The sequence below is a fragment of the Pleurodeles waltl genome, chromosome 4_2, assembly GCF_031143425.1.
Source record: "Pleurodeles waltl isolate 20211129_DDA chromosome 4_2, aPleWal1.hap1.20221129, whole genome shotgun sequence".
Lineage (NCBI taxonomy): Eukaryota > Metazoa > Chordata > Amphibia > Caudata > Salamandridae > Pleurodeles > Pleurodeles waltl.
Window position 1 is genome coordinate 1,070,260,995 of NC_090443.1, and position 142,033 is coordinate 1,070,403,027.

General features: G+C 55.8%; 1 protein-coding gene across 1 annotated transcript; it reads right to left on the bottom strand.

The window, feature by feature from the left end:
- Positions 1–31,456: 31,456 nt before the first annotated feature.
- Positions 31,457–102,193, bottom strand: LOC138293786 (zinc finger protein 271-like). The gene is made up of 2 exons (XM_069233126.1): positions 102,137–102,193; positions 31,457–34,952 (listed from the first exon to the last, which is right to left on the bottom strand). The coding sequence occupies exon 2, from the start codon at positions 34,246–34,248 to the stop codon at positions 32,905–32,907; it is 1,344 nt and encodes a 447-aa protein (XP_069089227.1). The 5' UTR covers positions 34,249–34,952; positions 102,137–102,193; the 3' UTR covers positions 31,457–32,904.
- Between the last annotated feature and the right edge of the window lie 39,840 nt (positions 102,194–142,033).

A 142,033-nucleotide genomic window follows, 5' to 3' on the forward strand; every position in this document is an offset into this window, starting at 1 on the left:
AGTATCATATCTAAGGTACCATCAGCAAGCTCACAGAGAAGAAAAGCAGTTCAGGTGCAATGACTGTGGGAAAACCTTTAACCTTTCAACACATCTAGCATGCCATCAGAGAACACACACTGGAGAAAAACCATTAAGATGCGTTGAATGTGGGAAGAACTTCTCTCAGTTATCAAACCTCAAGACTCATCAGCGAACACTCAAAGGAGCAAAACCATACAAATGTAGTGATTGTGGGAAGAGCTTTACTCATACAAGCCATTTAACATGCCACCAGAGAACACAGAGAAGACAACCCATACAGGTGTAATGAATGTGGGAAGGGCTTTAATCATTCTACAAATCTAACATGTCATCAGCTAACACACACTGGAGAAAAACCTTACAAGTGCAATGAATGTGCAAAAAGCTTCTCTCAGTTATCAAACCTCAAGACTCCACACCGAGCACACACAGGAGACAAACCATACTGGTGCAACAAATGTGGGGAGGGCTTTTATCATTCATCACTCCTACCATGCCATCAGCGAACACATGCAGGAGGTGAGCCATGTCCTTTTAGATGTTGTCAACCTTGAGCACCCATAAGCGTAAACACACCAGTGAAAACCCAATGCAATGAATGTGGGAAGAGTTTCATTAATGCCTCACGACTATGGGCACATACGCAAACACATTCAGGAGAAAAATCATACAGCTGCAGTAAATGTGAAAACAGCTTTGCTCAGTTATTAAAACTAAGGACTCATGAGCAGACACACTCCAGAATAAAAGCACACAGGTGCAGTGAATGTGGCTAGAGCTTCTGTCTCTTGTCAAATTCAGCGAACGCACACAGGAGAAAAACACTGGTGCAATGAATGTGGAAAGAGCTTTTCTCAATGATCAAACCTAATGGCACATCAACTAACACAGACACACATGACAAAGACCCATATTTATACTTTTTTAGCGCCGCATTTGCGGCATTTTTTGATGCAAAACCGGCACAAACTTTCAAATTACAATTGTATTTTGAAAGTTTGCGCCGCTTTTGCGTCAAAAAGTGGTGCAAATGCGACGCTAAAAAAGTATAAATATGGACCAAAATGTATTAAAAACCTAGGAGTGTAGCAAAGTAAAAAAGGTGTCGGCAAAACAGAGAAGGAATCATATAGAAGTCAAAATGAATATTGGTGTTGTTCCTAACAGTGTGTAACAAAGGGTCTATGATTTACCTTGACACTCCTTTTCTGTCTGTAGATCTGAAATCGGAGTCTGCCAAGAAAAAGCAGGTGGATGTGAAAACGATGGAATTAAAGAATATGGGCCATATTTATACTTTTTGACGCAAAACTGCGCTATTGCAGTTTTGCGTCAAAAAAATTAGCGCCGGCTAACGCCATTCTGAAGCGCCATGCGGGCGCCGTATTTATTGAATGGCGTTAGCCGGCGCTAGCAGACCGGCGCTGCCTGGTGTGCGTGGAAAAAAACCACGTACACCAGGCAGCGCCGGCGTTGGGGAAAATGGCGTTAGGGCGTCTTAAAATGGGGCAAGTCAGGTAGAGGAAAAAAAAATCGCCTCCACCCGATTTGCGCCATTTTTAACGACGCCCAGACGCCATTTACATGACTCCTGTCTTAGTAAAGACAGGAGTCATGCCCCCTTGCCCAATGGCCATGCTCAGGGGACTTATGTCCCCTGGGCATGGTCATTGGGCATTGTGGCATGTAGGGGGGCACAAATCAGGCCCCCCTATGCCAATTTCTTTTTTTTTTTTTAAACAAAAAATTATACTTACCTGAACTTACCTGAATGTCCCTGGGATGGGTCCCTCCATCCTTGGGTGTCCTCCTGGGGTGGGCAAGGGTGGCAGGGGGGGTCCCTGGGGGCATGGGAGGGCAGCTGTGGGCTCATTTTGAGCCCACAGGTCCCTTAACGCCTGCCCTGACCAAGGCGTTAAAAAGAGGCGCAAATGCAGGGTTTTTTGCCCCGCCCACTCCCGGGCGTGATTTTTGCCCGGGAGTATAAATACGACGCATTTGCATCGCAGTCATTTTTTTAGACGGGAACGCCTACCTTGCATCTCATTAACGCAAGGAAGGCGTTCACGCAAAAAAATTACGCTCATTCCTCATACTTTGGCGCTAGACGCGTCTAACGCCAAAGTATAAATATGGCGTTGGTTTTGCGCCGAATTTGCGTCGAAAAAAACTACGCTGTAGGAGGCTGGACTGGCTTGTAGTGAGTACCAAGGGGTACTTGCACCTTGCACCAGGCCCAGTTATCCCTTATTAGTGTATAGGGTGTCTAGCAGCTTAGGCTGATAGATAATGGTAGCTTAGCAGAGCAGCTTAGGCTGAACTAGGAGACGTGTGAAGCTACTACAGTACCACTTAGTGTCATATGCACAATATCATAAGAAAACACAATACACAGTTATACTAAAAATAAAGGTACTTTATTTTTATGACAATATGCCAAAGTATTTTAGAGTGTACCCTCAGTGAGAGGATAGGAAATATACACAAGATATATATACACAATAGCAAAAATATGCAGTATAGTCTTAGAAAACAGTGCAAACAATGTATAGTTACAATAGGATGCAATGGGGAAACATAGGGATAGGGGCAACACAAACCATATACTCCAAAAGTGGAATGCGAACCACGAATGGACCCCAAACCTATGTGACCTTGTAGAGGGTCGCTGGGACTATTAGAAAATAGTGAGAGTTAGAAAAATAACCCTCCCCAAGACCCTGAAAATTGAGTGCAAAGTGTACTAAAGTTCCCCTAAGGACAAAATAGTCGTGTTAGAGGGAAAATGCAAGGAAAACACAAACCAGCAATGCAACAACTGTGGATTTCCAATCTAGGGTACCTGTGGAACAAGGGGACCAAGTCCAAAAGTCACAAGCAAGTCGGAGATGGGCAGATGCCCAGGAAATGCCAGCTGCGGGTGCAAAGAAGCTTCGACTGGACAGAAGAAGCTGAGGTTTCTGCAGGAACGAAAAAGGCTAGAGACTTCCCCTTTGGTGGACGGATCCCCCTCGCCGTGGAGAGTCGTGCAGAAGTGTTTTCCCGCCTAAAGGACGCTAACAAGCCTTGCTAGCTGCAAATCGTGCGGTTAGCGTTTTTGGATGCTGCTGGGGCCCAGGAGGGACCAGGAGGTCGCAAATTAGACCTGAAGAGAGAGGGGATGTCGAGCAAGACAAAGAGCCCTCACTGAAGCAGGTAGCACCCGGAGAAGTGCCAGAAACAGGCACTACGAGGATGCGTGAAACGGTGCTCGCCGAAGTTGCACAAAGGAGTCCCACGTCGCCGGAGACCAACTTAGAAAGTCGTGCAATGCAGGTTAGAGTGCCGTGGACCCAGGCTTGGCTGTGCACAAAGGATTTCCACCGGAAGTGCACAGGGGCCGGAGTAGCTGCAAAGTCGCGGTTCCCAGCAATGCAGCCCAGCGAGGTGAGGCAAGGACTTACCTCCACCAAACTTGGGCTGAAGAGTCACTGGACTATGGGGGTCACTTGGACAGAGTCGCTGGATTCGAGGGACCTCGCTCGTTGTGCTGAGAGGAGACCCAAGGGACCGGTAATGCAGCTTTTTGGTGCCTGCGGTTGCAGGGGGAAGATTCCGTCGACCCACGGGAGATTTCTTCGGAGCTTCTGGTGCAGAGAGGAGGCAGGCTACCCCCACAGCATGCACAAGCAGGAAAACAGTCGAGAAGGCGGCAGGATCAGCGTTACAGAGTTGCAGTAGTCGTCTTCGCTACTATGTTGCAGGTTTGCAGGCTTCCAGCGCGGTCAGCAGTCGATTCCTTATCAGAAGGTGAAGAGGGAGATGCAGAGGAACTCGGATGAGCTCTTGCATTCGTTATCTGAAGTTTCCCCAGAGACAGAGACCCTAAATAGCCAGAAAAGAGGGTTTGGCTACCTAGGAGAGAGGAAAGGCTACTAACACCTGAAGGAGCCTATCACAAGGAGTCTCTGACGTCACCTGGTGGCACTGGCCACTCAGAGCAGTCCAGTGTGCCAGCAGCACCTCTGTTTCCAAGATGGCAGAGGTCTGGAGCACACTGGAGGAGCTCTGGACACCTCCCAGGGGAGGTGCAGGTCAGGGGAGTGGTCACTCCCCTTTCCTTTGTCCAGTTTCGCGCCAGAGCAGGGGCTAAGGGGTCCCTGAACCGGTGTAGACTGGCTTATGCAGAATTGGGCACCTCTGTGCCCAACAAAGCATTTCCAGAGGCTGGGGGAGGCTACTCCCCCCCTGCCTTCACACCATTTTCCAAAGGGAGAGGGTGTTACACCCTCTCTCAGAGGAAGTTCTTTGTTCTGCCATCCTGGGCCAGGCCTGGCTGGACCCCAGGAGGGCAGATGCCTGTCTGAGGGGTTGGCAGCAGCAGCAGCTGCAGTGAAACCCCAGGAAGGGCAGTTTGGCAGTACCAGGGTCTGTGCTACAGACCACTGGGATCATGGAATTGTACCAACAATGCCAGGATGGCATAGAGGGGGCAATTCCATGATCATAGACATGTTACATGGCCATATTCGGAGTTACCATGGTGAAGCTACATATAGGTATTGACCTATATGTAGTGCACGCGTGTAATGGTGTCCCCGCACTCACAAAGTTCAGGGAATTGGCTCTGAACAATGTGGGGGCACCTTGGCTAGTGCCAGGGTGCCCTCACACTAAGTAACTTTGCACCTAACCTTTACCAGGTAAAGGTTAGACATATAGGTGACTTATAAGTTACTTAAGTGCAGTGTAAAATGGCTGTGAAATAACGTGGACGTTATTTCACTCAGGCTGCAGTGGCAGGCCTGTGTAAGAATTGTCAGAGCTCCCTATGGGTGGCAAAAGAAATGCTGCAGCCCATAGGGATCTCCTGGAACCCCAATACCCTGGGTACCTCAGTACCATATACTAGGGAATTATAAGGGTGTTCCAGTAAGCCAATGTAAATTGGTGAAAATGGTCACTAGCCTGTCAGTGACAATTTGGAAGTAATGAGAGAGCATAACCACTGAGGTTCTGGTTAGCAGAGCCTCAGTGAGACAGTTAGGCACCACACAGGGAACATATACATGCACACCTATGAGCACTGGGGCCCTGTGTGACAGGGTCCCAGTGACACATACATATAGGCCACAAACTTATGAGCACTGGGGTCCTGACCAGCAGGATCCCAGTGACACATAACAAACATACTGAAAACATAGTGTTTTCACTATGAGCACTGAGGCCTGGCTATCAGGATCCCAGTGAGACAGTGAAAACAGTGACAAAACCCTGACATACACTCACAAACAGGCCAAAAGTGGTGGTAACAAGGCTAGAAAGAGGCTACCTTCTCACACAACCCCCCCCCAAACGAAGGACAATAAGGCTAACCTTGGCCAGTTGAGACTTTATTGTCTAAGTGGTGATAAGTAGAGAGTAGCTCTGCAATAGACTGGTTACTCCCTTTATCATCCACTATATGGTTACTTCCCTGTGGGGATGTAAACCACCCTGTTTGAAGTTTTTTAGCTAAGCAACAATGTGAAGATGTATTTTCAGAGTTTCTATCAGTAAGTTTTAGTTTAGAGCAGTGGGAATTGTCCACTGAACCTATTTGTAGTGATGGAAATGCCAGACAGGGATGCTGTCTCAGAAAAGCCATAGCTGGGCAAAAACTTTGTCCATCTGGCTGGAAGAGAGAACAGGGATGCTGTTTCTCTTGAGTTGGAGCAGGGCAGGGATGCTGTCCTATGAGCTCCACACTAGGGCAGGGATGCTGTCCTAAGTGTTGTGAGGCAGTGCAGGGTTTCTGCACTAAAGTTTCTCTGGGAGGGTTGGAGGGATGCTCCATGTTAACTAAAATGGTGCTCTTTTTGTCACCAATGTTAGTTATCCCACAGAGAGGTACTTCTACCTCAGGGAGTAGAGCTATGCCAGCTGATGATTCCCTTGGAACAGGTGCCACCCCAGGAGAGGTTTCTCCCACCACAGGAATGGTATCCTGAATGGTAGGGTGGTTAGGGGATACTGTGATACCCTTTTTACCTGTTGATGGAGAGGGATCCTGAGTTTTCAGGCCTTCTCTCCTTTGCTTTTTCATTTCAGTAGAAATGAGAGGGAACAATTCCTCAGGGATGCCCAGCATGGCTGCATGGGCATAAAACTCTACATCAGCCCAACCTGAGGCCTCTAGGTCATTACCTAAGAGACAGTCTACAGGTAAGCTAGGTGATACCACCACCTGCTTAGGGCCAGTAACTCCACCCCAACTAAACTGAATTATAGCTAAGGGAAGAAACTTAGTGGAGTTATGGACATCAATAATCTTATACTGTTGTCCAATGATGTGTTGTTCAGGAGCCACAAGGTTTTCAGTCACCAAAGTGAAACTGGCACCTGTGTCCCTGTAGGCCAAGGCCTCAACACCATTTATTGCAACTGTCTGCCTGTACTTATCCATTGTAAGGGGACAAGCAGCCAGTGTGGCAGGGCCAATGCCACTAGGTGTGACAGAAACTGTCTTGGGACTGATTACATCAGTTTCCACTATGGACGCATAAGTGAACCCAACTACACCCTTTGCTTGACTGTTGCCAGCAGTCCCACCACTAGTACCACTACTGCTAGGGGCACTAGAGCTTGATGTATTAGTGGTGGTAGGCTCAGGGGGTTTACCTGGACAGGACTTATCCCCTGGCCTATGGCCTCTGTTTTTACACACAAAGCACCAAGGCTTTTTAATGTGTGCAGGTTGGGAAGAAGAGGAAGAATTTGTTTTATCCCCACCCTCTGAAGAGTGTTTAAGATTTGAAGTGGGATCTTTGGTTTTACCCTTATCCCCATGCTTATCTTGAGATTTTTCACCATCTTTCTTCTTATTGCCATCTTTGTCACCCCCTGTATGAACTTTTCTGTTCACCCTTGTTCTGACCCATTTGTCTGCCTTCTTTCCCAATTCTTGGGGAGAGGTCAGATCAGAGTCTACCAGGTACTGGTGCAACAAATCAGACACACAATTATTAAGTATATGCTCTCTCAGGATTGTGTTATACAGGCTTTCATAATCAGTAACTTTACTGCCATGTAACCACCCCTCCAAGACCTTCACTGCCTGGTTAATGAAATCAACCCAGTCTTGTGAAGACTCCTTTTTGGTCTCTCTGAACTTTATCCTGTACTGTTCAGTGGTTAAGCCATAACCATCCAGGAGTGCATTCTTAAGAACTTGGAAATTATTGGCATCATTTTCTTTCACTGTAAGGAGCCTATCCCTACCTTTTCCACTAAATGATAGCCATAGGATAGCAGCCCACTGCTTTTGAGGGACATCCTGTACAGCACAGGCCCTCTCAAGTGCAGCAAACCACTTGTTAATGTCATCCCCCTCCTTGTAAGGGGGAACTATCTTGTGCAGATTCCTGGAATCATGCTCTTTTGCAGGATGACTATGGGGAATACTGCTGCTGCCACCATGGGTATCTAAACCCATCTTCTGTCTTTCCCTCTCTATTTCTAAAGACTGTCTATCCAAATCCAGCTGTTGCTTCTTGAGCTTCAGTCTGGTTTGCTCCACTCTCAATCTATTGAGCTCCCTTTCTAACAATCTGTCATCAGGGTGGGTGGGAGGGACATTTCTAGATACAGAGGTATGATGGGAATGAACAGAAGGAGACCTGTCCCTTACAGAGGGCACCCTAACAGCTTGGTTAACATTATAATGTGAGAGCACACCATGAGTATGGTGTGATTCAACCTCTGTACCAACTATGCTAGACTGTCTAGTAATGGGCAGGCTAAGAAGTTTCTTTCCTGAACCTTTTCCTGGGGGAGTCCCTGGATCAGATTGTGAACCATTAGCTGCTTTTTCACCAGATTGGGCACTTATGGCCTTATCCTGTACTCTAAGCATGTTAATTAACAGTTCTAAGGAAGGATTCTTCCCTACACTCAAACCTCTCTCTATGCAGAGACTCCTTGCTCCTTTCCAGCTAAGGTGATCATATGCAAGTTTGGACAGTTCAACATTTTGGCCTGTGCCAGACATTTTTAGAGAGAGTTAAAGTGATAGACAAAGAGAAAAAAGTTTTCAGAACTTTTTGGAAAGACAGAAAAAACTTTTTAAACTTTTAAGAACTTTTTGAAAGTTTAGAAGTACTTTTCAGCACTTAGAAAAGAGTGAAAAGAGGAAATGCAAAACTTTTTGGCTATGTGTATATACACTGACCTTGTTTTGTATATTTTTCTCTTATGAAAAGTACAATGACAAGAGTGGTAAGTAGTCTCAAGCACTTATCCCACCACTGCACAACCAATGTAGGAGGCTGGACTGGCTTGTAGTGAGTACCAAGGGGTACTTGCACCTTGCACCAGGCCCAGTTATCCCTTATTAGTGTATAGGGTGTCTAGCAGCTTAGGCTGATAGATAATGGTAGCTTAGCAGAGCAGCTTAGGCTGAACTAGGAGACGTGTGAAGCTACTACAGTACCACTTAGTGTCATATGCACAATATCATAAGAAAACACAATACACAGTTATACTAAAAATAAAGGTACTTTATTTTTATGACAATATGCCAAAGTATTTTAGAGTGTACCCTCAGTGAGAGGATAGGAAATATACACAAGATATATATACACAATAGCAAAAATATGCAGTATAGTCTTAGAAAACAGTGCAAACAATGTATAGTTACAATAGGATGCAATGGGGAAACATAGGGATAGGGGCAACACAAACCATATACTCCAAAAGTGGAATGCGAACCACGAATGGACCCCAAACCTATGTGACCTTGTAGAGGGTCGCTGGGACTATTAGAAAATAGTGAGAGTTAGAAAAATAACCCTCCCCAAGACCCTGAAAAGTGAGTGCAAAGTGCACTAAAGTTCCCCTAAGGACAAAGAAGTCGTGTTAGAGGAATAATGCAGGAAAGACACAAACCAGCAATGCAACAACTGTGGATTTCCAATCTAGGGTACCTGTGGAACAAGGGGACCAAGTCCAAAAGTCACAAGCAAGTCGGAGATGGGCAGATGCCCAGGAAATGCCAGCTGCGGGTGCAAAGAAGCTTCGACTGGACAGAAGAAGCTGAGGTTTCTGCAGGAACGAAAAAGGCTAGAGACTTCCCCTTTGGTGGACGGATCCCCCTCGCCGTGGAGAGTCGTGCAGAAGTGTTTTCCCGCCTAAAGGACGCTAACAAGCCTTGCTAGCTGCAAATCGTGCGGTTAGCGTTTTTGGATGCTGCTGGGGCCCAGGAGGGACCAGGAGGTCGCAAATTAGACCTGAAGAGAGAGGGGACGTCGAGCAAGACAAAGAGCCCTCACTGAAGCAGGTAGCACCCAGAGAAGTGCCAGAAACAGGCACTACAAGGATGCGTGAAATGGTGCTCGCCGAAGTTGCACAAAGGAGTCCCACGTCGCCGGAGACCAACTTAGAAAGTCGTGCAATGCAGGTTAGAGTGCCGTGGACCCAGGCTTGGCTGTGCACAAAGGATTTCCGCCGGAAGTGCACAGGGGCCGGAGTAGCTGCAAAGTCGCGGTTCCCAGCAATGCAGCCCAGCGAGGTGAGGCAAGGACTTACCTCCACCAAACTTGGGCTGAAGAGTCACTGGACTATGGGGGTCACTTGGACAGAGTCGCTGGATTCGAGGGACCTCGCTCGTTGTGCTGAGAGGAGACCCAAGGGACCGGTAATGCAGCTTTTTGGTGCCTGCGGTTGCAGGGGGAAGATTCCGTCGACCCACGGGAGATTTCTTCGGAGCTTCTGGTGCAGAGAGGAGGCAGGCTACCCCCACAGCATGCACAAGCAGGAAAACAGTCGAGAAGGCGGCAGGATCAGCGTTACAGAGTTGCAGTAGTCGTCTTCGCTACTATGTTGCAGGTTTGCAGGCTTCCAGCGCGGTCAGCAGTCGATTCCTTATCAGAAGGTGAAGAGGGAGATGCAGAGGAACTCGGATGAGCTCTTGCATTCGTTATCTGAAGTTTCCCCAGAGACAGAGACCCTAAATAGCCAGAAAAGAGGGTTTGGCTACCTAGGAGAGAGGAAAGGCTACTAACACCTGAAGGAGCCTATCACAAGGAGTCTCTGACGTCACCTGGTGGCACTGGCCACTCAGAGCAGTCCAGTGTGCCAGCAGCACCTCTGTTTCCAAGATGGCAGAGGTCTGGAGCACACTGGAGGAGCTCTGGACACCTCCCAGGGGAGGTGCAGGTCAGGGGAGTGGTCACTCCCCTTTCCTTTGTCCAGTTTCGCGCCAGAGCAGGGGCTAAGGGGTCCCTGAACCGGTGTAGACTGGCTTATGCAGAATTGGGCACCTCTGTGCCCAACAAAGCATTTCCAGAGGCTGGGGGAGGCTACTCCCCCCCTGCCTTCACACCATTTTCCAAAGGGAGAGGGTGTTACACCCTCTCACAGAGGAAGTTCTTTGTTCTGCCATCCTGGGCCAGGCCTGGTTGGACCCCAGGAGGGCAGATGCCTGTCTGAGGGGTTGGCAGCAGCAGCAGCTGCAGTGAAACCCCAGGAAGGGCAGTTTGGCAGTACCAGGGTCTGTGCTACAGACCACTGGGATCATGGAATTGTACCAACAATGCCAGGATGGCATAGAGGGGGCAATTCCATGATCATAGACATGTTACATGGCCATATTCGGAGTTACCATGGTGAAGCTACATATAGGTAGTGACCTATATGTAGTGCACGCGTGTAATGGTGTCCCCGCACTCACAAAGTTCAGGGAATTGGCTCTGAACAATGTGGGGGCACCTTGGCTAGTGCCAGGGTGCCCTCACACTAAGTAACTTTGCACCTAACCTTTACCAGGTAAAGGTTAGACATATAGGTGACTTATAAGTTACTTAAGTGCAGTGTAAAATGGCTGTGAAATAACGTGGACGTTATTTCACTCAGGCTGCAGTGGCAGGCCTGTGTAAGAATTGTCAGAGCTCCCTATGGGTGGCAAAAGAAATGCTGCAGCCCATAGGGATCTCCTGGAACCCCAATACCCTGGGTACCTCAGTACCATATACTAGGGAATTATAAGGGTGTTCCAGTAAGCCAATGTAAATTGGTGAAAATGGTCACTAGCCTGTCAGTGACAATTTGGAAGTAATGAGAGAGCATAACCACTGAGGTTCTGGTTAGCAGAGCCTCAGTGAGACAGTTAGGCACCACACAGGGAACATATACATGCACACCTATGAGCACTGGGGCCCTGTGTGACAGGGTCCCAGTGACACATACATATAGGCCACAAACTTATGAGCACTGGGGTCCTGACCAGCAGGATCCCAGTGACACATAACAAACATACTGAAAACATAGTGTTTTCACTATGAGCACTGAGGCCTGGCTATCAGGATCCCAGTGAGACAGTGAAAACAGTGACAAAACCCTGACATACACTCACAAACAGGCCAAAAGTGGGGGTAACAAGGCTAGAAAGAGGCTACCTTCTCAAAGACGCAAATTCGGCGCAAACGGAGTATAAATATGCCCCTATGTGTCAGCTCAAGCACAAAACATGTGGCTTTTCCACGCTGACCATTGTAAGAGCACAGGCAGACCTGGGCTTCATCGAAATGGACTACAGTTTCTGATTCATGGTGCTCTGCCTAAAGACCCAGTTCCAGTGCTTAATTTGTAAATAAAGAGGTGCCGGTGCTCAATCCCCTTCTCTTAAACACAAGACTGCTGTAATTAAATCTGCCAGCACTGAATACTGAGACAGCATAATCCTGAAGCCATCTCGGGCCTCTTCAATCCATTTACGGCCACCCCTGCCCCTTCAGCTCATCCTGCAACTTTCTACTTTCTCGCTTTATGACGCTTTTTCGTCTTTCTCTTCCTCCGTCTTTCCCATATGTGTCTTTTGCTCGCAGCAAATGCTTGAGGCAGAAGAATAAGCCTCGGCCCTCACAAATAAGTGCTGGTGCTCAGCACCGGAACAACAAACACAAATTAAGCACTGCCCAGTTCATAATATCACATGATCCAAATGTTCTGAAGGCACTGGAAGAAGGGCTTCACCTAGTTTCATCTTTATATTCACACACCGCATTCACGTGCAACTTTAAAATACAAAACTAACTACTTAAAAAAAGAAGCATTAGAAAAAGAAAAGACATTGATAGAGTGAACAATAAAAGTGAAAAATACTCAGTATTCTTTGAGAAATCCTATTTTGGCTGTAGCATAAAAACGAGTGCTACATGGTGGAGCTCTGACATCTACAGAAGAGGTGCCCACCGTGGACCCCTGGAGAGCAGGTCACACACAGCGCGGTTTACGTCATACATAAGAAAATAGTCCAGTGAGATGTGAGAGGTTTTGTGTTACAACGCGGGATCCTTTACCATCCATGCTTTCCAGAGATCACTTCAACTGAAGCCAACAGTGATATGAAATGTTCAGACACTTTAAGGCACATAAATCAGAACAAATTGTTGTCAGGTTGCATAGAAACATGGTAGAGAATATCACATTATCTTTCATTTCAATGCATACATTTCCAAAAATGAGCTTTAGATGTCTTCATATTTAGGCCATTGGCTTTAAGTGCACTTGTTTCCAAGATCGTCTACCAAGTATCAAGAGAAACCTTGGAAGGTGTTTTTCAGTTTCTTTTTTTTAAATTCTTTTTATTGAAGGGATGAGAAGTATACATTGCACATTACGGGTTTTACTCGGCCCAGAGCAATATGAACAAGTCATGCTCTCAGTAGCTATCGCCATCCCGATCCCCGGTCTTTGGAGGTTTTCCTCTGTGCCACTTTGCCCACCCCAGGCGGGCGCTTTATGTGGTTGTGGGCAGGGTGGGGCACATAGCCCTCCCCTGTATTCATTCCATTTCCCCCACACCTTCCCCCATTTCAATGGGCACCCCCGACTCATAAGGGTAGCCTTCTCTGCAATCATACCCCAGTCCGTGTCTCCCAATATTGCATTCCTGGTACTTCCGCCAAGCTCCGTAGTCTGGCAATGTTTCTCTTTGCGACCACCATGCCAAGCGCTACCAGTAGTCTGTCTATCCTTCCCAGGTCCTTGGGTCCCCATATATTCAGCAAGCATCTCTTCATTGATGAGGACAGTTCCTCCGTTAAGAGACACTAAGGCATGCCAGCACCATGGACCAGTGATGTCCAATTTCTGAACATTTCCGAATAATATGTATAAAGGACCCCTCCCTCCTGCATCCCCTGAGACATAGGTCGTCCGGGCCCTACCCATTCTGAATTTTAGTGTACATTATAAGTATGTTCTGTGGAGTATTTTCTACTGAATCAGGCGAAACCTAGAATAAATTCTCACCTACTGGGGGGATGCCAGCACCTCGTTCCATTCGTCCTCCTCCAGCACTCCCAGGTCCCGCTCCCACGTACACTCTCACTGTTGCCTGAGGAACTGATGCATATCTTGTGAATTGTTGAGTATGGTTTTGTAGGTGAGGGAGATAGCTTTTTGTGTAAGTTCCTCTAGTAATCTACACTCCAAGGGAGAGGCCTTGGGGAGTTCCATCCCCTTGGGGAGACCCAGATGTAATGTGTGTTGCACTCGTAGGTAGCAGAAGTATTCCGAAGGAGTCAACTCATACTCCTGCAGTTCGATGAAGGTCCTAACGGCATGATGCAGCCAAAGGTCACCAATCTTTGATATGCCAATAAGGCCCCACTTCACGAACCCAGGGAGGTCACCCAGGGTGCCCAGTGTCTCAGAATCCCAGAGCGGGGTGACTTGGGTTAATCTTCCACCCGACCCTAGGGCTTTGTGTGTGGCGTGCCAGTAGCCGATTGTCACTAACGTGCGACCAAGATTGCGTGACAACCAGGGGAGGAGTACAGGACCCTCGGGTATTCCCCCGGTTGTAGCAGCCTCCTAGCCATTCAGTAGGTGGGTTTGTCTTGTGGTGTGTGCATCCAATAGTTGATCAACGGTCCAATGATACATCGTTATGCCAGGGAGGGCGATCCCCCCGTCATATCATTCCCTGGCCAGCTCAGTCAAGGATATTCTCGCCTGACCCCCATTCCATTCAAGGGCCCATAGCTCTGTATCTACCACTCTGTGGTAGTGTGGCAGAACCATTTATGGGGTATTATGTAGGACATATGAGAAGCGTGTCAGCTCCAACATTTTGAAGAGAGCAGCCCTTCCTAGCAGTGATAGCAGCAAAGCTCTCCAGTGTTGTATATGTAGTTTAAGTCGTCCCAAGGGAGGGGACAAGTTGTGAGAATAATAGTTGGCGGGATCTTTTGTTACATATATTCCTAAGTATTTAAAATATTTGTTTTTAGTTTCAAAGGGGGAACCCCGGGGGAGGTGGAAAGTATTCCCTTTAAGTATGTAAAGAACAGACTTTGCCCAGTTGATTGCTTTTCCCGGATATTGCCCGAATAGGGTTGTTATGCGCATTATGCAGTCCAGGGACATGGAGGGCTTCGTGATGTACAATAGGATAGCATCTGCTTGTAATGATATCCTATATTCCAGTGTTCACCCCAAGTGATCCCTGCAAAAAGGGGGTCCATCTGCACCCACGCCACCAGTGGCTCGAGGGCCAGTGCGAACTGCAGGGCCGAGAGCGGGCTCCCCTGCCGAGTGCCATGGCTTCGGGTGAACGTATCCGACCGTGTTCTGTTCACCAATACTTGAGCTTGTGGGGAGGAATAGAGGAGTCATACCCATGCCCTAAAGCGGGGTCCAAAGCCCATTTGTTCTAATACTGCAAATAGAAATGGCCATTCGACCGAGTCGAAAGCCATGGAAGCGTCCAGGGAAAGAATTGCGGCATCATCCCGAAGAGATTCAGCCTTGGCAAGCACGCCATGTACTCTTCTTAGATTTAAGGTCGTATTCTGTCATGGCATAAATCCTGACTGGTCGGGGTAAATCAGTGTGTATATGATCGGAATAAGGCAGGAGGCCAGTATCTTGGCCAATATCTTGACCTCTGCATTAAGCAGAGAGATTGGGTGGTACAAACCACAGTTTTCGCCGGCTTCCCCTCCTTCCAGATGACAACTATTGAGACCAAGCGTGGGTCTGGGGGGAGTTCCCCTTTCGCTAAGGTCTTCTTGTACATTCTTGTACAGGTGGGGAGCATGGGTAGTGGCAGTCATCCTATATAGCTCAATTGGGATCCCTCTGGGACCCATAGGATGGCATCTCTAATCTCCTCCAGCGTAAGCTCACTATCCAAGATCTCTTTGTCCTCTGCAGCTAGAGTAGGAAGAGGAACATCTGTTAGTAGGTCGCACTATTCGTCTTCGGTGGAGATCATTCCCGGGGAATAGATCTCCACTAGGTAACTCCCAAAGGCACTGGCAATCCCTTCTCTGTAACTAACAGGGGAGCCTGACTTAGTACGAATAGTGTCCACCCACAGGCGTGCTGTGTCTTGTCTGTCTTGCCAGGCAAGCAGCTTCACTGCCTTGTCCCCTGTGTGGTATAATCTCCGCTGGGTTGCCCTGTACGGGGTTCTGGCCTCCTGTGCTACATCACAGTACTCACACTGCTTAAGCATTAGTTTATGGGCCGTGTCAGCCTCCCCTGGTCAAGGGGGATTATTTCTAATGTTAGAATCGCCCTCTCCCAGGTTTCCATTTGTACCCATTTGTCTCTTTTTTGTCCCACCATCTTGGAAAGACCCATTCCTTTGATCACAGTTTTATATGCTTCCCACATCGTTTGTGCTGAGGCTATTGAGGGGGCATTTTCCTCAAAGTATTGCTTAGTTGCCGTCAACAGGGCCGCTTTAACTTTTGGTACCCTAAGGTGTCATGGCTTTATTACGATCTGTCTTTGGCTCTTGGGTTGATGAGGTCCATAGACGATCTGTGGGGGGAGTGGTCTGATGCCATGCACCAGGTGGCAGATTTCTCACACACTCGGCATTTGATGGTCTGGCATAAGTAGATAGTCTATGCTGGAGAGATTGTTAGGGGCTGCGGAGTAGAATGTAAATTGATACTCATTTGGATGGCAAACAGGCCAATTGTCTATCAGGCCCTGCATGGCCTGGAAGTCAGCCAAAGGTTGTTTAGTGGGGTGTTATCTGTCTGGGCGATGCCAGTCGGTGACATCACTGAGGGCGACATTAAGGTCCCCTCCCACCATGAGTTCTCCTGGTGGGAGCCCAGGTAAAAGAGTGTTTAACACGGACAGTGTGTCCTCATGGAACTGTGGTGGAGTATATACTGATATTATGTTGATTACTGTTCCCTCCCAGGTCCCAGAGAGGGCAGCGTATCTACAATAGTCATTTGACCAACTATGCCCAATGTCAAGGGGGAGTGACTTTTTCACCAGGATGTCTGCCTCCCTGGAGGCAGCAGTATAGCCTGCATGCACAACTATTCTGTAGCCCCATCTGTCTAGTGCCCGATAGTTGTTCCTCAGCAGGTGGGTCTGGGTCCAAGGAATGTTGTTTGGGGTACTGGAGCACCATCCCCCTTCTGATTTTGGCCCTGAGCCCGTTAACGTTTCAGGAGAGAATGTGCAGTGTTCGTGTCGCTGTGTGGCTTGGTGGTTGAGGATTGTCTGCCCTCATGTGTGGTGTCACGTCTGAAAGTAGGAGCCGCCAGGGCCCCGGGATGCGCCATGTACCCTCGCCTCATTTCTGCACCCTGTGCATAATTTTGACTTGTCTGAAACATAACAAGTAGAGCAAACCAATAACAATTCCCATCCAAATTAACCCCCCTACCTGCTGAATGGGTTTTGAACTACCTGCCACCCCAACAGTGCCTATCTCCCATATATAACGTGAATAGATACCGGAAGGGGAGTGGGTGGCCCACGAGCCCTGGTCTTTGGCCCTACCCCCGGAGCTAAACTGTGTTACCAAGATGCTGTCTGCTGTAGGCTGAATCTCCCAGTCAGCTGCTGTTGGGACACATCTATGCCCCTTTTCAGGAGGGCATACAGTGTCCATCCTCAGCTATGGTACTGCAGCAACAGCTCCAGTCTGTAGGTGCCAGTCAATCTGAGTCTTGTTCCTGGGGCCCTCTGTCCGGTGGAGTGGGATTTCCACAGCGCTCCATGTCTAGCCTCTTGTCGCTGCTTTATTGGTAGCCCGCATCCCTGTTTGCTGACCATTTGCCAGCCCTCCAGCCAATCTCAGGCATCCTCTGAGGATGAGAAATGATGAGTTTTGCCCTGAGCAATCACCCAGAGCTGTGCTGGATAGAGCATTGAGTATTTGAGCTCTTGCTCCCTTAGGGCTCGTTTGACCTCCAGGTAAGCTGCAGCATAGTCTCTGCACTCGTATCTGTCAGGAAAGACTGCAATGCATGCATTGTCTATGTAGGGGGAGGCACATCTTTCTGTCAGAAGGATTACATCTCAGTCTCTATGTTTGAAACTCCTTGTAATAATGGTGTGTGGGGCACCCAGTTTGGGAGGGGTGCCCAGGGTGATGTGTGCTCTCTCTCTCTCCTGAGAAATACTTGGAAAATCCTTGCTGCTGCAAATGTTTGAGGATGAAGTCCTCCAGAAATAAGTCTACTACCGGTTCTTCGGTTTTCTCGGGTATCCAGATTATCCTGATATTGTTGCGGCAGGAGCGTCCTTCCAGGTCCTCAACCTTAGCCTCTTTGCCCTCAGGGAGTCTTCCACCTCCTTCAGTCTGGCTCCCAGGTTTTGGAATTCCGTCCTTATCAGCGACCACCTCAGTTACGACTGAGTCAATCTTGGTTTCTAGGGCTCCAGGCACTCCCTGTATTGCTGCCATGATGTCTTTCAGCAAAATGGAATTGTACTCTGGGGTTGTGTCGTCATTTCCACTTTCTGCCCTTTTGGTTGTTGGGCTCCAGTGGCCTCTCTGGGTTGGGTAAACTTATCAAGTTTAAGCTGGTGTACCATTTCTGCACCCCTGCCGCCCGTCATGCCACTGCAGGTGTTGGAAACTGCGACTCTACCTGCACGCTTGCTGTAACGCATGATACCTGGCACAAATTAAACCACTTGGCATCTCAGCATCTTCCAGCGTGGGGACCATGTCTTCAGGGTCCCAGTAATTTCACTGTGCCACTCCGAGCCACCCTCACACCACCACAGAGTTCCATGCATTGCAGGTATCGCTTAACACTTATCTGTAGCCAGTTCCAGGTCTTCGAACCTGCTTCGGCATCCTATGAGTATTTGTTACCTTTTCCTTTGGCGGCCTAGGGACCCAACCCCACACCTCCGGCTGTATACGGAGTCAGATTAACACTTTCTGTGGGTTGGGAGGCTCAGTTCCCCCTCTGCAACAGGGATGAGCTGTTGTTAGCCCCACTTCTCACTCAAGCTTGGGGCTTGTCCACTCACTTTTTCAGCGGGTGGCAGTCCCATGTACGGGCTGTCCTGCCGGTCTTGTCTCCGTTGTGAGCGGGGGGATTGCAGACACATGCTCCCACTTCCCATCCTCTTCTGGCTGTGACCTGGGCTCTGTCATTCTTGCGCTGTAATCCCAGCATGGGCAACTGTTATCACCTTCGTGGGCCGATTTCACTGTTCAGGGGGGATAGGCCTGGTCCTGCAGCCTGTCTCCTCAACCTCCTTCATGACCCCACATACCACATGCTGTAGCGGTCTTCACTGCGTTGCTAGGCCTCGGGTGCTGCATAGACATCTGGGCTTGTGCTGGAAGTCACCTCACGTTCAGTGTACTCAGAGGACCGTTGGCCCCTTCAGGGAGCAGGCCGGGCTCCATCACCCACCCCCTGGCATCACACGGCTGCGGCATCCTCTTGGGCACAGGTCTGCGCATGTTGTACCATGCCCCCCCCTTGGATCATCATCTGCGGTGTGGTGGCTTCCGTGTCACTCCTCTGTGACTGGTAGTTGTCACCTTGGTGAGGGAGTGGGTCGGCGTTCGGAGCCAGCACACTTACTGTCTTATTTGAAGGCCCTGCTCCTGGTGATCGCCTGTTTTGCCCTACTTGCTTTTGGACTCCGGTGGGGGGATCAGGAGCATTGGGGGGGGGGGGGGTCTTGGACACCACACTCTGGGTATTACTCACCACTGCTGGCCCGGTGGGGCGGGCCAGGGCCCTTCACCCGCCGCTCGGCTGCCACTGATTTGCGGCCTCGCACTCCACACGGAGCCACGGTCTCACATCTCTTGCAGTCCCCGCTCCACCCCTCCGTCTTCATGGGGCCAGGGGGCTGCCTGTGCAGCACCTTGGGTGCCTTGCTGCTACCTTGTGAACGGTAGGTTGTGGGCTCCGAGGCTGGATATTTGTGCGGATTTGTCAGGGGTATATTTTGGGGGTCCCAGGGGCTCGGTTGCATGGTGGACCTTGTGTTCAGCAGTTAGCTCCGCCCCTCTGTTTTCCAGTTTCTTAAGACCATTTTAGCAATTGCTGGGCCTCTGAGGACAACTCCCAGCACATCTGTTTTGATATCCTATCCTCCTTAAAAATATGCAGGAAATATTGCTCAACATAATACTGCACTCAAATGTGGATCACAAAATGTAGCCAGTGAATAATATTTCCCATCATCTTTATACCCTTACACAGTTACATAACATGTTTAAATCAACAGTTGCTCTCTGACAATTCAGACGTCATTGTTTCTGATTCCTGCCTTAAGCATCTTCACCTCTGAACATGGGTTTCCTTGTCTATGGCATCCAGATCTTCTAGTTCTTTTTCAATTTGAGACCTTGTATCACATGCCATATCCCCTAAATATGTATACTGTCCACTAACTTAAATGAGGCTTGATGGATTATAAATAACATTGTACTAGAAAAAGTTATGTTCAGGAGATGGAGGCAAGATTAATGAAATTGGATCTGTAAATGTCTTGTCATGATCATTCCATGCAGGTTAGCAATGCTCATCGAATTTAAAGAAAATAGTAATCTGTTGAAATATTACAGCTTTACAACTACTCAAAATGTTTGGCAGAGCAACACTCCTATTCATTTGCCTTTTCTTTAAGCTCATCTTGCAATGTTTTCTCTTCTCCTATAGAAACCTATAGGTACAAACTGAAGCAAAACTGCAGGAGCTGTAGTGGTCCTTAAGGGGATGGCTTCAGGATACCTAGTGGCATGGTCCACTACTACTAGGATGTATCTGTTTACTGAAGCTGTTGGAGGGTCAACGGGGGCAACAATGTCAACCCCCACCCTCTCAAAGGGCACCCCAACCACTGGAAGTGGAATTAAGGGGGCCTTAGGTGTGCCACCAGTCTTGCCACTGGCTTGGCAGGACACAGGAGCGACAGAACTCCAACAGCCATGGGGTAGCTAAGAGTGTTGTTTTGAGCATCAGTCACTTTGTACTGCTGACCAAGTAAGTGTTGTTCAGGGACAACCAATTTCTCTATCACCATGGTGACATTGGCTCCTGTGTCCATGTAGGCCTCAACCTCAACACCATTTATTAGGGGTAGTTGCATGTACTTACCCATATTAAGGGGACAAGCAACTAAGGTGGCACAATTAATACCACCATCAGAGACTAAAACAGCCTCTGTGGTCTCCCTAACTACACCAAACCCCACTACATTACCAATGGTGAGCCCCGCTACAACCTTTGACTGGCTATTTGTAGTGTTCTTCCCACCACCACTGGTATTACTAGGGGCACTAGTGGACGCAGTTGGTGTTGTGGTAGTGGGAGCTTTGGTGTTTTTATTTGGACAAGTAGGATCACTTGACCAATGGCCTTTACTTTTACATAAATAATGCCATGGCTTCTTTTGATTGTGTGAAGAGGATTTGGACCCACCTCCCCGAAAGGATTTTTGTGGGCCTGATGAAGACTCAGAATTATTTTTGTCTTTGTTCCCACCCTTGTTATGAGACTTACCATCCTTCTTTTTGCCATCCTTGCCACCCCCTGTATGAGTTTTTCTGCTCATTCTTGTTCTGACTCATTTGTCTGTCTTCTTTCCCAATTCTTGGGGAGAAGTCAGATTTGAGTCTACCAAGTACTGATGCAATAAGTCAGACACACAATTATTCAAAATATGCTCTCTCAAAATTAGATTATACAGGCGTTCGTACACAGTCACCTTACTGCCATGTAACCATCCCTCCAAGGCCTTCACTAAACAGTCTACAAAGTCTGTCCAGTCTTGAGAGGACTCTTTTCTGGTATCTCTGAACTTTATCCTGTATTGTTCAGTGGTTAAGCCAAATCCATCTAAGCGTGCATCTTTCAAAACTTTGTAATTGTTGGCATCACTCTCCCTGACAGTAAGGAGTCTGTCCCTACCTTTGCCAGTTAAAGATAGCAACACAATAGCAGCCCACTGCATTTGAGGGACCAACTGTACCATACAGGCCCTCTCAAGTGCAGAAAACCACTTGTTTATGTCATCCCCCTCCTTGCAAGGGGGGACAATCTTATGCAGGTTTCTTGAATCTGTTTCTCTAACAGATTGCTGTTGTTGCTGCCACCATGGGGAACTAACCCCAACGTCGGTCTTTCTCTCTCTACATCTAAAGATTCCTTATCTAAGGCCAACTGCTGCTGTTTTAGCCTCAGTCTGGCCTCTTCTAACCTCAGTTTTCTGAGTTCCCTACCTAGGGTGGAGAAGTGTGGCTGAATGGTTAGAGCGGCAGAACCTGATGCAGAAATCTGGCCCGGGTCCAGGGTTCAATTCCCGCCTCAGTGGGTCTTGGGCTCAATTTCCTCTGACCTGATAATTCTCGCATCGGTGCCTAATCTAATTCATGGGTCCCACTCTGTAACTCTGGGCAATAGCTTGCTTAATCTCCACAACGGCCCCCATAGTGCTGGGATGCCTAGCTTCACCTTGGAGGTTGCCCAGGAGTGGGCACCTCACAGGGAAAAGCCAGGAGGGGTTCCACAGCGGTATGCGTACAGCGCCTTGAGACCCTAACGGGTGAGTAGTGCGCTATACAAGTACGAAGTTTACAGGGTGTTATCCTCAGGGTGGGAGGTTTGGGAATTCTCTGACACAGAGGTAATGGGCAGAAGTGGACCTTTCTCCAACTACCTTAACCCTAGTGACCTGGCCTTTTTGAGTGAAAGGTGCCCTACTGGTGTGTGACCCCCTCCCACTACCAGCTTCACTAGGTGGCCTGACAAGTGAAAGGTCTTTGGAAGGACCCTCCCCTGAATCTATCTGGGTACACGCCTCCTCCACCTCCTGATCCTGGGTTTGACCGGTCTGACTCTGGTAATTTTCAAGGAGAAGGTTAAGAAGAATATCCTTAATAGGGTTCTTACCAATCCCCAAACTTCTTTCTATACAGAGACTCCTCAAACTTTTAAAGTTTAGATTATCATAAATTGTCTTCACTACTCTGGGACTGGCCTCTACCACAGAGATGGTGAAGAGAAAGAGGTTAGGGGTAAGTGAAAAAGTTTAGAAAACTTTTAAAGAAAAGAGAAAAGCTTTTTAGAAACTTTTCATAAAGTATTTAGAGTGAAAGTAAGACTGTTAAGTTTACTTGTGTATATTTCTAGGTATTTAGAATATGGTTTTCTTATGAAAAACACCAATGACAAAGTGGTAAAGCAGTTACAAGTACTTATCCCACCGATGCACCACCAATGTAGGAGGCTGGCCTGGCTTATAGTGGGTACCAATGGTACTTACACCTTGTGCCAGGTCCAGTTATCCCTTATTAGTAGAGTGTAGTAGTGTTCCAGCAGCTTAGGCTGATAGAGGTAGCTATAGCAGAGCAGCCAAGGCTGAACTAGGAGACATGCAAAGCTCATGCAATCCCACTTATGTCAAATAGGTATTATAGCATAAGAGAGACAATACTCAGTTACTTAAAATAAAAGGTACTCCATTTTTTTTTGACAATCTGCCAAAAATATCTCAGAGGATACACTCCCTTAGGAGTAAGTAACATACACAAAATATACACAACAAACCAAATCAGGTAAGTAAAACAGTCAGAAGGTAGTGCAAACACTGTAGAATACAATAAGATGCAATAAGCCTAGGGGCAACACAAACCATATACTAAGAAAGTGGAATGCGAACCACGAATGGACCCCTAGGCTAGTGTAGTGTGTGGAGGGTCGCTGGGAGTGTAAGAAAACACTAAGGGTGTCAAAGTTACCCCCGCCCCAAGACCCTGGAAAGTAGGAGTAAAGTACTACTATTTCCCCAGAAACACACTAAAGTCATGATAAACAACGAAAGGAGGTAGGAAGTTCTTCTTCGTGCAGATGTCCCACGGCGTGCTAGAAGATGCAGAGTTGTTTCCTTAACAAAATACCGCAAACAAGCCTTGCTAGCTGCAAGAGTCATGGGTGGGGAAAAAGGGTGCTGCCCGGGCCCAGGAAGGACCAGGATGTCACCACTTGGGAGAGCAGACAGAGGGGGACCTCAGCAACATAGAGAGCCCACACACAAGAAGGAAGCACATGCAGAAGTCCTTAAACACGGGTTCACGAAGACTGAACACGGCAGTCATCTCAACACTGCAAAGAGAGGTCCCACTACACCGGAGATCAACTCAGGGAGCTGAGCTTCGCAAGACAGAGTGCTGGGGACCTACGCTCGGCAGTGCAAGAAGGATTTCTTGGAAATGTGCACAGAAGCCCTTGTAGCTGCAGATCACGCGGTGCACAGGATTACTGTCTGGAGACAGGACTTACCTCCTCCAAATTTGGACAGTTGGACCACTGGACGGTCTGGGTCACTTGGGTCCACCACCTGTGTTCCAGGGGCCACGCTCGTCAGGATGAGAGGGGACCCAGAGTACCGGTGACGCTGAAGTTTGGTGCCTGCTGGATCTGGGGGAAGATTCCGTCAACCCACTGGAGATTTCTTCATTGCTTCGAGTGCAGGGTGAAGGGTGAAGGCAGGCAGCCCCAGAGCATGCACCACCAGGAAACAGTTGAGAAAGCCAGCAGGATGAGGTGCTACAATGTCGCTGGTAGTATTCTGGCTACTTTGTTGCAGTTTTTTTTTTTTTTTGTCCTCATCTCACCAGCCCGTGCCAATAGCGGGAGAATCCAAATTTGCTACCGGTATCCAGCCCCTTAGTATCAGTGGGCCATTCCACCCAGCGCACTTTTCAGTGGATCTCCTTATCTCCTTGGCAAGTCGTCCCCTCCTTCGCCAAAAATCCCAATTGGCCACTAGGGCCCGGTACATCCATGAGGGGGGCAGGTATAATCATCGGACCTCTTTAATCACTTAAATAGTATTTTACAATTCATTTTCCCATCCCACCCAAAGAACATCTCTTTTACTGATCGGCCCAGCTCTATCCAGTTTATACAATCTATCTATTGATATCAGCCACTCCTGTACTGTAGGAGGTTGTGAACTTATCCATTTATAACAAATTTGTCGCCTAGCGGTAAGCATCAAAAGGAATAATAAACGTTGCTGAGATTGATCTCTCATCTCACAGACGCCAAATAACACTAAGCCAAGATTCAAACTTATTTCTTCCCCAAATATCCTATTTAAGACAGTCTGCACATCTGTCCAATATTTAACTAATCCTGGACAGTCCCAAAACATGTGCACATCATCCGCCTCAGTGCCTTCACATCGTGGACATTTCCTCTGGGTTCCACTTATCCGAGATAGTCTCGCTGGAGTCCAATACACTCTATGAAATGTAAACAGATGATTCTTCCTTATTGCCGCAGATTTCGCCGTATTCCAGAGGATATACCATGATTTTTGCCACGTCGCAATTATGTCTAAATTTGGGAACACCTCTCCCCATTTCTGGCATGGGAGAGGAGGGTCCTCCTCGACTGCCTCCATCAATGCTTTATACCAAACCGCCACTTCTTTAGGTATAGATCTTTGATTTAGTTTCTCCTACCAGCTGGATCTACCAATTTCTCCTTCGTGTAAAGATTTGATCCAACTGACCAGCTGGTAGTATTTGAATTTAGAAATGTTTTCTCCCACTCTCTCCAAAAATGTGGCCCATGGTACCAAATTCACACCCTCTATAATTTGTCCCCATTGTATTATCCTGCTAACTTTTAGTGGATTTGAAAGTTTATCGCACAGACATGCCGGATTGCCTGGTGAATCCCATATTGGAGCTGAGCCTGAGTAATAAGCTATCCGCAATAAGTTGCGGATCTGTAGCCAAATTTTACATGCCTGCCACAAAATCTTGAGTCTAACTTTTTTTAAATATTTTGGGTGGCCAAATTTGTATAGAAAAAACTCTGCTCCATCCCCCACGTATGCTGTCAATGCTGCCTACATTGGTGTGTAGTCTGATTTTTTGTTTAAGAGAATTCTACTATTCTTAAATTGAAAAGCCAAATAGTACTTATAGAGGTCAGGTGTTGCTAGCCCCCCGTTCCTTTCTCTTGCATAACTTTTTCCACGAGATTCTTATTCCCTTTTGTGCCCAAACAAACAAAGACATATCTCCTTGTAGTTTTATAAACCACTTACTCTTAAATTCCAATGGAATAGTATTGAATAAAAATGTAAATTTTGGCAAAATAATCATTTTCAGAATATTAGATCTACCTATTAGGGACAGCGGGAGAGCCGCCCATGATCTTAGAAGTCTCTTGGCCTCTAAATATGTTTTCTCGAAGTTTACCCTTGCCACGTCCCCCAATTCTTTTGTGATCAAAACTCCTAAATACCTAATTTCCTGTTTAATTAACGGAGATTCATATGCCATATTCCAACACATAATCTCTGTTTTTTCAGCGTTAACTTTATATCCCGACATTCTACCAAAACCTTCTATCGCCAATTTTATTGGAGGAAGTGACAGAGAGAGATCCCTAGTGTAGATCATAAGATCATCCGCATATAGTGCGACCTTCTTTTCCCAATTCCTACTCTGAAAGGAGAGGATTTCCCTATTATTTCTAAGCCGTGTCGCGAGTGGCTCAATATATAGATCAAATAACAAAGGAGACAAAGGACAGCCCTGCCGCGTCCCTCTGAAAATAGCTACTTCTTGTGAAAGCACATCATTAATCAGAATTCTCGCTGTTGGTGACCTATATAGTTCATTAACTGCTCTGATAAAAATAGTCCCTAATCCAAACCTTTCCATAACCACCTGCAAAAATAACCAGTTTACTTGATCAAATGCCTTGGCTGCATCAAAGGTTATTATTGCAAGAGGAAGCCTCTCTGCCGAAGCCAGATCCATTGCCACCAATAAATCATGCACTAACTCCTGTAGCTGTCTATCTTTAATAAACCCTTTCTGATCTTGGTGAACCAGTCCCGGTAAAACCTTCCCCAACCTTTTAGACAGCAGACTTGTATAAATTTTATAGTCAGAGTTGAGTAATGAAATAGGTCGATAAGAAGAGCACTGTGTTGGGTCCTTTTGGGGCTTCAAGATCAAACAAATCACTGTTTCCCTCCAGGAGCTTGGTGCTTGACCCCCCTCTAAAAGCATATGATTAAATAATTTCAATAGAACCGGAATTAATTCTTCCCTCAGTGCCAGATATAACTCGTTCGGGAGATCATCTGGGCCTGACGCTTTACTTCTCTTCAAGCCCTTAAAAATGTCCATTAATTCTGACCCAGTTACCTCTCCTTCTAGGATGTGCAACCCTGAGCTCTCCAGGCGAGGCAGACTGACCGTAGCCAAGAAATCTCTAACCTGCTCCTCAGAGTGCCGCAGCTCATCTGAATACAAATCTTGAAAGAAGGAGACAAAGGCAGCTTCTATTTCTGTACCTTTTACACAAAGCTGACCAGTGATGTTAGACCTGATTGACGCAATATGTTTCTTTGAATGGTCAGATTTTACCTTCCAAGTCAGTAACTTACTGCATCCTTCCCCGTACTCGTAATGAGCATACTGACTAGCTTCCCATTTCTTTCTTTCTCGGACTTCCAGTAATTGTTCTAGTTTCAAATGGGCTTCCTCATGTTGTCGTTCTAGCAACCTTAATTGATTCCCGTTCCCCATTCCCTGTACGGCTTGTATAGAGTCCTGCAGCATCGCTATGCTGGTCTCAAGACTCTGTATTTTCTCTCTCTCCTCCCTACGCTTAAATATGGCCAAATTAATCAGCCTCCCCCTTATATAGGCTTTATATGCATCTCAGACTATTTGCAAGCTAGCAGATCCCTGATTCACTTCGAAAAAGTCTATTGTGTCCTTTCTTAGTATCTCAATAATTAGGTCGTCCAGTAATAATAAACGACTTATTGTACCTCGAAACCTAGGAATTTGTGCCGTGAAGGAAAGATACAGCTTAACAGCCGCATGATCTGATAAATGTAGCAGGGCATGTACTATTGAATCCACATTTCCCATCAAACTATTCTGTACTAGGAAGAAATCTATTCTAGATTTATGCCCGTATTTCTTATTATGAAAAGTAAATCTAGGTCCTACACCCCCCTTAACCTGCCACACATCCACCAGTCCCAGATCAGTCATAGCCTGCTTAACCCATAACCTACATCTAGGGGAATTAGCCGTTCCTTGGGGAGTGGACTTATCCAAGGCCAAATTCAGTAATATATTGAAATCCCCACCTAGTACAATCGGGTATTTGGATTTCAGAAGGTTATATAGTTCTATAAACGGGGTGGCATCATCTATATTGGATCCATAATAACCTGCGAACGTGAGCCATACTCCAAAAAAAACGACCTCCGCCACCACCCATCTACCCTTTAAGTCAACATGTACCTCGCCAATAACTAATCCCTTCGCTATTCTTTCTTTAAAAAGAATAGCAATGCCCTTAACTGGGCACGACTGCTTAGTCACTATTCCCCTAGATATCCATCTGGTATTCTTGAACACATTTTCCCATTCGTCTTGTAAAAGATGCGTCTCTTGTAATATAATCACCTCCTCCTCCGCCTGCCTAAGAAATTCCAAGATCTTCCTTCTTCTGCCATTAACCCTAAGCCCGTTGATATTCCATGACATTATTTTTAGTGATAGACCTGGCTGCTTACCCATCCTAACATAGAAAAAAAAAGAAAGATTACCTGGATCTCCCCTTTCTTAACATGTTGAAAACCCATCTTGAGGACTTTTATTTTATTTCTAACCCTTTTTCCCCTTGTGCTCCCACACCCAAACCCACCAAATCTCCAAACCCCTCCAAAACCCTCTACACCCTTTATACCCCTATCTCCTCCACCCATGGGAACCCTCCCTGCTTTTACTAGGACAGCCATTGCTTGCCCCTTTGAGCCCTCCGCACCCCCCACACCGGGAATTCTTCAATCACGTCAATATCATTGCACTATTGCGACTTTATCTGTTCTATAAAGGCCTTAACCTCCTCAGGGTCTCTTATGTTATGCATTTTATTCTGCCACATAATCCGCAGGGCCGCCGGAAACCTTAACTGTACTGTTGCTCCTAGAGAACGGAGCTCTTGCATTAATTTGCCCAGCTCCCACTGTCTATCCAAAGTCACTCTGGAGACATCTGATCGAATTCTAAAAGACCAGTTATCCTTAGTGAATTTTCCACCCTTCAGAGCCTCATTCAGAATTTTCTCTTTTATAGAGTAGGTGGCAAAGTTCACTAAAATTCTTCTATGTTGCAGTTTTGCAGGCGTCCTGGAGCAGTCAGCGCTCGACCCTTGGCAGAAGTCGAAGACAGAAGTGCAGAGGAACTCTGGTGAATTCTTGCAAGTCATTATCTGAGGAAAGGCTCACTGGAGAGACCCTAAATAGCCCTCAGAGGAAGATTGGCCACCTAGTCAGGTAAGCACTGACCAGGAGGGGTATCTGCAGTCATCTGCTGGCACTGGCCACTAAGAGGCCTCCAGAGTGCCCTCACACCTCTGGAAACAATGTGGCAGAGGTCTGGGACACTCTGGAGGAGCTCTGGGCACCACCCTTGGGGTGGTGATGGACAGGGGATTGGTCACTCCCCTTTCTTTTGTCCAGTTTCGCGCCAGAGCAGGGACTGTGGGTTCCCTAAACCAGTGTAGACTGGTTTATGCAAGGAGGGCACCATCTGTGCCCTTCAAAGCATTTCCAGAGGCTGGGAGAGGCTACCCCTCCCCAGCCTTTAAGACCTATTTCCAAAGAGAGAGGGTGTAACACCCTGCTCTCAGAGGAAATGCTTTGTTCTGTCTTCCTGAGACTGGGCTGCCCAGACCCCAGGAGGGCAGAACCCTGTCTGTGGGGTGGCAGCAGTGGTAGCTGCAGAGAAAACCCCAGAGAGCTGGTTTGGCAGTACTGGGTGTCCATAGTGGAGCCCCGAGGATGCATGGAATTGGCTCCCCAATACCAGATTTGGAAAGGAGGGACAATTCCATGATCTTAGACATGTTACATGGCCACATTCGAAGTTACCATTGTGAAGCTACACATCGGTATTGACTTATATGTAGTGCACACGTGTAATGGTGTCTCCGCACTCACAAATTCCGGGGAAATGGCCCTGAACTCTGTGGGGGCACCTTTGCTAGTGCAAGGGTGCCCTCACACTTAGTAACTTTGCACCTAACCTTCAGCAAGTGAAGGTTAGACGTATAGGTGACTTATAAGTTACTTAAGTGCAGTGAAAATGGCTGTGAAATAATGTGTGCGTTATTTCACTCAGGCTGTAATGGAAGTCCTATGTAAAGGTTTGCCTGAGCTTGATATGGGTGGCAAAATAAATGCTGCAGCCTATAGGGATCTCCTGGAACCCCTAGGTACCATATACTAGGGAATTATAAGGGTGTTCCAGTGTGCCAATTAAAATTTGTAAAAGTGGTCACTAGCCTATAGTGACAAATTTGAAGGCAGAGAGAGCATGAGCACTGAAGTTCTGATTAGCAGACCCTCAGTGACACAGTTAGGCACTACACAGGTATACACATTCAGACCACAAACTATGAGCACTGGGGTCCTGGCTAGCAGCATCCCCGTGAGACAGGCAAAAACAAACTGACACATATGTAAAAATGGGGGTATCATGCCAAGGAAGGTGGTACTTTTCTACAGCTAGCACCCATGTTTTGAAGCATATTGATATAATGCTCACAACGGTGTTTCATTTGTTTGGTAATCTCGTATACTATTTTATGAGATGGCTTTTCACTAGTCAGACTTTTGGCAATTGCTTTTTTCTCTTTCTCTCCTTTATCTCGTTGTTCGCACTTGGGTGATGCCCCGTAATCTTCTCTCTTGTTCTTTTATAAGAAGAATGTTTGTTCTCAATTTGTTCTTGTATTCTTACAGCCTTGAGAAAGCCCCAGGTGTGTATAAACCATTAGGGGGCAAAACACGTGTCAGCGTTTGTTAATCTTTTATGAACATTATAATGATTCTTCATCATCTATGTACTTCAAAATAAACTTTCTTTGGATGCACCGACTTGGCTGGACATGTTATCTTAAATTAGAACTGTGAAAGTTATAGATATGAACTAATTAATTGATATATGGGTTGCCCAATACTCTGTTGCTAAACTTTATATATTGTGGCCAACATAAGGGGTCCACACCTCTTTGGTAACCCATATCCCTCAAAATAGGGCATCTAGAAAGAGAGTGCTGGACCCTCCTTGGAGTATACACAAAAACAATCACAACACAGAAACCGCTGCACCATAGTGCCAGGGTGTCGGCATCTGTAATAGGCATCAAATTGTGCAGCAGCGTTGGGTGAAAGGACAGGAAATGCACTGTATCCCATAATTACAGTGCATTCTTGTCCTTTCACATGGGCATAGGGCGGCACCGCAGAAAGACTTGCAGTGCTGCCCTACGCCAGCATGTTGTAAATATGCCCCCAAAACCAACTTCTTTGTAACATTCCTTCTGTGGCAGTGTTAGCAGCAGACTGTGGAGAGGTTCCAATGTGGTTCTTTCTAATGTTGACTGGCGCCATAGCTCACTAATGACAACCTTCTCCTGTGGCGGTGACAGGCATGGACAGTAGATGATTAGATCAGGAAAAGTTGTGGTTTCTTGTGTTAGTAGGGCCAATGGTAGGGAATTTCACCAGCTGCCACATGGCATCAGACCTACAGACAACTCGTGTTTCTTACTCCATCGCGGTGTGGTCGCTCCCTATATCTGCAAAAACACAACAAAGTATTTATAGTCTCCAAGCAATCACTAAGATACTTTACAAATATGTATCCACTGTGTCATGCCCGTTCTGTGGGCCTAAAACTCCGGGGCATCGGATTATGCTGGTATCAAGTACTGCCTGTGGCCCCTGGGACGCCAAGAACCAGGTGGCATTGCAAGAACATGAAGATGCCTAGAACCTCCTTTTAAGGCTTCGATTTACAGGGGGGAGGGCGATGTAACAATCAAGGCTCCCAATCAGAAAGCCAATCATGAGTGACAGAGGGGGCACAGCAATACCAGGTGGGCACTAGTATTGTAGCACCACTCCCCTGTACCAGTCAGCTCTGAATGTTCAGCTGGAGTGGAAAAGTAGATGGATTGTTTCTGCACCAGTTACCCACCCATTTTCAGATAGAATTTCACCTGTTTATTTAATCTTTTAGCAGATAAAAATTGAAATGCTGCCACCAAAACATGAATCCAAGCCTCTTAAAGATTAACGAAGGTTTGGTAAAGTTGATGCAACTAAACAATTCTCATAGCCATTTTATTATTCACCATAGATGAATCTCTTGGTTAATACGCTATTGAGGCACAAGTACTTATCGTTCCACCACAATGCAAGGATCATTTCAATGCTCTATTTGGCTGAGCAGTAATCTCAAGGTAGTACTAGAAGGGTTGTGCAGGGACCTGGGTGAATGGGCTAAACTGGCCAGTGGCGTAATATTAGCACCCGCAGGGGGGCCCGGAGTTCCAGGGGCCCACATCTGCCGCAGACAATCCCACACTGTGCAGTGGCCAGCATCGTTCACGGAGTCTTGACTCGATTGGATGGCGGAGGAGGTCACCCCCATGTGATTTGAGGGGGCCCCTCCCCAAGTTACGCCACGGAACCTGGCATCTGGTTTGCCAAACAGTTCAGTTTTCTGCTAATTCACACTGCGAGTCTTGCTTGTTTCAGAATACTGTGGGTGCTTGGTTCGATTGCACAACCCCCACAGGTGGAATGGTGGAATGTGTGCTTGTACATCACGAAGAAAGGGGAGTAGGCCAGACAATTGATGGTTTCTGGAGATGTTAAGTCCTTTGCCTCGGGGATCTCTGGGGTCACTGAACAGCTTCGCAGGTACTGGGGTTGGACTCATGTATTTGAACTGAACACGAAAACCCTTGATATGCTGTGAAGAATACTGCCACAATAAGCCCATTTTAATCTTTCTGAATAGCATGGATCTTTACAACAGTGACTATATTTACAAATTTCAAGTGTATAAGAAGATGGACTCGCTTTTCCCCTTCGTATTGTTTTAGTTTCTTCCAGTTCAGATGTTTGCCTTACGAGTGGACAAGGAACGGAGGAAGTGGTAGGTTCCCCTCATAGGTAGGACTTCCTGTTCTCATCCAAGTGGTGGTAATCCATTATTTGTAGATGTCTTTTTGCACTTCAGGTGCATCTTTCTAGTATGTGTCCTTCTGGTTGGAGTGCCATTCTGATGGTTTCTTTTGTTAGCGTGGGCAGGTTGATAAACAGTGTATTTGGCATGGATCACTGCTCTACTTTGGTCCAGTCTTTGCATTCTCCTGGTATAAGTGGCTTGCTTTATACACACAGATTGCAATTAATGTTATTCTTGACCTACTGAATGAAGTAACTGTTTCGTAGGACTTGAATTTGTATATCTTTGAATTTAGCTTTTGTATACATGTAACAATAGGAATAAAGAACATTTCTTCATCAAGTCGTGCCAGGCTAATTTCCTGCCCATTAACAAAACATCTAGTCCCTTTTGTCCAGTTCTGTTTATACCCAACAGAGTTTTCTCTCTTTGGACTTTCAGCTAGCTCTTCATGGTAACATAGGACCAGCCTCATTATTGCTGGATTAACACTGCAGCAGAGAAGTTACCATATTTGAAGGACCCCTTGTGCAGCAGTTTGTGTATGATCAGTGTCAACACAACACTTCAAACAGTCCTCACATTTGTTGTTTCTGTAATGTATGACTTTGCTTATGTTTTACTAGTGTTGACGAGCCACTGAAACTCTTCCCACATTCATTACATGTATATGGCTTCTCTCCGGTGTGTGTTCGCCAATGTTCAGTGAGGGTAGAAGCCCTGTTGAAGCTCTTGCTGCATACATTACATATAAATGGTCTCTCTCCTGTGTGTATTTTGCAATGTCTCATAAATGTTGATGACTGAGTGAAACTCTTCCCACAGTCACTACATGTATACGGCTTCTCTCCTGTGTGTAAGCGTTTGTGTGACATTAGAGCACAGGAGTCAAAAAATCTCTTTCCACATTCACTGCAGGTCTGTGTTTTTTCTCCTGTGTGGCTTCGCTTATGTCTTACCAGTGCTGACGACACAGTGAAGCTTTTTCCACACTCACTACAATTATATGGCTTCTCTCCAGTGTGTGTTCGCATGTGTTTGACAAGGGTAGATGCGCGGTTGAAGTTTGACCCACACACATGGCATGTAAATGGTTTCTCTCCCGTATGTATTTTTATGTGACACCTAAGTATGGATGACTGAGAGAAATTCTTCCCACAATCACTACATGTGTACGGTTTTTCTCCAGTATGTAATTGCTGATGGCGGATGAGTGCTTGTGAGTGGCTAAATTTCCTTCCACAATGGTTACAAAAATATGGCTGCTCACCTGTGTGCACTCGCTGGTGCGAAATAAGAGTTGATGGATGATTGAAACGTTTCTCACACTCCCCACATGTATATGGCTTCTCTCCTTTATGTAAAGTTTGATGCCTTACCGATGCAGTTGATTGCTTGAAACGCTTGCCAAATTCAGTGCAAGCATATTGATTCTTACCAGTGTGGTTTTGCTTGTGTACACTTTCGGACTGATTTAAATGCTTCTCGCACTCTGCGTATGGTTTCTCCCCCTTGTGTACGGCCTGGTGTTTCATCAAGTCTGATGACTGGGGGAATCCCTTTTCACATTCTGCACTTATGAATGGTCTCTCCCCTGAATGTGTGAGCAGGTGTTTGAACAGAGTAGACGTGCGGCAGAAATTCTCCCCCGAGTGTTCACATTTATAGGGCCTTTTCCCTGTGTGTGTTTGGTCATGCCCGATATGATTAAATGAAGCACTGCAACTTATCCCACATTCATTGCATGCATATGGTTTGTCACCAGTGTGGGTTTGTTGGTGCCTTAACAGATTATCTGAGCACTGGAAAGATTGATCACATTCCATGCCGGAGTATGGCTTCTCTTCCCGGTGTATCTCTTGGTGCGCGAGTAGGGATGACGACGAACCCAAAGCCTGCCCGCAATCACTGCATATGAACATCTTTACTCCTCTGTTTAATCACAGTGTTGAAATGAAGTAAATCACTTTCCACATACACTATGTGGATAAATTGTTTCCAGCTTCCAATTTCTTGTCTTGCCCCGGTTATTGCAAGCAACTGAAAAGTTCCCAACTGACACGCGATCACACAGGCTTCAAGAGTTCAGCGCTCCAAGACTGATGCGTTCACTGATTCAGATGTGTGATACTTTTACTGTTGAGCATTCCTTTGATTTGTTGTTATGTTTGCTCTTGTAGAATCTTGTGTGACAACTTGTTGAAAGTATTCATGCTTAGCCTCGCTGAAGAATACCAGTCCGAGGAGAGGTTATGCTGTTCAATAAATGTTTTCAGATATTTAACTCATTCTTCAGCACTGAAGCGCATGTTTTGGACACCTCTGTGAAACTCTTACATCTCTGTTTGCAGCACAGGTGCTGCACTGCCAGTCATTGCGACAGGAATGAAACATATGCAATCATTCAGTGCACATCTATGCTTTCCCTTGATGTAAAGGCAGATTCCCTTTACCAGGTCCTCCTTGGTATTCGGTGGCAGATGCACGGTGCTTAACTGAATCCTTCAAGGCGCTTCTCAGTGAGGCTTCCACTGCTCGGACCACAGACCCTTAACAAGATTTCCACCTGTGCTGCAGCGTTTGAGAATAATCCATCTTCATAACCATTGCGGGACCTTTTTGATATCTACAGACATATCAGAAAAATTAATTAGTGAAACAATTAGGTCATAGTCCTCATTTGCATACAAAGTCTATCCATCATCATTTCATACTGAAAAGCAACAGGAGTTAAACATTACCCTAGTCCGTTCTACAATTATTTCTGTATCCTATTACATATATTATTATGTGTAACTTTCCACTGAACAGTTCAGAAGTTGTGTATTAAGTTAATCATTTAAATTATATTTATGTGGTTCATCTGTTGCAGAAAACATGGACATATTTTAGACACGCATGCATTTTACACTCTTGCATTTCCAAATAAATACTCCTTCATAAAAGACTATTTTAATTAATTTAATTGTTTTATAAGAACAGAGACTCACGCAGGACCTTTAAGAACAGGGAGCAAAGGCAGCACCCCTACAGCTAGCACCCTTTAGCTGATATGGGTGCAGAGTGGGAGAATTATAGGGCAAAGAGTGCACTAGAGACAGTGTAATGCCTCAGAAAAAAAACACTGGCACAAGTGGTGCACTAGAGAGATTGTGGTGCCCCGAGGAACCACTGGCACAAGTGGTGCACTAGAGAGATTGTGGTGCCCCGAGGAACCACTGGCACAAGTGGTGCACTAGAGAGATTGTGGTGCCCCAAGGAACCACTGGCACAAGTGGTGCACTAGAGACAGTGTGGTGCCCTGAGGATCCACTGGCACAAGTGGTGCACTAGAGAGATTGTGGTGCCCGAGGAACCACTGGCACAAGTGGTGCACTAGAGACAGTGTGGTGCATCCAGGATCCACTGGCATAAGTGGTGTACTAGAGACACTGTGGTGCCCCCACGAGCACAAACGGTGCACTAGAGACAGTTTGGTGCCCCCACAAACCATTGGCACAAGTGGTGCGTTAGAGACTGTGTGGTGCCCCCAGAAACCACGGAACAAGTGGTGCTTGAGAGAGGATGTGGTGCCCCCAGAAACCACAAGGCCTGTCTACTCTCCCTCACTCCGTGCCCTCCACCTCACCTGTCTCCTCTCTCTGTGGCCCCCTAACTCACCTGCATCCTCTCTCCTCCATGCCCCCCACCTCTCCTGTACCCTCTCTCCCCTCCACCTCACCTATCTCGTCTCTCCTCCCTCCGAGCTCTTCAACTCACCTGCCTCCTCTATGCCCCCCACCTCTCCTGTCTCCTCCCTCCGTGCCCTCCACCTCATCTGTCTTCTCTCTCCCGCCTTCCTCTCACCTGTCTCCTCGCTCCCCATGCCCTCCACCTCACCTGTCTCCTCCCTCTGTGCCCTCCACCTCACTGGTCTCCTCTCTCCTCCTCTGTCTCCTCCACTTCACCTGTCTCCGCTCTCCTCCCTCCCTCCCTCTCACCTATCGCCTCTGCCTCCCTTGCTCCTTGCCCTCCTCATCTGTCTCCTCTCTCCTCCCTCCGTGCCCTCCACCTCACCTGTCTCTTCCATCCTCCCTCTGTGCCCTCCACCTCACCAGTCTCCTCCCTCCTCCTCTGTGCCTTTCACCTCACCCTCTCCTGCCCTGTGCCCTCCACCTCACCTGTCCCCTCTCTGCTCCTTCTGTGCCCTCCACCTCACCTGTCTCCTCCCTCCTCCTCCGTGCCCTTCACCTCACCTGTCTTCTCCCTCCGTGCCCTCCACCTCACCCGTCTACTCCCTCCTACCCGTGCCCTCCACCTCACCTGCCTCCTCTCCTCCCTCGGTGCCCTCCACCTCACCTGTCTCCTCCCTCTGTGCCCTCCACCTCACTGGTCTCCTCTCTCCTCCTCTGTCTCCTCCACTTCACCTGTCTCCGTTCTCCTCCCTCCCTCCCTCTCACCTATCGCCTCTGCCTCCCTTGCTCCTTGCCCTCCTCACCTGTCTCCTCTCTCCTCCCTCCGTGCCCTCCACCTCACCTGTCTCTTCCATCCTCCCTCTGTGCCCTCCACCTCACCAGTCTCCTCCCTCCTCCTCTGTGCCTTTCACCTCACCCTCTCCTGCCCTGTGCCCTCCACCTCACCTGTCCCCTCTCTCCTCCTTCTGTGCCCTCCACCTCACCTGTCTCCTCCCTCCTCCTCCGTGCCCTTCACCTGTCTTCTCCCTCCGTGCCCTCCACCTCACCCGTCAACTCCCTCCTACCCGTGCCCTCCACCTCACCTGCCTCCTCTCCTCCCTCGGTGCCCTCCACCTCACCTGTCTCCTCCCTCTGTGCCCTCCACCTCACTGGTCTCCTCTCTCCTCCTCTGTCTCCTCCACTTCACCTGTCTCCTCCCTCCCCCCTCCTCACCTGTCTCCGCTCTCCTCCCTCTCACCTATCGCCTCTGCCTCCCTCGCTCCTTGCCCTCCTCACCTGTCACCTCTCTCCTCCCTCCGTGCCCTCCACCTCACCAGTCTCCTCCCTCCTCCTCTGTGCCCTCCACCTCACCTGTCTCCTCTCTCCCCCCTCCTCACCTGTCTCCTCTCTCCTCCCTCCGTGCCCTCCACCTCACCAGTCTCCTCCCTCCTCCTCTGTGCCCTCCACCTCACCTGTGTCCTCTCTCCGTGCCCTCCACCTCACCTGTCTCCTCTCCTCCCTCCGTGCCCTCCACCTCACCTGTCTCCTCCCTCCGTGCCCTCCACCTCACCTGTCTCCTCCCTCCACGCCCTCCACCTCACCTGTCTCCTCCCTCCACCTCACCTGTCTCCTCCCTCCGTGCCCTCCACCTCACCTGTCTCCTCCCTCCACCTCACCGGTCTCCTCCCTCCTCCCTCCGTGCCCTCCACCTCACCTGTCTCCTGCCTCCTCCCTCCGTGCCCTCCACCTCACCTGTCTCCTGCCTCCTCCCTCCGTGCCCCCACCTCACCTGTCTCCTCTCCTCCTTCCGTGCCCTCCACCTCACCTGTCTCCTCCCCTCCCTCCGTGCCCTCCACCTTACCTGTCTCCTCTCCTCCCTCCGTGCCCTCCACCTCACCTGTCTCCTCCTCCGTGCCCTCCACCTCACCTGTCTCCTCCTCCGTGCCCTTCACCTCACCTGTCTCCTCCCTCTGTGCCCTCCACCTCACCTGTCTCCTCTCCTTCCTCCGTGCCCTCCACCTCACCTGTCACCTCCCTCCGTGCCCTCCACCTCACCTGTCTCCTCTCTCCGTGCCCTCCACCTCACCTGTCTCCTCTCTCCGTGCCCTCCACCTCACCTGTCTCCTCCCTCCTCCCTCCGTGCCCTCCACCTCACCTGTCTCCTCCCTCTGTGCTCTCCACCTCACCTGTCTCCTCCCTCTGTGCCCTCCACCTCACCTGTCTCCTCCCTCTGTGCCCTTCACCTCACCTGTCTCCTATCTCTGTGCCCTCCACCTCACCTGTCTCCTGCCTCCGTGCCCTCCACCTCACCTGTCTCCTGCCTCCGTGCCCTCCACCTCACCCGTCTACTCTCTCCTACCCGTGCCCTCCACCTCACCTGCCTCCTCTCCTCCCTCGGTGCCCTCCACCTCACCTGTCTCCTCCCTCTGTGCCCTCCACCTCACTGGTCTCCTCTCTCCTCCTCTGTCTCCTCCACTTCACCTGTCTCCTCCCTCCCCCCTCCTCACCTGTCTCCTCCCTCCTCCTCCGTGCCCTTCACCTCACCTGTCTTCTCCCTCCGTGCCCTCCACCTCACCCGTCTACTCCCTCCTACCCGTGCCCTCCACCTCACCTGCCTCCTCTCCTCCCTCGGTGCCCTCCACCTCACCTGTCTCCTCCCTCTGTGCCCTTCACCTCACTGGTCTCCTCTCTCCTCCTCTGTCTCCTCCACTTCACCTGTCTCCGTTCTCCTCCCTCCCTCCCTCTCACCTATCGCCTCTGCCTCCCTTGCTCCTTGCCCTCCTCACCTGTCTCCTCTCTCCTCCCTCCGTGCCCTCCACCTCACCTGTCTCTTCCATCCTCCCTCTGTGCCCTCCACCTCACCAGTCTCCTCCCTCCTCCTCTGTGCCTTTCACCTCACCCTCTCCTGCCCTGTGCCCTCCACCTCACCTGTCCCCTCTCTCCTCCCTCCGTGCCCTCCACCTCACCAGTCTCCTCCCTCCTCCTCTGTGCCCTCCACCTCACCTGTCTCCTCCCTCCACCTCACCTGTCTCCTCCCTCCACCTCACCTGTCTCCTCCCTCCGTGCCCTCCACCTCACCTGTCTCCTCCCTCCACCTCACCTGTCTCCTGCCTCCGTGCCCTCCACCTCACCTGTCTCCTCCCTCCGTGCCCTCCACCTCACCTGTCTCCTCCCTCCGTGCCCTCCACCTCACCTGTCTCCTCCCTCCGTGCCCTCCACCTCACCTGTCTCCTCCCTCCACGCCCTCCACCTCACCTGTCTCCTCCCTCCACCTCACCTGTCTCCTCCCTCCTCCCTCCGTGCCCTCCACCTCACCTGTCTCCTCTCTCCCCCCTCCTCACCTGTCTCCTCTCTCCTCCTTCCGTGCCCTCCACCTCACCTGTGTCCTCTCCTCCCTCCGTGCCCTCCACCTCACCTGTCTCCTCCCTCCGTGCCCTCCACCTCACTGGTCTCCTCTCTCCTCCTCTGTCTCCTCCACTTCACCTGTCTCCTCCCTCCCCCATCCTCACCTGTCTCCGCTCTCCTCCCTCTCACCTATCGCCTCTGCCTCCCTCGCTCCTTGCCCTCCTCACCTGTCACCTCTCTCCTCCCTCCGTGCCCTCCACCTCACCAGTCTCCTCCCTCCTCCTCTGTGCCCTCCACCTCACCTGTCTCCTCTCTCCCCCCTCCTCACCTGTCTCCTCTCTCCTCCCTCCGTGCCCTCCACCTCACCAGTCTCCTCCCTCCTCCTCTGTGCCCTCCACCTCACCTGTGTCCTCTCTCCGTGCCCTCCACCTCACCTGTCTCCTCTCCTCCCTCCGTGCCCTCCACCTCACCTGTCTCCTCCCTCCGTGCCCTCCACCTCACCTGTCTCCTCCCTCCACGCCCTCCACCTCACCTGTCTCCTCCCTCCACCTCACCTGTCTCCTCCCTCCTCCTCTGTGCCCTCCACCTCACCTGTCTCCTCTCTCCCCCCTCCTCACCTGTCTCCTCTCTCCTCCCTCCGTGCCCTCCACCTCACCAGTCTCCTCTCTCCTCCCTCCGTGCCCTCCACCTCACCAGTCTCCTCCCTCCTCCTCTGTGCCCTCCACCTCACCTGTGTCCTCTCTCCGTGCCCTCCACCTCACCTGTCTCCTCTCCTCCCTCCGTGCCCTCCACCTCACCTGTCTCCTCCCTCCACGCCCTCCACCTCACCTGTCTCCTCCCTCCACGCCCTCCACCTCACCTGTCTCCTCCCTCCACCTCACCTGTCTCCTCCCTCCACCTCACCTGTCTCCTCCCTCCGTGCCCTCCACCTCACCTGTCTCCTCCCTCCACCTCACCTGTCTCCTCCCTCCTCCCTCCGTGCCCTCCACCTCACCTGTCTCCTGCCTCCTCCCTCCGTGCCCTCCACCTCACCTGTCTCCTGCCTCCTCCCTCCGTGCCCCCACCTCACCTGTCTCCTCCCTCCGTGGCCCCACCTCACCTGTCTCCTCTCCTCCCTCCGTGCCCTCCACCTCACCTGTCTCCTCCCTCCGTGCCCTTCACCTCACCTGTCTCCTATCTCTGTGCCCCCACCTCACCTGTCTCCTCTCCTCCCTCCGTGCCCTCCACCTCACCTGTCTCCTCCCTCCGTGCCCTTCACCTCACCTGTCTCCTATCTCTGTGCCCTCCACCTCACCTGTCTCCTGCCTCCGTGCCCTCCACCTCACCTGTCTCCTCCCTCCGTGCCCTCCACCTCACCTGTCTCCTCCCTCCGTGCCCTCCACCTCACCTGTCTCCTCCCTCCGTGCCCTCCATCTCACCTGTCTCCTCCCTCCGTGCCCTCCACCTCACCTGTCTCCTCCCTCCACGCCCTCCACCTCACCTGTCTCCTCCCTCCACCTCACCTGTCTCCTCCCTCCACCTCTGTGCCCTCCACCTCACCTGTCTCCTCTCTCCCCCCTCCTCACCTGTCTCCTCTCTCCTCCCTCCGTGCCCTCCACCTCACCAGTCTCCTCCCTCCTCCTCTGTGCCCTCCACCTCACCTGTGTCCTCTCTCCGTGCCCTCCACCTCACCTGTCTCCTCTCCTCCCTCCGTGCCCTCCACCTCACCTGTCTCCGCCCTCCGTGCCCTCCACCTCACCTGTCTCCTCCCTCCACGCCCTCCACCTCACCTGTCTCCTCCCTCCACCTCACCTGTCTCCTCCCTCCTCCTCTGTGCCCTCCACCTCACCTGTCTCCTCTCTCCCCCCTCCTCACCTGTCTCCTCTCTCCTCCCTCCGTGCCCTCCACCTCACCAGTCTCCTCCCTCCTCCTCTGTGCCCTCCACCTCACCAGTCTCCTCCCTCCTCCTCTGTGCCCTCCACCTCACCTGTGTCCTCTCTCCGTGCCCTCCACCTCACCTGTCTCCTCTCCTCCCTCCGTGCCCTCCACCTCACCTGTCTCCTCCCTCCAGGCCCTCCACCTCACCTGTCTCCTCCCTCCACGCCCTCCACCTCACCTGTCTCCTCCCTCCACCTCACCTGTCTCCTCCCTCCACCTCACCTGTCTCCTCCCTCCGTGCCCTCCACCTCACCTGTCTCCTCCCTCCACCTCACCTGTCTCCTCCCTCCTCCCTCCGTGCCCTCCACCTCACCTGTCTCCTGCCTCCTCCCTCCGTGCCCTCCACCTCACCTGTCTCCTGCCTCCTCCCTCCGTGCCCCCACCTCACCTGTCTCCTCCCTCCGTGCCCCCACCTCACCTGTCTCCTCTCCTCCCTCCGTGCCCTCCACCTCACCTGTCTCCTCCCTCCGTGCCCTTCACCTCACCTGTCTCCTATCTCTGTGCCCCCACCTCACCTGTCTCCTCTCCTCCCTCCGTGCCCTCCACCTCACCTGTCTCCTCCCTCCGTGCCCTCCACCTCACCTGTCTCCTGCCTCTGTGCCCTCCACCTCACCTGTCTCCTGCCTCCGTGCCCTCCACCTCACCTGTCTCCTCCCTCCGTGCCCTCCACCTCACCTGTCTCCTCCCTCCGTGCCCTCCACCTCACCTGTCTCCTCCCTCCGTGCCCTCCACCTCACCTGTCTCCTCCCTCCGTGCCCTCCACCTCACCTGTCTCCTCCCTCCGTGCCCTCCACCTCACCTGTCTCCTCCCTCCACGCCCTCCACCTCACCTGTCTCCTCCCTCCACCTCACCTGTCTCCTCCCTCCTCCTCTGTGCCCTCCACCTCACCTGTCTCCTCTCTCCCCCCTCCTCACCTGTCTCCTCTCTCCTCCCTCCGTGCCCTCCACCTCACCAGTCTCCTCCCTCCTCCTCTGTGCCCTCCACCTCACCTGTGTCCTCTCTCCGTGCCCTCCACCTCACCTGTCTCCTCTCCTCCCTCCGTGCCCTCCACCTCACCTGTCTCCTCCCTCCGTGCCCTCCACCTCACCTGTCTCCTCCCTCCACCTCACCTGTCTCCTCCCTCCACCTCACCTGTCTCCTCCCTCCACCTCACCTGTCTCCTCCCTCCACGCCCTCCACCTCACCTGTCTCCTCCCTCCACCTCACCTGTCTCCTCCCTCCGTGCCCTCCACCTCACCTGTCTCCTCCCTCCACCTCACCTGTCTCCTCCCTCCTCCCTCCGTGCCCTCCACCTCACCTGTCTCCTGCCTCCTCCCTCCGTGCCCTCCACCTCACCTGTCTCCTGCCTCCTCCCTCCGTGCCCCCACCTCACCTGTCTCCTCCCTCCGTGCCCCCACCTCACCTGTCTCCTCTCCTCCCTCCGTGCCCTCCACCTCACCTGTCTCCTCCCTCCGTGCCCTTCACCTCACCTGTCTCCTCCCTCCGTGCCCTTCACCTCACCTGTCTCCTATCTCCGTGCCCTCCACCTCACCTGTCTCCTCCCTCCGTGCCCTCCACCTCACCTGTCTCCTCTCCTCCGTGCCCTCCACCTCACCTGTCTCCTCCCTCCGTGCCCTCCACCTCACCTGTCTCCTCCCTCCGTGCCCTCCACCTCACCTGTCTCCTCCCTCCGTGCCCTCCACCTCACCTGTCTCCTCCCTCCGTGCCCTCCACCTCACCTGTCTCCTCCCTCCGTGCCCCCACCTCACCTGTCTCCTCCCTCCGTGCCCCCACCTCACCTGTCTCCTCCCTCCGTGCCCCCACCTCACCTGTCTCCTCTCCTCCCTCCGTGCCCTCCACCTCACCTGTCTCCTCCCTCCGTGCCCTTCACCTCACCTGTCTCCTATCTCTGTGCCCTCCACCTCACCTGTCTCCTCCCTCCGTGCCCTCCACCTCACCTGTCTCCTCTCCTCCGTGCCCTGCACCTCACCTGTCTCCTCCCTCCGTGCCCTCCACCTCACCTGTCTCCTCCCTCCGTGCCCTCCACCTCACCTGTCTCCTCCCTCCGTGCCCCCACCTCACCTGTCTCCTCTCCTCCCTCCACGCCCTCCACTTCACCTGTCTCCTCCCTCCACGCCCTCCACCTCACCTGTCTCCTCCCTCCACCTCACCTGTCTCCTCCCTCCACCTCACCTGTCTCCTCCCTCCGTGCCCTCCACCTCACCTGTGTCCTCCCTCCACCTCACCTGTCTCCTCCCTCCTCCCTCCGTGCCCTCCACCTCACCTGTCTCCTGCCTCCTCCCTCCGTGCCCTCCACCTCACCTGTCTCCTGCCTCCTCCCTCCGTGCCCCCACCTCACCTGTCTCCTCCCTCCGTGCCCCCACCTCACCTGTCTCCTCTCCTCCCTCCGTGCCCTCCACCTCACCTGTCTCCTCCCTCCGTGCCCTTCACCTCACCTGTCTCCTATCTCTGTGCCCCCACCTCACCTGTCTCCTCTCCTCCCTCCGTGCCCTCCACCTCACCTGTCTCCTCCCTCCGTGCCCTTCACCTCACCTGTCTCCTATCTCTGTGCCCTCCACCTCACCTGTCTCCTGCCTCCTCCCTCCGTGCCCCCACCTCACCTGTCTCCTCCCTCCACCTCACCTGTCTCCTCCCTCCACCTCACCTGTCTCCTCCCTCCACGCCCTCCACCTCACCTGTCTCCTCCCTCCGTGCCCTCCACCTCACCTGTCTCCTCCCTCCGTGCCCTTCACCTCACCTGTCTCCTATCTCTGTGCCCTCCACCTCACCTGTCTCCTGCCTCCGTGCCCTCCACCTCACCTGTCTCCTCCCTCCGTGCCCTCCACCTCACCTGTCTCCTCCCTCCGTGCCCTCCACCTCACCTGTCTCCTCCCTCCGTGCCCTTCACCTCACCTGTCTCCTATCTCTGTGCCCTCCACCTCACCTGTCTCCTCCCTCCGTGCCCTCCACCTCACCTGTCTCCTATCTCTGTGCCCTCCACCTCACCTGTCTCCTCCCTCCGTGCCCTTCACCTCACCTGTCTCCTCCCTCCGTGCCCTCCACCTCACCTGTCTCCTGCCTCCGTGCCCTCCACCTCACCTGTCTCCTCCCTCCACCTCACCTGTCTCCTCCCTCCTCCTCTGTGCCCTCCACCTCACCTGTCTCCTCTCTCCCCCCTCCTCACCTGTCTCCTCTCTCCTCCCTCCGTGCCCTCCACCTCACCTGTCTCCTCTCCTCCCTCCGTGCCCTCCACCTCACCTGTCTCCTCCCTCCGTGCCCTTCACCTCACCTGTCTCCTGCCTCCGTGCCCTCTACCTCACCTGTCTCCTGCCTCCGTGCCCTCCACCTCACCTGTCTCCTCCCTCCGTGCCCTCCACCTCACCTGTCTCCTCCCTCCACGCCCTCCACCTCACCTGTCTCCTCCCTCCACCTCACCTGTCTCCTCCCTCCACCTCACCTGTCTCCTCCCTCCACGCCCTCCACCTCACCTGTCTCCTCCCTCCGTGCCCTCCACCTCACCTGTCTCCTGCCTCCTCCCTCCGTGCCCCCACCTCACCTGTCTCCTCCCTCCACCTCACCTCCCTCCGTGCCCTCCACCTTACCTGTCTCCTCTCCTCCCTCCGTGCCCTCCACCTCACCTGTCTCCTGCCTCCTCCCTCCGTGCCCCCACCTCACCTGTCTCCTCCCTCCACCTCACCTCCCTCCGTGCCCTCCACCTCACCTGTCTCCTCCCTCCACCTCACCTGTCTCCTCCCTCCACCTCACCTGTCTCCTCCCTCCACCTCACCTGTCTCCTCCCTCCGTGCCCTCCACCTCACCTGTCTCCTCCCTCCACCTCACCTGTCTCCTGCCTCCGTGCCCTCCACCTCACCAGTCTCCTCCCTCCGTGCCCTCCACCTCACCTGTCTCCTCCCTCCGTGCCCCCACCTCACCTGTCTCCTCCCTCCGTGCCCTCCACCTCACCTGTCTCCTCCCTCCGTGCCCGTCACCTCACCTGTCTCCTATCTCCGTGCCCTCCACCTCACCTGTCTCCTCCCTCCACGCCCTCCACCTCACCTGTCTCCTCCCTCCACCTCACCTGTCTCCTCCCTCCACGCCCTCCACCTCACCTGTCTCCTCCCTCCGTGCCCTCCACCTCACCTGTCTCCTGCCTCCTCCCTCCGTGCCCCCACCTCACCTGTCTCCTCCCTCCACCTCACCTCCCTCCGTGCCCTCCACCTTACCTGTCTCCTCTCCTCCCTCCGTGCCCTCCACCTCACCTGTCTCCTGCCTCCTCCCTCCGTGCCCCCACCTCACCTGTCTCCTGCCTCCTCCCTCCGTGCCCCCACCTCACCTGTCTCCTCCCTCCACCTCACCTCCCTCCGTGCCCTCCACCTCACCTGTCTCCTCCCTCCACCTCACCTGTCTCCTCCCTCCGTGCCCTCCACCTCACCTGTCTCCTCCCTCCACCTCACCGGTCTCCTCCCTCCGTGCCCCCACCTCACCTGTCTCCTCTCCTCCCTCCACCTCACCTGTCTCCTCCCTCCTCCTCTGTGCCCTTCACCTCACCTGTCTCCTCTCCTCCCTCCGTGCCCTCCACCTCACCTGTCTCCTGCCTACGTGCACTCCACCTCTCCTCCCTCCTCCCTCCGTGCCCTCCACCTCACCAGTCTCCTCCCTCCGTGCCCTCCACCTCACCTGTCTCCTCCCTCCGTGCCCTCCACCTCACCTGTCTCCTCCTCCGTGCCCTCCACCTCACCTGTCTCCTGCCTCCGTGCCCTCCACCTCTCCTCCCTCCTCCCTCCGTGCCCTCCACCTCACCTGTCTCCTCCCTCCGTGCCCTCCACCTCACCTGTCTCCTGCCTCCGTGCCCTCCACCTCACCTGTCTCCTGCCTCCGTGCCCTCCACCTCACCTGTCTCCTCCCTCCGTGCCCTCCACCTCACCTGTCTCCTCCCTCCACGCCCTCCACCTCACCTGTCTCCTCCCTCCACGCCCTCCACCTCACCTGTCTCCTCCCTCCACCTCACCTGTCTCCTCCCTCCACCTCACCTGTCTCCTCCCTCCACCTCACCTGTCTCCTCCCTCCGTGCCCTCCACCTCACCTGTCTCCTGCCTCCTCCCTCCGTGCCCCCACCTCACCTGTCTCCTCCCTCCACCTCACCTCCCTCCGTGCCCTCCACCTTACCTGTCTCCTCTCCTCCCTCCGTGCCCTCCACCTCACCTGTCTCCTGCCTCCTCCCTCCGTGCCCCCACCTCACCTGTCTCCTCCCTCCACCTCACCTCCCTCCGTGCCCTCCACCTCACCTGTCTCCTCCCTCCACCTCACCTGTCTCCTGCCTCCGTGCCCTCCACCTCACCTGTCTCCTCCCTCCGTGCCCTCCACCTCACCTGTCTCCTCCCTCCGTGCCCCCACCTCACCTGTCTCCTCTCCTCCCTCCACCTCACCTGTCTCCTCCCTCCTCCTCTGTGCCCTTCACCTCACCTGTCTCCTCTCCTCCCTCCGTGCCCTCCACCTCACCTGTCTCCTGCCTCCGTGCCCTCCACCTCTCCTCCCTCCTCCCTCCGTGCCCTCCACCTCACCAGTCTCCTCCCTCCGTGCCCTCCACCTCACCTGTCTCCTCCCTCCGTGCCCTCCACCTCACCTGTCTCCTCCCTCCGTGCCCTCCACCTCACCTGTCTCCTGCCTCCGTGCCCTCCACCTCTCCTCCCTCCTCCCTCCGTGCCCTCCACCTCACCTGTCTCCTGCCTCCGTGCCCTCCACCTCACCTGTCTCCTCCCTCCGTGCCCTCCACCTCACCTGTCTCCTCCCTCCGTGCCCCCACCTCACCTGTCTCCTCCCTCCGTGCCCTCCACCTCACCTGTCTCCTCCCTCCGTGCCCTTCACCTCACCTGTCTCCTATCTCCGTGCCCTCCACCTCACCTGTCTCCTCCCTCCACGCCCTCCACCTCACCTGTCTCCTCCCTCCACCTCACCTGTCTCCTCCCTCCACCTCACCTGTCTCCTCCCTCCACGCCCTCCACCTCACCTGTCTCCTCCCTCCGTGCCCTCCACCTCACCTGTCTCCTGCCTCCTCCCTCCGTGCCCCCACCTCACCTGTCTCCTCCCTCCACCTCACCTCCCTCCGTGCCCTCCACCTTACCTGTCTCCTCCCTCCACCTCACCTGTCTCCTCCCTCCACGCCCTCCACCTCACCTGTCTCCTCCCTCCACCTCACCTGTCTCCTCCCTCCACCTCACCTGTCTCCTCTCCTGCCTCCACCTCACCTGTCTCCTCCCTCCGTGCCCTCCACCTCACCTGTCTCCTCCCTCCGTGCCCTCCACCTCACCTGTCTCCTCCCTCCGTGCCCTCCACCTCACCTGTCTCCTCCCTCCGTGCCCCCACCTCACCTGTCTCCTCCCTCCGTGCCCTCCACCTCACCTGTCTCCTCCCTCCTCCTCTGTGCCCTCCACCTCACCTGTCTCCTCCCTCCGTGCCCCCACCTCACCTGTCTCCTCCCTCCGTGCCCTCCACCTCACCTGTCTCCTCCCTCCGTGCCCTCCACCTCACCTGTCTCCTCCCTCCGTGCCCTCCACCTCACCTGTCTCCTCCCTCCGTGCCCTCCACCTCACCTGTCTCCTCCCTCCTCCCTCTGTGCCCTCCACCTCACCTGTCTCCTCCCTCCGTGCCCTCCACCTCACCTGTCTCCTCTCCTGCCTCCACCTCACCTGTCTCCTCCCTCCGTGCCCTCCACCTCACCTGTCTCCTCCCTCCGTGCCCTCCACCTCACCTGTCTCCTCCCTCCGTGCCCTCCACCTCACCTGTCTCCTCCCTCCTCCTCTGTGCCCTCCACCTCACCTGTCTCCTCCCTCCGTGCCCCCACCTCACCTGTCTCCTCCCTCCGTGCCCCCACCTCACCTGTCTCCTCCCTCCGTGCCCTCCACCTCACCTGTCTCCTCCCTCCGTGCCCTCCACCTCACCTGTCTCCTGCCTCCGTGCCCTCCACCTCACCTGTCTCCTGCCTCCTCCCTCCGTGCCCTCCACCTCACCTGTCTCCTCCCTCCGTGCCCTCCACCTCACCTGTCTCCTCCCTCCGTGCCCCCACCTCACCTGTCTCCTCTCCTCCCTCCGTGCCCTCCACCTCACCTGTCTCCTCCCTCCGTGCCCTTCACCTCACCTGTCTCCTATCTCTGTGCCCTCCACCTCACCTGTCTCCTCCCTCCGTGCCCCCACCTCACCTGTCTCCTCCTCCGTGCCCTCCACCTCACCTGTCTCCTCCTCCGTGCCCTCCACCTCACCTGTCTCCTCCCTCCGTGCCCCCACCTCACCTGTCTCCTCCCTCCGTGCCCCCACCTCACCTGTCTCCTCCCTCCGTGCCCTCCACCTCACCTGTCTCCTCCCTCCGTGCCCTCCACCTCACCTGTCTCCTCCCTCCGTGCCCTCCACCTCACCTGTCTCCTCCCTCCGTGCCCCCACCTCACCTGTCTCCTCCCTCCGTGCCCTCCACCTCACCTGTCTCCTGCCTCCGTGCCCTCCACCTCACCTGTCTCCTGCCTCCGTGCCCTCCACCTCACCTGTCTCCTCCCTCCTCCTCTGTGCCCTCCACCTCACCTGTCTCCTCCCTCCGTGCCTCCACCTCACCTGTCTCCTCCCTCCGTGCCTCCACCTCACCTGTCTCCTCCCTCTGTGCCCTTCACCTCACCTGTCACCTCCCTCCGTGCCCTCCACCTCACCTGTCTCCTCCCTCCTCCCTCCGTGCCCTCCACCTCACTTGTCTCCTCTCCTCCCTCCGTGCCCTCCACCTCACCTGTCTCCTCCCTCTGTGCCCTCCACCTCACCTGTCTCCTCCCTCCACCTCACCTGTCTCCTCCCTCCTCCTCTGTGCCCTCCACCTCACCTGTCTCCTCTCTCCTCCCTCCGTGCCCTCCACCTCACCTGTCTCCTCCCTCCTCCCTCCGTGCCCTCCACCTCACTTGTCTCCTCTCCTCCCTCCGTGCCCTCCACCTCACCTGTCTCCTCCCTCCACCTCACCTGTCTCCTCCCTCCTCCTCTGTGCCCTCCACCTCACCTGTCTCCTCTCTCCTCCCTCCGTGCCCTCCACCTCACCTGTCTCCTCCCTCCTCCCTCCGTGCCCTCCACCTCACTTGTCTCCTCCCTCCACGCCCTCCACCTCACCTGCCTCCTCCCTCCGTGCCCTCCACCTCACCTGTCTCCTCTCTCCTCCCTCCGTGCCCTTCACCTCACCTGTCTCCTCCCTCCTCCCTCCGTGCCCTCCACCTCACTTGTCTCCTCTCCTCCCTCCGTGCCCTCCACCTCACCTGTCTCCTCCCTCCACCTCACCTGTCTCCTCCCTCCGTGCCCCCACCTCACCTGTCTCCTCTCCTCCCTCCACCTCACCTGTCTCCTCCCTCCTCCTCTGTGCCCTTCACCTCACCTGTCTCCTCTCCTCCCTCCGTGCCCTCCACCTCACCTGTCTCCTGCCTCCGTGCCCTCCACCTCTCCTCCCTCCTCCCTCCGTGCCCTCCACCTCACCAGTCTCCTCCCTCCGTGCCCTCCACCTCACCTGTCTCCTCCCTCCGTGCCCTCCACCTCACCTGTCTCCTCCTCCGTGCCCTCCACCTCACCTGTCTCCTGCCTCCGTGCCCTCCACCTCTCCTCCCTCCTCCCTCCGTGCCCTCCACCTCACCTGTCTCCTCCCTCCGTGCCCTCCACCTCACCTGTCTCCTGCCTCCGTGCCCTCCACCTCACCTGTCTCCTGCCTCCGTGCCCTCCACCTCACCTGTCTCCTCCCTCCGTGCCCTCCACCTCACCTGTCTCCTCCCTCCACGCCCTCCACCTCACCTGTCTCCTCCCTCCACGCCCTCCACCTCACCTGTCTCCTCCCTCCACCTCACCTGTCTCCTCCCTCCACGCCCTCCACCTCACCTGTCTCCTCCCTCCGTGCCCTCCACCTCACCTGTCTCCTGCCTCCTCCCTCCGTGCCCCCACCTCACCTGTCTCCTCCCTCCACCTCACCTCCCTCCGTGCCCTCCACCTTACCTATCTCCTCTCCTCCCTCCATGCCCTCCACCTCACCTGTCTCCTGCCTCCTCCCTCCGTGCCCCCACCTCACCTGTCTCCTCCCTCCACCTCACCTCCCTCCGTGCCCTCCACCTCACCTGTCTCCTGCCTCCGTGCCCTCCACCTCACCTGTCTCCTCCCTCCGTGCCCTCCACCTCACCTGTCTCCTCCCTCCGTGCCCCCACCTCACCTGTCTCCTCTCCTCCCTCCACCTCACCTGTCTCCTCCCTCCTCCTCTGTGCCCTTCACCTCACCTGTCTCCTCTCCTCCCTCCGTGCCCTCCACCTCACCTGTCTCCTGCCTCCGTGCCCTCCACCTCTCCTCCCTCCTCCCTCCGTGCCCTCCACCTCACCAGTCTCCTCCCTCCGTGCCCTCCACCTCACCTGTCTCCTCCCTCCGTGCCCTCCACCTCACCTGTCTCCTCCTCCGTGCCCTCCACCTCACCTGTCTCCTGCCTCCGTGCCCTCCACCTCTCCTCCCTCCGTGCCCTCCACCTCACCTGTCTCCTGCCTCCGTGCCCTCCACCTCACCTGTCTCCTCCCTCCGTGCCCTCCACCTCACCTGTCTCCTCCCTCCGTGCCCCCACCTCACCTGTCTCCTCCCTCCGTGCCCTCCACCTCACCTGTCTCCTCCCTCCGTGCCATTCACCTCACCTGTCTCCTATCTCCGTGCCCTCCACCTCACCTGTCTCCTCCCTCCACGCCCTCCACCTCACCTGTCTCCTCCCTCCACCTCACCTGTCTCCTCCCTCCACGCCCTCCACCTCACCTGTCTCCTCCCTCCGTGCCCTCCACCTCACCTGTCTCCTGCCTCCTCCCTCCGTGCCCCCACCTCACCTGTCTCCTCCCTCCACCTCACCTCCCTCCGTGCCCTCCACCTTACCTGTCTCCTCTCCTCCCTCCGTGCCCTCCACCTCACCTGTCTCCTGCCTCCTCCCTCCGTGCCCCCACCTCACCTGTCTCCTCCCTCCACCTCACCTCCCTCCGTGCCCTCCACCTCACCTGTCTCCTCCCTCCACCTCACCTGTCTCCTCCCTCCACCTCACCTGTCTCCTCCCTCCACCTCACCTGTCTCCTCCCTCCGTGCCCTCCACCTCACCTGTCTCCTCCCTCCACCTCACCTGTCTCCTCCCTCCACCTCACCTGTCTCCTCCCTCCGTGCCCCCACCTCACCTGTCTCCTCTCCTCCCTCCACCTCACCTGTCTCCTCCCTCCTCCTCTGTGCCCTCCACCTCACCTGTCTCCTCTCCTCCCTCCGTGCCCTCCACCTCACCTGTCTCCTGTCTCCGTGCCCTCCACCTCTCCTCCCTCCTCCCTCCGTGCCCTCCACCTCACCTGTCTCCTCCTCCACCTCACCTGTCTCCTCCCTCCATCTCACCTGTCTCCTCCCTCCATCTCACCTGTCTCCTCCCTCCACCTCACCTGTCTCCTCTCCTCCCTCCACCTCACCTGTCTCCTCCCTCCTCCTCTGTGCCCTTCACCTCACCTGTCTCCTCTCCTCCCTCCGTGCCCTCCACCTCACCTGTCTCCTCTCCTCCCTCCGTGCCCTCCACCTCACCTGTCTCCTCCCTCTGTGCCCTCCACCTCACCTGTCTCCTGCCTCCGTGCCCTCCACCTCTCCTCCCTCCGTGCCCTCCACCTCACCTGTCTCCTCCCTCCTCCCTCCGTGCCCCCACCTCACCTGTCTCCTCTCCTCCCTCCGTGCCCTCCACCTCACCTGTCTCCTCCCTCCGTGCCCTCCACCTCACCTGTCTCCTCCCTCCGTGCCCTCCACCTCACCTGTCTCCTGCCTCCTCCCTCCGTGCCCCCACCTCACCTGTCTCCTCCCTCCGTGCCCCCACCTCACCTGTCTCCTCTCCTCCCTCCGTGCCCCCACCTCACCTGTCTCCTCCCTCCGTGCCCTTCACCTCACCTGTCTCCTATCTCCGTGCCCTCCACCTCACCTGTCTCCTCCCTCCGTGCCCTCCACCTCACCTGTCTCCTCTCCTCCGTGCCCTCCACCTCACCTGTCTCCTGCCTCCGTGCCCTCCACCTCACCTGTCTCCTGCCTCCTCCCTCCGTGCCCCCACCTCACCTGTCTCCTCCCTCCGTGCCCCCACCTCACCTGTCTCCTCTCCTCCCTCCGTGCCCCCACCTCACCTGTCTCCTCTCCTCCGTGCCCTCCACCTCACCTGTCTCGTCCCTCCGTGCCCTCCACCTCACCTGTCTCCTGCCTCCTCCCTCCGTGCCCCCACCTCACCTGTCTCCTCCCTCCGTGCCCCCACCTCACCTGTCTCCTCTCCTCCCTCCGTGCCCCCACCTCACCTGTCTCCTCCCTCCGTGCCCTTCACCTCACCTGTCTACTATCTCCGTGCCCTCCACCTCACCTGTCTCCTCCCTCCGTGCCCTCCACCTCACCTGTCTCCTCTCCTCCGTGCCCTCCACCTCACCTGTCTCCTCCCTCCGTGCCCCCACCTCACCTGTCTCCTCTCCTCCCTCCGTGCCCTCCACCTCACCTGTCTCCTCCCTCCGTGCCCTCCACCTCACCTGTCTCCTGCCTCCTCCCTCCGTGCCCTCCACCTCACCTGTCTCCTCTCCTCCGTGCCCTCCACCTCACCTGTCTCCTCCCTCCGTGCCCTCCACCTCACCTGTCTCCTCCCTTCGTGCCCCCACCTCACCTGTCTCCTCCCTCCGTGCCCCCACCTCACCTGTCTCCTCTCCTCCCTCCGTGCCCTCCACCTCACCTGTCTCCTCCCTCCGTGCCCTCCACCTCACCTGTCTCCTGCCTCCGTGCCACTCCACCTCACCTGTCTCCTCCCTCCGTGCCCTCCACCTCACCTGTCTCCTCCCTCCGTGCCCTCCACCTCACCTGTCTCCTCTCCTCCCTCCGTGCCCTCCACCTCACCTGTCTCCTCCCTCCGTGCCCTCCACCTCACCTGTCTCCTCCTCCGTGCACTCCACCTCACCAGTCTCCTCCCTTCTCCTCTGTGCCCTCCACCTCACCTCCACCTCACCTGTCTCCTCCTCCGTGCCCTCCACCTCACCTGTCTCTTCCCTCCGTGCCCTCCACCTCACCTGTCTCCTCCCTCCGTGCCCTCCACCTCACCTGTCTCCTCCCTCTGTGCCCTCCACCTCACCTGTCTCCTCCCTCTGTGCCCTCCACCTCACCTGTCTCCTCTCCTCCCTCCGTGCCCTCCACCTCACCTGCCTCCGTGCCCTCCACCTCACCTGCCTCCTGCCTCCGTGCCCTCCACCTCACCTGTCTCCTGCCTCCGTGCCCTCCACCTCACCTGTCTCCTCCCTCCACCTCACTTGTCTCCTGCCTCCGTGCCCTCCACCTCACCTGTCTCCTCCCTCCGTGCCCTCCACCTCACCTGTCTCCTCTCCTCCGTGCCCTCCACCTCACCTGTCTCCTCCCTCCGTGCCCCCACCTCACCTGTCTCCTCTCCTCCCTCCGTGCCCTCCACCTCACCTGTCTCCTCCCTCCGTGCCCTCCACCTCACCTGTCTCCTGCCTCCTCCCTCCGTGCCCTCCACCTCACCTGTCTCCTGCCTCCTCCCTCCGTGCCCTCCACCTCACCTGTCTCCTCCCTCCGTGCCCCCACCTCACCTGTCTCCTCTCCTCCCTCCGTGCCCTCCACCTCACCTGTCTCCTCCCTCCGTGCCCTCCACCTCACCTGTCTCCTGCCTCCTCCCTCCGTGCCCTCCACCTCACCTGTCTCCTCCCTCCTCCTCTGTGCCCTCCACCTCGCCTGTGTCCTCCCTCCGTGCCCTCCACCTCACCTGTCTCCTCCCTCCGTGCCCCCACCTCACCTGTCTCCTCTCCTCCCTCCGTGCCCTCCACCTCACCTGTGTCCTCCCTCCGTGCCCTCCACCTCACCTGTCTCCTCCCTCCGTGCCCTCCACCTCACCTGTCTCCTCCCTCCGTGCCCCCACCACACCTGTCTCCTCCCTCCGTGCCCCCACCTCACCTGTCTCCTCTCCTCCCTCCGTGCCCTCCACCTCACCTGTCTCCTGCCTCCGTGCCCTCCACCTCACCTGTCTCCTCCCTCCGTGCCCTCCACCTCACCTGTCTCCTCCCTCCGTGCCCTCCACCTCACCTGTCTCCTCCCTCCGTGCCCTCCACCTCACCTGTCTCCTCCTCCGTGCCCTCCACCTCACCTGTCTCCTGCCTCCGTGCCCTCCACCTCACCTGTCTCCTCCCTCCACCTCACTTGTCTCCTGCCTCCGTGCCCTCCACCTCACCTGTCTCCTGCCTCCGTGCCCTCCACCTCACCTGTGTCCTCCCTCCGTGCCCTCCACCTCACCTGTCTCCTCACTCCGTGCCCTCCACCTCACCTGTCTCCTCCCTCCGTGCCCTCCACCTCACCTGTCTCCTCCTCCGTGCCCTCCACCTCACCTGTCTCCTGCCTCCGTGCCCTCCACCTCACCTGTCTCCTCCCTCCACCTCACCTGTCTCCTCCCTCCTCCCTCCGTGCCCTCCACCTCACCTGCCTCCTCCCTCCGTGCCCTCCACTTCACCTGTCTCCTCCCTCCGTGCCCTCCACCTCACTGGTCTCCTCCCTCCTCCCTCCGTGCCCTCCACCTCACCTGCCTCCTCCCTCCGTGCCCTCCACTTCACCTGTCTCCTCCCTCCGTGCCCTCCACCTCACCTGTCTCCTGCCTCCGTGCCCTCCACCTCACCTGTCTCCTGCCTCCGTGCCCTCCACCTCACCTGTCCCCTCCCTCCGTGCCCTCCACCTCACCTGTCTCCTCCCTCCGTGCCCTCCACCTCACCTGTCTCCTCCCTCCGTGCCCTCCACCTCACCTGTCTCCTCCTCCGTGCCCTCCACCTCACCTGTCTCCTGCCTCCGTGCCCTCCACCTCACCTGTCACCTCCCTCCACCTCACCTGTCTCCTCCCTCCGTGCCCTCCACCTCACCTGTCTCCTCCTCCGTGCCCTCCACCTCACCTGTCTCCTGCCTCCGTGCCCTCCACCTCACCTGTCTCCTCCCTCCACCTCACTTGTCTCCTGCCTCCGTGCCCTCCACCTCACCTGTCTCCTGCCTCCGTGCCCTCACCTCACCTGTCTCCTGCCTCCGTGCCCTCCACCTCACCTGTCTCCTCCCTCCGTGCCCTCCACCTCACCTGTCTCCTCCCTCCGTGCCCTCCACCTCACCTGTCTCCTCTCTCCGTGCCCTCCACCTCACCTGTCTCCTGCCTCCGTGCCCTCCACCTCACCTGTCTCCTCCCTCCGTGCCCTCCACCTCACCTGTCTCCTCCCTCCGTGCCCTCCACCTCACCTGTCTCCTCCCTCCGTGCCCTCCACCTCACCTGTCTCCTCTCTCCGTGCCCTCCACCTCACCTGTCTCCTCTCTCCGTGCCCTCCACCTCACTCCTCCCTCCTCCCTCCGTGCCCTCCACCTCACCTGTCTCCTCCCTCTGTGCCCTCCACCTCACCTGTCTCCTCCCTCCGTGCCCTCCACCTCACCTGTCTCCTCTCCTCCCTCCGTGCCCTCCACCTCACCTGTCTCCTCCTCTGTGCCCTGCACCTCACCTGTCTCCTCTCCTCCCTCCGTGCCCTCCTCTCACCTGTCTCCTCTCTCCGTGCCCTCCACCTCACCTGTCTCCTGCCTCCGTGCCCTCCACCTCACCTGTCTCCTCTCCTCCCTCCGTGCCCTCCACCTCACCTGTCTCCTGCCTCTGTGCCCTCCACCTCACCTGTCTCCTCTCCTCCCTCCGTGCCCTCCCCCTCACCTGTCTCCTCCCTCCGTGCCCTCCACCTCACCTGTCTCCTCCCTCCTCCCTCCGTGCCCTCCACCTCACCTGTCACCTCCCTCCGTGCCCTCCACCTCACCTGTCTCCTGCCTCCGTGCCCTCCACCTCACCTGTCTCCTGCCTCCGTGCCCTCCTCTCACCTGTCTCCTCCCTCCGTGCCCTCCACCTCACCTGTCTCCTCCCTCCGTGCCCTCCACCTCACCTGTCTCCTCTCTCCGTGCCCTCCACCTCACCTGTCTCGTCCCTCCGTGCCCTCCACCTCACCTGTCTCCTGCCTCCTCCCTCCGTGCCCCCACCTCACCTGTCTCCTCCCTCCGTGCCCCCACCTCACCTGTCTCCTCTCCTCCCTCCGTGCCCCCACCTCACCTGTCTCCTCCCTCCGTGCCCTTCACCTCACCTGTCTACTATCTCCGTGCCCTCCACCTCACCTGTCTCCTCCCTCCGTGCCCTCCACCTCACCTGTCTCCTCTCCTCCGTGCCCTCCACCTCACCTGTCTCCTCCCTCCGTGCCCCCACCTCACCTGTCTCCTCTCCTCCCTACGTGCCCTCCACCTCACCTGTCTCCTCCCTCCGTGCCCTCCACCTCACCTGTCTCCTGCCTCCTCCCTCCGTGCCCTCCACCTCACCTGTCTCCTCTCCTCCGTGCCCTCCACCTCACCTGTCTCCTCCCTCCGTGCCCTCCACCTCACCTGTCTCCTCCCTCCGTGCCCCCACCTCACCTGTCTCCTCCCTCCGTGCCCCCACCTCACCTGTCTCCTCTCCTCCCTCCGTGCCCTCCACCTCACCTGTCTCCTCCCTCCGTGCCCTCCACCTCACCTGTCTCCTGCCTCCGTGCCCTCCACCTCACCTGTCTCCTCCCTCCGTGCCCTCCACCTCACCTGTCTCCTCCCTCCGTGCCCTCCACCTCACCTGTCTCCTCTCCTCCCTCCGTGCCCTCCACCTCACCTGTCTCCTCCCTCCGTGCCCTCCACCTCACCTGTCTCCTCCTCCGTGCACTCCACCTCACCAGTCTCCTCCCTTCTCCTCTGTGCCCTCCACCTCACCTCCACCTCACCTGTCTCCTCCTCCGTGCCCTCCACCTCACCTGTCTCTTCCCTCCGTGCCCTCCACCTCACCTGTCTCCTCCCTCCGTGCCCTCCACCTCACCTGTCTCCTCCCTCTGTGCCCTCCACCTCACCTGTCTCCTCCCTCTGTGCCCTCCACCTCACCTGTCTCCTCTCCTCCCTCCGTGCCCTCCACCTCACCTGCCTCCGTGCCCTCCACCTCACCTGCCTCCTGCCTCCGTGCCCTCCACCTCACCTGTCTCCTGCCTCCGTGCCCTCCACCTCACCTGTCTCCTCCCTCCACCTCACTTGTCTCCTGCCTCCGTGCCCTCCACCTCACCTGTCTCCTCCCTCCGTGCCCTCCACCTCACCTGTCTCCTCTCCTCCGTGCCCTCCACCTCACCTGTCTCCTCCCTCCGTGCCCCCACCTCACCTGTCTCCTCTCCTCCCTCCGTGCCCTCCACCTCACCTGTCTCCTCCGTCCGTGCCCTCCACCTCACCTGTCTCCTGCCTCCTCCCTCCGTGCCCTCCACCTCACCTGTCTCCTGCCTCCTCCCTCCGTGCCCTCCACCTCACCTGTCTCCTCCCTCCGTGCCCCCACCTCACCTGTCTCCTCTCCTCCCTCCGTGCCCTCCACCTCACCTGTCTCCTCCCTCCGTGCCCTCCACCTCACCTGTCTCCTGCCTCCTCCCTCCGTGCCCTCCACCTCACCTGTCTCCTCCCTCCTCCTCTGTGCCCTCCACCTCACCTGTCTCCTCCCTCCTCCTCTGTGCCCTCCACCTCACCTGTGTCCTCCCTCCGTGCCCTCCACCTCACCTGTCTCCTCCCTCCGTGCCCCCACCTCACCTGTCTCCTCTCCTCCCTCCGTGCCCTCCACCTCACCTGTGTCCTCCCTCCGTGCCCTCCACCTCACCTGTCTCCTCCCTCCGTGCCCTCCACCTCACCTGTCTCCTCCCTCCGTGCCCCCACCTCACCTGTCTCCTCCCTCCGTGCCCCCACCTCACCTGTCTCCTCTCCTCCCTCCGTGCCCTCCACCTCACCTGTCTCCTGCCTCCGTGTCCTCCACCTCACCTGTCTCCTCCCTCCGTGCCCTCCACCTCACCTGTCTCCTCCCTCCGTGCCCTCCACCTCACCTGTCTCCTCCCTCCGTGCCCTCCACCTCACCTGTCTCCTCCTCCGTGCCCTCCACCTCACCTGTCTCCTGCCTCCGTGCCCTCCACCTCACCTGTCTCCTCCCTCCACCTCACTTGTCTCCTGCCTCCGTGCCCTCCACCTCACCTGTCTCCTGCCTCCGTGCCCTCCACCTCACCTGTGTCCTCCCTCCGTGCCCTCCACCTCACCTGTCTCCTCACTCCGTGCCCTCCACGTCACCTGTCTCCTCCCTCCGTGCCCTCCACCTCACCTGTCTCCTCCTCCGTGCCCTCCACCTCACCTGTCTCCTGCCTCCGTGCCCTCCACCTCACCTGTCTCCTCCCTCCTCCCTCCGTGCCCTCCACCTCACCTGCCTCCTCCCTCCGTGCCCTCCACTTCACCTGTCTCCTCCCTCCGTGCCCTCCACCTCACCGGTCTCCTCCCTCCTCCCTCCGTGCCCTCCACCTCACCTGCCTCCTCCCTCCGTGCCCTCCACTTCACCTGTCTCCTCCCTCCGTGCCCTCCACCTCACCTGTCTCCTGCCTCCGTGCCCTCCACCTCACCTGTCTCCTGCCTCCGTGCCCTCCACCTCACCTGTCCCCTCCCTCCGTGCCCTCCACCTCACCTGTCTCCTCCCTCCGTGCCCTCCACCTCACCTGTCTCCTCCCTCCGTGCCCTCCACCTCACCTGTCTCCTCCTCCGTGCCCTCCACCTCACCTGTCTCCTGCCTCCGTGCCCTCCAACTCACCTGTCTCCTCCCTCCACCTCACCTGTCTCCTCCCTCCGTGCCCTCCACCTCACCTGTCTCCTCCTCCGTGCCCTCCACCTCACCTGTCTCCTGCCTCCGTGCCCTCCACCTCACCTGTCTCCTCCCTCCACCTCACTTTTCTCCTGCCTCCGTGCCCTCCACCTCACCTGTCTCCTGCCTCCGTGCCCTCACCTCACCTGTCTCCTGCCTCCGTGCCCTCCACCTCACCTGTCTCCTCCCTCCGTGCCCTCCACCTCACCTGTCTCCTCCCTCCGTGCCCTCCACCTCACCTGTCTCCTGCCTCCGTGCCCTCCACCTCACCTGTCTCCTCCCTCCGTGCCCTCCACCTCACCTGTCTCCTCCCTCCGTGCCCTCCACCTCACCTGTCTCCTCCCTCCGTGCCCTCCACCTCACCTGTCTCCTCTCTCCGTGCCCTCCACCTCACCTGTCTCCTCTCTCCGTGCCCTCCACCTCACCTCTCTCCTCCCTCCTCCCTCCGTGCCCTCCACCTCACCTGTCTCCTCCCTCTGTGCCCTCCACCTCACCTGTCTCCTCCCTCCGTGCCCTCCACCTCACCTGTCTCCTCTCCTCCCTCCGTGCCCTCCACCTCACCTGTCTCCTCCTCTGTGCCCTGCACCTCACCTGTCTCCTCTCCTCCCTCCGTGCCCTCCTCTCACCTGTCTCCTCTCTCCGTGCCCTCCACCTCACCTGTCTCCTGCCTCCGTGCCCTCCACCTCACCTGTCTCCTCTCCTCCCTCCGTGCCCTCCACCTCACCTGTCTCCTGCCTCTGTGCCCTCCACCTCACCTGTCTCCTCTCCTCCCTCCGTGCCCTCCCCCTCACCTGTCTCCTCCCTCCGTGCCCTCCACCTCACCTGTCTCCTCCCTCCTCCCTCCGTGCCCTCCACCTCACCTGTCACCTCCCTCCGTGCCCTCCACCTCACCTGTCTCCTGCCTCCGTGCCCTCCACCTCACCTGTCTCCTGCCTCCGTGCCCTCCACCTCACCTGTCTCCTCCCTCCGTGCCCTCCACCTCACCTGTCTCCTCCCTCCGTGCCCTCCACCTCACCTGTCTCCTCTCTCCGTGCCCTCCACCTCACCTGTCTCCTCCCTCTGTGCCCTCCACCTCACCTGTCTCCTCCCTCCGTGCCCTCCACCTCACCTGTCTCCTCCCTCCGTGCCCTCCACCTCACCTGTCTCCTCTCCTCCCTCCTCGCCCTCCACCTCACCTGTCTCCTCTCTCCTCCCTCCGTGCCCTCCACCTCACCTGTCTCCTCTCCTCCCTCCGTGCCCTCCACCTCACCTGTCTCCTCCCTCCTCCCTCCGTGCCCTCCACCTCACCTGCCTCCTCCCTCCATGCCCTCCACCTCACCTGTCTCCTCTCTCCTCCCTCCGTGCCCTTCACCTCACCTGTCTCCTGCCTCCGTGCCCTCCACCTCACCTGTCTCCTCCCTCCACCTCACCTGTCTCCTCTCTCCTCCCTCCGTGCCCTCCACCTCACCTGTCTCCTCCCTCCTCCCTCCGTGCCCTCCACCTCACTTGTCTCCTCTCCTCCCTCCGTGCCCTCCACCTCACCTGTCTCCTCCCTCCGTGCCCTCCACCTCACCTGTCTCCTCCCTCCACCTCACCTGTCTCCTCCCTCCTCCTCTGTGCCCTCCACCTCACCTGTCTCCTCTCTCCTCCCTCCGTGCCCTCCACCTCACCTGTCTCCTCCCTCCTCCCTCCGTGCCCTCCACCTCACTTGTCTCCTCTCCTCCCTCCGTGCCCTCCACCTCACCTGTCTCCTCCCTCCACCTCACCTGTCTCCTCCCTCCTCCTCTGTGCCCTCCACCTCACCTGTCTCCTCTCTCCTCCCTCCGTGCCCTCCACCTCACCTGTCTCCTCCCTCCTCCCTCCGTGCCCTCCACCTCACTTGTCTCCTCCCTCCACGCCCTCCACCTCACCTGCCTCCTCCCTCCGTGCCCTCCACCTCACCTGTCTCCTCCCTCCACCTCACCTGTCTCCTCCCTCCTCCTCTGTGCCCTCCACCTCACCTGTCTCCTCCCTCCTCCCTCCGTGCCCTCCACCTCACTTGTCTCCTCTCCTCCCTCCGTGCCCTCCACCTCACCTGTCTCCTCTCCTCCCTCCGTGCCCTCCACCTCACCTGTCTCCTCTCCTCCCTCCGTGCCCCCACCTCACCTGTCTCCTCTCCTCCCTCCGTGCCCTCCACCTCACCTGTCTCCTCCCTCCTCCCTCCGTGCCCTCCACCTCACCTGTCTCCTCTCCTCCCTCCGTGCCCTCCACCTCACCTGTCTCCTCTCCTCCCTCCGTGCCCTCCACCTCACCTGTCTCCTGCTCCTCCCTCCGTGCCCCCACCTCACCTGTCTCCTCCCTCCCTCCGTGCCCCCACCTCACCTGTCTCCTCTCCTCCCTCCACCTCACCTGTCTCCTCCCTCCGTGCCCTCCACCTCACCTGTCTCCTCTCCTCCCTCCGTGCCCTCCACCTCACCTGTCTCCTCCCTCCTCCCTCCGTGCCCTCCACCTCACCTGCCTCCTCCCTCCGTGCCCTCCACCTCACCTGTCTCCTCTCTCCTCCCTCCGTGCCCTTCACCTCACCTGTCTCCTGCCTCCGTGCCCTCCACCTCACCTGTCTCCTCCCTCCACCTCACCTGTCTCCTCTCTCCTCCCTCCGTGCCCTCCACCTCACCTGTCTCCTCCCTCCTCCCTCCGTGCCCTCCACCTCACTTGTCTCCTCTCCTCCCTCCGTGCCCTCCACCTCACCTGTCTCCTCCCTCCGTGCCCTCCACCTCACCTGTCTCCTCCCTCCACCTCACCTGTCTCCTCCCTCCTCCTCTGTGCCCTCCACCTCACCTGTCTCCTCTCTCCTCCCTCCGTGCCCTCCACCTCACCTGTCTCCTCCCTCCTCCCTCCGTGCCCTCCACCTCACTTGTCTCCTCTCCTCCCTCCGTGCCCTCCACCTCACCTGTCTCCTCCCTCCACCTCACCTGTCTCCTCCCTCCTCCTCTGTGCCCTCCACCTCACCTGTCTCCTCTCTCCTCCCTCCGTGCCCTCCACCTCACCTGTCTCCTCCCTCCTCCCTCCGTGCCCTCCACCTCACTTGTCTCCTCCCTCCACGCCCTCCACCTCACCTGCCTCCTCCCTCCGTGCCCTCCACCTCACCTGTCTCCTCCCTCCACCTCACCTGTCTCCTCCCTCCTCCTCTGTGCCCTCCACCTCACCTGTCTCCTCCCTCCTCCCTCCGTGCCCTCCACCTCACTTGTCTCCTCTCCTCCCTCCGTGCCCTCCACCTCACCTGTCTCCTCTCCTCCCTCCGTGCCCCCACCTCACCTGTCTCCTCTCCTCCCTCCGTGCCCTCCACCTCACCTGTCTCCTCCCTCCGTGCCCTCCACCTCACCTGTCTCCTCTCCTCCCTCCGTGCCCTCCACCTCACCTGTCTCCTCTCCTCCCTCCGTGCCCTCCACCTCACCTGTCTCCTGCTCCTCCCTCCGTGCCCCCACCTCACCTGTCTCCTCTCCTCCCTCCGTGCCCCCACCTCACCTGTCTCCTCTCCTCCCTCCACCTCACCTGTCTCCTCCCTCCGTGCCCTCCACCTCACCTGTCTCCTCTCCTCCGTGCCCTCCACCTCACCTGTCTCCTCTCCTCCGTGCCCTCCCCCTCACCTGTCTCCTCTCCTCCGTGCCCTCCACCTCACCTGTCTCCTCTCCTCCGTGCCCTCCACCTCACCTGTCTCCTCCCTCCGTGCCCCCACCTCACCTGTCTCCTCTCCTCCCTCCACCTCACCTGTCTCCTCCCTCCGTGCCCTCCACCTCACCTGTCTCCTCTCCTCCCTCCGTGCCCTCCACCTCACCTGTCTCCTCCCTCCTCCCTCCGTGCCCTCCACCTCACCTGCCTCCTCCCTCCGTGCCCTCCACCTCACCTGTCTCCTCTCTCCTCCCTCCGTGCCCTTCACCTCACCTGTCTCCTGCCTCCGTGCCCTCCACCTCACCTGTCTCCTCCATCCACCTCACCTGTCTCCTCTCTCCTCCCTCCGTGCCCTCCACCTCACCTGTCTCCTCCCTCCTCCCTCCGTGCCCTCCACCTCACTTGTCTCCTCTCCTCCCTCCGTGCCCTCCACCTCACCTGTCTCCTCCCTCCGTGCCCTCCACCTCACCTGTCTCCTCCCTCCACCTCACCTGTCTCCTCCCTCCTCCTCTGTGCCCTCCACCTCACCTGTCTCCTCTCTCCTCCCTCCGTGCCCTCCACCTCACCTGTCTCCTCCCTCCTCCCTCCGTGCCCTCCACCTCACTTGTCTCCTCTCCTCCCTCCGTGCCCTCCACCTCACCTGTCTCCTCCCTCCACCTCACCTGTCTCCTCCCTCCTCCTCTGTGCCCTCCACCTCACCTGTCTCCTCTCTCCTCCCTCCGTGCCCTCCACCTCACCTGTCTCCTCCCTCCTCCCTCCGTGCCCTCCACCTCACTTGTCTCCTCCCTCCACGCCCTCCACCTCACCTGCCTCCTCCCTCCGTGCCCTCCACCTCACCTGTCTCCTCCCTCCACCTCACCTGTCTCCTCCCTCCTCCTCTGTGCCCTCCACCTCACCTGTCTCCTCCCTCCTCCCTCCGTGCCCTCCACCTCACTTGTCTCCTCTCCTCCCTCCGTGCCCTCCACCTCACCTGTCTCCTCTCCTCCCTCCGTGCCCCCACCTCACCTGTCTCCTCTCCTCCCTCCGTGCCCTCCACCTCACCTGTCTCCTCCCTCCTCCCTCCGTGCCCTCCACCTCACCTGTCTCCTCTCCTTCCTCCGTGCCCTCCACCTCACCTGTCTCCTCTCCTCCCTCCGTGCCCTCCACCTCACCTGTCTCCTGCTCCTCCCTCCGTGCCCCCACCTCACCTGTCTCCTCCCTCCGTGCCCCCACCTCACCTGTCTCCTCTCCTCCCTCCGTGCCCCCACCTCACCTGTCTCCTCTCCTCCCTCCGTGCCCCCACCTCACCTGTCTCCTCTCCTCCCTCCACCTCACCTGTCTCCTCCCTCCGTGCCATCCACCTCACCTGTCTCCTCTCCTCCCTCCGTGCCCCCACCTCACCTGTCTCCTCTCCTCCCTCCGTGCCCCCACCTCACCTGTCTCCTCTCCTCCCTCCGTGCCCCCACCTCACCTGTCTCCTCTCCTCCCTCCACCTCACCTGTCTCCTCCCTCCGTGCCCTCCACCTCACCTGTCTCCTCTCCTCCCTCCGTGCCCCCACCTCACCTGTCTCCTCTCCTCCCTCCACCTCACCTGTCTCCTCCCTCCGTGCCCTCCACCTCACCTGTCTCCTCTCCTCCCTCCGTGCCCCCACCTCACCTGTCTCCTCTCCTCCCTCCACCTCACCTGTCTCCTCCCTCCGTGCCCTCCACCTCACCTGTCTCCTCTCCTCCGTGCCCTCCACCTCACCTGTCTCCTCTCCTCCCTCCGTGCCCCCACCTCACCTGTCTCCTCCCTCTGTGCCCTTCACCTCACCTGTCTCCTATCTCCGTGCCCTCCACCTCACCTGTCTCCTCCCTCCGTGCCCTCCACCTCACCTGTCTCCTCTCCTCCGTGCCCTCCACCTCACCTGTCTCCTCCCTCCGTGCCCTCCACCTCACCTGTCTCCTCTCCTCCGTGCCCCCACCTCACCTGTCTCCTCTCCTCCCTCCACCTCACCTGTCTCCTCTCCTCCGTGCCCTCCACCTCACCTGTCTCCTCTCCTCCGTGCCCCCACCTCACCTGTCTCCTCTCCTCCCTCCACCTCACCTGTCTCCTCCCTCCGTGCCCTCCACCTCACCTGTCTCCTCTCCTCCGTGCCCCCACCTCACCTGTCTCCTCTCCTCCCTCCACCTCACCTGTCTCCTCACCTCCGTGCCCTCCACCTCACCTGTCTCCTCCCTCCGTGCCCCCACCTCACCTGTCTCCTCTCCTCCCTCCGTGCCCCCACCTCACCTGTCTCCTCCCTCCGTGCCCTCCACCTCACCTGTCTCCTCCCTCCTCCCTCCGTGCCCTCCACCTCACCTGTCACCTCCCTCCGTGCCCTCCACCTCACCTGTCTCCTGCCTCCGTGCCCTCCACCTCACCTGTCTCCTGCCTCCGTGCCCTCCTCTCACCTGTCTCCTCCCTCCGTGCCCTCCACCTCACCTGTCTCCTCCCTCCGTGCCCTCCCCCTCACCTGTCTCCTCCCTCCTCCCTCCGTGCCCTCCACCTCACTTGTCTCCTCTCCTCCCTCCGTGCCCTCCACCTCACCTGTCTCCTCCCTCCGTGCCCTCCACCTCACCTGTCTCCTCCCTCCACCTCACCTGTCTCCTCCCTCCTCCTCTGTGCCCTCCACCTCACCTGTCTCCTCTCTCCTCCCTCCGTGCCCTCCACCTCACCTGTCTCCTCCCTCCTCCCTCCGTGCCCTCCACCTCACTTGTCTCCTCTCCTCCCTCCGTGCCCTCCACCTCACCTGTCTCCTCCCTCCACCTCACCTGTCTCCTCCCTCCTCCTCTGTGCCCTCCACCTCACCTGTCTCCTCTCTCCTCCCTCCGTGCCCTCCACCTCACCTGTCTCCTCCCTCCTCCCTCCGTGCCCTCCACCTCACTTGTCTCCTCCCTCCACGCCCTCCACCTCACATGCCTCCTCCCTCCGTGCCCTCCACCTCACCTGTCTCCTCCCTCCACCTCACCTGTCTCCTCCTTCAGTGCCCTCCACCTCACCAGTCTCCTGCCTCCGTGCCCTCCACCTCACCTGTCTCCTCTCCTCCGTGCCCTCCACCTCACCTGTCTCCTCCCTCCGTGCCCTCCACCTCACCTGTCTCCTCCCTCCGTGCCCTCCACCTCACCTGTCTCCTCTCCTCCCTCCGTGCCCTCCACCTCACCTGTCTCCTCCCTCCACCTCACCTGTCTCCTCCTTCAGTGCCCTCCACCTCACCAGTCTCCTGCCTCCGTGCCCTCCACCTCACCTGTCTCCTCTCCTCCGTGCCCTCCACCTCACCTGCCTCCTCCCTCCGTGCCCTCCACCTCACCTGTCTCCTCCCTCCACCTCACCTGTCTCCTCCCTCCTCCTCTGTGCCCTCCACCTCACCTGTCTCCTCCCTCCTCCCTCCGTGCCCTCCACCTCACTTGTCTCCTCTCCTCCCTCCGTGCCCTCCACCTCACCTGTCTCCTCTCCTCCCTCCGTGCCCCCACCTCACCTGTCTCCTCTCCTCCCTCCGTGCCCTCCACCTCACCTGTCTCCTCCCTCCTCCCTCCGTGCCCTCCACCTCACCTGTCTCCTCTCCTCCCTCCGTGCCCTCCACCTCACCTGTCTCCTCTCCTCCCTCCGTGCCCTCCACCTCACCTGTCTCCTGCTCCTCCCTCCGTGCCCCCACCTCACCTGTCTCCTCTCCTCCCTCCGTGCCCCCACCTCACCTGTCTTCTCTCCTCCCTCCACCTCACCTGTCTCCTCCCTCCGTGCCCTCCACCTCACCTGTCTCCTCTCCTCCCTCCGTGCCCTCCACCTCACCTGTCTCCTCCCTCCTCCCTCCGTGCCCTCCACCTCACCTGCCTCCTCCCTCCGTGCCCTCCACCTCACCTGTCTCCTCTCTCCTCCCTCCGTCCCCTTCACCTCACCTGTCTCCTGCCTCCGTGCCCTCCACCTCACCTGTCTCCTCCCTCCACCTCACCTGTCTCCTCTCTCCTCCCTCCGTGCCCTCCACCTCACCTGTCTCCTCCCTCCGTGCCCTCCACCTCACTTGTCTCCTCTCCTCCCTCCGTGCCCTCCACCTCACCTGTCTCCTCCCTCCGTGCCCTCCACCTCACCTGTCTCCTCCCTCCACCTCACCTGTCTCCTCCCTCCTCCTCTGTGCCCTCCACCTCACCTGTCTCCTCTCTCCTCCCTCCGTGCCCTCCACCTCACCTGTCTCCTCCCTCCTCCCTCCGTGCCCTCCACCTCACTTGTCTCCTCTCCTCCCTCCGTGCCCTCCACCTCACCTGTCTCCTCCCTCCACCTCACCTGTCTCCTCCCTCCACCTCTGTGCCCTCCACCTCACCTGTCTCCTCTCTCCTCCCTCCGTGCCCTCCACCTCACCTGTCTCCTCCCTCCGTGCCCTCCACCTCACTTGTCTCCTCCCTCCACGCCCTCCACCTCACCTGCCTCCTCCCTCCGTGCCCTCCACCTGTCTCCTCCTTCAGTGCCCTCCACCTCACCAGTCTCCTGCCTCCGTGCCCTCCACCTCACCTGTCTCCTCTCCTCCGTGCCCTCCACCTCACCTCTCTCCTCCCTCCGTGCCCTCCACCTCACCTGTCTCCTCTCCTCCGTGCCCTCCACCTCACCTGTCTCCTCCCTCCGTGCCCTCCACCTCACCTGTCTCCTCTCCTCCCTCCGTGCCCTCCACCTCACCTGTCTCCTCCCTCCACCTCACCTGTCTCCTCTCCTCCGTGCCCTCCACCTCACCTCTCTCCTCCCTCCGTGCCCTCCACCTCACCTGTCTCCTCCCTCCGTGCCCTCCACCTCACCTGTCTCCTGCCTCCTCCCTCCACCTCACCTCTCTCCTCCCTCCGTGCCCTCCACCTCACCTGTCTCCTCTCCTCCGTGCCCTCCACCTCACCTCTCTCCTCCCTCCGTGCCCTCCACCTCACCTGTCTCCTCTCCTCCGTGCCCTTCACCTCACCTGTCTCCTCTCCTCCCTCCGTGCCCCCACCTCACCTGTCTCCTCCCTCCGTGCCCTCCACCTCACCTGTCTCCTCCCTCCGTGCCCTCCACCTCACCTGTCTCCTGCCTCCTCCCTCCACCTCACCTCTCTCCTCCCTCCGTGCCCTCCACCTCACCTGTCTCCTCTCCTCCGTGCCCTCCACCTCACCTCTCTCCTCCCTCCGTGCCCTCCACCTCACCTGTCTCCTCTCCTCCGTGCCCTTCACCTCACCTGTCTCCTCTCCTCCCTCCGTGCCCCCACCTCACCTGTCTCCTCCCTCCGTGCCCTCCACCTCACCTGTCTCCTGCCTCCTCCCTCCACCTCACCTCTCTCCTCCCTCCGTGCCCTCCACCTCACCTGTCTCCTCTCCTCCGTGCCCTCCACCTCACCTCTCTCCTCCCTCCGTGCCCTCCACCTCACCTGTCTCCTCTCCTCCGTGCCCTTCACCTCACCTGTCTCCTCTCCTCCCTCCGTGCCCTCCACCTCACCTCTCTCCTCCCTCCGTGCCCTCCACCTCACCTGTCTCCTCCCTCCGTGCCCTCCACCTCACCTGTCTCCTCTCCTCCGTGCCCTCCACCTCACCTGTCTCCTCCCTCCGTGCCCTCCACCTCACCTGTCTCCTCTCCTCCCTCCGTGCCCTCCACCTCACCTGTCTCCTCTCCTCCCTCCGTGCCCTCCACCTCACCTGTCTCGTCCCTCTGTGCCCTTCACCTCACCTGTCTCCTCTCCTCCCTCCGTGCCCTCCACCTCACCTCTCTCCTCCCTCCGTGCCCTCCACCTCACCTGTCTCCTCTCCTCCGTGCCCTCCACCTCACCTGTCTCCTCCCTCCGTGCCCTCCACCTCACCTGTCTCCTCTCCTGCCTCCGTGCCCTCCACCTCACCTGTCTCCTGCCTCCGTGCCCTCCACCTCACCTGTCTCCTCCTCTGTGCCCTCCACCTCACCTGTCTCCTCTCCTCCGTGCCCTTCACCTCACCTGTCTCCTCTCCTCCCTCCGTGCCCTCCACCTCACCTGTCTCCTCCCTCCGTGCCCTCCACCTCACCTGTCTCCTCTCCTGCCTCCACCTCACCTGTCTCCTCCCTCCGTGCCCTCCACCTCACCTGTCTCCTCCCTCCGTGCCCTCCACCTCACCTGTCTCCTCCCTCCGTGCCCTCCACCTCACCTGTCTCCTCCCTCCGTGCCCCCACCTCACCTGTCTCCTCCCTCCGTGCCCTCCACCTCACCTGTCTCCTCCCTCCTCCTCTGTGCCCTCCACCTCACCTGTCTCCTCCCTCCGTGCCCCCACCTCACCTGTCTCCTCCCTCCGTGCCCTCCACCTCACCTGTCTCCTCCCTCCGTGCCCTCCACCTCACCTGTCTCCTCCCTCCGTGCCCTCCACCTCACCTGTCTCCTCCCTCCGTGCCCTCCACCTCACCTGTCTCCTCCCTCCTCCCTCTGTGCCCTCCACCTCACCTGTCTCCTCCCTCCGTGCCCTCCACCTCACCTGTCTCCTCTCCTGCCTCCACCTCACCTGTCTCCTCCCTCCGTGCCCTCCACCTCACCTGTCTCCTCCCTCCGTGCCCTCCACCTCACCTGTCTCCTCCCTCCGTGCCCTCCACCTCACCTGTCTCCTCCCTCCTCCTCTGTGCCCTCCACCTCACCTGTCTCCTCCCTCCGTGCCCCCACCTCACCTGTCTCCTCCCTCCGTGCCCCCACCTCACCTGTCTCCTCCCTCCGTGCCCTCCACCTCACCTGTCTCCTCCCTCCGTGCCCTCCACCTCACCTGTCTCCTGCCTCCGTGCCCTCCACCTCACCTGTCTCCTGCCTCCTCCCTCCGTGCCCTCCACCTCACCTGTCTCCTCCCTCCGTGCCCTCCACCTCACCTGTCTCCTCCCTCCGTGCCCCCACCTCACCCGTCTCCTCTCCTCCCTCCGTGCCCTCCACCTCACCTGTCTCCTCCCTCCGTGCCCTTCACCTCACCTGTCTCCTATCTCTGTGCCCTCCACCTCACCTGTCTCCTCCCTCCGTGCCCTCCACCTCACCTGTCTCCTCCCTCCGTGCCCCCACCTCACCTGTCTCCTCCCTCCGTGCCCTCCACCTCACCTGTCTCCTGCCTCCGTGCCCTCCACCTCACCTGTCTCCTCCCTCCTCCTCTGTGCCCTCCACCTCACCTGTCTCCTCCCTCCGTGCCTCCACCTCACCTGTCTCCTCCCTCCGTGCCTCCACCTCACCTGTCTCCTCCCTCTGTGCCCTTCACCTCACCTGTCACCTCCCTCCGTGCCCTCCACCTCACCTGTCTCCTCCCTCCTCCCTCCGTGCCCTCCACCTCACTTGTCTCCTCTCCTCCCTCCGTGCCCTCCACCTCACCTGTCTCCTCCCTCTGTGCCCTCCACCTCACCTGTCTCCTCCCTCCACCTCACCTGTCTCCTCCCTCCTCCTCTGTGCCCTCCACCTCACCTGTCTCCTCTCTCCTCCCTCCGTGCCCTCCACCTCACCTGTCTCCTCCCTCCTCCCTCCGTGCCCTCCACCTCACTTGTCTCCTCTCCTCCCTCCGTGCCCTCCACCTCACCTGTCTCCTCCCTCCACCTCACCTGTCTCCTCCCTCCTCCTCTGTGCCCTCCACCTCACCTGTCTCCTCTCTCCTCCCTCCGTGCCCTCCACCTCACCTGTCTCCTCCCTCCTCCCTCCGTGCCCTCCACCTCACTTGTCTCCTCCCTCCACGCCCTCCACCTCACCTGCCTCCTCCCTCCGTGCCCTCCACCTCACCTGTCTCCTCTCTCCTCCCTCCGTGCCCTTCACCTCACCTGTCTCCTCCCTCCTCCCTCCGTGCCCTCCACCTCACTTGTCTCCTCTCCTCCCTCCGTGCCCTCCACCTCACCTGTCTCCTCCCTCCACCTCACCTGTCTCCTCCCTCCGTGCCCCCACCTCACCTGTCTCCTCTCCTCCCTCCACCTCACCTGTCTCCTCCCTCCTCCTCTGTGCCCTTCACCTCACCTGTCTCCTCTCCTCCCTCCGTGCCCTCCACCTCACCTGTCTCCTGCCTCCGTGCCCTCCACCTCTCCTCCCTCCTCCCTCCGTGCCCTCCACCTCACCAGTCTCCTCCCTCCGTGCCCTCCACCTCACCTGTCTCCTCCCTCCGTGCCCTCCACCTCACCTGTCTCCTCCTCCGTGCCCTCCACCTCACCTGTCTCCTGCCTCCGTGCCCTCCACCTCTCCTCCCTCCTCCCTCCGTGCCCTCCACCTCACCTGTCTCCTCCCTCCGTGCCCTCCACCTCACCTGTCTCCTGCCTCCGTGCCCTCCACCTCACCTGTCTCCTGCCTCCGTGCCCTCCACCTCACCTGTCTCCTCCCTCCGTGCCCTCCACCTCACCTGTCTCCTCCCTCCACGCCCTCCACCTCACCTGTCTCCTCCCTCCACGCCCTCCACCTCACCTGTCTCCTCCCTCCACCTCACCTGTCTCCTCCCTCCACGCCCTCCACCTCACCTGTCTCCTCCCTCCGTGCCCTCCACCTCACCTGTCTCCTGCCTCCTCCCTCCGTGCCCCCACCTCACCTGTCTCCTCCCTCCACCTCACCTCCCTCCGTGCCCTCCACCTTACCTGTCTCCTCTCCTCCCTCCGTGCCCTCCACCTCACCTGTCTCCTGCCTCCTCCCTCCGTGCCCCCACCTCACCTGTCTCCTCCCTCCACCTCACCTCCCTCCGTGCCCTCCACCTCACCTGTCTCCTGCCTCCGTGCCCTCCACCTCACCTGTCTCCTCCCTCCGTGCCCTCCACCTCACCTGTCTCCTCCCTCCGTGCCCCCACCTCACCTGTCTCCTCTCCTCCCTCCACCTCACCTGTCTCCTCCCTCCTCCTCTGTGCCCTTCACCTCACCTGTCTCCTCTCCTCCCTCCGTGCCCTCCACCTCACCTGTCTCCTGCCTCCGTGCCCTCCACCTCTCCTCCCTCCTCCCTCCGTGCCCTCCACCTCACCAGTCTCCTCCCTCCGTGCCCTCCACCTCACCTGTCTCCTCCCTCCGTGCCCTCCACCTCACCTGTCTCCTCCTCCGTGCCCTCCACCTCACCTGTCTCCTGCCTCCGTGCCCTCCACCTCTCCTCCCTCCTCCCTCCGTGCCCTCCACCTCACCTGTCTCCTGCCTCCGTGCCCTCCACCTCACCTGTCTCCTCCCTCCGTGCCCTCCACCTCACCTGTCTCCTCCCTCCGTGCCCCCACCTCACCTGTCTCCTCCCTCCGTGCCCTCCACCTCACCTGTCTCCTCCCTCCGTGCCATTCACCTCACCTGTCTCCTATCTCCGTGCCCTCCACCTCACCTGTCTCCTCCCTCCACGCCCTCCACCTCACCTGTCTCCTCCCTCCACCTCACCTGTCTCCTCCCTCCACGCCCTCCACCTCACCTGTCTCCTCCCTCCGTGCCCTCCACCTCACCTGTCTCCTGCCTCCTCCCTCCGTGCCCCCACCTCACCTGTCTCCTCCCTCCACCTCACCTCCCTCCGTGCCCTCCACCTTACCTGTCTCCTCTCCTCCCTCCGTGCCCTCCACCTCACCTGTCTCCTGCCTCCTCCCTCCGTGCCCCCACCTCACCTGTCTCCTCCCTCCACCTCACCTCCCTCCGTGCCCTCCACCTCACCTGTCTCCTCCCTCCACCTCACCTGTCTCCTCCCTCCACCTCACCTGTCTCCTCCCTCCACCTCACCTGTCTCCTCCCTCCACCTCACCTGTCTCCTCCCTCCGTGCCCTCCACCTCACCTGTCTCCTCCCTCCACCTCACCTGTCTCCTCCCTCCACCTCACCTGTCTCCTCCCTCCGTGCCCCCACCTCACCTGTCTCCTCTCCTCCCTCCACCTCACCTGTCTCCTCCCTCCTCCTCTGTGCCCTCCACCTCACCTGTCTCCTCTCCTCCCTCCGTGCCCTCCACCTCACCTGTCTCCTGTCTCCGTGCCCTCCACCTCTCCTCCCTCCTCCCTCCGTGCCCTCCACCTCACCTGTCTCCTCCTCCACCTCACCTGTCTCCTCCCTCCATCTCACCTGTCTCCTCCCTCCACCTCACCTGTCTCCTCTCCTCCCTCCACCTCACCTGTCTCCTCCCTCCTCCTCTGTGCCCTTCACCTCACCTGTCTCCTCTCCTCCCTCCGTGCCCTCCACCTCACCTGTCTCCTCTCCTCCCTCCGTGCCCTCCACCTCACCTGTCTCCTCCCTCTGTGCCCTCCACCTCACCTGTCTCCTGCCTCCGTGCCCTCCACCTCTCCTCCCTCCGTGCCCTCCACCTCACCTGTCTCCTCCCTCCTCCCTCCGTGCCCCCACCTCACCTGTCTCCTCTCCTCCCTCCGTGCCCTCCACCTCACCTGTCTCCTCCCTCCGTGCCCTCCACCTCACCTGTCTCCTCCCTCCGTGCCCTCCACCTCACCTGTCTCCTGCCTCCTCCCTCCGTGCCCCCACCTCACCTGTCTCCTCCCTCCGTGCCCCCACCTCACCTGTCTCCTCTCCTCCCTCCGTGCCCCCACCTCACCTGTCTCCTCCCTCCGTGCCCTTCACCTCACCTGTCTCCTATCTCCGTGCCCTCCACCTCACCTGTCTCCTCCCTCCGTGCCCTCCACCTCACCTGTCTCCTCTCCTCCGTGCCCTCCACCTCACCTGTCTCCTGCCTCCGTGCCCTCCACCTCACCTGTCTCCTGCCTCCTCCCTCCGTGCCCCCACCTCACCTGTCTCCTCCCTCCGTGCCCCCACCTCACCTGTCTCCTCTCCTCCCTCCGTGCCCCCACCTCACCTGTCTCCTCTCCTCCGTGCCCTCCACCTCACCTGTCTCGTCCCTCCGTGCCCTCCACCTCACCTGTCTCCTGCCTCCTCCCTCCGTGCCCCCACCTCACCTGTCTCCTCCCTCCGTGCCCCCACCTCACCTGTCTCCTCTCCTCCCTCCGTGCCCCCACCTCACCTGTCTCCTCCCTCCGTGCCCTTCACCTCACCTGTCTACTATCTCCGTGCCCTCCACCTCACCTGTCTCCTCCCTCCGTGCCCTCCACCTCACCTGTCTCCTCTCCTCCGTGCCCTCCACCTCACCTGTCTCCTCCCTCCGTGCCCCCACCTCACCTGTCTCCTCTCCTCCCTCCGTGCCCTCCACCTCACCTGTCTCCTCCCTCCGTGCCCTCCACCTCACCTGTCTCCTGCCTCCTCCCTCCGTGCCCTCCACCTCACCTGTCTCCTCTCCTCCGTGCCCTCCACCTCACCTGTCTCCTCCCTCCGTGCCCTCCACCTCACCTGTCTCCTCCCTTCGTGCCCCCACCTCACCTGTCTCCTCCCTCCGTGCCCCCACCTCACCTGTCTCCTCTCCTCCCTCCGTGCCCTCCACCTCACCTGTCTCCTCCCTCCGTGCCCTCCACCTCACCTGTCTCCTGCCTCCGTGCCACTCCACCTCACCTGTCTCCTCCCTCCGTGCCCTCCACCTCACCTGTCTCCTCCCTCCGTGCCCTCCACCTCACCTGTCTCCTCTCCTCCCTCCGTGCCCTCCACCTCACCTGTCTCCTCCCTCCGTGCCCTCCACCTCACCTGTCTCCTCCTCCGTGCACTCCACCTCACCAGTCTCCTCCCTTCTCCTCTGTGCCCTCCACCTCACCTCCACCTCACCTGTCTCCTCCTCCGTGCCCTCCACCTCACCTGTCTCTTCCCTCCGTGCCCTCCACCTCACCTGTCTCCTCCCTCCGTGCCCTCCACCTCACCTGTCTCCTCCCTCTGTGCCCTCCACCTCACCTGTCTCCTCCCTCTGTGCCCTCCACCTCACCTGTCTCCTCTCCTCCCTCCGTGCCCTCCACCTCACCTGCCTCCGTGCCCTCCACCTCACCTGCCTCCTGCCTCCGTGCCCTCCACCTCACCTGTCTCCTGCCTCCGTGCCCTCCACCTCACCTGTCTCCTCCCTCCACCTCACTTGTCTCCTGCCTCCGTGCCCTCCACCTCACCTGTCTCCTCCCTCCGTGCCCTCCACCTCACCTGTCTCCTCTCCTCCGTGCCCTCCACCTCACCTGTCTCCTCCCTCCGTGCCCCCACCTCACCTGTCTCCTCTCCTCCCTCCGTGCCCTCCACCTCACCTGTCTCCTCCCTCCGTGCCCTCCACCTCACCTGTCTCCTGCCTCCTCCCTCCGTGCCCTCCACCTCACCTGTCTCCTGCCTCCTCCCTCCGTGCCCTCCACCTCACCTGTCTCCTCCCTCCGTGCCCCCACCTCACCTGTCTCCTCTCCTCCCTCCGTGCCCTCCACCTCACCTGTCTCCTCCCTCCGTGCCCTCCACCTCACCTGTCTCCTGCCTCCTCCCTCCGTGCCCTCCACCTCACCTGTCTCCTCCCTCCTCTGTGCCCTCCACCTCGCCTGTGTCCTCCCTCCGTGCCCTCCACCTCACCTGTCTCCTCCCTCCGTGCCCCCACCTCACCTGTCTCCTCTCCTCCCTCCGTGCCCTCCACCTCACCTGTGTCCTCCCTCCGTGCCCTCCACCTCACCTGTCTCCTCCCTCCGTGCCCTCCACCTCACCTGTCTCCTCCCTCCGTGCCCCCACCACACCTGTCTCCTCCCTCCGTGCCCCCACCTCACCTGTCTCCTCTCCTCCCTCCGTGCCCTCCACCTCACCTGTCTCCTGCCTCCGTGCCCTCCACCTCACCTGTCTCCTCCCTCCGTGCCCTCCACCTCACCTGTCTCCTCCCTCCGTGCCCTCCACCTCACCTGTCTCCTCCCTCCGTGCCCTCCACCTCACCTGTCTCCTCCTCCGTGCCCTCCACCTCACCTGTCTCCTGCCTCCGTGCCCTCCACCTCACCTGTCTCCTCCCTCCACCTCACTTGTCTCCTGCCTCCGTGCCCTCCACCTCACCTGTCTCCTGCCTCCGTGCCCTCCACCTCACCTGTGTCCTCCCTCCGTGCCCTCCACCTCACCTGTCTCCTCACTCCGTGCCCTCCACCTCACCTGTCTCCTCCCTCCGTGCCCTCCACCTCACCTGTCTCCTCCTCCGTGCCCTCCACCTCACCTGTCTCCTGCCTCCGTGCCCTCCACCTCACCTGTCTCCTCCCTCCACCTCACCTGTCTCCTCCCTCCTCCCTCCGTGCCCTCCACCTCACCTGCCTCCTCCCTCCGTGCCCTCCACTTCACCTGTCTCCTCCCTCCGTGCCCTCCACCTCACTGGTCTCCTCCCTCCTCCCTCCGTGCCCTCCACCTCACCTGCCTCCTCCCTCCGTGCCCTCCACTTCACCTGTCTCCTCCCTCCGTGCCCTCCACCTCACCTGTCTCCTGCCTCCGTGCCCTCCACCTCACCTGTCTCCTGCCTCCGTGCCCTCCACCTCACCTGTCCCCTCCCTCCGTGCCCTCCACCTCACCTGTCTCCTCCCTCCGTGCCCTCCACCTCACCTGTCTCCTCCCTCCGTGCCCTCCACCTCACCTGTCTCCTCCTCCGTGCCCTCCACCTCACCTGTCTCCTGCCTCCGTGCCCTCCACCTCACCTGTCACCTCCCTCCACCTCACCTGTCTCCTCCCTCCGTGCCCTCCACCTCACCTGTCTCCTCCTCCGTGCCCTCCACCTCACCTGTCTCCTGCCTCCGTGCCCTCCACCTCACCTGTCTCCTCCCTCCACCTCACTTGTCTCCTGCCTCCGTGCCCTCCACCTCACCTGTCTCCTGCCTCCGTGCCCTCACCTCACCTGTCTCCTGCCTCCGTGCCCTCCACCTCACCTGTCTCCTCCCTCCGTGCCCTCCACCTCACCTGTCTCCTCCCTCCGTGCCCTCCACCTCACCTGTCTCCTCTCTCCGTGCCCTCCACCTCACCTGTCTCCTGCCTCCGTGCCCTCCACCTCACCTGTCTCCTCCCTCCGTGCCCTCCACCTCACCTGTCTCCTCCCTCCGTGCCCTCCACCTCACCTGTCTCCTCCCTCCGTGCCCTCCACCTCACCTGTCTCCTCTCTCCGTGCCCTCCACCTCACCTGTCTCCTCTCTCCGTGCCCTCCACCTCACTCCTCCCTCCTCCCTCCGTGCCCTCCACCTCACCTGTCTCCTCCCTCTGTGCCCTCCACCTCACCTGTCTCCTCCCTCCGTGCCCTCCACCTCACCTGTCTCCTCTCCTCCCTCCGTGCCCTCCACCTCACCTGTCTCCTCCTCTGTGCCCTGCACCTCACCTGTCTCCTCTCCTCCCTCCGTGCCCTCCTCTCACCTGTCTCCTCTCTCCGTGCCCTCCACCTCACCTGTCTCCTGCCTCCGTGCCCTCCACCTCACCTGTCTCCTCTCCTCCCTCCGTGCCCTCCACCTCACCTGTCTCCTGCCTCTGTGCCCTCCACCTCACCTGTCTCCTCTCCTCCCTCCGTGCCCTCCCCCTCACCTGTCTCCTCCCTCCGTGCCCTCCACCTCACCTGTCTCCTCCCTCCTCCCTCCGTGCCCTCCACCTCACCTGTCACCTCCCTCCGTGCCCTCCACCTCACCTGTCTCCTGCCTCCGTGCCCTCCACCTCACCTGTCTCCTGCCTCCGTGCCCTCCTCTCACCTGTCTCCTCCCTCCGTGCCCTCCACCTCACCTGTCTCCTCCCTCCGTGCCCTCCACCTCACCTGTCTCCTCTCTCCGTGCCCTCCACCTCACCTGTCTCGTCCCTCCGTGCCCTCCACCTCACCTGTCTCCTGCCTCCTCCCTCCGTGCCCCCACCTCACCTGTCTCCTCCCTCCGTGCCCCCACCTCACCTGTCTCCTCTCCTCCCTCCGTGCCCCCACCTCACCTGTCTCCTCCCTCCGTGCCCTTCACCTCACCTGTCTACTATCTCCGTGCCCTCCACCTCACCTGTCTCCTCCCTCCGTGCCCTCCACCTCACCTGTCTCCTCTCCTCCGTGCCCTCCACCTCACCTGTCTCCTCCCTCCGTGCCCCCACCTCACCTGTCTCCTCTCCTCCCTACGTGCCCTCCACCTCACCTGTCTCCTCCCTCCGTGCCCTCCACCTCACCTGTCTCCTGCCTCCTCCCTCCGTGCCCTCCACCTCACCTGTCTCCTCTCCTCCGTGCCCTCCACCTCACCTGTCTCCTCCCTCCGTGCCCTCCACCTCACCTGTCTCCTCCCTCCGTGCCCCCACCTCACCTGTCTCCTCCCTCCGTGCCCCCACCTCACCTGTCTCCTCTCCTCCCTCCGTGCCCTCCACCTCACCTGTCTCCTCCCTCCGTGCCCTCCACCTCACCTGTCTCCTGCCTCCGTGCCCTCCACCTCACCTGTCTCCTCCCTCCGTGCCCTCCACCTCACCTGTCTCCTCCCTCCGTGCCCTCCACCTCACCTGTCTCCTCTCCTCCCTCCGTGCCCTCCACCTCACCTGTCTCCTCCCTCCGTGCCCTCCACCTCACCTGTCTCCTCCTCCGTGCACTCCACCTCACCAGTCTCCTCCCTTCTCCTCTGTGCCCTCCACCTCACCTCCACCTCACCTGTCTCCTCCTCCGTGCCCTCCACCTCACCTGTCTCTTCCCTCCGTGCCCTCCACCTCACCTGTCTCCTCCCTCCGTGCCCTCCACCTCACCTGTCTCCTCCCTCTGTGCCCTCCACCTCACCTGTCTCCTCCCTCTGTGCCCTCCACCTCACCTGTCTCCTCTCCTCCCTCCGTGCCCTCCACCTCACCTGCCTCCGTGCCCTCCACCTCACCTGCCTCCTGCCTCCGTGCCCTCCACCTCACCTGTCTCCTGCCTCCGTGCCCTCCACCTCACCTGTCTCCTCCCTCCACCTCACTTGTCTCCTGCCTCCGTGCCCTCCACCTCACCTGTCTCCTCCCTCCGTGCCCTCCACCTCACCTGTCTCCTCTCCTCCGTGCCCTCCACCTCACCTGTCTCCTCCCTCCGTGCCCCCACCTCACCTGTCTCCTCTCCTCCCTCCGTGCCCTCCACCTCACCTGTCTCCTCCGTCCGTGCCCTCCACCTCACCTGTCTCCTGCCTCCTCCCTCCGTGCCCTCCACCTCACCTGTCTCCTGCCTCCTCCCTCCGTGCCCTCCACCTCACCTGTCTCCTCCCTCCGTGCCCCCACCTCACCTGTCTCCTCTCCTCCCTCCGTGCCCTCCACCTCACCTGTCTCCTCCCTCCGTGCCCTCCACCTCACCTGTCTCCTGCCTCCTCCCTCCGTGCCCTCCACCTCACCTGTCTCCTCCCTCCTCCTCTGTGCCCTCCACCTCACCTGTCTCCTCCCTCCTCCTCTGTGCCCTCCACCTCACCTGTGTCCTCCCTCCGTGCCCTCCACCTCACCTGTCTCCTCCCTCCGTGCCCCCACCTCACCTGTCTCCTCTCCTCCCTCCGTGTCCTCCACCTCACCTGTGTCCTCCCTCCGTGCCCTCCACCTCACCTGTCTCCTCCCTCCGTGCCCTCCACCTCACCTGTCTCCTCCCTCCGTGCCCCCACCTCACCTGTCTCCTCCCTCCGTGCCCCCACCTCACCTGTCTCCTCTCCTCCCTCCGTGCCCTCCACCTCACCTGTCTCCTGCCTCCGTGCCCTCCACCTCACCTGTCTCCTCCCTCCGTGCCCTCCACCTCACCTGTCTCCTCCCTCCGTGCCCTCCACCTCACCTGTCTCCTCCCTCCGTGCCCTCCACCTCACCTGTCTCCTCCTCCGTGCCCTCCACCTCACCTGTCTCCTGCCTCCGTGCCCTCCACCTCACCTGTCTCCTCCCTCCACCTCACTTGTCTCCTGCCTCCGTGCCCTCCACCTCACCTGTCTCCTGCCTCCGTGCCCTCCACCTCACCTGTGTCCTCCCTCCGTGCCCTCCACCTCACCTGTCTCCTCACTCCGTGCCCTCCACGTCACCTGTCTCCTCCCTCCGTGCCCTCCACCTCACCTGTCTCCTCCTCCGTGCCCTCCACCTCACCTGTCTCCTGCCTCCGTGCCCTCCACCTCACCTGTCTCCTCCCTCCTCCCTCCGTGCCCTCCACCTCACCTGCCTCCTCCCTCCGTGCCCTCCACTTCACCTGTCTCCTCCCTCCGTGCCCTCCACCTCACCGGTCTCCTCCCTCCTCCCTCCGTGCCCTCCACCTCACCTGCCTCCTCCCTCCGTGCCCTCCACTTCACCTGTCTCCTCCCTCCGTGCCCTCCACCTCACCTGTCTCCTGCCTCCGTGCCCTCCACCTCACCTGTCTCCTGCCTCCGTGCCCTCCACCTCACCTGTCCCCTCCCTCCGTGCCCTCCACCTCACCTGTCTCCTCCCTCCGTGCCCTCCACCTCACCTGTCTCCTCCCTCCGTGCCCTCCACCTCACCTGTCTCCTCCTCCGTGCCCTCCACCTCACCTGTCTCCTGCCTCCGTGCCCTCCAACTCACCTGTCTCCTCCCTCCACCTCACCTGTCTCCTCCCTCCGTGCCCTCCACCTCACCTGTCTCCTCCTCCGTGCCCTCCACCTCACCTGTCTCCTGCCTCCGTGCCCTCCACCTCACCTGTCTCCTCCCTCCACCTCACTTGTCTCCTGCCTCCGTGCCCTCCACCTCACCTGTCTCCTGCCTCCGTGCCCTCACCTCACCTGTCTCCTGCCTCCGTGCCCTCCACCTCACCTGTCTCCTCCCTCCGTGCCCTCCACCTCACCTGTCTCCTCCCTCCGTGCCCTCCACCTCACCTGTCTCCTGCCTCCGTGCCCTCCACCTCACCTGTCTCCTCCCTCCGTGCCCTCCACCTCACCTGTCTCCTCCCTCCGTGCCCTCCACCTCACCTGTCTCCTCCCTCCGTGCCCTCCACCTCACCTGTCTCCTCTCTCCGTGCCCTCCACCTCACCTGTCTCCTCTCTCCGTGCCCTCCACCTCACCTCTCTCCTCCCTCCTCCCTCCGTGCCCTCCACCTCACCTGTCTCCTCCCTCTGTGCCCTCCACCTCACCTGTCTCCTCCCTCCGTGCCCTCCACCTCACCTGTCTCCTCTCCTCCCTCCGTGCCCTCCACCTCACCTGTCTCCTCCTCTGTGCCCTGCACCTCACCTGTCTCCTCTCCTCCCTCCGTGCCCTCCTCTCACCTGTCTCCTCTCTCCGTGCCCTCCACCTCACCTGTCTCCTGCCTCCGTGCCCTCCACCTCACCTGTCTCCTCTCCTCCCTCCGTGCCCTCCACCTCACTTGTCTCCTGCCTCTGTGCCCTCCACCTCACCTGTCTCCTCTCCTCCCTCCGTGCCCTCCCCCTCACCTGTCTCCTCCCTCCGTGCCCTCCACCTCACCTGTCTCCTCCCTCCTCCCTCCGTGCCCTCCACCTCACCTGTCACCTCCCTCCGTGCCCTCCACCTCACCTGTCTCCTGCCTCCGTGCCCTCCACCTCACCTGTCTCCTGCCTCCGTGCCCTCCACCTCACCTGTCTCCTCCCTCCGTGCCCTCCACCTCACCTGTCTCCTCCCTCCGTGCCCTCCACCTCACCTGTCTCCTCTCTCCGTGCCCTCCACCTCACCTGTCTCCTCCCTCTGTGCCCTCCACCTCACCTGTCTCCTCCCTCCGTGCCCTCCACCTCACCTGTCTCCTCCCTCCGTGCCCTCCACCTCACCTGTCTCCTCTCCTCCCTCCTCGCCCTCCACCTCACCTGTCTCCTCTCTCCTCCCTCCGTGCCCTCCACCTCACCTGTCTCCTCTCCTCCCTCCGTGCCCTCCACCTCACCTGTCTCCTCCCTCCTCCCTCCGTGCCCTCCACCTCACCTGCCTCCTCCCTCCGTGCCCTCCACCTCACCTGTCTCCTCTCTCCTCCCTCCGTGCCCTTCACCTCACCTGTCTCCTGCCTCCGTGCCCTCCACCTCACCTGTCTCCTCCCTCCACCTCACCTGTCTCCTCTCTCCTCCCTCCGTGCCCTCCACCTCACCTGTCTCCTCCCTCCTCCCTCCGTGCCCTCCACCTCACTTGTCTCCTCTCCTCCCTCCGTGCCCTCCACCTCACCTGTCTCCTCCCTCCGTGCCCTCCACCTCACCTGTCTCCTCCCTCCACCTCACCTGTCTCCTCCCTCCTCCTCTGTGCCCTCCACCTCACCTGTCTCCTCTCTCCTCCCTCCGTGCCCTCCACCTCACCTGTCTCCTCCCTCCTCCCTCCGTGCCCTCCACCTCACTTGTCTCCTCTCCTCCCTCCGTGCCCTCCACCTCACCTGTCTCCTCCCTCCACCTCACCTGTCTCCTCCCTCCTCCTCTGTGCCCTCCACCTCACCTGTCTCCTCTCTCCTCCCTCCGTGCCCTCCACCTCACCTGTCTCCTCCCTCCTCCCTCCGTGCCCTCCACCTCACTTGTCTCCTCCCTCCACGCCCTCCACCTCACCTGCCTCCTCCCTCCGTGCCCTCCACCTCACCTGTCTCCTCCCTCCACCTCACCTGTCTCCTCCCTCCTCCTCTGTGCCCTCCACCTCACCTGTCTCCTCCCTCCTCCCTCCGTGCCCTCCACCTCACTTGTCTCCTCTCCTCCCTCCGTGCCCTCCACCTCACCTGTCTCCTCTCCTCCCTCCGTGCCCCCACCTCACCTGTCTCCTCTCCTCCCTCCGTGCCCTCCACCTCACCTGTCTCCTCCCTCCTCCCTCCGTGCCCTCCACCTCACCTGTCTCCTCTCCTCCCTCCGTGCCCTCCACCTCACCTGTCTCCTCTCCTCCCTCCGTGCCCTCCACCTCACCTGTCTCCTGCTCCTCCCTCCGTGCCCCCACCTCACCTGTCTCCTCCCTCCCTCCGTGCCCCCACCTCACCTGTCTCCTCTCCTCCCTCCACCTCACCTGTCTCCTCCCTCCGTGCCCTCCACCTCACCTGTCTCCTCTCCTCCCTCCGTGCCCTCCACCTCACCTGTCTCCTCCCTCCTCCCTCCGTGCCCTCCACCTCACCTGCCTCCTCCCTCCGTGCCCTCCACCTCACCTGTCTCCTCTCTCCTCCCTCCGTGCCCTTCACCTCACCTGTCTCCTGCCTCCGTGCCCTCCACCTCACCTGTCTCCTCCCTCCACCTCACCTGTCTCCTCTCTCCTCCCTCCGTGCCCTCCACCTCACCTGTCTCCTCCCTCCTCCCTCCGTGCCCTCCACCTCACTTGTCTCCTCTCCTCCCTCCGTGCCCTCCACCTCACCTGTCTCCTCCCTCCGTGCCCTCCACCTCACCTGTCTCCTCCCTCCACCTCACCTGTCTCCTCCCTCCTCCTCTGTGCCCTCCACCTCACCTGTCTCCTCTCTCCTCCCTCCGTGCCCTCCACCTCACCTGTCTCCTCCCTCCTCCCTCCGTGCCCTCCACCTCACTTGTCTCCTCTCCTCCCTCCGTGCCCTCCACCTCACCTGTCTCCTCCCTCCACCTCACCTGTCTCCTCCCTCCTCCTCTGTGCCCTCCACCTCACCTGTCTCCTCTCTCCTCCCTCCGTGCCCTCCACCTCACCTGTCTCCTCCCTCCTCCCTCCGTGCCCTCCACCTCACTTGTCTCCTCCCTCCACGCCCTCCACCTCACCTGCCTCCTCCCTCCGTGCCCTCCACCTCACCTGTCTCCTCCCTCCACCTCACCTGTCTCCTCCCTCCTCCTCTGTGCCCTCCACCTCACCTGTCTCCTCCCTCCTCCCTCCGTGCCCTCCACCTCACTTGTCTCCTCTCCTCCCTCCGTGCCCTCCACCTCACCTGTCTCCTCTCCTCCCTCCGTGCCCCCACCTCACCTGTCTCCTCTCCTCCCTCCGTGCCCTCCACCTCACCTGTCTCCTCCCTCCGTGCCCTCCACCTCACCTGTCTCCTCTCCTCCCTCCGTGCCCTCCACCTCACCTGTCTCCTCTCCTCCCTCCGTGCCCTCCACCTCACCTGTCTCCTGCTCCTCCCTCCGTGCCCCCACCTCACCTGTCTCCTCTCCTCCCTCCGTGCCCCCACCTCACCTGTATCCTCTCCTCCCTCCACCTCACCTGTCTCCTCCCTCCGTGCCCTCCACCTCACCTGTCTCCTCTCCTCCGTGCCCTCCACCTCACCTGTCTCCTCTCCTCCGTGCCCTCCCCCTCACCTGTCTCCTCTCCTCCGTGCCCTCCACCTCACCTGTCTCCTCTCCTCCGTGCCCTCCACCTCACCTGTCTCCTCCCTCCGTGCCCCCACCTCACCTGTCTCCTCTCCTCCCTCCACCTCACCTGTCTCCTCCCTCCGTGCCCTCCACCTCACCTGTCTCCTCTCCTCCCTCCGTGCCCTCCACCTCACCTGTCTCCTCCCTCCTCCCTCCGTGCCCTCCACCTCACCTGCCTCCTCCCTCCGTGCCCTCCACCTCACCTGTCTCCTCTCTCCTCCCTCCGTGCCCTTCACCTCACCTGTCTCCTGCCTCCGTGCCCTCCACCTCACCTGTCTCCTCCATCCACCTCACCTGTCTCCTCTCTCCTCCCTCCGTGCCCTCCACCTCACCTGTCTCCTCCCTCCTCCCTCCGTGCCCTCCACCTCACTTGTCTCCTCTCCTCCCTCCGTGCCCTCCACCTCACCTGTCTCCTCCCTCCGTGCCCTCCACCTCACCTGTCTCCTCCCTCCACCTCACCTGTCTCCTCCCTCCTCCTCTGTGCCCTCCACCTCACCTGTCTCCTCTCTCCTCCCTCCGTGCCCTCCACCTCACCTGTCTCCTCCCTCCTCCCTCCGTGCCCTCCACCTCACTTGTCTCCTCTCCTCCCTCCGTGCCCTCCACCTCACCTGTCTCCTCCCTCCACCTCACCTGTCTCCTCCCTCCTCCTCTGTGCCCTCCACCTCACCTGTCTCCTCTCTCCTCCCTCCGTGCCCTCCACCTCACCTGTCTCCTCCCTCCTCCCTCCGTGCCCTCCACCTCACTTGTCTCCTCCCTCCACGCCCTCCACCTCACCTGCCTCCTCCCTCCGTGCCCTCCACCTCACCTGTCTCCTCCCTCCACCTCACCTGTCTCCTCCCTCCTCCTCTGTGCCCTCCACCTCACCTGTCTCCTCCCTCCTCCCTCCGTGCCCTCCACCTCACTTGTCTCCTCTCCTCCCTCCGTGCCCTCCACCTCACCTGTCTCCTCTCCTCCCTCCGTGCCCCCACCTCACCTGTCTCCTCTCCTCCCTCCGTGCCCTCCACCTCACCTGTCTCCTCCCTCCTCCCTCCGTGCCCTCCACCTCACCTGTCTCCTCTCCTTCCTCCGTGCCCTCCACCTCACCTGTCTCCTCTCCTCCCTCCGTGCCCTCCACCTCACCTGTCTCCTGCTCCTCCCTCCGTGCCCCCACCTCACCTGTCTCCTCCCTCCGTGCCCCCACCTCACCTGTCTCCTCTCCTCCCTCCGTGCCCCCACCTCACCTGTCTCCTCTCCTCCCTCCGTGCCCCCACCTCACCTGTCTCCTCTCCTCCCTCCACCTCACCTGTCTCCTCCCTCCGTGCCATCCACCTCACCTGTCTCCTCTCCTCCCTCCGTGCCCCCACCTCACCTGTCTCCTCTCCTCCCTCCGTGCCCCCACCTCACCTGTCTCCTCTCCTCCCTCCGTGCCCCCACCTCACCTGTCTCCTCTCCTCCCTCCACCTCACCTGTCTCCTCCCTCCGTGCCCTCCACCTCACCTGTCTCCTCTCCTCCCTCCGTGCCCCCACCTCACCTGTCTCCTCTCCTCCCTCCACCTCACCTGTCTCCTCCCTCCGTGCCCTCCACCTCACCTGTCTCCTCTCCTCCCTCCGTGCCCCCACCTCACCTGTCTCCTCTCCTCCCTCCACCTCACCTGTCTCCTCCCTCCGTGCCCTCCACCTCACCTGTCTCCTCTCCTCCGTGCCCTCCACCTCACCTGTCTCCTCTCCTCCCTCCGTGCCCCCACCTCACCTGTCTCCTCCCTCTGTGCCCTTCACCTCACCTGTCTCCTATCTCCGTGCCCTCCACCTCACCTGTCTCCTCCCTCCGTGCCCTCCACCTCACCTGTCTCCTCTCCTCCGTGCCCTCCACCTCACCTGTCTCCTCCCTCCGTGCCCTCCACCTCACCTGTCTCCTCTCCTCCGTGCCCCCACCTCACCTGTCTCCTCTCCTCCCTCCACCTCACCTGTCTCCTCTCCTCCGTGCCCTCCACCTCACCTGTCTCCTCTCCTCCGTGCCCCCACCTCACCTGTCTCCTCTCCTCCCTCCACCTCACCTGTCTCCTCCCTCCGTGCCCTCCACCTCACCTGTCTCCTCTCCTCCGTGCCCCCACCTCACCTGTCTCCTCTCCTCCCTCCACCTCACCTGTCTCCTCACCTCCGTGCCCTCCACCTCACCTGTCTCCTCCCTCCGTGCCCCCACCTCACCTGTCTCCTCTCCTCCCTCCGTGCCCCCACCTCACCTGTCTCCTCCCTCCGTGCCCTCCACCTCACCTGTCTCCTCCCTCCTCCCTCCGTGCCCTCCACCTCACCTGTCACCTCCCTCCGTGCCCTCCACCTCACCTGTCTCCTGCCTCCGTGCCCTCCACCTCACCTGTCTCCTGCCTCCGTGCCCTCCTCTCACCTGTCTCCTCCCTCCGTGCCCTCCACCTCACCTGTCTCCTCCCTCCGTGCCCTCCCCCTCACCTGTCTCCTCCCTCCTCCCTCCGTGCCCTCCACCTCACTTGTCTCCTCTCCTCCCTCCGTGCCCTCCACCTCACCTGTCTCCTCCCTCCGTGCCCTCCACCTCACCTGTCTCCTCCCTCCACCTCACCTGTCTCCTCCCTCCTCCTCTGTGCCCTCCACCTCACCTGTCTCCTCTCTCCTCCCTCCGTGCCCTCCACCTCACCTGTCTCCTCCCTCCTCCCTCCGTGCCCTCCACCTCACTTGTCTCCTCTCCTCCCTCCGTGCCCTCCACCTCACCTGTCTCCTCCCTCCACCTCACCTGTCTCCTCCCTCCTCCTCTGTGCCCTCCACCTCACCTGTCTCCTCTCTCCTCCCTCCGTGCCCTCCACCTCACCTGTCTCCTCCCTCCTCCCTCCGTGCCCTCCACCTCACTTGTCTCCTCCCTCCACGCCCTCCACCTCACATGCCTCCTCCCTCCGTGCCCTCCACCTCACCTGTCTCCTCCCTCCACCTCACCTGTCTCCTCCTTCAGTGCCCTCCACCTCACCAGTCTCCTGCCTCCGTGCCCTCCACCTCACCTGTCTCCTCTCCTCCGTGCCCTCCACCTCACCTGTCTCCTCCCTCCGTGCCCTCCACCTCACCTGTCTCCTCCCTCCGTGCCCTCCACCTCACCTGTCTCCTCTCCTCCCTCCGTGCCCTCCACCTCACCTGTCTCCTCCCTCCACCTCACCTGTCTCCTCCTTCAGTGCCCTCCACCTCACCAGTCTCCTGCCTCCGTGCCCTCCACCTCACCTGTCTCCTCTCCTCCGTGCCCTCCACCTCACCTGCCTCCTCCCTCCGTGCCCTCCATCTCACCTGTCTCCTCCCTCCACCTCACCTGTCTCCTCCCTCCTCCTCTGTGCCCTCCACCTCACCTGTCTCCTCCCTCCTCCCTCCGTGCCCTCCACCTCACTTGTCTCCTCTCCTCCCTCCGTGCCCTCCACCTCACCTGTCTCCTCTCCTCCCTCCGTGCCCCCACCTCACCTGTCTCCTCTCCTCCCTCCGTGCCCTCCACCTCACCTGTCTCCTCCCTCCTCCCTCCGTGCCCTCCACCTCACCTGTCTCCTCTCCTCCCTCCGTGCCCTCCACCTCACCTGTCTCCTCTCCTCCCTCCGTGCCCTCCACCTCACCTGTCTCCTGCTCCTCCCTCCGTGCCCCCACCTCACCTGTCTCCTCTCCTCCCTCCGTGCCCCCACCTCACCTGTCTTCTCTCCTCCCTCCACCTCACCTGTCTCCTCCCTCCGTGCCCTCCACCTCACCTGTCTCCTCTCCTCCCTCCGTGCCCTCCACCTCACCTGTCTCCTCCCTCCTCCCTCCGTGCCCTCCACCTCACCTGCCTCCTCCCTCCGTGCCCTCCACCTCACCTGTCTCCTCTCTCCTCCCTCCGTCCCCTTCACCTCACCTGTCTCCTGCCTCCGTGCCCTCCACCTCACCTGTCTCCTCCCTCCACCTCACCTGTCTCCTCTCTCCTCCCTCCGTGCCCTCCACCTCACCTGTCTCCTCCCTCCGTGCCCTCCACCTCACTTGTCTCCTCTCCTCCCTCCGTGCCCTCCACCTCACCTGTCTCCTCCCTCCGTGCCCTCCACCTCACCTGTCTCCTCCCTCCACCTCACCTGTCTCCTCCCTCCTCCTCTGTGCCCTCCACCTCACCTGTCTCCTCTCTCCTCCCTCCGTGCCCTCCACCTCACCTGTCTCCTCCCTCCTCCCTCCGTGCCCTCCACCTCACTTGTCTCCTCTCCTCCCTCCGTGCCCTCCACCTCACCTGTCTCCTCCCTCCACCTCACCTGTCTCCTCCCTCCACCTCTGTGCCCTCCACCTCACCTGTCTCCTCTCTCCTCCCTCCGTGCCCTCCACCTCACCTGTCTCCTCCCTCCGTGCCCTCCACCTCACTTGTCTCCTCCCTCCACGCCCTCCACCTCACCTGCCTCCTCCCTCCGTGACCTCCACCTGTCTCCTCCTTCAGTGCCCTCCACCTCACCAGTCTCCTGCCTCCGTGCCCTCCACCTCACCTGTCTCCTCTCCTCCGTGCCCTCCACCTCACCTCTCTCCTCCCTCCGTGCCCTCCACCTCACCTGTCTCCTCTCCTCCGTGCCCTCCACCTCACCTGTCTCCTCCCTCCGTGCCCTCCACCTCACCTGTCTCCTCTCCTCCCTCCGTGCCCTCCACCTCACCTGTCTCCTCCCTCCACCTCACCTGTCTCCTCTCCTCCGTGCCCTCCACCTCACCTCTCTCCTCCCTCCGTGCCCTCCACCTCACCTGTCTCCTCCCTCCGTGCCCTCCACCTCACCTGTCTCCTGCCTCCTCCCTCCACCTCACCTCTCTCCTCCCTCCGTGCCCTCCACCTCACCTGTCTCCTCTCCTCCGTGCCCTCCACCTCACCTCTCTCCTCCCTCCGTGCCCTCCACCTCACCTGTCTCCTCTCCTCCGTGCCCTTCACCTCACCTGTCTCCTCTCCTCCCTCCGTGCCCCCACCTCACCTGTCTCCTCCCTCCGTGCCCTCCACCTCACCTGTCTCCTCCCTCCGTGCCCTCCACCTCACCTGTCTCCTGCCTCCTCCCTCCACCTCACCTCTCTCCTCCCTCCGTGCCCTCCACCTCACCTGTCTCCTCTCCTCCGTGCCCTCCACCTCACCTCTCTCCTCCCTCCGTGCCCTCCACCTCACCTGTCTCCTCTCCTCCGTGCCCTTCACCTCACCTGTCTCCTCTCCTCCCTCCGTGCCCCCACCTCACCTGTCTCCTCCCTCCGTGCCCTCCACCTCACCTGTCTCCTGCCTCCTCCCTCCACCTCACCTCTCTCCTCCCTCCGTGCCCTCCACCTCACCTGTCTCCTCTCCTCCGTGCCCTCCACCTCACCTCTCTCCTCCCTCCGTGCCCTCCACCTCACCTGTCTCCTCTCCTCCGTGCCCTTCACCTCACCTGTCTCCTCTCCTCCCTCCGTGCCCTCCACCTCACCTGTCTCCTCCCTCCGTGCCCTCCACCTCACCTGTCTCCTCCCTCCGTGCCCTCCACCTCACCTGTCTCCTCTCCTCCGTGCCCTCCACCTCACCTGTCTCCTCCCTCCGTGCCCTCCACCTCACCTGTCTCCTCTCCTCCCTCCGTGCCCCCACCTCACCTCTCTCCTCCCTCCGTGCCCTCCACCTCACCTGTCTCCTCTCCTCCCTCCGTGCCCTCCACCTCACCTGTCTCCTCTCCTCCCTCCGTGCCCTCCACCTCACCTGTCTCGTCCCTCTGTGCCCTTCACCTCACCTGTCTCCTCTCCTCCCTCCGTGCCCTCCACCTCACCTCTCTCCTCCCTCCGTGCCCTCCACCTCACCTGTCTCCTCTCCTCCGTGCCCTCCACCTCACCTGTCTCCTCCCTCCGTGCCCTCCACCTCACCTGTCTCCTCTCCTGCCTCCGTGCCCTCCACCTCACCTGTCTCCTGCCTCCGTGCCCTCCACCTCACCTGTCTCCTCCTCTGTGCCCTCCACCTCACCTGTCTCCTCTCCTCCGTGCCCTTCACCTCACCTGTCTCCTCTCCTCCCTCCGTGCCCTCCACCTCACCTGTCTCCTCCCTCCGTGCCCTCCACCTCACCTGTCTCCTCTCCTGCCTCCACCTCACCTGTCTCCTCCCTCCGTGCCCTCCACCTCACCTGTCTCCTCCCTCCGTGCCCTCCACCTCACCTGTCTCCTCCCTCCGTGCCCTCCACCTCACCTGTCTCCTCCCTCCGTGCCCCCACCTCACCTGTCTCCTCCCTCCGTGCCCTCCACCTCACCTGTCTCCTCCCTCCTCCTCTGTGCCCTCCACCTCACCTGTCTCCTCCCTCCGTGCCCCCACCTCACCTGTCTCCTCCCTCCGTGCCCTCCACCTCACCTGTCTCCTCCCTCCGTGCCCTCCACCTCACCTGTCTCCTCCCTCCGTGCCCTCCACCTCACCTGTCTCCTCCCTCCGTGCCCTCCACCTCACCTGTCTCCTCCCTCCTCCCTCTGTGCCCTCCACCTCACCTGTCTCCTCCCTCCGTGCCCTCCACCTCACCTGTCTCCTCTCCTGCCTCCACCTCACCTGTCTCCTCCCTCCGTGCCCTCCACCTCACCTGTCTCCTCCCTCCGTGCCCTCCACCTCACCTGTCTCCTCCCTCCGTGCCCTCCACCTCACCTGTCTCCTCCCTCCTCCTCTGTGCCCTCCACCTCACCTGTCTCCTCCCTCCGTGCCCCCACCTCACCTGTCTCCTCCCTCCGTGCCCCCACCTCACCTGTCTCCTCCCTCCGTGCCCTCCACCTCACCTGTCTCCTCCCTCCGTGCCCTCCACCTCACCTGTCTCCTGCCTCCGTGCCCTCCACCTCACCTGTCTCCTGCCTCCTCCCTCCGTGCCCTCCACCTCACCTGTCTCCTCCCTCCGTGCCCTCCACCTCACCTGTCTCCTCCCTCCGTGCCCCCACCTCACCTGTCTCCTCTCCTCCCTCCGTGCCCTCCACCTCACCTGTCTCCTCCCTCCGTGCCCTTCACCTCACCTGTCTCCTATCTCTGTGCCCTCCACCTCACCTGTCTCCTCCCTCCGTGCCCCCACCTCACCTGTCTCCTCCTCCGTGCCCTCCACCTCACCTGTCTCCTCCTCCGTGCCCTCCACCTCACCTGTCTCCTCCCTCCGTGCCCCCACCTCACCTGTCTCCTCCCTCCGTGCCCCCACCTCACCTGTCTCCTCCCTCCGTGCCCTCCACCTCACCTGTCTCCTCCCTCCGTGCCCTCCACCTCACCTGTCTCCTCCCTCCGTGCCCTCCACCTCACCTGTCTCCTCCCTCCGTGCCCCCACCTCACCTGTCTCCTCCCTCCGTGCCCTCCACCTCACCTGTCTCCTGCCTCCGTGCCCTCCACCTCACCTGTCTCCTGCCTCCGTGCCCTCCACCTCACCTGTCTCCTCCCTCCTCCTCTGTGCCCTCCACCTCACCTGTCTCCTCCCTCCGTGCCTCCACCTCACCTGTCTCCTCCCTCCGTGCCTCCACCTCACCTGTCTCCTCCCTCTGTGCCCTTCACCTCACCTGTCACCTCCCTCCGTGCCCTCCACCTCACCTGTCTCCTCCCTCCTCCCTCCGTGCCCTCCACCTCACTTGTCTCCTCTCCTCCCTCCGTGCCCTCCACCTCACCTGTCTCCTCCCTCTGTGCCCTCCACCTCACCTGTCTCCTCCCTCCACCTCACCTGTCTCCTCCCTCCTCCTCTGTGCCCTCCACCTCACCTGTCTCCTCTCTCCTCCCTCCGTGCCCTCCACCTCACCTGTCTCCTCCCTCCTCCCTCCGTGCCCTCCACCTCACTTGTCTCCTCTCCTCCCTCCGTGCCCTCCACCTCACCTGTCTCCTCCCTCCACCTCACCTGTCTCCTCCCTCCTCCTCTGTGCCCTCCACCTCACCTGTCTCCTCTCTCCTCCCTCCGTGCCCTCCACCTCACCTGTCTCCTCCCTCCTCCCTCCGTGCCCTCCACCTCACTTGTCTCCTCCCTCCACGCCCTCCACCTCACCTGCCTCCTCCCTCCGTGCCCTCCACCTCACCTGTCTCCTCCCTCCACCTCACCTGTCTCCTCCTTCAGTGCCCTCCACCTCACCAGTCTCCTGCCTCCGTGCCCTCCACCTCACCTGTCTCCTCTCCTCCGTGCCCTCCACCTCACCTGTCTCCTCCCTCCGTGCCCTCCACCTCACCTGTCTCCTCCCTCCGTGCCCTCCACCTCACCTGTCTCCTCTCCTCCCTCCGTGCCCTCCACCTCACCTGTCTCCTCCCTCCACCTCACCTGTCTCCTCCTTCAGTGCCCTCCACCTCACCAGTCTCCTGCCTCCGTGCCCTCCACCTCACCTGTCTCCTCTCCTCCGTGCCCTCCACCTCACCTGCCTCCTCCCTCCGTGCCCTCCACCTCACCTGTCTCCTCCCTCCACCTCACCTGTCTCCTCCCTCTTCCTCTGTGCCCTCCACCTCACCTGTCTCCTCCCTCCTCCCTCCGTGCCCTCCACCTCACTTGTCTCCTCTCCTCCCTCCGTGCCCTCCACCTCACCTGTCTCCTCTCCTCCCTCCGTGCCCCCACCTCACCTGTCTCCTCTCCTCCCTTCGTGCCCTCCACCTCACCTGTCTCCTCCCTCCTCCCTCCGTGCCCTCCACCTCACCTGTCTCCTCTCCTCCCTCCGTGCCCTCCACCTCACCTGTCTCCTCTCCTCCCTCCGTGCCCTCCACCTCACCTGTCTCCTGCTCCTCCCTCCGTGCCCCCACCTCACCTGTCTCCTCTCCTCCCTCCGTGCCCCCACCTCACCTGTCTTCTCTCCTCCCTCCACCTCACCTGTCTCCTCCCTCCGTGCCCTCCACCTCACCTGTCTCCTCTCCTCCCTCCGTGCCCTCCACCTCACCTGTCTCCTCCCTCCTCCCTCCGTGCCCTCCACCTCACCTGCCTCCTCCCTCCGTGCCCTCCACCTCACCTGTCTCCTCTCTCCTCCCTCCGTCCCCTTCACCTCACCTGTCTCCTGCCTCCGTGCCCTCCACCTCACCTGTCTCCTCCCTCCACCTCACCTGTCTCCTCTCTCCTCCCTCCGTGCCCTCCACCTCACCTGTCTCCTCCCTCCTCCCTCCGTGCCCTCCACCTCACTTGTCTCCTCTCCTCCCTCCGTGCCCTCCACCTCACCTGTCTCCTCCCTCCGTGCCCCCACCTCACCTGTCTTCTCTCCTCCCTCCACCTCACCTGTCTCCTCCCTCCGTGCCCTCCACCTCACCTGTCTCCTCTCCTCCCTCCGTGCCCTCCACCTCACCTGTCTCCTCCCTCCTCCCTCCGTGCCCTCCACCTCACCTGCCTCCTCCCTCCGTGCCCTCCACCTCACCTGTCTCCTCTCTCCTCCCTCCGTCCCCTTCACCTCACCTGTCTCCTGCCTCCGTGCCCTCCACCTCACCTGTCTCCTCCCTCCACCTCACCTGTCTCCTCTCTCCTCCCTCCGTGCCCTCCACCTCACCTGTCTCCTCCCTCCTCCCTCCGTGCCCTCCACCTCACTTGTCTCCTCTCCTCCCTCCGTGCCCTCCACCTCACCTGTCTCCTCCCTCCGTGCCCTCCACCTCACCTGTCTCCTCCCTCCACCTCACCTGTCTCCTCCCTCCTCCTCTGTGCCCTCCACCTCACCTGTCTCCTCTCTCCTCCCTCCGTGCCCTCCACCTCACCTGTCTCCTCCCTCCTCCCTCCGTGCCCTCCACCTCACTTGTCTCCTCTCCTCCCTCCGTGCCCTCCACCTCACCTGTCTCCTCCCTCCACCTCACCTGTCTCCTCCCTCCTCCTCTGTGCCCTCCACCTCACCTGTCTCCTCTCTCCTCCCTCCGTGCCCTCCACCTCACCTGTCTCCTCCCTCCTCCCTCCGTGCCCTCCACCTCACTTGTCTCCTCCCTCCACGCCCTCCACCTCACCTGCCTCCTCCCTCCGTGCCCTCCACCTGTCTCCTCCTTCAGTGCCCTCCACCTCACCAGTCTCCTGCCTCCGTGCCCTCCACCTCACCTGTCTCCTCTCCTCCGTGCCCTCCACCTCACCTCTCTCCTCCCTCCGTGCCCTCCACCTCACCTGTCTCCTCTCCTCCGTGCCCTCCACCTCACCTGTCTCCTCCCTCCGTGCCCTCCACCTCACCTGTCTCCTCTCCTCCCTCCGTGCCCTCCACCTCACCTGTCTCCTCCCTCCACCTCACCTGTCTCCTCCCCTCCGTGCCCTCCACCTCACCTCTCTCCTCCCTCCGTGCCCTCCACCTCACCTGTCTCCTCCCTCCGTGCCCTCCACCTCACCTGTCTCCTGCCTCCTCCCTCCACCTCACCTCTCTCCTCCCTCCGTGCCCTCCACCTCACCTGTCTCCTCTCCTCCGTGCCCTCCACCTCACCTCTCTCCTCCCTCCGTGCCCTCCACCTCACCTGTCTCCTCTCCTCCGTGCCCTTCACCTCACCTGTCTCCTCTCCTCCCTCCGTGCCCCCACCTCACCTGTCTCCTCCCTCCGTGCCCTCCACCTCACCTGTCTCCTCCCTCCGTGCCCTCCACCTCACCTGTCTCCTGCCTCCTCCCTCCACCTCACCTCTCTCCTCCCTCCGTGCCCTCCACCTCACCTGTCTCCTCTCCTCCGTGCCCTCCACCTCACCTCTCTCCTCCCTCCGTGCCCTCCACCTCACCTGTCTCCTCTCCTCCGTGCCCTTCACCTCACCTGTCTCATCTCCTCCCTCCGTGCCCCCACCTCACCTGTCTCCTCCCTCCGTGCCCTCCACCTCACCTGTCTCCTGCCTCCTCCCTCCACCTCACCTCTCTCCTCCCTCCGTGCCCTCCACCTCACCTGTCTCCTCTCCTCCGTGCCCTCCACCTCACCTCTCTCCTCCCTCCGTGCCCTCCACCTCACCTGTCTCCTCTCCTCCGTGCCCTTCACCTCACCTGTCTCCTCTCCTCCCTCCGTGCCCTCCACCTCACCTCTCTCCTCCCTCCGTGCCCTCCACCTCACCTGTCTCCTCCCTCCGTGCCCTCCACCTCACCTGTCTCCTCTCCTCCGTGCCCTCCACCTCACCTGTCTCCTCCCTCCGTGCCCTCCACCTCACCTGTCTCCTCTCCTCCCTCCGTGCCCCCACCTCACCTCTCTCCTCCCTCCGTGCCCTCCACCTCACCTGTCTCCTCTCCTCCCTCCGTGCCCTCCACCTCACCTGTCTCCTCTCCTCCCTCCGTGCCCTCCACCTCACCTGTCTCGTCCCTCTGTGCCCTTCACCTCACCTGTCTCCTCTCCTCCCTCCGTGCCCTCCACCTCACCTCTCTCCTCCCTCCGTGCCCTCCACCTCACCTGTCTCCTCTCCTCCGTGCCCTCCACCTCACCTGTCTCCTCCCTCCGTGCCCTCCACCTCACCTGTCTCCTCTCCTGCCTCCGTGCCCTCCACCTCACCTGTCTCCTGCCTCCGTGCCCTCCACCTCACCTGTCTCCTCCTCTGTGCCCTCCACCTCACCTGTCTCCTCTCCTCCGTGCCCTTCACCTCACCTGTCTCCTCTCCTCCCTCCGTGCCCTCCACCTCACCTGTCTCCTCCCTCCGTGCCCTCCACCTCACCTGTCTCCTCTCCTGCCTCCACCTCACCTGTCTCCTCCCTCCGTGCCCTCCACCTCACCTGTCTCCTCCCTCCGTGCCCTCCACCTCACCTGTCTCCTCCCTCCGTGCCCCCACCTCACCTGTCTCCTGCCTCCGTGCCCTCCACCTCACCTGTCTCCTCCCTCCTCCTCTGTGCCCTCCACCTCACCTGTCTCCTCCCTCCGTGCCCCCACCTCACCTGTCTCCTCCCTCCGTGCCCTCCACCTCACCTGTCTCCTCCCTCCGTGCCCTCCACCTCACCTGTCTCCTCCCTCCGTGCCCTCCACCTCACCTGTCTCCTCCCTCCGTGCCCTCCACCTCACCTGTCTCCTCCCTCCTCCCTCTGTGCCCTCCACCTCACCTGTCTCCTCCCTCCGTGCCCTCCACCTCACCTGTCTCCTCTCCTGCCTCCACCTCACCTGTCTCCTCCCTCCGTGCCCTCCACCTCACCTGTCTCCTCCCTCCGTGCCCTCCACCTCACCTGTCTCCTCCCTCCGTGCCCTCCACCTCACCTGTCTCCTCCCTCCTCCTCTGTGCCCTCCACCTCACCTGTCTCCTCCCTCCGTGCCCCCACCTCACCTGTCTCCTCCCTCCGTGCCCCCACCTCACCTGTCTCCTCCCTCCGTGCCCTCCACCTCACCTGTCTCCTCCCTCCGTGCCCTCCACCTCACCTGTCTCCTGCCTCCGTGCCCTCCACCTCACCTGTCTCCTGCCTCCTCCCTCCGTGCCCTCCACCTCACCTGTCTCCTCCCTCCGTGCCCTCCACCTCACCTGTCTCCTCCCTCCGTGCCCCCACCTCACCTGTCTCCTCTCCTCCCTCCGTGCCCTCCACCTCACCTGTCTCCTCCCTCCGTGCCCTTCACCTCACCTGTCTCCTATCTCTGTGCCCTCCACCTCACCTGTCTCCTCCCTCCGTGCCCCCACCTCACCTGTCTCCTCCTCCGTGCCCTCCACCTCACCTGTCTCCTCCTCCGTGCCCTCCACCTCACCTGTCTCCTCCCTCCGTGCCCCCACCTCACCTGTCTCCTCCCTCCGTGCCCCCACCTCACCTGTCTCCTCCCTCCGTGCCCTCCACCTCACCTGTCTCCTCCCTCCGTGCCCTCCACCTCACCTGTCTCCTCCCTCCGTGCCCTCCACCTCACCTGTCTCCTCCCTCCACGCCCTCCACCTCACCTGTCTCCTCCCTCCACCTCACCTGTCTCCTCCCTCCACCTCTGTGCCCTCCACCTCACCTGTCTCCTCTCTCCCCCCTCCTCACCTGTCTCCTCTCTCCTCCCTCCGTGCCCTCCACCTCACCAGTCTCCTCCCTCCTCCTCTGTGCCCTCCACCTCACCTGTGTCCTCTCTCCGTGCCCTCCACCTCACCTGTCTCCTCTCCTCCCTCCGTCCGTGCCCTCCACCTCACCCGTCTCCTCCCTCCAGGCCCTCCACCTCACCTGTCTCCTCCCTCCACGCCCTCCACCTCACCTGTCTCCTCCCTCCACCTCACCTGTCTCCTCCCTCCACCTCACCTGTCTCCTCCCTCCGTGCCCTCCACCTCACCTGTCTCCTCCCTCCACCTCACCTGTCTCCTCCCTCCTCCCTCCGTGCCCTCCACCTCACCTGTCTCCTGCCTCCTCCCTCCGTGCCCTCCACCTCACCTGTCTCCTGCCTCCTCCCTCCGTGCCCCCACCTCACCTGTCTCCTCCCTCCGTGCCCCCACCTCACCTGTCTCCTCTCCTCCCTCCGTGCCCTCCACCTCACCTGTCTCCTCCCTCCGTGCCCTCCACCTCACCTGTCTCCTCCCTCCGTGCCCTTCACCTCACCTGTCTCCTGCCTCCGTGCCCTCCACCTCACCTGTCTCCTCCCTCCGTGCCCTCCACCTCACCTGTCTCCTCCCTCCGTGCCCTCCACCTCACCTGTCTCCTCCCTCCGTGCCCTCCACCTCACCTGTCTCCTCCCTCCTCCTCTGTGCCCTCCACCTCACCTGTCTCCTCCCTCCGTGCCTCCACCTCACCTGTCTCCTGCCTCCGTGCCCTCCACCTCACCTGTCTCCTCCCTCCGTGCCCTCCACCTCACCTGTCTCCTCCCTCCTCCTCTGTGCCCTCCACCTCACCTGTCTCCTCCCTCCGTGCCTCCACCTCACCTGTCTCCTCCCTCCGTGCCCTCCACCTCACCTGTCTCCTCCCTCCACGCCCTCCACCTCACCTGTCTCCTCCCTCCACCTCACCTGTCTCCTCCCTCCACCTCTGTGCCCTCCACCTCACCTGTCTCCTCTCTCCCCCCTCCTCACCTGTCTCCTCTCTCCTCCCTCCGTGCCCTCCACCTCACCAGTCTCCTCCCTCCTCCTCTGTGCCCTCCACCTCACCTGTGTCCTCTCTCCGTGCCCTCCACCTCACCTGTCTCCTCTCCTCCCTCCGTCCGTGCCCTCCACCTCACCCGTCTCCTCCCTCCAGGCCCTCCACCTCACCTGTCTCCTCCCTCCACGCCCTCCACCTCACCTGTCTCCTCCCTCCACCTCACCTGTCTCCTCCCTCCACCTCACCTGTCTCCTCCCTCCGTGCCCTCCACCTCACCTGTCTCCTCCCTCCACCTCACCTGTCTCCTCCCTCCTCCCTCCGTGCCCTCCACCTCACCTGTCTCCTGCCTCCTCCCTCCGTGCCCTCCACCTCACCTGTCTCCTGCCTCCTCCCTCCGTGCCCCCACCTCACCTGTCTCCTCCCTCCGTGCCCTCCACCTCACCTGTCTCCTCCCTCCGTGCCCTTCACCTCACCTGTCTCCTATCTCTGTGCCCTCCACCTCACCTGTCTCCTGCCTCCGTGCCCTCCACCTCACCTGTCTCCTCCCTCCGTGCCCTCCACCTCACCTGTCTCCTCCCTCCGTGCCCTCCACCTCACCTGTCTCCTCCCTCCGTGCCCTCCACCTCACCTGTCTCCTCCCTCCTCCTCTGTGCCCTCCACCTCACCTGTCTCCTCCCTCCGTGCCTCCACCTCACCTGTCTCCTGCCTCCGTGCCCTTCACCTCACCTGTCTCCTCCCTCCGTGCCCTCCACCTCACCTGTCTCCTCCCTCCTCCCTCCGTGCCCTCCACCTCACCTGTCTCCTGCCTCCGTGCCCTCCACCTCACCTGTCTCCTCCCTCCGTGCCCCCACCTCACCTGTCTCCTCCCTCCGTGCCCTCCACCTCACCTGTCTCCTCCCTCCTCCCTCCGTGCCCTCCACCTCACCTGTCTCCTGCCTCCGTGCCCTCCACCTCACCTGTCTCCTCCCTCCGTGCCCCCACCTCACCTGTCTCCTCTCCTCCGTGCCCTCCACCTCACCTCTCTCCTCCCTCCGTGCCCTCCACCTCACCTGTCTCCTATCTCTGTGCCCTCCACCTCACCTGTCTCCTCCCTCCGTGCCCCCACCTCACCTGTCTCCTCCCTCCGTGCCCTCCACCTCACCTGTCTCCTCCCTCCGTGCCCTCCACCTCACCTGTCTCCTCTCCTCCCTCCGTGCCCTCCACCTCACCTGTCTCCTCCCTCCTCCCTCCGTGCCCTCCACCTCACCTGTCTCCTCTCCTCCGTGCCCTCCACCTCACCTGTCTCCTCCCTCCGTGCCCTCCACCTCACCTGTCTCCTCCCTCCGTGCCCTCCACCTCACCTGTCTCCTCCCTCCGTGCCCTCCACCTCACCTGTCTCCTCCCTCCTCCCTCTGTGCCCTCCACCTCACCTGTCTCCTCCCTCCACCTCACCTGTCTCCTCCCTCCTCCCTCCGTGCCCTCCACCTCACCTGTCTCCTCCCTCCGTGCCCTCCACCTCACCTGTCTCCTCCCTCCGTGCCCTCCACCTCACCTGTCTCCTCTCCTCCGTGCCCTCCACCTCACCTGTCTCCTCTCCTCCGTGCCCTCCACCTCACCTGTCTCCTCTCCTCCGTGCCCTCCACCTCACCTCTCTCCTCCCTCCGTGCCCTCCACCTCACCTGTCTCCTATCTCTGTGCCCTCCACCTCACCTGTCTCCTCCCTCCGTGCCCCCACCTCACCTGTCTCCTCCCTCCGTGCCCTCCACCTCACCTGTCTCCTCCCTCCGTGCCCTCCACCTCACCTGTCTCCTCTCCTCCCTCCGTGCCCTCCACCTCACCTGTCTCCTCCCTCCTCCCTCCGTGCCCTCCACCTCACCTGTCTCCTCTCCTCCGTGCCCTCCACCTCACCTGTCTCCTCCCTCCGTGCCCTCCACCTCACCTGTCTCCTCCCTCCGTGCCCTCCACCTCACCTGTCTCCTCCCTCCGTGCCCTCCACCTCACCTGTCTCCTCCCTCCTCCCTCTGTGCCCTCCACCTCACCTGTCTCCTCCCTCCACCTCACCTGTCTCCTCCCTCCTCCCTCCGTGCCCTCCACCTCACCTGTCTCCTCCCTCCGTGCCCTCCACCTCACCTGTCTCCTCCCTCCGTGCCCTCCACCTCACCTGTCTCCTCTCCTCCGTGCCCTCCACCTCACCTGTCTCCTCTCCTCCGTGCCCTCCACCTCACCTGTCTCCTCTCCTCCGTGCCCTCCACCTCACCTGTCTCCTCCCTCCGTGCCCCCACCTCACCTGTCTCCTCTCCTCCCTCCACCTCACCTGTCTCCTCCCTCCGTGCCCTCCACCTCACCTGTCTCCTCTCCTCCCTCCGTGCCCTCCACCTCACCTGTCTCCTCCCTCCTCCCTCCGTGCCCTCCACCTCACCTGCCTCCTCCCTCCGTGCCCTCCACCTCACCTGTCTTCTCTCTCCTCCCTCCGTGCCCTCCACCTCACCTGTCTCCTCCCTCCTCCCTCCGTGCCCTCCACCTCACCTGTCTCCTATCTCTGTGCCCTCCACCTCACCTGTCTCCTCTCCTCCCTCCGTGCCCCCACCTCACCTGTCTCCTCCCTCCGTGCCCTCCACCTCACCTGTCTCCTCCCTCCGTGCCCTCCACCTCACCTGTCTCCTCCCTCCGTGCCCTCCACCTCACCTGTCTCCTCCCTCCGTGCCCTCCACCTCACCTGTCTCCTGCCTCCTCCCTCCGTGCCCCCACCTCACCTGTCTCCTCCCTCCACCTCACCTGTCTCCTATCTCCGTGCCCTCCACCTCACCTGTCTCCTGCCTCCTCCCTCTGTGCCCTCCACCTCACCTGTCTCCTCCCTCCGTGCCCCCACCTCACCTGTCTCCTGCCTCCTCCCTCCGTGCCCTCCACCTCACCTGTCTCCTCCCTCCGTGCCCTCCACCTCACCTGTCTCCTCCCTCCGTGCCCTCCACCTCACCTGTCTCCTCCCTCCGTGCCCTCCACCTCACCTGTCTCCTCCCTCTGTGCCCTCCACCTCACCTGTCTCCTCCCTCCGTGCCCTCCACCTCACCTGTCTCCTCCCTCCGTGCCCTCCAGCTCACCTGTCTCCTCCCTCCGTGCCCTCCACCTCACCTGTCTCCTCCCTCCTCCCTCTGTGCCCTCCACCTCACCTGTCTCCTCCCTCCACCTCACCTGTCTCCTCCCTCCTCCCTCCGTGCCCTCCACCTCACCTGTCTCCTCCCTCCGTGCCCTCCACCTCACCTGTCTCCTCCCTCCGTGCCCTCCACCTCACCTGTCTCCTCTCCTCCGTGCCCTCCACCTCACCTGTCTCCTCTCCTCCGTGCCCTCCACCTCACCTGTCTCCTCTCCTCCGTGCCCTCCACCTCACCTGTCTCCTCCCTCCGTGCCCCCACCTCACCTGTCTCCTCTCCTCCCTCCACCTCACCTGTCTCCTCCCTCCGTGCCCTCCACCTCACCTGTCTCCTCTCCTCCCTCCGTGCCCTCCACCTCACCTGTCTCCTCCCTCCGTGCCCTCCACCTCACCTGCCTCCTCCCTCCGTGCCCTCCACCTCACCTGTCTCCTCTCTCCTCCCTCCGTGCCCTCCACCTCACCTGTCTCCTCCCTCCTCCCTCCGTGCCCTCCACCTCACCTGTCTCCTATCTCTGTGCCCTCCACCTCACCTGTCTCCTCTCCTCCCTCCGTGCCCCCACCTCACCTCTCTCCTCCCTCCGTGCCCTCCACCTCACCTGTCTCCTCTCCTCCGTGCCCTCCACCTCACCTGTCTCCTCCCTCCGTGCCCTCCACCTCACCTGTCTCCTCTCCTGCCTCCGTGCCCTCCACCTCACCTGTCTCCTCCTCTGTGCCCTCCACCTCACCTGTCTCCTCTCCTCCGTGCCCTCCACCTCACCTGTCTCCTCCCTCCTCCCTCCGTGCCCTCACCTCACCTGTCTCCTCCCTCCGTGCCCTCCACCTCACCTGTCTCCTCCTCTGTGCCCTCCACCTCACCTGTCTCCTCCCTCCGTGCCCTCCACCTCACCTGTCTCCTCCTCTGTGCCCTCCACCTCACCTGTCTCCTCTCCTGCCTCCGTGCCCTCCACCTCACCTGTCTCCTCTCTCCGTGCCCTCCTCTCACCTGTCTCCTCCCTCCGTGCCCTCCACCTCACCTGTCTCCTCCTCTGTGCCCTCCACCTCACCTGTCTCCTCTCCTGCCTCCGTGCCCTCCTCTCACCTGTCTCCTGCCTCCGTGCCCTCCACCTCACCTGTCTCCTCCCTCCACCTCACCTGTCTCCTCCTCTGTGCCCTCCACCTCACCTGTCTCCTCTCCTCCCTCCACGCCCTCCACCTCACCTGTCTCCTCTCCTGCCTCCGTGCCCTCCTCTCACCTGTCTCCTGCCTCCGTGCCCTTCACCTCACCTGTCTCCTCCCTCCGTGCCCTCCACCTCACCTGTCTCCTCCCTCCGTGCCCCCACCTCACCTGTCTCCTCCCTCCGTGCCCTCCACCTCACCTGTCTCCTCTCCTCCCTCCGTGCCCTCCACCTCACCTGTCTCCTCCCTCCGTGCCCTCCACCTCACCTGTCTCCTCCCTCCGTGCCCTCCACCTCACCTGTCTCCTGCCTCCGTGCCCTCCACCTCACCTGTCTCCTCTCCTCCGTGCCCTCCACCTCACCTGTCTCCTCTCCTCCCTCCGTGCCCTCCACCTCACCTGTCTCCTCCCTCCGTGCCCTCCACCTCACCTGTCTCCTCCCTCCGTGCCCTCCACCTCACCTGTCTCCTGCCTCCGTGCCCTCCACCTCACCTGTCTCCTCTCCTCCGTGCCCTCCACCTCACCTGTCTCCTCTCCTCCCTCCGTGCCCTCCACCTCACCTGTCTCCTCCCTCCTCCCTCCTCCCTCCACCTCACCTGTCTCCTCGCGGCCGCTGACAGCTGACGGGTGAATGTCCCGCCCCCGGGAGTCTGCGCCGGAAGTGTTTCTAGCGAGGTCCCGCCCCTGAGGCGTCCACCGGAAGTGGCGTTTGAGAGACGCCCCGCCCACACAAGGACGACGAGCGGATGCAGCGCGGGGGGGGCTCAGACTGAGGTCTCTACGGGAGGGATTGGTGAATGAGCTCAGCACTGACAGCGCGGGCGGCTCCTGCGCTGCTGAATTCAAGAAACTCAATCACTTCAACGGAAAATCTTCAAAGCAGGGGCGTCGGGAACACCCCGCTCTAGCTTCTACAGTGGGGTTCATATGGGCCTCTTCGTGGCAACTCCGAGACAAATGTTCACAATTAACGTGAAGAAAGAAAAATGAATAGAGAAGTGAGAGGAGAATGAGAGGATGGAAAGATAAAAGAAAGGCAGGACGAATGATGGAACAGATGAGTGGGTGGATACAAAAGAGGGTGGATGGATGGGTGAATGGACAGGTGAAATGATGGCACAGTAAGTGGAAGTCTGAGAGGGTGATGGGTGGACAGGTGAAAGAAAGACACAGTAAATGGAAGTCTGAGTGGATGAATAGCAAAAAGGAACAATTGATGAAGGAAAACCTGTACTGAACCATGTGTAAGTCAAAGGATGACTGAATGGTGGAATGAATATATGGATGGATAGATGGCGGATCTGTGCATGGATGGAACAGTGAAAAATTGATTTAACAAATGAATGACAATGTAAAGCTGAAGTGGTGAATATCAGAGGGTGGATGGAAGGGCGAAAGGATGAATAGATGCTTGAATGGAAGAGACAAGAGAGCGCTTCTAGGAAGGTTCAAGCTCCATTCCTGAGCTTGCTTGATGCCATCAGAGCTCTTGTTCAAAGTGCGGGGTATTTACATTTTCTGGCTTCTCCCTTGTTTCTAAGTATGTTGCTAAGGTTATAGAAGGGGCACCTTCCATTGGGGTTGAATATTGTACCCCCTGGGTTAGGTCATAAATTTGGCTAGGCAATCTGTTCTTTTACTATCTCTTTGTTGGACCTGGCCCTCTCTGCAGGGTCACCCCCAAACGTTTTGACATTTACCCTCCACTTTTGCCAAATTTGTTTTTGTTGGCCTTAGAACTCTGTGCACTTTACCACTACTAACCAGTGCTAAAGTGTGTGTGCTCTCTCCTCTGTACATGGTTTGATTGGCCTACACCTGACTCATCTATTTAATTTATATGTAAGACCATTGTAGAATGTCATACCGTATACCAAGGGCATGTAAATTAAATGCTACTAGTGGGCCAGCAGCATTCATTGTGCCACCCACTTAACTTGCACCTTAAAACATGTCCCAGACCTACCATTGCAGCCTGAATGCAGTATCAAACTGCCATGTTGATGTGGCAATAAAATCCCTTTGCCAAGCCCTAAACTCCCCTTTCATTACATACAGGTCTCTCCTAAGGTAGGCCCTAGTTAGCCCGTTGGGCAGGGTGCGTTGTAATTGAAAGGGTGGGCATGTATCTTTTAGCTTTATATATCCTGGTAGTGAAAAACTCCTACATTCATTTTTTAATTACTTTTAGGCCTATCTCTTCCATAGGATAGCAGTTGAGATGCCTTATTACATTGAATACGCTATAATTTTCAATTGGGAGCAGATAGGTGTATCATTTGATGTCTTTAGAATTGCAATCAAAAACCCTTTTTAATGGTAAAGCTGGGTTTTTGATGACAATTTTTAAAATGCCACTTTTGAAATTTGGAACTTTGCTGCTCTTAGCCCATGCAACCTATCTTGGGTCACCTGACTTTGTGTACCTGACAGTGAGACTTTATGAATGTCTCTCAGATAGTCACACAATAGAGGGATTAGATGTGCCTGGATCTGCCTTCTCCTAGCAGGATTGTGGGGGCAGAGCTGAGAACAGCCCCACTTACAACTGAATAGGAAGTGCCCTGCTTTCAAACAAAGGACCTATCACCTGCACATTGTCACTACAACAAGCTTGGAGCTAGGGCATGGCAGTCAGGACTTTTCATGCACTTTAAAACTACTGTCTAGAAATGTTTCCCACTTTTCATAAAACAGAACCTCAGACACCAACTCCTCAGTTCACTCCTAGACATGTGGAAGGACGCTCAAGGACCTTCTCCTGCCTGGACCTGCTGTGCACTCTGCAAGACAGCTTTGTGGTGCCTGGAAGTGCAGTCTTGCTGCCTGCACTGAACCCTCAGAGGCCAACTCTGCTATTGAGTCCTGCATCTTTACCTGAACCTAGGACAACCAGAGTGACTCCACGGGCTAGTTTGCTGGCTTCCTGTTCAGAGCCACAGGGATACAAAAGGCTCCCACCATCTTGAACCTACACATGGACCTAACCTTGGTGAGTCCTGATCCCCCAAGTGACGTGCCACCAGTCCTGGACCCTTGGTTGTGGCGCTAAAAGTGCCCAGATGGTCAAATCTCCATAACTGAGGATCTAGAAATGTTTTGGCCAAAACACTGCTCTGAGAACCAAGAGGAGACTGGGAGCAGTGTAGGTGCATCACTGGTTGGATTGACTTTGCAGCTTCTCCTGCTATTTCTTCTCCCGAGCAGCCAATCCTATTCAGCAGTCCTTCGCTGAAGTGATACCCTGCATTGTGGAACTGTCTTTGGCTACAGCCCTCAGCCTGCTGGAGATTTTCGAATTCCATAACAATGACTAAGTCCTAAAAAAGAAAACTTTGCCGCTGTTTCTACCTAAGGCTCCCCAACAGTGACACTCCCTCCTCTGACACCACCTGTAGCCTTGCCTTGATAAGCTATACCTTCTCAGGACATTTTTCAAAAAAATTCTTTCAAGTCCAAAGGTAAGTGCTGACTGGGCCCAATCCACTTCTTGCACCCAAAACACGCTCCATCGGCCAGATTTTTTTTACTTTCACCCAGTCTCTCATGACTAGATGTCAGTGGTTGACACGTTGATCTTTTTAGCACTAGTTTTTACTAAAAAGTTTAAAAAATCATAACTCCGGTTCTGCTGATTGGAGTTTTGTCATTTTGGTGTCTGGTAACGGGTTTCCTTCAATAGAGCAGCAAGTTATTAGTGTTAGCCACAGTTCTCTGAACCAGTCTAGGAATTGCACTCTTTTATTTCTTCTCCTGTAAGGACCTTTCAACCTTCGGTACCTTTCTCAAGTTGCAATTTACTTGACTACTGTAGGAGGCTGGCCTGGCTTATAGTGGGTACCAATGGTACTTACACCTGTGCCACGTCCAGTTTTCCATTATTAGTAGAGTAGTAGTGTTCTAGCAGCTTAGGCTGATAGAGGTAGCTATAGCAGAGCAGCTTAGGCTGAACTAGGAGACATGCAAAGCTCCTACTACACCACTTATATCTTATAGGTATTATATCATAAGAAAGACAATACTCGGAGCTACTAAAAATAAAGGTACTTTATTTTAGTGACAATGTGCCAAAAATATCTCAGAGGATATACTCCCTTAGGAGGTAAGTAAAATACACAAAATATACACATAATACCAAATCAGGTAAGTAACACAGTCAGAAAGTAGTGCAATCACTGTAGAATACAACAGGATGCAATAGACCTAGGGGCAACACAAACCATATACTTAGAAAGTGGAATGCGAACCACGAATGGACCCCTAGGCTAGTGTAGTGTGTAGAGGGTCGCCAGGAGTGCAAGAAAACACTAAGGGTGTCCAAGATACCCCACCCCAAGACCCTGGAAAGTAGGAGTAAAGTACTACTATTTACCCAGAAACACACTAAAGTCGTGATAGAGGATTTTGCAAAGACCACAACAGACTGCAAAGCACTGAAGACGGATTCCTGGACCTGATGACCTGTAAAGGAAGGGGACCAAGTCCAAGAGTCACGAAAGTGTCCGGGGGGGCAGGAGCCCACTAAACCCCAGATGAAGGCGCAAAATGGTTGCCTCCGGATGGAAGAAGCTGAAGATTCTGCAACAACGAAAGGTGCTAGGAACCTCTCCTTAGTGCAGAAGATGTCCCACAGAGTGCTGGAGGATGCAGAGTTGTTTCCTTGGCAAAGTACTGCAAACAAGCCATGCTAGCTGCATGAGTCGCGGTTGAAGAAAAAGGGTGCTGCCCGGGCACAGGAAGGACCAGGATGTCGCCACTTGGGAGAGGAGACAGAGGGGCACAAGCAGGAAGCACACGCAGAAGTCCTTGAACACGGGTTCAAGAAGTCTGAACACAGCGGTCATCTCAACACTACAAAAGAGGGTCCCACGACACCGGAGATCAACTCAGGGAGCTGAGCATTGCAGGACAGAGTGCTAGGGACCTAGGCTTGGCTGTGCATGCAGGATTTCATGGAAATGTGCACAGAAGCCCTTGTAGCTGCAGTTCACGCTTAACTTCTCCAAATTTGGACAGTTGGACCACTGGACAGTCAGGGTCACTTGGGCCCACCACCTGTGTTCCAGGGGCCACGCTCGTCAGGATGAGAAGGGTCCCAGAGTACCGGTGACGCTGAAGTTTGGTGCCTGCTGAAGCAGAGCGAAGATTCCGTCGACCCACGGGATATTTCTTCATGGCTTCCAGTGGAGGATGAAGGCAGGCAGCCCCCAAAGCATGCACCACCAGGAAACAGTCGAGAAAGCTGGCAGGATTAGGCGCTACAATGTCGCTGGTAGTCTTCTTTCTACTTTGTTGCGGTTTGGCAGCTGTCCTGGAGCAGTCAGCGGTCGATCCTTGGCAGAGTCGAAGAGAGAGCTGCAGAGGAACTCTGGTAAATTCTTGCAAGTCGTTATCTGAGGAAAAGCCCACCGGAGAGACCCTAAATAGCCCTCAGAGGAGAATTGGCCACCTAGTCAGGTAAGCACCTATCAGGGGGGGACTCTGACGTCACCTGCTGTCACTGGCCACTCAGAGGCCTCCAGAGTGCCCTCACACCTCTGGAAACAAGATGGCAGAGGTGTGTGACACACTGGAGGAGCTCTGGGCACCACCCCTGGGGTGATGATGGACAGGGAAGTGGTCACTCCCCTTTCCTTTGTCCAGTTTCGCCCCAGAGCAGGGACTGGGGGTTCCCTAAACCGGTGTAGACTGGCTTATGCAAGGAGGGCACCAACTGTGCCCTTCAAAGCATTTCCAGAGGCTGGGAGAGGCTTCCCCTCCCCAGCCTTTAACACCTATTTCCAAAGGGAGAGGGTGAAACACCCTCTCTCAGAGAAAATTATTTGTTCTGCCTTCCTGGGACTGGGCTACCCAGACCCCAGGAGGGCAGAACCCTGTCTGTGGTGTGGCAGCAGCAGTAGCTGCAGAGAAAACCCCAGAGAGCTGGTTTGGCAGTACTGGGTGTCCATAGTGGAGCCCCGAGGATGCAGGGAATTGGCTCCCCAAAACCAGATTTGGAATGTGGGGACAATTCCATGATCTTAGACATGCTACATGGCCATATTGAGAGTTACCATTGTGAAGCTACATATAGGTATTGACCTATATGTAGTGCACGTGTGTAATGGTGTCCCCGCACTCACAAAGTTCGGGGAAATGGCCCTGAACTATCTGGAGGCACCTTGGCTAGTGCAAGGGTGCCCTCACACTTAGTAACTTTGCACCTAATCTTCAGCAAGTGAAGGTTAGACATATCGGTGACTTATAAGTTACTTAAGTGCAGTGAAAATGGCTGTGAAATAACGTGTGTGTTATTTCACTCAGGCTGCAATGGCAGTCCTGTGTAAATGTTTGTCTGAGCTCTCTATGGGTGGCAAAATAAATGCTGAATCCCTTAGGGATCTCCTGGAACCCCAATACCCTGGGTACCTAGGACCATATACTGTGGAACTATAATGGTGTTCCAGTATGCCAATTGAAATTGGTAAAAGTGGTTACTAGCCTATCATGACAAATTTAAAGGCAGAGAGAGCTTAGGCACTGAGGTTCTGGTTAGCAGAGCCTCAGTGACACAGTTAGGCACTAGACAGGCATACACATTTAGGCCACAAACTATGAGCACTGGGGTCCTGGCTAGCAGGATCCCAGTGAGACAGTAAAAACACATTGACATATACTCACAAAAAGGCGAAAAGTGGGGGTAACAATGCTAGAAAGAGGCTACCTTCTCACAACTACTTTTAGGAGGCTTCTTACCTTATGAGCATTCATTAGTTGTTTGTTCAAGAGATACTCTGTTGATCCGTTCAGAGCCTTTTGTTTGTGAACTTAGGTTAGTCACATTCATTCCTTGAGCTGACTCTGTATGTGGATAATTTTTTTGGGACCTGTTAGACCTGGTTTAGGGCTAGTTTGGCGTTAACTCATTTCCTTTGAAAGTTGGCTTAACAATTTGGAATAATAATGAATTGTGCTTTTCCCTCTTGTGATAAACCATGGGGACTCACCCTCCACTTTCACGGGGCCTCAGAATTCACTGCAAGCCTCAGTAGAAGTATAAAAAGTAGTACAGTTGTTGCCATTTCAGGGGCCCCATAAATCGTTCCACGACACCATTGGCTTGAGGCCAAAGTGGTTCTCCTTTCTGCACCCTTTACATGTTTGTCCGATTGCTGGCCATTTATTCTTGCGTGGAAATTAAAATCCACATTAGAAACAGTGTCTTTTTCACTGGTGTCTGCTCTTTATGACTAAAGCCGATTCATCTTTTGCTGTTCCATGTCGCCTCGTTCCTCAACTCTTAACAGCCATTAGTACCTTTTCTAGACTATGGGGCATATTTATGAGAGGCTTGCGCAGTCATTGCGTCATTATTTTTGGTGCGGTGGTGGTTGCGCCAGTACTCCGTATTTACATTTTGTATCATGTGGCCAAAGGCGCTAGTTTATATAGTGCTTTGTCTACTAATACCTGCGACAGAACCATCTGTGCCACACAGAATTTCAAATATGTGAGGTAGGCGTTCCCTCGTAAATTCTAATGCAAAACTAACGCAGTGAGATCTATGAGTTTGGCAATGTTTGACACATCTTGTAGATGCGTTGCGCTAACATTCCTAGCCTCTGTAACCCAGGCGTAGGAAATGACACAGTGGCTGTGGCATAGGAATCTGACCAGCTGAAGTCATTGTAAGCAATGGAATTAGTAATTAAATAACTTACCCTCAAATAGTAGTAGGCTTACACATGTATCAGTCATGTTGTCGGATCCCTTGAGCAACATGGGACCATGGCTTCTAATACATTATCATCTACTGCAGCAATTCAATGTGATGCTGTGTACTGCATGTAAGAGACAGGGGAGGATTGCCACATATCTATTTAGGAATGGGCCTCCAAGGACAGCCGAGCCTACTACAAGCCACAAAAAGTAAGCTCACACATAAAGTAGGTAACACAGGTCATTTTACATTCCATCAATTACTTCTATCCAGTCACATTTATATTTCACTCAATATGTCACACATACTTAGGTGTATGTTTGTGTACATAAGTAGACTATGCGCAATGTACTGTAACACATACTTCATACTGCTATTCATCTAGGACCAATGGTATTGTGTCCAAGGTGTGATTTCCCTCATTTCATTTCAGTAGTCCCCACACATTAGGCCAGTTGCGTCAGTCAGAACCCATACATCGCCTCTGTTGCGTGACATATTGCTGAAGTTACACTTGTCGTAAGCCCAAAGACAGCTGTGAGCCACTTTGGGTGCTGATGTGCTGCACCATCCTTCCCACAGGTGTGTCAGAATTTCTGATGCACCTTGGGACCTTATGACACGGTGCGTCATACCGTAGGTAACTCATATCCAAGGTGTTTTCAAATGTTATACGCAGTTCAGCGTTTTCTGATGCAGCGTTGCCTGTCTTTCTTTTTATGATTCATGGCTCAGTGTTGTGGCACAGCACCTTTGTTTTTCTTGAGCCTGGCTGGCAAGTCTTGGCTGGCTTTTCCACCGATGCTCCATTGTTGTGCCTTCGACTTCTCCACAAGGCCTCCTACATGCTGGAGTGGTTCTTGTACTCCACATATGCCAGCTGCAGACTTCTTGGGCACATGTGGCCAGCACAAGCTGTTTGCTATTTCTTGCAAACTCTCAGGGAGAGCACTTTTATTTCTTTGGGGCACGTATCCCTTCCTCATCGCCAGTTGTTGCATCCTATCCAGCCTGGTAGCATGCACAAAAAACAACATACAGGGAGCTCATAGTTAGCGTCTTTACTGATTAGCATACAACATTCAACTGAACTTTCAATATCCCAATAACTATTAAAGACCACGCCTTGACACCTCCCAGATCATTTACATAATTTCCTCACTATACCCCTACTCACGGGAAACATAATGCTTACAGTTCTATAACACTACACCAGCGACAACCCACGAGAACGAGAGGCTCTCCACTCTGGTGATTTCAAGTCAGATGTGGGTGGACACAGCATAAAGCTCCATTATCTGGATTTAGCTTGAAAACTTTTTATTGGCGACCAGAGCATTCACAAAGTAAATTGCTGATGAAATGATGGTTGTAATCCTGGCTCATGTCATTATACCTTTTTAGGAGTTTTATTTTTGAAGATTGAGATAGTGGTGTATCTAAGGGCCATATTTAAGAGCAGTGCAGCGCCACTTTTCGTGCACCCTTTAGCGTCCCCCTAACGACACCATGTGTGCGCCATATTTAAAATACGGCGCACCATGGTGGTAGTTAGGAGACTTGCGTCAGAATTTTTTATGTTAGTCCAGGGCTTTGCAGGATTTGCGTAACAAATGTTGCCGCTAATCCTGCAAAGCACCCAGAGGCCCATTGTAACCAATAGAAGCCTCATTTTAAAGCCTGCTCTGCGCAGGCGTTAAAAGCGCCGGAAAAATGATGCAAAGAAATCTCTTAGATTTCTTTGCCCCATTTCTTTGCCCCCATTAACGGGGGAACCACCCCTTTCAATAGATTATGCCTGCTGCAGGCATAATGTAGTGCAAAGGGTTACAAAATGGCTCAATGCATGCATTGCGCCTCTTTCAAAATATTGTGCCGTGTTTTTGGCCTTCTAACGCCCGATTAGCGTAAAAAAAATGATGCTAATGTAGTGTTAAAATGGCGCTAGGGGCTCTTAAATATGCCCCTAAGTTATTTCGCAATCAACAAAGTGCTTTGCTTTGTAATTGAGATTAATTGAACATGAAATTCTGTAGAAGTGTGAAGCTTTAGTGAATGCCGTTTAACATTCCTAGCAATGATGAATGCCCATTCTTGGCAAGACAGACCTTGAAAAATGATAAAGATGTTACCAGACATGCAGATCTAGTGACCTGAGTAATCTACTTGACCTATCTGTATTGTACTTGACCCGTAAACCTGTCTGAAATTATGTGATCCTAGGCAAATACTCTATTTTATAGAACCACCTTCATTGTCACATATGAGAACACCTTCAGATATGCAAATTCAGCATTTCTGTTGTACAAATAACTCGTTTTTCATTTAATAGACTAAACCTTTGCTCCATGCAAAATAAGAATCTCGCTCATATACAGGGCACACATCAGTGCTTAATTTGCAAAACAGTAAGTGCCAGGGCCCTCATCAGAAGGCCGCGGCAGCTTGCACCACCCAGTGCTCCTGCCAGCACCGCCAGTGACAGCGCCAACACAAGTACCAGCCCTCACACTACTACGAGAGGGACAATCCAGACTACTCCAGACGCACAGAGCTAGAAGATATTATTCACTCTTAATGTAAGCAACTATTTCTGCGCTTCTCTAACTCAGACAAACAGCTCCATCATGTGGCAGACTGTCATCAGTACCGATGGTGACAATTAAATGCCTGTGCTGTGGTACACATGACCCCTGACTTGCCTCTTAGATCACTAATAGCATCGTCTTCAGGGCAGGGACAGCAATGTTTCTCAGTTCATGTTTAAACAAGCATTTGCCATGCAATGGGTCTCGCATTTGCTTGAGTTAGAGCTATTAGCATTGTAAACTCCCAATTCGACTTTTCTTGCCACATAATTTGAAAATGAAAAGTAAAACAGTTGACATAAACAAGCAGATTCAAAGCACCATGGCTGCCATGAGCATGAATGCGACACAAAAGGAAAAAGAAGTTCACTCGCAGTCAAATTTATCAGAAAAGTGCAATTATCCATGTAACAGGGCTGATGGCCAAGGTGGTAACAAAACCGCCCCAAGGAGGGACAAACGTAAAGCATTTACCAATGATAACAAAGGATGTTTAGAAAGGGAAGCCCATGAATGAATGATGGTCACGAGGTGGGCGTGTTTAAAAGCCCAAATAGATAATAACACTTTGGAAAAGCAGCGCTTTGCTCACCCTAAAAAGAATGACCTCAGTGAACAAATGGAAAGAAAAATGCTTTCTGCATACAATGCATCAGCAAGATAATGTTCAATAATTTAGAGTTACTTTGGATGTAAAAGTCTCTGGTGCACTATCATGCAAGCAGTGAGCACCCATGTGAGGCGGAAGAATACACCAAATAGCCAACAGCATGGTAATTGGTAAAAATAGATAATGCAAGCAGCTGCGCTAATCCAGACCTCCAAATGTTCTTATCTTCGAACCGTGACGCACATGCTAAGATAGTTCAATAAAACAGCAACCAGTGTCCTCAAATAATGTTTTAGAATGTGCCAGAGCTGACCGGAGTAGTAGCTAACGAGATTTACCTTGAGCAAATTCTCGACAGCGCAGCAGCAGGAATATTTAATCTAAACTGTTGCCAACATGTCTAGTTTGGGGTCCATCAAGCATTCACCTATTGGGAGTACTTTGGGAGCTGAAGCTTTTCATCGAAAGCGCATGCGAACATCTGCATGCACAGAAGCCATGCACAATTCTTCAAGCGCACGAATTACATAGGATTTTTGGCAAACAATTCAGCCAGTGGGCACAAATGTAAATACGCTACTGGCAGCGTGAGTCAGGCAGCACGATCACGAACCTTCAAAGCTTTCGACTCAAAGCGCTTATACTAACACACAGCAAACCCAATGCTGTGATTGCTTTGTTGGATTCAGCGTCATAGACATGGAATACGAGGCTGCCCCTATAGAGGCAGTCAGCTATTGGCAGCTGCAGCACAGCTTGTCAGTATGGATGAATAGAAACAGTTCACGTATTATTCCCTAGAGAGATATGCAGGGCCAGGAACAAAGGGCTGTTTTAGGCGGGAGTGTCCTGAGAACAAAACCCACAAAAACATGAAAAACTTTAAAGGTAAAAGTCACTCACGTAAACAGATGGGGTCTCATTTGCATCTGCATCAAAATCAAGCCTAAAACTCTTTTCGCAAGTTAGCATCTGTAACAAGGGGAGGGGTGGGCAAGTTTAGGGATAGAGACGGAAGGGGGGGAAATTACAAATAAATAAAAAAAGAAATCTAATTCATTCCATCGCATAGCATCAGGAGAGTGATATGCATCGCAGAGATGCCTGAATAATGTTTTTAAATATTTGCACAAGTATAGGGATACAATAACTGCAAAAGGTCGAGAAAACAAACTGCTGGTCCTAAACAATATTAACCTCTCAGTCGCTTCGAAGTGTCGCATCATTAGCTACTTTTATAAAAGGGTTGAGCTACATACTGAAGAGACGTGTAACCATTTTAAAGAAAGAGCAACAAGTTAACACTCTAGTTTCTGTTGACGGCCTACTAACGGGTGACTAAAATCACAAAGAAAATAAATTAAGAAGTGAGAGTTCTGCTGTTCCCTGGCTGTCGGTGAACAACTGCCCGAGAGGAAGAAGACGTGCAGAACTGCTGACGGCCAAGACCGACGAGTTAGAACAGCAGTGCCCGTAAAACGCCCACAGAACAATGCGAGTTTCAGTGTCTAGTTCCTGCCCGCGGCAGAAACTGCTCCGACTTCAAAGAGAAATGAGTTTAGAAAAAAACGCAGCGCGATAACACTCTGTAAAATGCAGCGTGATCGCGCTGCTACAGTTCACTCGTAATGAAACCTAGAGGCCAAGGTGCAATTATATACTTAACCAGCAAAAGTGCAATTAACTGTGTAATAGGGTCGATATTATGCAAAGCGATCGACTTCTGCCAAGCGAGATCGTGCTGCGAAAATAGAGAAAAAGTAGTCCACAAACCTGACGGGAAACAGCGAGTGTCGCATGTTTTCTGTACATGGTCGCTGCGCATGAGGAGGGCTAACCACCGGAAAAGGCATGACGTATGCATGCCTTCCACTAATCAAAGCAAGCAGATTGTAACCGGCAAGCCCACGAACCAATGGAAGGCACTGACGTGGACGGGGCTCCGAGCCCTTTTCTAATTCCTAAAGCGTCTCGCTAGCAATACGCATGCGCAAGCGCATGCGACGCAGGCTTGACCCTAAAAACAAATAGGGAATAAATACATTGCTAAAGCATGTGATAGCAAACTGTCATTTACAAACAGCACATTTTTCATTGAAATTGCCACAAACTTTCCTTACTGACAAAACTATATATGAAACAGACAATGATCTGTGGAAACTGGGTATCAGCAAAAATAATTATCACTTGCACATCACCAAGTAAAGTGTTCTGATTTGTTTTCATCCTATTAAAATCTTTGTTTTCATCACACAGAGTTACAAAAATGTGCTTTTATAGCTACCGAAATATATTTTGAAATGTTTGTACATTTAATTTACAAGCTATCTCAATGTTGTGTTAGAAAAAAGTGACAGCCTTCAGCCTTTCATTTCACACTATTTGTACAGCACGATTGTGGGACAGTTCACTTTACAAAATCCTCTAACTTTGCAGTCAGAGAAAGAAAAATAAACACCAACCTCCAGGATAAAATAAGAAGCACATTCTAAGAAGACATAAGCTGACATTTGACCTCTGTCTCTGAACACAGAGCAAATGTGACATAAGAACAAGATTAAAGGCATCTTTGTTGCTCATTCACTTTCTGAGTGAAGAGGAAACCTGTTTTTTATCTAGCCCTAAAAACAGCTCGCCCTGATAAGATATGACTCACCATGGAAAAGTACATTTCTTGAGGCCTGCACGAGTGCATGCTCCATAATCTACCATCTACCCATTTGGATTTGATTACTAGAAACAACTCCATATTTATGATTAGGAGAGTTGGCATTTTATGTTTAAATCGTTCAGTTATATAATTTTGTCATGCAACCAAAACAGGCAGATAAAGATCACAGTTCTTGCTGCACCAAGAGGAGCAGTGAACTGATTTTACCAGGGTTTTCGATTGGTATGTTGTACCAGCTGCATGATAAAACATGAGCAAATATACTAAAGTTACATATTTTAACTGCCCTTTAGAGGGCCGTCATGATGTTTTTCCAATAGTCAAAAAAGTTGATCCACTCAAGAAAAAAAATAATTTTCAGTCTTTGTAAAAAAAAAATCGAAGGTATCTGTTTATATTCTGCCTTAAAAAACTCTACATCAAGAGTTTAAGACCAGCTGTTTTTCAAAAAGTACTTGTAATATCAGCAAAACATAAAGATATTTATCTGTGATATTTATGGTGTGGAGTTTGGCCACAGAGCTCACCTGCTCCATTGTTTTATAACTTTTAGAATTCTACATGGATTAATGAAGTGATGTCATCCCTTAATTTAAGACCAGATATGTTATATGGCCTTAGACTAGTCAAATACTGCTGTTACAATAACATCATTATGAAATATGCCAGGGGCTTAATTAACATCTGTGTTTCGAGATGCGCTAACCTTCAAATCCAGATCAGCCAGGACCAATGTGACCTTAGACACTTCTTCAAACTCACAACTAACTGTAAATGAATAACATATAGTTTGGGAGTAGACAAGAGGTGAGACAAGACACTGGATGCTGTAACACTGCCGGGTTTCCCAGCTGGTAAGGATCTGCACTGCAGGAGTGTTGATGTGTAAGGACAAAGGAAGACTTCCAGTGTGACTGTAGTGTGGACATTGGTAAGTAACCTTTAATATTAGATTGGCTATATCTCTTGATACTTTCTCTATTCCATTCTATAATCTAGGAGGAAACTCCAGAGAGCTGTAATATACTTAAAAGTGATGTGGTAAATGCAAACAGCACACCGAGCTATTATAAATTATTAAATGACTATTCTACAACCATTGAAAACAGTTTGCTATGAAAGCTACCTTCATTATTGGATAAGAGGCTTGTGAAGATCTCATGACTTTCATTGTAACCATCGAAACATGGAAAGCATTTGTTAACATAATGTGATTTGTCTCAACATTTTACCAGTCTTTTGCTACTTTTAATCAATACATTAATAAAATATGAGACAAAATATGTCAGATGTGATTCCTCTGACTTCTTTTGTTGGGGTGATGGCCATGAACTTTGAGTTCACAATCCAGGTTTATGTTTCTTTGTATTAGAAGTACAAGGTAGTTTGTGATAACTCCTTAAAATAGAAAAGTGGAAATATGAGTTTGTATCCTGACAGTAGCCTCCTTGTCAGCATTACCAATGACCAAACTATGGCCCTCATTATGACCATGGCGGTATAAGCTGCCTACCGCAGCGGTGACGGCCGACAAAAGACCGTCGCCGTGGCTACCATCCGTCTGCCAAATTATGACCACAGCCGGACTTTCGCCACAAGAATGGCGGAAATCCGGCTGTGGCCATACTGGCGGATGGTGGTAAGGTGGCGCTGCTACCACCAGCATCGCCACGCCAGTAGACCGCCGCCAGCCGTATCATGACACATGAAACAGCCTGGTGGTGTCCTGCTGGCGGGCGCTGCTGGCGGTAGCAGCGCCCGTCCCGTTCCCTGCCAAGAGACCCCCTGGAAGCAGGTAAGTTGGGCTTCTGACAGGAGAGGGGGGTGGGGCAGGGTGTTATGTGTGAGTGTGGAGAGTTGTGTGCATGAATGTGTGAGTTTGTGTGTGAATGCTTGTGTGTGTGTAGTGTTTGCGTGGTGAGTGAGTGTGAGTAGACATGCGTGGTGCGTGTCTGCGAGTGTGTGCATGTATGGGGGTGGGTGGGGGTCAGAAGAGGGGGGAGTGTGGATGGGGGGCATCTGGGGAGTGTTTGGGGGGTGGGTGAGCCTTCTACCAGTGACAGGGAAAGAATTCCCTTTCACTGGTAGGGCCTACCACCATGGTTGTTGTGGCGTTGCGAACCCCACGAAAACCATGGCGGTAGGCAGGCTCAAAATGCCGCTGGCGGTACAATAGCGGCCGCTGGGGTGTAGATTCTTATCTCCGGCCCGGCGCCTGCTACCGCCATGGTTGTAGGAATGGTAAATTGTCATAATGTGACGGTATGTACCACAAGCCTGTTGGCGGTACTACCGCCACATTATCACCTACCGCCGGGGTCATAATGAACCCTTATATCCTTATTCACGTGTGGTGCAAATTATACTTCTCTGATTGAAAGATGTCATTGCTGAGCTCACTGTTTCAGTGATCATGAGGTCTCCCACATCTACATAGCAATTACCAGCTGCAGCAACAAGCAAGGTCACTACGGCCCACAAGGAACTTATACTCCCAAGTGTTCAAGATGGCCGTCATCATCTACAAGTCTCGTGGGAGTCCTGTGGCTCCATGGGACTTATAGGCCTTCTCAGCTTTACTCAGATGCTTAGTGTAGTGCAGCTGGAATGCACAGCTTCCGTCCACGTGGTACCATACTTTGCACACTTCTGCTGTCTCTTGGGGTTTTGAAGATGCACGTTTCTTCTTCACGTCGCATGGTAACAGCATGCACAGGTAAGTTGGTCCCATGCTGCAACTTGACACTGTAGACCTAATCCAATTAAATGCGTAATCACTCTCCTTATGACAAAATTGAATAAGTGATGAGGTTAGGCCAAACCTCCTGCTGTGTCTACTTGCTGATGGTCAATGACATTGTGACATTACACTCAGAAGCATCACTCACTTCTTTCCATGTTGACTCATAGATATTTTCGGAAGACTTTATATGCATCTATGTGTAACACAAGAGGTATCTGAAGAGTTATTCATGCATACACCAACTCTCTAAGTCCTACATCTACTGTTTGGTTCATTTCTACACCTCGTTTTTGAGTCAATCCAATATGCACTCTTTGAGGCCTCTCTGCCTCTACACTTCAAGAGGTACTATACGTACTTTTTGAAGCCTACATCTGCTGTTGAAGCATCTATAGGTATACTTTGAGGCATCCCTATAACTACCATTTGAGGGATTTCTACGCTGCTTTTCGATAAGCTCTGATGCGTTCAAATAGTTTGGTGCCATATCACTTCACTGCTTGACAGTTTTTGTGGTGTGACTAGGCTTGGATGATCATTGCTATTAAAGTATGTCCGTAAGAGCATAGTTATCCTGTTTTTGGGATGCCACTGCACCACCCAAGGGGGTGCAGAGGGACACAATACCTAAGTCAGATTTATCAAGCCACACGAGGCCACCTTGAGGCTTGAGTGGCTTGATAAATCTGGAGTAACGCAAGGCAACACACATGACTGCTTCGCTGTTATTCTGCTCCAGGGAGGCGTTCCATGGGTGGAGTGTGGGTGTTCCTATGCATCAACCCATACATTTTGGCGCATTCCCAGATTTACCAATACTGCTAAACCTTGGAATGCATAAAAATGCTACGCCTTCTCAGAGGAGGTGAAACGAGGAGAAATATCTTTATTCCACCTAGTTTTTTCCTCTGTCCGTGTGCTGCATTCTGCAGCACACTTAGAAAGGGGAAAAGGCCTCTGAGGATTGTTTTTGTGCAGGAAGGTGTCCCTTCCTTCTCAAAAATAATCCTGCATGCAATGCAGGCACCTTTGCACCATGATGCAAGAGGACCTGCGCTGGAGTAAGGCAGCCGATTGAGCACCAGTGCAAGGAAAGGACAGGAATGCGGCACAACGTGCTAAATACAGCGCATTCCTGCCCTTTCCATCTCACACAGCGCAGCGAGGTGGCCTGCTGCTCTGCATGAAATAATAAATCTGCTCCATAATACTTGAAACATCATAGGGGTTATTTAGTGTTGGGCGGATGCAGGACATCTCCCAAAACTTAGCAGACGTCCCGTCCACCCTACTTAGAAGGTACACCTGAGTGTATTCTCTAAATAGGGCAGACAAGACATCTGGGACATTTCTTGGAAAAAATCCGAGAAGTCAGTTGCCATCCAGCTGTAGGAACAGATCACCAAGCATAACCTACCTCCTGACGGTAAGTCGTGTTTCAGACCACACTGCTCTAAGGAAAAAGCCACACTCCAACTAATCGAGGATGCCCTCTTCCGAAACAATAAAAATTACACTTGCCTCGTGGTCTCTGTGTACCTTTTTCACAGCTTGCAAAACTATTGACCAGCCAGCATTGATTCACACCCTGAAATCTCACATGGGCTTCACTGTCACAATCCTACAATGTTTCACCAACTGACAGCAACTCTTTCAGATCAGAAGAACCAGATACCGGACTCTCCCTGTCACCTGTTGAGTCACGCAGAGTTTTATCCTGATATACGGAGAAACAAAGGCCCTGATTTATACTTTTTGGTGCAAAACTGCACCAATGCAGTTTTGCACCAAAAAGTTTACCACCAGCTTATACCATTTCTGAGCACCAGTCGGGCACCATATTTATGGAATGGTGCAAGCTGGCGCAAAGGGAAGGCTAGCGTAAAAATAAATAATGTTAGCCAGGTGGGGCTGGTGGTTTGGAAGAAGGGGGTTTTGCACCAGAAAATGACGTTAGGCAGGTTAGAGTAAAAAAAATAACTCTAACCACCCTAGTGTCATTTTCTGACACAAAACCATCCATACCACATGACTCCTGTCTGAAAGACAGGAGTTATGCCCACCATCCTAATTGCCAGCACAGGGGACAAGGGTCCTCTGGGCATGGATATTGCACCCAGTGCCATGTAGGGGGCCCATTCCAGGGCCCCAAATGGCACTTACAAAAACAAATACTTACCTGTACTTACCTGGGATGGGGTCCCCCATCCTCCACTGTCATTTTGGTGTGGGTGTCCCTGGGGCCTGTGGAGGGCACTGGTGGGCTTATTCCATGATGTTCCACCATGGAAATAGGCCCACATGTCCCCTAATGCCTGCCCTGACCCAGGCATTAAATAATAGTGCAAAGCAAGCTTTGCACCATTATTTGACCCCTCCCCCGTGTGTGATTTTGGCACGGGGGATAACTGTGGTGCTAAGGCCATAGAGTCACCTTTTGCAGAGGAACGCTTATTTGCATCTCATTGATGCAAAGTAGGTTTCCACGTCCAAAAAATGACTTTAACTCCATAACTTTAGCACTAGACGGGTTTAGTGCCAAAGTATAAATATGGAGTTAGTTTTGCACCGAATTTGCATAAAAAATTACACAAATTCAGCGCAAAATAAGTATAAATATGCCCCAAATTCTGCTTCGAACAATTCCAAACCTGAATGCCAGCACCCTATCTGATTCTAAACCCCGCCAGATTGAATGCCTCCTCTTTGTGAACAATGTCGCTCATCATTGGATTCAGTCATAGCACTCCAATTTACATCTAACAGGCTTTGCACCACAATTAACAGAACAGGCCAAGTCCATTGGACTCACCCTCTAGTGCAACCTCTGAAAGAACACCTTGTCAAGAAGCAAAAACAGTGCGGGCCTCATTTACAAGAACTGATGCATCACTGTGTTGCGGCAGCGATGCATCAAAAATACTTGTGCTGCGACAAGAAGGCTTACGATGCCATGGCTGTGTCATATTTACAGTGCGGTGCACCATGGCCTAGAGTCCTAAGATGTGTCAGAAATACTGACTCAACCGAGAGAAGGATGCTGCAACACATTCACTCAAAAAGTGACGCATTGCTGAAGTTGGTGTCAGAACTGTCGCAACTTCAGCAATGCATCAAAAGTCTGAGGTGATGCATCAGTACAGATTGACACAAAGATTCTAAAGTGTTAGGGCCAATGTGAAAGACTGTAAAATGGTGGAACATCACCTTCCACACTTTTACATAGGTCCTAGATGCAAGAGGTAATGTATGTAGTATGCCTATGTGTCACATTACAGTGGGCATAATCTAGGTATGTGTATGTAGAGACCTGAGTGTGCATCTTGAAGAATCGTCAAACAATGAAAATCTTGTGAATATCACTATGCCAGTTGTAAGTGTCTTTCTATGACAGAAAGCCCACTCTGTATACATTAAAATTAGAGTGACTCAGCAGGATCCCTAATACGTTTTTTTGATGCACGGCCAGAAAAGCTGACGCATTTGGCCAAATGCGTCGCATTGTAAATATGGAGCTAACAGAACGCCGCCGCTGCGGCAAAAATGATGCATCAATGGGACAGGCTCCTTGTAAATAAGCCCCTCTGTTTGCAAGGTTCTGTCCTAAAAATAGTGAAAACAACCCCTCCAGGAGACTTCAGAGCTAGAGTTTAGGCCTAGTCTACTCCCACCTAGATGGAAAAACACTTTGCTCAACACCATGCCAGAGACCATCCTTGCTTCCATGACGGACATTCTTCGTGCAGAGGGACGGCTTGTCAAGGGACTGAAGAAGTGTGATGCTCTTAAAGGAGAAAAGATCTTCAGTGGATCCCCCTGAATGCCCACATCAGCTGCACCATGCACTAGGCCCTCTACACCAAGATACCTGTGTATCTAACTAACAAACTAAAAATATCTGGAGGTTAACATTCCAACATCGCTAGATTAGAGATTAAACACTGCTAGAAAGGGAAAACAAAAAAGCAAGCCTTGCCAACCAGTGCCCCAACAAGATCCGAACACCACAAACCATCATACAATTCAGGAAGGAACTGAAGACCACTCTTCAAGGAACACTACCGTATACGACCTTCTCATCCCTTCCACTAACTGTTCTTCCTCCCTTTGTGCCTTTTCCTCATCTGTCCCCAGTGTGGGTTGAGCCCTGAATATCACTCCATCAGCTAGGTTCACTCTTAGGAGATACCAAAATGCTCCTACATACATCCACAGTTTTCCCCAAGCACATTTTACCAGGAGAATCCTGGCAATATTTGCACAGGAAAATTTATCGGAAAGAAATATAGGGGCTTATTTATAGGCCCCTAGCACCACCTTGCACCAGAATAATGTAATGTATTCTGACGTTAATGTGGCCCAACGTGGCTGAAATCCCCACGCCCTATTTACAGGGTGGCGCAGTGCATGCATTGTGCCACCCCGTAACCCTTTACGCTACATTATGCCTGTGCCAGGCATAATGTATGCAAAGGGGGCATTCCCCCGTTAGGGGAGCCGGAAAAATGGCATAAGGAAATCTATGAGATTTCCTTACGCCATTTTTTATGGCACTTTTAAGGCCTGCTCAAGAGCAGGCGTTAAAAGGGGGCTTCCATTGTTTAGAATGGGCCACTATGTACCCTGCAGGAGTAGCGCCAATATTTTGGCACTACTCCTCCAGAGTACATCTATAGCGTCATGACAGATGATGCTATTGTCCCCTACCCTGCGCCTTGGTGCGCCGTATATTAGATACGGCACACAAATGGTGGCAGTACGTGGGTGCTTAGGGGTGCAGGGAAAGTGGCACTGCACTCGATGGGGCGCCACTTTCCATAAATCTGCCCCATAATGTGCAAAAATTGGGTGCAATAGCTCTGATTCCGCCTCTCATTTAGCATTCAGAGGTCAAAAATCTGATAATCTGGCAGCAAGAAAAACAAGCATTTGCAGTGCAATAGGGTCTCGCATTTCTCCGAGTTAAAGCTATTAGCAGTTGTAAACTCCCCACCGGTCTTTTCTTGCCACATTAAATGGAAAAAAACAGCGCAGTTGCACTGCTACAGTTCACTCGTATGGACAGTTGAAGACGGCATGCAGGTAGAAAAAAAAAAAAAATGCACAAAAGAGCGCGATCGCGCTGCTACAGTTCACTCGTAGTGAAACCTATTGGCAAAAGTGCAATTATGTACGTAACCGGCAAAAGTGCAATTAATTATGTAACAGGGTCGATGTCATGCAAAGCACTGGACTTCTGCCAAGCTAGATCGCGCTGCAAAAAAAAGATAAAAAGTAGTCCACAAACCTGATGGGAAACAGCGAGCCTCACATGTTTTTAGTATGTGGTCGCTGCGCTCGAGGAGGGCTAACCACCGGAAAAGGCATGACGTATGCGTGCCTTCCACTAATGAAAGCAAGTAGATTTTGAAAGGCAAGACCACCAACCAATGAAAGACACTAACATAACATGGACGGGGCTCCGAGCCCTTTTCTATCTACTAAAGCGTCTCTCAAGCGAAATGCATGCGCAAGCGCAGGCGACACAGGCTCAACCCTAAAAACTGGTGCAAAATGACCGCAGTCAGGACTACAGCCCTTGGGCAAGTCTCTTCACATTACAACACACAGAGAAACAAGGAATGACTTTCGGAGATGTTTACAAGCTGCAGCGTCCATGTTTATTCTGAAGATGGCAAGACCTCCAAAGTTCACCTGTAAAAAAGGAACACAAAATGTTAAAATAAATGGTACATTAAATATTGAGCTAAGTCAATGAAATATAGTATGCAGTGCTCTGTACAAGAAAAGCAACAAGGTATGGATTCTCCCAGTATGGGTGTAAGGCAGTGCACATCTGCTCTTTAGAGCTCTTCACTTTTATCTTTTAAAAGTTCATAAAGCACTGCATGTTGCAAAAAGGGCAGTGATGTGCTTCAGCAGTTGCAAGACAACAACCACCCGCTGGTACTATCTTGACCAAAGACCTCCTCCGCTGACCTGTGCTGAGTTTTAGAGGCTACGATTCTTCCAAACTGGATTTTAGTTTCCCCTCTTTCCTGGTGCCCATGAGCAGGGAACTATTGACCTCCCCTTAATGATATCTTGTCTGTTTACACAAGTCCATCCATCTCTTGAAAAACTCACCTTGAATGCAGTCACCAGTGCTGCCTCACAGATAACCCCTGAGCTGCACTTCAAGGGAGGTCTTTCCAGAGAGACTGCTCTCTGATGTCTCCAGCTTAACGTCATCAGCATCCTGTCGGCTCCCCTTGTCCATTCTAACCACATACAATACCGCGTCCAATTGCAATCATTCAACCACAGCATCCTTATGGAAACTGTTGGCCTTATAGCGAGAGCCCTTCTCATTCCAATAGGGCCAGTAAGGGGTTGTCCGCATGATATGAATTACAGGATGCACAGTGTCTCAGCGACTATGTTGTGTTTCACTTGGGCATGGTCTGCTGGAAGCAGCTGGATTGTCTTGGTCAAACTCAGGGGAAAATGGGGACTTGCCTGGGAAACAGGCTGCAGAATTACTGCCATTGCTCATTTTTTTTTTAGTAAAAAACTTTATTGAGTTTTGCTGAATAATACGACCGCCTCTGGCCATACATACCAAACAGATACAGCATACTAAATAAACATGAACATTAACATACAACGTGCACAGAATGTTCCAATGTCCCACCCCACTACCCACACGTTGACTCCAGTATTCTCAGTGAACAAGAGATCATGTCTGCTGCCTATGACCATGTCCATTGTACTCAAACAATCGGATCTCATCTACTAAGTCCCCTATAGTCTTCCCACCTCTGCCAGATTTTGGGATGTTCCTGGGGGTATCCCCTCACCTGGTACGCTGCAATCTCAAGCCCCATGCAGTGGTCTAGTCCCTGTTCTGCACTGTCACGGAAGGGGCGTGCTCGGCTTTCCATGCCCTAGCTATATCTCTTTTTGCCAAGGTTTGCCCCAGGAATAATAGTGTCCATTTGTATTCATTGCCCCCAAGGCCATCATAGATATGTAAAATAATTATTCTAGGGTCTAGTTGTAGGAGGCTGGACTGGCTTGTAGTGAGTACCAAGGGGTACTTGCACCTTGCACCAGGCCCAGTTATCCCTTATTAGTGTATAGGGTGTCTAGCAGCATAGGCTGATAGATAATGGTAGCTTAGCAGAGCAGCTTAGGCTGAACTAGGAGACGAGTGAAGCTCCTACAGTACCACTTAGTGTCACTTGCACAATATCATAAGAAAACACAATATACAGTTATACTAAAAATAAAGGTACTTTATTTTTATGACAATATGCCAAAGTATCTCAGAGTGTACCCTCAGTGAGAGGATAGGAAATATACACAAGATATATGTACACAATACCAAAAATATGCAGTATAGTCTTAGAAAACAGTGCAAACAATGTATAGTTACAATAGGATGCAATGGGGACACATAGGGATAGGGGCAACACAAACCATATACTCCAAAAGTGGAATGCGAACCACGAATGGACCCCAAACCTATGTGACCTTGTAGAGGGTCGCTGGGACTATTAGAAAATAGTGAGGGTTAGAAAAATAGCCCACCCCAAGACCCTGAAAAGTGAGTGCAAAGTGCACTAAAGTTCCCCAAAGGACATAGAAGTCGTGATAGGGGAATACTGCAGGAAAGACACAAACCAGCAATGCAACAACGATGGATTTCCAGTCGAGGGTACATGTGGAACAAGGGGACCAAGTCCAAAAGTCACAAGCAAGTCGGAGATGGGCAGATGCCCAGGAAATGCCAGCTGTGGGTGCAAAGAAGCTTCTACTGGACAGAAGAAGCTAAGGTTTCTGCAGGAACAACAAGGGCTAGAGACTTCCCCTTTGGAGGACGGATCCCTCTCGCCGTGGAGAGTCGTGCAGAAGTGTTTTCCTGTCGAAAGACCGCCAACAAGCCTTGCTAGCGGCAAATCGTGCGGTAAGCGTTTTTGGATGCTGCTGTGGCCCAGGAGGGACCAGGATGTCGCAAATTACGTCAGGAGACAGAGGGGACGTCGAGCAAGACAAGGAGCCCTCTCAGCAGCAGGTAGCACCCGGAGAAGTGCCAGAAACAGGCACTACGAGGATGCGTGAAACGGTGCTCACCCGAAGTTGAACAAAGGAGTCCCACGTCGCCGGAGACCAACTTAGAAAGTCGTGCAATGCAGGTTAGAGTGCCGTGGACCCAGGCTTGGCTGTGCACAAAGGATTTCCGCCGGAAGTGCACAGGGGCCGGAGTAGCTGCAAAAGTTGCGGTTCCCAGCAATGCAGTCTGGCGTGGGGAGGCAAGGACTTACCTCCACCAAACTTGGACTGAAGAGTCACTGGACTGTGGGGGTCACTTGGACACAGTTGCTGGATTCGAGGGACCTCGCTCGTCGTGCTGAGAGGAGACCCAAGGGACCGGTGATGCAGTTCTTTGGTGCCTGCGGTTGCAGGGGGAAGATTCCGTCGACCCACGGGAGATTTCTTCGGAACTTCTAGTGCAGAGAAGAGGCAGACTACCCCCACAGCATGCACCACCAGGAAAACAGTCGAGAAGGCGGCAGGATCAGCGTTACAGAGTTGCAGTAGTCGTCTTAGCTACTTTGTTGCAGTTTTGCAGGCTTCCAGCGCGGTCAGCAGTCGATTCCTTGGCAGAAGGTGAAGAGAGAGATGCAGAGGAACTCGGATGAGCTCTTGCATTCGTTATCTAAGGAATCCCAAGACACAGAGACCCTAAATAGCCAGAAAAGAGGGTTTGGCTACCTAGGAGAGAGGATAGGCTAGCAACACCTGAAGGAGCCTATCAGAAGGAGTCTCTGACGTCACCTGATGGCACTGGCCACTCAGAGCAGTCCAGTGTGCCAGCAGCACCTCTGTTTCCAAGATGGCAGAGGTCTGGAGCACACTGGAGGAGCTCTGGACACCTCCCAGGGGAGGTGCAGGTCAGGGGAGTGGTCACTCCCCATTCCTTTGTCCAGTTTCGCGCCAGAGCAGGGCTAAGGGGTCCCTGAACCGGTGTAGACTGGCTTATGCAGAAATGGGCACCATGTGTGCCCATGAAAGCATTTCCAGAGGCTGGGGGAGGCTACTCCTCCCCTGCCTTCACACCATTTTCCAAAGGGAGAGGGTGTAACACCCTCTCTCAGAGGAAGTCCTTTGTTCTGCCATCCTGGGCCAGGCCTGACTGGACCCCAGGAGGGCAGAAGCCTGTCTGAGGGGCTGGCAGCAGCAGCAGCTGCAGTGAAACCCCGGGAAAGGCAGTTTGGCAGTACCAGGGTCTGTGCTACAGACCACTGGGATCATGGGATTGTGCCAACTATGCCAGGATGGCATAGAGGGGGCAATTCCATGATCATAGACATGTTACATGGCCATATTCGGAGTTACCATTGTGAAGCTACATATAGGTAGTGACCTATATGTAGTGCACGCGTGTAATGGTGTCCCCGCACTCACAAAGTCCGGGGAATTGGCCCTGAACAATGTGGGGGCACCTTGGCTAGTGCCAGGGTGCCCTCACACTAAGTAACTTTGCACCTAACCTTTACCAGGTAAAGGTTAGACATATAGGTGACTTATAAGTTACTTAAGTGCAGTGTAAAATGGCTGTGAAATAACGTGGACGTTATTTCACTCAGGCTGCAGTGGCAGGCCTGTGTAAGAATTGTCAGAGCTCCCTATGGGTGGCAAAAGAAATGCTGCAGCCCATAGGGATCTCCTGGAACCCCAATACCCTGGGTACCTTAGTACCATATACTAGGGAATTATAAGGGTGTTCCAGTAAGCCCATGTAAATTGGTAAAATTGGTCACTAGCCTGTTAGTGACAGTTTAGAAAGAAATGAGAGAGCATAACCACTGAGGTTCTGATTAGCAGAGCCTCAGTGAGACAGTTAGTCACTACACAGGTAACACATTCAGGCACACTTATGAGCACTGGGGCCCTGGATACCAGGGTCCTAGTGACACATACAACTAAAACAACATATATACAGTGAAAAATGGGGGTAACATGCCAGGCAAGATGGTACTTTTCTACACAACCCCCCCCAAACGAAGGACAATAAGACTAGCCATGACCTGATGAGTCTTCATTGTCTAAGTGGAAATATCTGGAGAGTCCATCTGCATTGGAGTGGCTACTCCCAGGTCTATGTTCCACTGTATAGTCCATTCCCTGTAGGGATATGGACCACCTCAACAATTTAGGATTTTCACCTTTCATTTGTTTTAGCCAAAGTAGAGGTTTGTGGTCTGTCTGAACAATGAAGTGAGTGCCAAACAGGTATGGCCTCAACTTCTTCAGTGCCCAGACCACAGCAAAGGCCTCCCTCTCAATGGCAGACCAACGCTTTTCTCTAGGGGTCAACCTCCTACTAATAAAAGCAACAGGTTGATCCTGGCCCTCCGAATTAAGTTGTGATAGGACTGCCCCTACTCCTAATTCAGATGCATCAGTCTGGACATAGAATTTTTTAGAGTAACAAAGGCTTTTCAGGACAGGTGCAGAGCACATGGCCTGCTTCAGCTCCTCAAAAGCTTTCTGACAGTTTGCTGTCCATAATACCTTTTTAGGCATTTTCTTGGATGTGAGGTCATTAAGAAGGGCTGCAATGGAGCCATAGTTCTTAATGAACCTCCTGTAATACCCAGTGAGGCCTAGGAAGGCTCTCACCTGAGTCTGAGTAGTAGGGGGAACCCAATCAATAATTGTTTGGATTTTCCCCTGAAGTGGTGCAATCTGTTCCCCACCAACAAGGTGTCCCAGATAAACCACCTTACCCTGCCCTATCTGGCACTTTGAAGCCTTGATAGTGAGGCCTGCCTTTTGCAGGGCCTCCAAAACTTTCCATAGGTGGACCAGGTGATCATCCCAGCTGGAGCTAAAGACAGCTATATCGTCCAAATATGCTGCACTGAAAGCTTCCAGCCCTTGCAGGACTGTGTTCACCAACCTTTGAAAAGTGGCAGGTGCATTTTTCAATCCAAAAGGCATTACAGTGAACTGGTAATGTCCTCCAATGGTTGAAAATGCAGTTTTAGGTTTAGCATCTTCTGATAATTTGATCTGCCAATACCCTGCAGTCAAATCAAAAGTGCTTAGATACTTGGCAGATGCCAGTGTATCTATGAGCTCATCTGCCCTGGGTATAGGGTGAGCATCAGTTTTGGTTACCTGGTTGAGACCTCTGTAGTCTACACAAAACCGCATTTCCTTCTTTCCATCTTTGGAATGGGGTTTTGGTACAAGTATCACAGGAGAAGCCCATGGACTTTCAGAGTGCTCAACCACTCCCAGTTCTAACATTTTCTGCACCTCTTGCTTTATGCAGTCCCTGACATGGTCAGGCTGCCTATAGATCTTACTTTTGACAGGCAATCTGTCTCCAGTATCTATAGTGTGCTCACACCAAGAAGTGGTACCTGGCACAGTAGAGAAGAGTTCAGAAAACTGACCCAGGAGATTTATGCAATGGTCTTTCTGCTCAGCAGTAAGACAATCAGCCAAAACTACACCTTCCACAAGAGCATCTTGTTCTGTGGAAGAGAAGAGATCAGGTAGAGGATCACTGTCTTTTTCCTGTCCCTCATCAGTTGCCATGAGCAGGGTGAGATCAGCCCTGTCAAAGTAGGGTTTCAGGCGGTTGACATGGAGCACCCTAAGGGGACTCCTGGCAGTGCCTAAGTCAACTAAATAGGTGACTTCTCCCTTTTTCTCAACAATTGTGTGGGGTCCACTCCATTTATCTTGGAGTGCTCTTGGGGCCACAGGCTCCAAGACCCACACTTTCTGCCCTGGTTTGTACTGAACCAAAACAGCCTTCTGGTCATGCCATTGCTTTTGGAGTTCTTGGCTGGCCTGAAGGTTTGTACTGGCCTTTTTCATATACTCAGCCATCCTTGATCTGAGGCCAAGTACATAATCCACAATATCTTGTTTTGGAGCTTTTAAAGGTTGTTCCCAACCCTCCTTGACAAGTGTTAGTGGACCCCTAACAGGGTGTCCAAAGAGGAGTTCAAAGGGGCTGAAGCCCACTCCTTTCTGGGGTACCTCCCTGTAGGCAAAAAGGAGGCATGGTAACAGGATATCCCATCTCCTGCAGAGTTTTTCAGGGAGACCCATAATCATGCCTTTGAGAGTTTTGTTAAATCTCTCCACCAGTCCATTTGTTTGTGGATGATAGGGTGTAGTGAACTTGTAAGTCACACCACACTCCTTCCACATGGCCTTTAAGTATGCAGACATGAAATTGCTTCCCCTGTCTGATACTACTTCCTTTAGGAAGCCCACCCTGGAAAATATTCCTAGGAGGGCCTTTGCCACTGCAGGTGCTGTAGTGGTCCTTAAAGGAATAGCTTCGGGATATCTTGTGGCATGGTCCACTACCACCAAGATAAACCTATTGCCTGAAGCAGTAGGAGGGTCAAGGGGGCCAACTATGTCAACCCCTACCCTTTCAAAGGGAACCCCAACCACAGGCAGTGGGATAAGGGGTGCCTTTGGAGTGCCACCTGTCTTGCACTGGCTTGACAGGTTTCACAGGACTTACAAAATTCCTTTGTGTCCTCAGACATCCTAGGCCAATGAAACAAGGGAACAAGTCTGTCCCAAGTTTTCATTTGTCCCAGATGTCCAGCTAGGGGAATGTCGTGGGCTAGAGTTAGGAGGAACTTTCTGTACTCCTGAGGGATCACTAACCTCCTGGCAGTTCCAGGTTTAGGATCCCTTGCTTCAGTGTACAAGAGGTTGTCCTCCCAGTAAACTCTGTAAGAGTCACTGACATCCCCATTAGCTTGTTTGACAGCTTGCTGTCTTGGACCCTCTAGTGTGGGACAGGTCTGCTGTGCCACACTCAGCTCCTCCCTGGCCGGCCCCCCTTCACCCAAAAGCTCAGCAGTGTCTGCTTCCAGCTCCTCTGGTGTAGGTTCTGCACAGGGGGGAAATTCTTCTTCCTCAGAAGTAGAATCCACTGTAGAGGGAGGGATAGTAGGAAGTGCTTTATTTCTACTAGCCCTAGCTTTAGTGAGCACTTGGTCCATTGTTCCAGGATCCAAGCTTCCCTGTCCTTTTTGCTTTCTGGCCTGAGCCCTGGTTAAAGCAAAAATATGCCCTGGGATGCCCAGCATTGCTGCATGGGCCTCCAACTCCACATCTGACCAAGCTGATGTCTCCAAATCCTTTCCTAGTAGACAGTCTACAGGTAAATCTGTGGCTACCACAACTTTCTTTGGACCAGTAACCCCCCCCCCAGTTGAGATTTACAACAGCCATGGGGTGGCTAAGTGTGTTGTTGTGAGCATCGGTTACTTGGTACTGGTGACCAAGTAGGTGTTGTTCAGGGTGGACCAGTTTCTCTATGACCATAGTCACACTGGCACCAGTGTCCCTGTAGGCCTGAACCTCAACACCATTTATTAGGGGTAGCTGCTTGTACTTATCCATATTAAGGGGACAAGCAACTAAGGTGGCTAAATCAATAGCCCCCTCAGAGACTAACACAGCCTCTGTGGTCTCCCTAACAAGACCAACCCCAACTAAGTTACCAAAAGTGAGCCCAGCTACTCCCTTGGATTGGCTATTAGTAGGTTTGCTCCCACCACCACTGCTATTAGTAGGGACACTAGGTGTAGCAGTAGGCGTTGTAGTGGTAGGAGGCTTGGTCCTTTTCTTTGGACAACTGGGATCTGTTGTCCAATGGCCTTTTATTTTACATAAATAGCACCATGGTTTCTTTTCCTTGTTTTGATTAGAAGAGGATTTGGGCCCACCACCCCCACCAGAGTGTTTTTGTGGGCCTGATGAAGACTCATTTTTAGATTTGTCCCCACCCTTGTCAGAAGACTTACCATCCTTCTTCTTGCCATCTTTGTCACCCCCTGTATGAACTTTTCTGTTCACCCTTGTTCTGACCCATTTGTCTGCCTTCTTTCCCAATTCTTGGGGAGAGGTCAGATCAGAGTCCACCAAGTACTGGTGCAACAAATCAGACACACAATTATTAAGAATATGCTCTCTCAGGATCAAGTTATACAGGCTGTCATAATCAGTAACTTTACTGCCATGTAACCACCCCTCCAAGGCCTTCACTGAATGGTCAATGAAATCAACCCAGTCTTGTGAAGACTCCTTTTTGGTCTCTCTGAACTTTATCCTGTATTGTTCAGTGGTTAAGCCATAACCATCCAGGAGTTCATTCTTAAGAACTGTAAAATTATTGGCATCACTTTCTTTCACAGTAAGGAGCCTATCCCTACCTTTTCCACTAAATGATAGCCATAGGATAGCAGCCCACTGCCTTTGAGGGACATCCTGTACAACACAGGCCCTCTCAAGTGCAGCAAACCACTTGTTAATGTCATCCCCCTCCTTATAAGGGGGAACTATCTTATGCAGATTCCTGGAATCATGCTCTTTTGCAGGATGACTATGGGGAATACTGCTGCTGCCACCATGGGTTTCAAAACCCAACTTCTGTCTTTCCTTCTCTAGTTCTAAAGACTGTCTATCCAAATCCAGCTGTTGCTTTTTAAGCTTCAGTCTGGTTTGTTCCACCCTCAACTTATTGAGTTCCCTCTCTAACAATCTGTCATCAGGGTTGGTGGGAGGGACATTCCTAGACACAGAAGTATGATGGGAATGAACAGAAGGAGACCTGTCCCTTACAGAGGGCACCCTCACAGCTTGGCTGACAGTGAAATGTGAGAGCACATCATCTGTATGATATGACTCCACCTCAGTACCAACTATGCTAGACTGTCTAGTAATGGGCAGGCTAAGAAGTTTCTTTCCTTTATCTTTTCCTGGAGGAGTCCCTGGATCAGATTGGGAACCATTAGCTACTTTTTCAACAGATGGGGCACTTTTAGCCTTATCTTGTTCTCTAAGCATGTTAAGTAACAATTCCAAGGAAGGATTCTTCCCTACACTCAAACCTCTCTCTATGCAGAGACTCCTTGCTCCTTTCCAGCTAAGGTGATCATATGCAAGTTTGGACAGATCAACATATTGGCCTGTGCCAGACATTTTTAGAGAGAGTTAAAGTGATAGAAAAAGAGAAAAAAAGTTTGTCAGAGCTTTTAGAAAGACAGAAAAAAAAAAAGTTTTTAACGTTTTAGAACTTTTTGAAAGTTTAGAAGTACTTTTCAGCACTTTAGAAAAGAGTGAAAAGAGGAAATGCAAAACTTTTTAGTTATGTGTACACACACTGAACTTGTTTTGTATATTTTTCTCTTATGAAAAGAACAATGACAAGAGTGGTAAGTAGTCTCAAATCACTTATCCCACCGCTGCACAACCAATGTAGGAGGCTGGACTGGCTTGTAGTGAGTACCAAGGGGTACTTGCACCTTGCACCAGGCCCAGTTATCCCTTATTAGTGTATAGGGTGTCTAGCAGCATAGGCTGATAGATAATGGTAGCTTAGCAGAGCATCTTAGGCTGAACTAGGAGACGAGTGAAGCTCCTACAGTACCACTTAGTGTCACTTGCACAATATCATAAGAAAACACAATACACAGTTATACTAAAAATAAAGGTACTTTATTTTTATGACAATATGCCAAAGTATCTCAGAGTGTACCCTCAGTGAGAGGATAGGAAATATACACAAGATATATGTACACAATACCAAAAATATGCAGTATAGTCTTAGAAAACAGTGCAAACAATGTATAGTTACAATAGGATGCAATGGGGACACATAGGGATAGGGGCAACACAAACCATATACTCCAAAAGTGGAATGCGAACCACGAATGGACCCCAAACCTATGTGACCTTGTAGAGGGTCGCTGGGACTATTAGAAAATAGCGAGGGTTAGAAAAATAGCCCACCCCAAGACCCTGAAAAGTGAGTGCAAAGTGCACTAAAGTTCCCCAAAGGACATAGAAGTCGTGATAGGGGAATACTGCAGGAAAGACACAAACCAGCAATGCAACAACAATGGATTTCCAGACGATGGAACAAGGGGACCAAGTCCAAAAGTCACAAGCAAGTCGGAGATGGGCAATGCCCAGGAAATGCCAGCTGTGGGTGCAAAGAAGCTTCTACTGGACAGAAGAAGCTAAGGTTTCTGCAGGAACAACAAGGGCTAGAGACTTCCCCTTTGGAGGACGGATCCCTCTCGCCGTGGAGAGTCGTGCAGAAGTGTTTTCCCGCCGAAAGATCGCCAACAAGCCTTGCTAGTGGCAAATCGTGCGGTAAGCGTTTTTGGATGCTGCTGTGGCCCAGGAGGGACCAGGATGTCGCAAATTGCGTCAGGAGACAGAGGGGACGTCGCGCAAGACAAGGAGCCCTCTCAGCAGCAGGTAGCACCCAGAGAAGTGCCAGAAACAGGCACTATGAGGATGCGTGAAACAGTGCTTACCCGAAGTTGCACAAAGGAGTCCCACGTCGCCGGAGACCAACTTAGAAAGTCGTGCAATGCAGGTTAGAGTGCCGTGGACCCAGGCTTGGCTGTGCACAAAGGATTTCCGCCGGAAGTGCACAGGGGCTGGAGTAGCTGCAAAAGTTGCGGTTCCCAGCAATGCAGTCTGGCGTGGGCAGGCAAGGACTTACCTCCACCAAACTTGGACTGAAGAGTCACTGGACTGTGGGGGTCACTTGGACACACATGCTGGATTCGAGGGACCTCGCTCGTCGTGCTGAGAGGAGACCCAAGGGACCGGTGATGCAGTTCTTTGGTGCCTGCGGTTGCAGGGGGACGATTCCGTCGACCCACGGGAGATTTCTTCGGAGCTTCTAGTGCAGAGAGGAGGCAGACTACCCCCACAGCATGCACCACCAGGAAAACAGTCGAGAAGGCGGCAGGATCAGCGTTACAGAGTTGCAGTAGTCGTCTTAGCTACTTTGTTGCAGTTTTGCAGGCTTCCAGCGCGGTCAGCAGTCGATTCCTTGGCAGAAGGTGAAGAGAGAGATGCAGAGGAACTCGGATGAGCTCTTGCATTCGTTATCTAAGGAATCCCAAGACACAGAGACCCTAAATAGCCAGAAAAGAGGGTTTGGCTACCTAGGAGAGAGGATAGGCTAGCAACACCTGAAGGAGCCTATCAGAAGGAGTCTCTGACGTCACCTGATGGCACTGGCCACTCAGAGCAGTCCAGTGTGCCAGCAGCACCTCTGTTTCCAAGATGGCAGAGGTCTGGAGCACACTGGAGGAGCTCTGGACACCTCCCAGGGGAGGTGCAGGTCAGGGGAGTGGTCACTCCCCTTTCCTTTGTCCAGTTTCGCGCCAGAGCAGGGCTAAGGGGTCCCTGAACCGGTGTAGACTGGCTTATGCAGAAATGGGCACCATGTGTGCCCATGAAAGCATTTCCAGAGGGTGGGGGAGGCTACTCCTCCCCTGCCTTCACACCATTTTCCAAAGGGAGAGGGTGTAACACCCTCTCTCAGAGGAAGTCCTTTGTTCTGCCATCCTGGGCCAGGCCTGACTGGACCCCAGGAGGGCAGAAGCCTGTCTGAGGGTCTGGCAGCAGCTGCAGTGAAACCCCGGGAAAGGCAGTTTGGCAGTACCAGGGTCTGTGCTACAGACCACTGGGATCATGGGATTGTGCCAACTATGCCAGGATGGCATAGAGGGGGCAATTCCATGATCATAGACATGTTACATGGCCATATTCGGAGTTACCATTGTGAAGCTACATATAGGTAGTGATCTATATGTAGTGTACGCGTGTAATGGTGTCCCCGCACTCACAAAGTCCGGGCAATTGGCCCTGAACAATGTGGGGGCACCTTGGCTAGTGCCAGGGTGCCCTCACACTAAGTAACTTTGCACCTAACCTTTACCAGGTAAAGGTTAGACATATAGGTGACTTATAAGTTACTTAAGTGCAGTGTAAAATGGCTGTGAAATAACGTGGACGTTATTTCACTCAGGCTGCAGTGGCAGGCCTGTGTAAGAATTGTCAGAGCTCCCTATGGGTGGCAAAAGAAATGCTGCAGCCCATAGGGATCTCCTGGAACCCCAATACCCTGGGTACCTTAGTACCATATACTGGGGAATTATAAGGGTGTTCCAGTAAGCCCATGTAAATTGGTAAAATTGGTCACTAGCCTGTTAGTGACAGTTTAGAAAGAAATGAGAGAGCATAACCACTGAGGTTCTGATTAGCAGAGCCTCAGTGAGACAGTTAGTCACTACACAGGTAACACATTCAGGCACACTTATGAGCACTGGGGCCCTGGATACCAGGGTCCTAGTGACACATACAACTAAAACAACATATATACAGTGAAAAATGGGGGTAACATGCCAGGCAAGATGGTACTTTTCTACACAACCCCCCCCCAAACGAAGGACAATAAGACTAGCCATGACCTGATGAGTCTTCATTGTCTAAGTGGAAATATCTGGAGAGTCCATCTGCATTGGAGTGGCTACTCCCAGGTCTATGTTCCACTGTATAGTCCATTCCCTGTAGGGATATGGACCACCTCAACAATTTAGGATTTTCACCTTTCATTTGTTTTAGCCAAAGTAGAGGTTTGTGGTCTGTCTGAACAATGAAGTGAGTGCCAAACAGGTATGGCCTCAACTTCTTCAGTGCCCAGACCACAGCAAAGGCCTCCCTCTCAATGGCAGACCAACGCTTTTCTCTAGGGGTCAACCTCCTACTAATAAAAGCAACAGGTTGATCCTGGCCCTCAGAATTAAGTTGTGATAGGACTGCCCCTACTCCTAATTCAGATGCATCAGTCTGGACATAGAATTTTTTAGAGTAACAAAGGCTTTTCAGGACAGGTGCAGAGCACATGGCCTGCTTCAGCTCCTCAAAAGCTTTCTGACAGTTTGCTGTCCATAATACCTTTTTAGGCATTTTCTTGGATGTGAGGTCATTAAGAGGGGCTGCAATGGAGCCATAGTTCTTAATGAACCTCCTGTAATACCCAGTGAGGCCTAGGAAGGCTCTCACCTGAGTCTGAGTAGTAGGGGGAACCCAATCAATAATTGTTTGGATTTTCCCCTGAAGTGGTGCAATCTGTTCCCCACCAACAAGGTGTCCCAGATAAACCACCTTACCCTGCCCTATCTGGCACTTTGAAGCCTTGATAGTGAGGCCTGCCTTTTGCAGGGCCTCCAAAACTTTCCATAGGTGGACCAGGTGATCATCCCAGCTGGAGCTAAAGACAGCTATATCGTCCAAATATGCTGCACTGAAAGCTTCCAGCCCTTGCAGGACTGTGTTCACCAACCTTTGAAAAGTGGCAGGTGCATTTTTCAATCCAAAAGGCATTACAGTGAACTGGTAATGTCCTCCAATGGTTGAAAATGCAGTTTTAGGTTTAGCATCTTCTGATAATTTGATCTGCCAATACCCTGCAGTCAAATCAAAAGTGCTTAGATACTTGGCAGATGCCAGTGTATCTATGAGCTCATCTGCCCTGGGTATAGGGTGAGCATCAGTTTTGGTTACCTGGTTGAGACTTCTGTAGTCTACACAAAACCGCATTTCCTTCTTTCCATCTTTGGAATGGGGTTTTGGTACAAGTATCACAGGAGAAGCCCATGGACTTTCAGAGTGCTCAACCACTCCCAGTTCTAACATTTTCTGCACCTCTTGCTTTATGCAGTCCCTGACATGGTCAGGCTGCCTATAGATCTTACTTTTGACAGGCAAGCTGTCTCCAGTATCTATAGTGTGCTCACACCAAGAAGTGGTACCTGGCACAGTAGAGAAGAGTTCAGAAAACTGACCCAGGAGATTTATGCAATGGTCTTTCTGCTCAGCAGTAAGACAATCAGCCAAAACTACACCTTCCACAAGAGCATCTTGTTCTGTGGAAGAGAAGAGATCAGGTAGAGGATCACTGTCTTCTTCCTGTCCCTCATCAGTTGCCATGAGCAGGGTGAGATCAGCCCTGTCAAAGTAGGGTTTCAGGCGGTTGACATGGAGCACCCTAAGGGGACTCCTGGCAGTGCCTAAGTCAACTAAATAGGTGACTTCTCCCTTTTTCTCAACAATTGTGTGGGGTCCACTCCATTTATCTTGGAGTGCTCTTGGGGCCACAGGCTCCAAGACCCACACTTTCTGCCCTGGTTTGTACTGAACCAAAACAGCCTTCTGGTCATGCCATTGCTTTTGGAGTTCTTGGCTGGCCTGAAGGTTTGTACTGGCCTTTTTCATATACTCAGCCATCCTTGATCTGAGGCCAAGTACATAATCCACAATATCTTGTTTTGGAGCTTTTAAAGGTTGTTCCCAACCCTCCTTGACAAGTGTTAGTGGACCTCTAACAGGGTATCCAAAGAGGAGTTCAAAGGGGCTGAAGCCCACTCCTTTCTGGGGTACCTCCCTGTAGGCAAAAAGGAGGCATGGTAACAGGATATCCCATCTCCTGCGGAGTTTTTCAGGGAGACCCATAATCATGCCTTTGAGAGTTTTGTTAAATCTCTCCACCAGTCCATTTGTTTGTGGATGATAGGGTGTAGTGAACTTGTAAGTCACACCACACTCCTTCCACATGGCCTTTAAGTATGCAGACATGAAATTGCTTCCCCTGTCTGATACTACTTCCTTTAGGAAGCCCACCCTGGAAAATATTCCTAGGAGGGCCTTTGCCACTGCAGGTGCTGTAGTGATCCTTAAAGGAATAGCTTCGGGATATCTTGTGGCATGGTCCACTACCACCAAGATAAACCTATTGCCTGAAGCAGTAGGAGGGTCAAGGGGGCCAACTACGTCAACCCCTACCCTTTCAAAGGGAACCCCAACCACAGGCAGTGGGATAAGGGGTGCCTTTGGAGTGCCACCTGTCTTGCACTGGCTTGACAGGTTTCACAGGACTTACAAAATTCCTTTGTGTCCTCAGACATCCTAGGCCAATGAAACAAGGGAACAAGTCTGTCCCAAGTTTTCATTTGTCCCAGATGTCCAGCTAGGGGAATGTCGTGGGCTAGAGTTAGGAGGAACTTTCTGTACTCCTGAGGGATCACTAACCTCCTGGCAGTTCCAGGTTTAGGATCCCTTGCTTCAGTGTACAAGAGGTTGTCCTCCCAGTAAACTCTGTAAGAGTCACTGACATCCCCATTAGCTTGTTTGACAGCTTGCTGTCTTGGACCCTCTAGTGTGGGACAGGTCTGCTGTGCCACACTCAGCTCCTCCCTGGCCGGCCCCCCTTCACCCAAAAGCTCAGCAGTGTCTGCTTCCAGCTCCTCTGGTGTAGGTTCTGCACAGGGGGGAAATTCTTCTTCCTCAGAAGTAGAATCCACTGTAGAGGGAGGGATAGTAGGAAGTGCTTTATTTCTACTAGCCCTAGCTTTAGTGAGCACTTGGTCCATTGTTCCAGGATCCAAGCTTCCCTGTCCTTTTTGCTTTCTGGCCTGAGCCCTGGTTAAAGCAAAAATATGCCCTGGGATGCCCAGCATTGCTGCATGGGCCTCCAACTCCACATCTGACCAAGCTGATGTCTCCAAATCATTTCCTAGTAGACAGTCTACAGGTAAATCTGTGGCTACCACAACTTTCTTTGGACCAGTAACCCCCCCCCAGTTGAGATTTACAACAGCCATGGGGTGGCTAAGTGTGTTGTTGTGAGCATCGGTTACTTGGTACTGGTGACCAAGTAGGTGTTGTTCAGGGTGGACCAGTTTCTCTATGACCATAGTCACACTGGCAACAGTGTCCCTGTAGGCCTGAACCTCAACACCATTTATTAGGGGTAGCTGCTTGTACTTATCCATATTAAGGGGACAAGCAACTAAGGTGGCTAAATCAATAGCCCCCTCAGAGACTAACACAGCCTCTGTGGTCTCCCTAACAAGACCAACCCCAACTAAGTTACCAAAAGTGAGCCCAGCTACTCCCTTGGATTGGCTATTAGTAGGTTTGCTCCCACCACCACTGCTATTAGTAGGGACACTAGGTGTAGCAGTAGGCGTTGTAGTGGTAGGAGGCTTGGTCCTTTTCTTTGGACAACTGGGATCTGTTGTCCAATGGCCTTTTATTTTACATAAATAGCACCATGGTTTCTTTTCCTTGTTTTGATTAGAAGAGGATTTGGGCCCACCACCCCCACCAGAGTGTTTTTGTGGGCCTGATGAAGACTCATTTTTAGATTTGTCCCCACCCTTGTCAGAGGACTTACCATCCTTCTTCTTGCCATCTTTGTCACCCCCTGTATGAACTTTTCTGTTCACCCTTGTTCTGACCCATTTGTCTGCCTTCTTTCCCAATTCTTGGGGAGAGGTCAGATCAGAGTCCACCAAGTACTGGTGCAACAAATCAGACACACAATTATTAAGAATATGCTCTCTCAGGATCAAGTTATACAGGCTGTCATAATCAGTAACTTTACTGCCATGTAACCACCCCTCCAAGGCCTTCACTGAATGGTCAATGAAATCAACCCAGTCTTGTGAAGACTCCTTTTTGGTCTCTCTGAACTTTATCCTGTATTGTTCAGTGGTTAAGCCATAACCATCCAGGAGTGCATTCTTAAGAACTGTAAAATTATTGGCATCACTTTCTTTCACAGTAAGGAGCCTATCCCTACCTTTTCCACTAAATGATAGCCATAGGATAGCAGCCCACTGCCTTTGAGGGACATCCTGTACAACACAGGCCCTCTCAAGTGCAGCAAACCACTTGTTAATGTCATCCCCCTCCTTATAAGGGGGAACTATCTTATGCAGATTCCTGGAATCATGCTCTTTTGCAGGATGACTATGGGGAATACTGCTGCTGCCACCATGGGTTTCAAAACCCAACTTCTGTCTTTCCTTCTCTAGTTCTAAAGACTGTCTATCCAAATCCAGCTGTTGCTTTTTAAGCTTCAGTCTGGTTTGTTCCACCCTCAACTTATTGAGTTCCCTCTCTAACAATCTGTCATCAGGGTTGGTGGGAGGGACATTCCTAGACACAGAAGTATGATGGGAATGAACAGAAGGAGACCTGTCCCTTACAGAGGGCACCCTCACAGCTTGGCTGACAGTGAAATGTGAGAGCACATCATCTGTATGATATGACTCCACCTCAGTACCAACTATGCTAGACTGTCTAGTAATGGGCAGGCTAAGAAGTTTCTTTCCTTTATCTTTTCCTGGGGGAGTCCCTGGATCAGATTGGGAACCATTAGCTACTTTTTCAACAGATGGGGCACTTTTAGCCTTATCTTGTTCTCTAAGCATGTTAAGTAACAATTCCAAGGAAGGATTCTTCCCTACACTCAAACCTCTCTCTATGCAGAGACTCCTTATTCCTTTCCAGCTAAGGTGATCATATGCAAGTTTGGACAGATCAACATTTTGGCCTGTGCCAGACATTTTTAGAGAGAGTTAAAGTGATAGAAAAAGAGAAAAAAAGTTTGTCAGAGCTTTTAGAAAGACAGAGAAAAAAAAACGTTTTTAACGTTTTAGAACTTTTTGAAAGTTTAGAAGTACTTTTCAGCACTTTAGAAAAGAGTGAAAAGAGGAAATGCAAAACTTTTTAGTTATGTGTACACACACTGAACTTGTTTTGTATATTTTTCTCTTATGAAAAGAACAATGACAAGAGTGGTAAGTAGTCTCAAAGCACTTATCCCACCGCTGCACAACCAATGTAGGAGGCTGGACTGGCTTGTAGTGAGTACCAAGGGGTACTTGCACCTTGCACCAGGCCCAGTTATCCCTTATTAGTGTATAGGGTGTCTAGCAGCATAGGCTGATAGATAATGGTAGCTTAGCAGAGCATCTTAGGCTGAACTAGGAGACGAGTGAAGCTCCTACAGTACCACTTAGTGTCACTTGCACAATATCATAAGAAAACACAATACACAGTTATACTAAAAATAAAGGTACTTTATTTTTATGACAATATGCCAAAGTATCTCAGAGTGTACCCTCAGTGAGAGGATAGGAAATATACACAAGATATATGTACACAATACCAAAAATATGCAGTATAGTCTTAGAAAACAGTGCAAACAATGTATAGTTACAATAGGATGCAATGGGGACACATAGGGATAGGGGCAACACAAACCATATACTCCAAAAGTGGAATGCGAACCACGAATGGACCCCAAACCTATGTGACCTTGTAGAGGGTCGCTGGGACTATTAGAAAATAGTGAGGGTTAGAAAAATAGCCCACCCCAAGACCCTGAAAAGTGAGTGCAAAGTGCACTAAAGTTCCCCAAAGGACATAGAAGTCGTGATAGGGGAATACTGCAGGAAAGACACAAACCAGCAATGCAACAACAATGG

Coding starts and splice junctions, on each gene's coding strand:
- LOC138293786 (XM_069233126.1), bottom strand. CDS start 34,248: ATGTTCATATGCAGTGATTGCGGGCAGGCTTTGGGTTCGTCGTCATCC.